We start from the raw sequence: 144,179 nt of genomic DNA on the forward strand, positions 1-144,179 counted from the left end.
ATCTATTTAAAAAAGTCTCTCTTGCCCAGCACAGAATGAGAAAATGACAGGTTGCAAATATATCATGTTACCAGCAAGCCTTCAAAACTGAAAATCAAGTATCTCTGACATCATTCGGTTTGGCTTCGTATCACCACTTGGATTGAGAAAGAGCTGAGAGAAATTGCTTTAGAAATGCAGACTAGCCTCTTGCTGAGAGTTTCTCCCGTAACGCACAGACTAGGAGGAAAGCAGTCGCCTTACATCTGTGTGGCAGAGAAAAGTGTTAGAACAACCTGAAAGTTAGATAAGCAACATGGCTCCCTCGCAAAATGTCTAGGACACACTTCTATTGGACGGAAACCCCTTGATGGCATAATTTATCTCTTCTGGGTGATCCTAAATGCTTCTTTGAGCTAGCGAACGCTGATCACGCTGTCTCATTTGGGAAATCACTCAACCTGTGAAAAACCTCAGACGTGCAATGGGAAATTCTGTAACTGGGCATCTCTTGCACGTGTGAATTTATGGAAATCCAGCTCTTTTGAGCGTAAGCGTACCCTCGCCCGCTAAATGCTGGCAGGGCGCCCAGATGCAATTCCGTAAGTGACTTACTCCAGACTCTATAAAGGTGCGCGTCCAAATTTCCAACCAGCATGCAGATTTCGGCACAAGGTATAGAATACTGGTTGTTACGCACCTAGCTTAATTGTTAAATTAGGCTCCAATTGACCATATGTTCTAATAATAGCTCTTAAGTGGAGTTAATTGGTGACAATTGGCACTAATTTGTAATTACGCTCACGATGGCTCTGAGTCGCTATTCTAGAAACTTAGTGCCTGAATGCTCTATCACACAACTACAAAGAGGGGGGCGGCCACGGACAGGTCAGGGGCGTGTCTCGCAGTTGCGCATGTAAGTTATAGAATGCTATCGCTTACGAGAACGTCTGAATGCTCTACCGCACAATGCAAAGGGGGTAAACGTCCCATATCTGAATAGGAAATATAGCCATTTTCACGTCCATCTTTTTTTTTTCAAAAATGGCCACTTGCTAGATGTTTTCGTGCTCTGTGCATTTATCTTTTTGACCCACTTTCGAAAAAAAACCCAGTCCAAGTGCAAAACGCACAAGATCAAGCCATTGGGATGTAGGAGGAGCTAGCAATCTTAGTAGACTGGACAAACAGACATCCCAGAAGAGCAATGGGGCACCCTAGGGGGCACTGCTGTGGATGTCATATAAAACTCCCAGGTATGCATCTCATTATTACCCCCTTATTTTGTCTGCTGAGCCCTCCAAAACCTACTGCCTCCAACTGTACACCACTATAGTAGCCCTTATAGGTGAAGGAGTCACCTATATGTGGGTACAGTAGGTTTTTTGTCAGTTTTGGAGGGTTCACACTTTCCACCACAAGTGTAACAGGTAGAGTGGGATATGGGCCTAGGTCCCCCTCTCTATATGCTGCTCTGATAGAACTGGCTATAACATCTGGAGCTGTCATAGAGGCTGGTAACTACTATTTTTATTCACATCTTTGGGGTGGGAGGGGGTCAGTGATCACTGGAGCAGTAAATGGATGGGGGGTCCTTGAATCCCTGGCACCTTTTGTGCCTTATTTGTTCTAAAAACAGGTCTAGACATTTTCATTTTGTTCCATTATGGCTAAAGGGTCCAAGTGGTAGGCCTGCCCTCAACCCACCCCTGAAAAGCCCCCAACACACCCCCTTGTGATTTGGACACACTGCAGATGACGGCGAAATAGGTTTCAAAAATACCAATTTGGACGTTTTGAGGAGAAATACGACCAAATGATGTTTTATGATACTTTTTGGATGTTTTCTCTTTCAAAAATGAGCCCCTTAATGTGCATAATGTCAAAAACACATCTTATAACTCTATCGTTTTGACCGCATATCATAAATATGTCATGTAGTCTTAATCAGTCAACGAAGGTCCCAACCACTTCAAAAAGGAATTAGCAGCTTCCCCAGAAAAAAAAAACGCAACAGCATCACTTATCTGTGGCTGCAATAATGAAGTTGTTGGAGATTTTAGAGCATTTTTATTCAATTTACAATGTAACCTAGGCTTACGCCGTCTTTGTTTTTACCTTACATTTTTGAAATGTGAACTGCTTAGATTATTGAATGGATAGGGGGTATATGAAATAAACCATGATTATCGCCGCCCTGGGGTAAATCTGTATAAAATATATCATGCACTAGTGTAGGCATTCCTGGGGATAGAGAATGCTCAGGTTTGGCACCTTTAGAGGGGCATAATCAAACGGGGCGCCCGAATTTTCCTGAGGACGTCCTCGCGAAGGGGCGGGGAAACCCGTATTATCGAAACAAGATGGGCGGCCATCTTTTGTTTCAATAATACGGTCAGGGACGCCCAAATCTCCACATTTAGGTCGACCTTAGAGATGGTCGTCCCTAGAGATGTTCGTCCCCAATTTTCGGAAATAATGGAAACCGAGGACGCCCATCACAGAAATGACCAAATCCAAGCCATTTGGTTGTGGGAGGAGCCAGCATTCGTAGTGCACTGGTCCCCCTCATATGCCAGGACACCAACCGGGTACCCTAGGGGGCACGGCAGTGGACTTCACAAATTGCTCCCAGGTGCATAGCTCCCTTACCTTCGGTGCTTAGCCCCCCCAACCCCCCCCAAACCCACTCCCCATAACTGTACACCACTACCATAGCCCTAAGGGGTGAAAGGGGGCACCTACATGTGGGTACAGTGGGTTTCTGGTGGGTATTGAAGGGCTCACATTTACCACCACAAGTGTAACAGGTAGGGGGGGAATGGGCCTGGGTCTGCCTGCCTGAACTACACTGTACCCACTAAAACTGCCCCAGGGACCTGCATACTGCTGTCATGGAGCTGGTTATGACATTTGAGGCTGGCATAGAGGCTGGAAAAATATTTTAACATTTTTTTAGGGTGGGAGGGGGTTAGTGACCACTGGGGAGTAGGGGGAGGTGATCCCCAATTCCCTCCAGTGGTCATCTGGTCATTTAGGCACATTTTTGTGGCTTGGTCGTAAAAAAAAAAAGAACCAAGAACCAAGTAAAGTCGGCCAAGTGCTCGTCAGGGACACCCTTCTTTTTTCCATTATCGGCCGAGGACACTCATGTGTTAAGCACGTCCCAGTCCCACCTTCGCTATGCTTCCGACACGCCCCCCAGGAACTTTGGTCATCCCCGCAACGGAAAGCAGTTGAGGGCGCCCAAAATCGGCTTTCGATTATACCGATTTGGGCGACCCTGAGAGAAGGACGCCCATCTCCCGATTTGTGTCAGAAGATGGGCGTCCTTCTCTCAGGGTCGCCCAAATCGGTATAATCGAAAGCCGATTTTGGGCGCCCTTCTCTTTCGAAAATAAGCCTGTTAGCGTCTATTTATTTGATACATTTCTTTCAGTGCTGCTGCTACTATCTAAATAACAACCGCATAGCCTCCAGGTGGCAGTATAAGAGAGATGTACAGACTGTTAGAAGTAATTAGTGATGCAGTTCACATGAGGTTTTTATGTTTGTGCAGCGCTGCGTATGCCTTGTAGCGCTATAGAAATGCTAAATAGTAGTAGTAGTAGTAGCAGGTTTTCTCGTGTGTTAATTTTAGGATGTTTCAATTCCTATTCTGAGCCAGGACTTTATGTCCTCTGTCATCAGTAAATTCAAGACCACACCCATGACTCCGGCCATATTCTTTCAATGAATATTAATTTATTAGATTTATTAACTGTCTTTATAAAGAGATTCATCCCAGGTAATGAATATGATGCTTAAGGATAGTAATAATTCTATCCCATGGGCAGAGTGTCATTTGAGTGTCATTGGGGTGGAGGAGTGGTCCAAATCCCACTGCCACTTCTTGTGGTCTTTGGCAAGTCATTTAACCCTCCCATTGGCTTAGGTACACAGATTGTAAGACCTAGACAGTGGTGTGCTGGTAAATGTTTAACAACAGGCTCTCTCCCCGGTCCACCTCTGCGCCCCCTCCAATTGCAGAGCTGGCTATAGCCGGGGAGAGAGTCTGGGGGGGGGGGGGGCAATGCATTACTCCAGGAAAAAAAATTAAATGATCCCTGGTTCCAATCTAATTCATGTTTAAAGTGGGATAAAATGCCATAAATAAGTAAATAAATATAAACTTTTAATGTTGAGCACCTGATTCTCAAAGAGGACATATTCCAAACACTATAATGAAAATAAAATTATTTTTTCTACCTTTGTTGTCTGGTGACTGTTTTTCTGATCATGCTGGCTCAGTATCCGATTCTGCTGCTATCTGTCCTCTTAACTCCGTTTCCAGGGCTTCCTTTCCATTTATTTCTTTACTTTCCGCCTTTCTTCTTCATTTCTTGCCCTACATCCGTAAGTAAAAGCTGGGTCCTCTGCAGACTTGACTGACCAGTGGATCCAGCTTCTGCCTATTTTCTTCATCCATGTGCAGTTTTTCTCCTCTCTTCCTTTTCCCTCATCTCATCTCCTTCCTCACTCTTCCGTCCCCTCCATCCATGTTCAGCATTTCTTCTCTCTCCCTTCCCTCTCCTCCATCCATGTCCAGCAACCCTCCTCTCCTATGCCCTCCCCTCCATCCACCCATGTCCAGCAACCCTCCTCTCTCCCCTGCCCTCCCCTCCATCCACCCATGTCCAGCAACCCTCCTCTCCCCCTGCCCTCCCCTCCATCCACCCATGTCCAGCAACTCTCCTCTCCCCTCCCCTCCCTTCCATCCACCCATGTCCAGCAACCCTCCTCTCCCCCTGCCCTCCCCTCTATCCACCCATGTCCAGCAACCTTCCTCTCCCCCTGCCCTCCCCTCCATCCACCCTTGTCCAGCAGCCCTCCTCTCCCCCATGCCCTCCCCTCCATCCACCCACGTCCAGCAACTCTCCTCTCCCCTGCCCTCCCTCCAGCCATCCATACCCAGCAATTCTCTTCTCTCCCCTGTCCCCCCTCCAGCCATCCATACCCAGCAATTCTCTTCTCTCCCCTGCCCCCTCCATCCACCCATGTCCAGCAACCCTCCTCTCCCCCCTGCCCTCCTCTCCATCCACCCATGTCCAGCAACTCTCCTCTCCCTTGCCCCCCTCCAGCCATCCATACCCAGCAATTCTCTTCTCTCCCCTGCCCCCCTCCAGCCACCCATACCCAGCGATTCTCCTCGCTCCCCTGATTACCTCCATCGAAGCGGCTGCATTATTGAAAGCCCTGCCCATCTCTAGCCTTCCCTTCGAGTTTGTTTCCTCAGTCCCGCCCTCGCAGAAAGAGGAAATGATGTCAGAAGATGGGACTGAGGGAACGAACTCACAAAGGGAAGGCTAGAGACAGGCAGGGCTTTCAATGACGTGGCCGGACGGAGGTAAGATTTAACCCCCCACCCAGGGCGGCGCAGGCAAATGAGGGCAGTGGTGAGAGGTGAGGTAAATGGGGTAAGCATGGCTTGTGGTGCCCTCCTGCCATGCTTACCTTGTTTACCGGAGCCGGCTCGCCCTGCAGAACAACCGGCTCACAAGATGTTAAAAAATTTAACAACCGGCTCTTGCAAGCCGGTGTGAGCCGGCTCCAGCACACCACTGCATTTAACAATCCTGTTGGCTTAGGTACACAATTAGATTGTAAGCCCTAGGGGGACAGGAAAATATCTAGTGTACCTGAAGGTAACTTCACCTTGAGCTCCTAATCGGCTTGGTGTATCCTAAAGCAGGATCTTCCCCCACGCTAAGCCCAATTCTAGTGAGGCCATAAATTCAAACTTTTTCAATTATTTCCTTTTCTGGTCACGCACCAATGTTAACATTAGCAGGTGGCCATTGAAAAAAAAGTAACACGGGAGGTCTGGCACTAATGGCTACCATGATAAGTCAGCATTATTCAGTTAGCACATGCTAATGTCAGTGTGTCACAACTGTGGTTGTGATCCCTCTCTGACTCACCTTATGTCCTGATGGTCATCTGCTGTGCTGGCTACTGTCTGTAGGGTTTCTTTCCTGTGTGTTTCAAGCCTCACTCTGGGTTCTGTGTATTTCCTGCTTCTGTCCTGTTTATAAGGAAGTGGTACACTTTCATTCAGTGCCTTTGCAATGCCAAAGGTCTCCAGGTTAGTCCATGTGCAGTGAAGCACTTCTGCCTTGTTCATAGCCTGTGTGCCCGTGGGCACTTCTGTCTTGATTCCTTGTTTAGGGTGCCTGTGTGCACTTCTGCTTCTGTTTTTCTTGGTCTGTTTGTGTGCTAGGTTCAGCCATAGTTCTGTTGTTTGTCTGTGTGGGTCAGCTTTGTGTCCTGCCTAGTCTGCCTTGCTTGTTCTAGTCCCCTCTACCTTAGCTTCAGCCTTAGTTCTGTTGTTTGTCTGTGTGGGTCAGCTTTGTATCCTGCTTGTGTCTGTCCTGTTTGTCTTCAGCTCTAGTCCCCTTCCTGCTTGTCTCTGCCCTGTTTGCTTTCAGCTTCTGTTCCTGCCAAGCTCATTTGAGTATCCTGAATCCTGTTCCTGCCAAGCTTGTTTGAAAATCCTGAATCCTGATTGAGTATCCTGAAACCTGTTCCTGCCAAGCTTGTTTGAGCATCCTGAATCCTGCTTGAGTAGCCTGAATCCTGTTCCTGCCAAACTTGTTCCAGTATCTTGAATCCTGTTCCAGTCAAGCCAAGTCCGTCCCAGCATCCAGTTCCAGCCAAGCCAACCTTGTTAGTCCAGTCCTGCTTGGGGGGTTTTGCCTCCTGCTGCTGCTCATCGACAGTAGGCCAAGGGCTCACGTTGTTCCAGAGTTTGTGACTGTTGTTTAAAGCCTGGGACCGTGACACAGTGTACTAGTTGAATAACACTTCCATGACTGTTATCTGCTGCTGATATGCCCCCTCCTCGAGAAAATAAATATTGCACAGTTAGCTCACACAAATGGCAAAACTAATGCAAAACACTTTCAAAATGCCCCACATTAGGCCACTTCTCTGTGTTAAGCGCATATTAGTGCTTAATGTTGTTTAGTCAAAGGGTCTCGAAGTGAAGACTTATAGGCGTAGAGAGTGAAAAGACATGACAAAACTGGTAGTGTAAATTCCAGCTTTGGAAGAACGAGTGAATTCTCACACCACAGTTGGTTAAGTGATGGCTGAAACTTTGGAATAGGTGGCCCCGTTAAAACTAGGAGTTATATCATTACCATCAATTGTGACTGAGGGTTCAAAAGTTCCCAGCTGCGTTCTAATTATACATTTTCATGGAAAACTAAAAAACAAACAAACAAACCTTCCAAAAAACTGAAAACCTTCTAAAAAAATGTTAAAATCTCCCAAATAAAAAAACAACTCCACAAAAATCAACAACAACAAAAGAAGCAAAAAGCAAACAAAAGTTCAAAGGCAAAACTTTTGGTCTAAAGTCAAGAATCCAGAGTAGCTGGAGATGAATCTGGGTATATACTGTTGTTATGTCTTTACATTGTCTCATGGGTGACTAGCTGCCAATGTTCATTCCAATTTCGAAGCAAAAAAACAGAAAAACACCTCTACGGAGATCCAAAAAACAACATCAAAAGGGCAGAGAGGTCAACGAGAGTGACCGCTGTCTGGGAGTCTATGAAAGGAGATCCCACACAGGTGATTATCCAGAAAAAAACACCTTTATTGGCACCAGTATGGACCCGACACGGGACTGTGTTTCGGCGAGACCAGCCCGCCTGCCTCAGGGGCCGTAGAAACACTTTTAAATGTTGGATAATCCTGGAGCAAATAGCATATGTAAACATCAATGAACGCAGCTCGCAGACGGGTGCAGGAATAGCAAAACTGAAGAAAGCTGCAGTAACATAGTAACGTGAGTCAGTGGCGTTCCTACAGGGGCTGACACCCGGGGCAGATCGCCGATGCGCCCTGCCCCCCGGGTGCAGCGCCCCCCCCCCCCCAGAACAACGTGACGCCCCCCTAGTGAAAAAAACCCCGATCCCCCGGCGACCCCCCCCCGGGTGCACGCCGCGGGGGGGGGGGGGTGCCGCGCGCCTGCCGGCTCTTCGTTTTCATGCTCCCTCTGCCCCGGAACAGGAAGTAACCTGTTCCGGGGCAAAGGGAGCATGAAAACGAAGAGCCGACAGGCACGCGGCACCCCCCAGCGGCGTGCACCCGGGGCAGACCGCCCCTACCGCCCCCCCTTGGTACGCCACTGACGTGAGTAACATAGTAAATGACGGCAGATAAAGACCTGTACAGTCCATCCAGTCTGCCCAACAAGATAAACTAATTTTACATGGTATGCGATACTTTATATGTACACCTGAGTTTGATTTGCCCTTGCCATTCTTAGGGCACAGACCGTAGAAGTATCCCCAGCACTGTTCTTGTACTAAGTTCTGAAGCTAACGTCGAAGCCCCTTAAAATTTACACTCCAACCCATCCCTATCTATTCAGTCACAATCATGGTGCAGACCATAGAAGTCCACCTAGCATTGGTTTTACTCTTTAATTACCAGCATCGCCACCCAATCTCCGCTAAGATTCCGTAGATCCATTCCTTCTAAACAGGATTGCAACGGAGTCACAGCAGGACACCACAATTGTAAATTAGAAACTTCTCTGGGTGGAGCAGAGACTAATCCTGTTTGATTAACACCTAGGCTAAAATGTACAGGTTTAACTGGAATCACCTGATATGGCTCCAACTTGGGATTAGTATCTCCACCATCAACATCAACACCACCTACTCGAATGTGAACTTTTGAATTTTGTAAGATTACTGATGAACAAGTCATTTAATGTACACCTTATTGAATTAATAAAACAAACAAAATCAGTTGGGAAGGGACCAATAAAGCAGACCTCAACTGTTAGGCAAGAAGATTAGTCATTCTTGGCAAACCTTCAGCCTTGTGCCCACTTCAATTAAATTTCTATCCTTTAGCCCCGTTTCCCCTTCCCCATGAATTTGATCATTAAGCTCAACAATCATGACCATCCACAACAATTTTAGAAAAACACATAACTGGACATCACAGTTTTATTCAACTTTGCTGCCTTGCCCCCACGAAGCTGCTGCCCAGGTGACAGCCTAGTCTTTCTTAACAGTTAAGTTGACCATGAATGAAGGGGGGCATGCAAGCAATATTGAAAGCCTCAATCAGGGGGTCTTTTACTAAGGTGCACTAGGGTTTTTAGCGCGTGCTAAAAATTAGTGTGCTTTAAAGGCCAGATTCTACATATAACGCTTGAAAACATCCACGTGGAAAACATTTCCGCCTAAGTGTATCCTATAAGTAAAACCTAGATTTAGGTGCGATATATAGAATACGCTCAGTTGATATCCTAGTGCATAAAACTAGGATTTAGGCATAGGCGTAGACTGGGGGGGGCGAGGGGGGGGCAATGCCCCCCCAAACGACGATGAGGCGCCGCCGCGCCATTAGTTTAAAAAAAAAAAAAACACATGCACGCACGCGCTCCTCTCCATCCGCTTGGCTTCCCTGCTCTCTCTGTCTGCGTCCCGCCTTCCTCTGACGTCAGAGGAAGGCGGGACGCAGACAGAGAGGGCAGGGAAGCCAAGCGGAGTAGCGGACGGAGAGGAGCGTGTCCGTCTACCCCTCTCTCTTCCTCCCTCCCTCCCTCCGCCGCAGGCAGCAGTCTTTTCCAGCGTTCCTGGCAGCGGTAGCGTTGTACACGCTGCCTTCGGTCTGCCCTGAAGCCTTCTCTTCAAGTTCCTGTTCCCGCATAGGTGGGAACAGGAACTTGAAGAGAAGACTTCCGGGGCAGACCGAAGGCAGCGTGTACATCGCTACCGCTGCCAGGAACGCTGAAAAAGCTGAAGACTGTTGCCTGCACTGGAGGGAGGGAGGGAGGGAGGAAGAGAGGGGGTAAACGGAGTCACCATCTTGGACCTCGCGGGGGGGGGGAGCAGAGGGAAGATGGATGGGACTGGGAGGGGTGGGGAGCAGAGGGAAGGAGCAACAGATGGATGGGACTGGGAGGGGTGGGAAGCAGAGGGAAGGAGCAGGAGATGAATGGGACTGGGAGGGGTGGGAAGCAGAGGGAAGGAGCAGGAGATGAATGGGACTGGGAGGGATGGGACTGGGAGGGTGGGAAGCAGAGGGAAGGAGCAGGAGATGAATGGGACTGGGAGGGGTGGGAAGCAGAGGGAAGGAGCAACAGATGGATGGGACTGGGAGGGGTGGGAAGCAGAGGGAAGGAGCAGGAGATGAATGGGACTGGGAGGGGTGGGAAGCAGAGGGAAGGAGCAGGAGATGAATGGGACTGGGAGGGGTGGGAAGCAGAGGGAAGGAGCAACAGATGGATGGGACTGGGAGGGGTGGGGAGCAGAGGGAAGGAGCAACAGATGGATGGGACTGGGAGGGATGGGACTGGGAGGGGGGGGGAGCAGAGGGAAGGAGCAACAGATGGATGGGACTGGGAGGGGTGGGAAGCAGAGGGAAGGAGCAGGAGATGAATGGGACTAGGAGGGATGGGACTGGGAGGGGTGGGAAGCAGAGGGAAGGAGCAGGAGATGAATGGGACTGGGAGGGGTGGGAAGCAGAGGGAAGGAGCAACAGATGGATGGGACTGGGAGGGATGGGACTGGGAGGGGTGGGAAGCAGAGGGAAGGAGCAACAGATGGATGGGACTGGGAGGGGTGGGAAGCAGAGGGAAGGAGCAGGAGATGAATGGGACTGGGAGGGGTGGGAAGCAGAGGGAAGGAGCAGGAGATGAATGGGACTGGGAGGGGTGGGAAGCAGAGGGAAGGAGCAACAGATGGATGGGACTGGGAGGGATGGGACTGGGAGGGGTGGGAAGCAGAGGGAAGGAGCAGGAGATGAATGTGACTGGGAGGGGTGGGAAGCAGAGGGAAGGAGCAACAGATGGATGGGACTGGGAGGGGTGGGAAGCAGAGGGAAGGAGCAGGAGATGAATGGGACTGGGAGGGGTGGGAAGCAGAGGGAAGGAGCAGGAGATGAATGGGACTGGGAGGGGTGGGAAGCAGAGGGAAGGAGCAACAGATGGATGGGACTGGGAGGGGTGGGAAGCAGAGGGAAGGAGCAGGAGATGAATGGGACTGGGAGGGGTGGGAAGCAGAGGGAAGGAGCAAGAGATGGATGGGACTGGGAGGGGTGGGAAGCAGAGGGAAGGAGCAGGAGATGGATGGGACTGGGAGGGGTGGGAAGCAGAGGGAAGGAGCAAGAGATGGATGGGACTGGGAGGGGTGGGAAGCAGAGGGAAGGAGCAGGAGATGAATGGGACTGGGAGGGGTGGGAAGCAGAGGGAAGGAGCAACAGATGGATGGGACTGGGAGGGGTGGGAAGCAGAGGGAAGGAGCAGGAGATGGATGGGACTGGGAGGGGTGGGAAGCAGAGGGAAGGAGCAAGAGATGGATGGGACTGCGAGGGGTGGGGAGCAGAAGGAAGGAGCAAGAGATGGATGGGACTGCGAGGGGTGGGGAGCAGAGGGAAGCCTACTGGAAAGAAGACACTGAATAAAACAGAAGACACTGGGACCAAAGCGAATAGAAAAACTAAATGATCAGACAACAAAGGTAGATAAAAGTATTTTATTCATAATTTATTAATTGAAATGTGTCAGCTTTTTGAAATGTGCATCTGTGATATTTTGCCTGTAAATTCAATTCCTTCCTCCACATTAGCATATTCATTTGCATATGTATATATGCAAATGATATGCTAATATGCTCCGCCCATTCTTTGCCCCCCCAAATGAAACAGTCAAACTACGCCTATGGATTTAGGTACAGAACGCAATAACTCCTTCAAAATGTCCATCTCCTCACCCATAATCACGCACAGTGTGTTACAGAATATGCTTAGAGAGTTGTGCGTGCAAATTCTAATTACTGCCAATTAGTGCTCATTATTGCTTGTTAAATGCTGTTAACAACGCTGATCTTGTTAAGCCAATTAAGTTACGCATGTTGTTACAGACTATGCTTGGATTTCAGCGCGGAACGCTAGACGCGATATATAGAATCTGGGGGTAACGTAAGTGCCCACGCACGCCCAATGCACGCCAGTTCTGAGTTACCACCCAGCTACCTTGTGGCCCGGGTGGTAATTTCATTTTTGATGCACGTCCCCAGCGCTACTGGGGCGGTAAAAGGCATTGGATGCACCCGGTTAAAGCATGAGACCTTACCGCTAAGTCATTGGCTCAGACCCCAAAATGGACGAGCATCAATTTTCATTGTGCAGCACATCCATTTTCTGTTGAAATTTTTGAAAAACATGTTTTTGCAGGTGTGCTGAAAATGGATCTGCACGCCTCCGAAACCCGCGCCTCCGCTACCGCAGGCCATTTTTCAGCGCACCTTATTAAAAGGACCCCCCCCCCCCCCCCGAGACACCCCATAGGTATCGAGTGAAGGATGTGCCCTCTGTAGAATAAAATGTCATCCGGATGTTTGAGGATTGGCTGTATTTCTGGCCCCAACAGAACCCATTTTGTAATCCGTGAAAGTTTCTGCTCGGTGCGTGCAGAGTGATGAAATGATATATCAGTTCTTATGCACATTATACTGCTGGGGTTGTGCACATCTTATCTTTTCGTGCCTTTATCTCTCCATGTTGGATTTTATGATTTTATGTACCTGTACCTAAACAGGATTGTACCTGTATATAATATGTAAGCCGCATTGAGCCTGCCATGAGTGGGAAAGCGCGGGGTACAAATGTAATAAAAATAAAAAATAAATAGTACCTGCCAGATTGGGAAGAGAATAAATCAATAAATGAATCTACAGCTAAACCATAAACCCTGAGATTGTCCTTAATCTTTTTCTAATTATTAGTTCTTAGAACTTTCTGATTCCCATGCAACAGACCAGAGGCGGCTTGACCATTGGGACAATAGGGAAGTGCCCAGAGGGTCCACACCAGTAGGGGGCTCACTGTCCCCTTGTCTCTATCTAGTTTAATCACTTTCGATAGGTTGTTAAAGGCTCATACCCCAAGAGTCCACCCTTCCAACACTCACACAATTGTTCGTTAGCGTTGACTGCAATGTCTTGGACGAAGTAGCAGCCCTTAGTAGGGAGAAGTCGTTTGGGTGGGCAGAAGGGATCCACTGAAGATCAATACCTCACCCTACTTACCTCGATTCCCTCTTGCCCTTTCTGTGGCTTGGGGAGTGGCTCTGGGGTACGCCCTTCCAGAGACAGACGTGGTTGTAGGAGAGAAGGCAGAGAGGGTTGGGTGGTGGATGGGGGAGAGAGAGAGACAGCTACTTTTGAGAAAGAGAGAGGGAAAGGGAAGAGGGAAAGTGACAGGAATAGACTTTTGGAAGGAGGGAAACTGAGAAGGCGAATATAAGGGGGGGGGGGGGGTTTGTGAGACAGACACTGGGGAAGTAAGTGAGAGGGTGGGACCTGGGGGAAGGGAAAGCCAGAGACGGGCCATGGTGGGAGGGACAGTTACAGACACTTTGTAAGAAGGGGAGAAGAGGATTGGCCGAGTACAGGACCAACACACTTTCTCCTATCACACTGCAATACTGTTCGTGTTAGTCCGCTTTAAGGGTAACAAAATAGAAATAAAAGAAAAGGAAGATACAGTGATGCCTTTTTTATTGGACTGACTTTAAAACATTTTTCGATAGGGTTTCGAAGGCAGAACAATTGTCTCCAGGTCTCAGATATGATAAAAAGATGACTATATCTATATATGTGAGTCATGAAAAGTGTTCCCACATCAGTCGTTAGGGAGAGATGGGTGGGTGACCAGAAGGTGAGAGAACAGTATAATTTTATTCTTTTAAAGTTAATGAGGATCTGGGTTTCCCATTTTATTACAAACTATAAAATTATACTGCCTTGGCACTATCTGATCACCCTTCCGCCTCTTCCTGTAACTCCCTCCCTTCTCCCAACCCTCTTCCTTACAGTAACAAGTAAATGTCGGCAGATAACACCTGCACGGTCCATCCAGTCTACCCAACGAGGGGGCCAGAGTTGAATCGGACACTTCTTCATGATTGAACGCTGGTATAAAAAGGTCAGCATGTACATTCTTGAATCTTTTTTTTTACATTTGTACCCATGCTTTCCCACTCATGGCAGGCTCAATGCTGCAGGCAACGGATGATTAAGTGACTTGCCCAGAGTCACAAGGAGCTGCCTGTGGTGGGAATCAAACTCAGTTCCTCAGGACCAAAGTCCACCACCCTAACCACTAGGCCACTCCTCCACTTCATTACCCCCAGTTATAAAGGACTTAAATATAAATCAACTTATGCATCTAGCTTCTCCTACATAAGCGTGAAATTATGGAACACACTACCAAATGTCATAAAAACAATGCATGTCCTAACAATCTTCCGAAAATCACTGAAAACCAACCTGTTCAAAAAGGCATACCACAAAGATCCATCCTAAGCACTACCACTTATGAACTCTTACGCCGGAATGAATGAACTTTCTATATCTAAATGTCTAACCTACTCTATAATTTACTCTATCATTTATGAATGCTAATGTAATACCACTCTGTAACCTAATTTATTATTTATGAACCTTAATGCACTACTACTTTGTATTTCTCAATCTGGAAAATAATGTAAGCCACATTGAGCCTGCAAATAGGTGGGAAAATGTGGGATGCAAATGCAACAAATAAATAAATAAATAAACATACTTAATCTCCATCTCCCCCTGCCTATTTTCGGGCATGGACGGTAGAAGTCCTGCCCGGCACCCGTCCCACTTCCCAAACGACTGGACTTTGCCATTGAAGCTTGTTCCAGCCTTGATCCTGAGCTGATTTTGCCATTTGTGGGACTCGGACCAGCATTGGTCTTACTTTCCAACCTCTGAAGTTGCTGTGAAGCTCCAGTTATGAGATCATTTAAGTTAGGCTTTAATTGGATTCCATCCTTTTTCTATATAATGATCCTCTGTGTTTATCCCACGCATTGTTGAATTCTGTCAGTTTTTATTTTTTCACAGCCTGCAACCTCAACTCATCACCCTAGCTTCCCCATCTGTGAAAAAGATTAATTTGCATGTTAATACCTTTTAAATATTTAAGCATCTGTATCATATCACCTCTCTCCCACTATGGTATACATACTGAGGTCTATTCTCATACATCTTTAGGCATGAACCCTTTTTCATTTTTGTTATTTTCTTCTGAACTGCCTCAAGTCTTTTGATGTCCTTAGTGAGATACAGCTTCCAGATATTTTTTTTTATTTCTTTATTTAGATTTTGCTCACACATTTTTCAGTAGTAGCTCAAGGTGAGTTACATTCAGGTACTCTGGATATTTCTCTGCCCCAGGAGGGCTCACAATCTAAGTTTGTAGCTGCAATGGAGGATTAAGTGACTTACCTAAGATCACAAGGAGCAGCAGTGGGATTTGAACCAGCCACCTCTGGATTGCAAGACTGGTGCTATAACCACTAGGCCACTCCTCTCCGCTATTTGAAATTCTGTTGCTACTATTTGAGATTCTACATGGAATGTTTGTTTATTTATTTATTTAGATTTTGCTCACACCTTTTTCAGTAGTAGCTCAAGGTGAGTTACATTCAGTTACACTGGATATTTCTCTGTCCCAGGAGGGCTCACAATCTAAGTTTGTACCTGAGGCAATGGAGGGTTAAGTGACTTCCCCAAGATCACAAGGAGCAGCAGTGGGATTTGAACCTGCCACCTCTGAAGGGGCTGACCCAGGAATAATATCAGGAAGCACTTTTTCAAGGAGAGGGTGGTAGATACCTGGAATGCCATCCTACGGCAGTTGGTGGAGATGAAAACGGTAACAAAATTCAAAAATGTGTGAGATAAATGTGGAAACTTAAACAACTGAATCCATTCTTCTCGAGGGCAACATTCTGCAACCTAGTACAATCAATGGTTCTAAGCCATGCCGACTACTGCAACGGAATTTATGCGGGATGCAAAGAAAATCTTATAAAGAAGCTTCAGACCACTCAAAACACAGCAGCCAGGCTTATATTTGGAAAATCGCGATTCGAAAGCGCCAAACCCCTTCGGGAAAAGTTACACTGGCTCCCAATCAAAGAACGTATTACTTTTAAAATTTGCACCCTGGTCCACAAAATCATCTATGGTGATGCCCCTGGATATATGTTTGACCTCATAGACCTACCATCCAGAAATTCAACCAGATCTTCACGAACATACTTATATCTCTGCCACCTTAGTTGCAAAGGACTCAAGTACAAATCAATTTATGGATCCAGCTTCTCCTATATAAGCACCCAACTCTGGAATGCACTTCCAAAAGCCGTAAAAACTACGTACGACCACCTCAACTTCCGGAAATCACTAAAGACCTACCTGTTCGAAAAGGCATACCCCACTGACCTAACTTAAGTACCTGAACCCAGCAACATAAAGATACCTAAACTTGTGTTGAACATTATGAACACTATATGACTTCCCTCTTTACGATTCCCTAATGTGTCTGTACTTATTTATCTCATTGACAGTATCATTACTCTGTATTTGTTTTCCACCGGAGGTGGCTATCATCTCACAGTACTATCCACCTTATAATTGAAAGAGAAAAACGCCTAGATTTCGACCCAAATCGGGAGATAGACGTTTATCTCACAAAAACGAATAAATCGGTATAATGGAAAGCCGATTTTGGACGTTTTCAACTGCACTCCATTGCGGAAGCGTACAAAGTTGATGGGGGCGTGTCGGAGGCGTGGTGAAGGTGGAACTGGGGCGTGGTTATCGGCCGAGGAGAGATGGGCGCCTTTCGCCGATAATGGAAAAAAAGTATGCATTTGTAGCTAGAATTTAGGGCACTTTTCCTGGACCCTGTTTTTTCACGAATAAGGCCCCAAAAAGTGCCCTAAATGACCAGATTACCACCGGAGGGAATCGGGGATGACCACAAAAAATGTTGTTTCACAACTTTTTATTTTCACCCTCAAATGTCATACCCACCTCCCTGGCAGCAGTATGCAGGTCCCTGGAGCAGTTGTTAGGGGGTGCAGTGGACTTCAGGCAGGTGGACCCAGGCCCATCCCCCCCCTACCTGTTACAATTGTGCTGCTTAATGCTTAGTCGTCCAACCCCCCCAAACCCACTGTACCCACATGTAGGTGCCCCCCTTCATCCCTTAGGGCTTTAGTAATGGTGTAGACTTGTGGGCAGTGGGTTTTGAGGGGGATTTGGGGGGGGCTCAACACACAAGGGAAGGGTGCTATGCACCTGGGAGCTCTTTTACCTTTTTTTTGTTTTTGTAAAAGTGCCCCCTAGGGTGCCCGGTTGGTGTCCTGGCATGTGAGGGGGACCAGTGCACTACGATTCCTGGCCCCTCCCACGAACAAATGCCTTGGATTTATTCGTTTTTGAGCTGGGCGCTTTCATTTTCCATTATCACTGAAAAACAAAAATGCCCAGCTCACAAATTGTTGAATAAAACATGGACGTCTATTTTTTTCGAAAATACGGTTCGGTCCGCCCCTTCACGGACCCGTTCTCGGAGATAAACGCCCATGGAGATAGATGTTTTCGTTCAATTATGCCCCTCCACGTAAGCCACATTGAGCCTGCAAATAGGTAGGAAAATGTGGGGTACAAATGTAACAAATAAATAAAATAAACACAAAGGAATCCTAACAAGCTTCGAAGTGATTAGATGGCAACACCAGTAACTTCTATGGTCTGTGCCCTGATCGTGGCTTGACAGATTTGAATGGGCTGGAGTGGGGCTTCCATGAAAACTTCAGTGCCGGGCAGACTTCTATGGCCCTGTGCCCTAAAAATGGCCAGGACAAACCAAGATCAAGTATACGTATGTAGTATCACATCATACTTTATGCTATGAGTTTATCATGTTGGGCAGACTTGATGAACCGTACAGGTTTTTATCTGCCATCATCTACTGTGTTACCTCTTTGCTGAGAAGGAGCACTGTCCTAAAAGTGGTCATGCACTATATAGCTGGCAGCTGGGGCTTAACTTCAGCAGTGTGGACGGGAAAGAGTGGATGAGTTGGTTGGGTTTTATCTGCCGTTATCTGCCATGTGTTAGCAAGGAAAAGCGCACAAGACCCTCATAATCCATCTCTGGCTCCTCCTCACCAGCATCATGAAGGGATCCTGTGCATTCTGTCCCAAACTCTCTCAAATTCTATTACCACCTTTTTTTTTCAGACTCAGGACATCATCCGTGATACAATTTATACATGTTTTGTCAGAGTAATACAAAAAGACGTAAATTTAATATAGGCCGCTAAAAGTTTGGCGCCGAAAAACTGGGCGCTAAGTTAGTATTCTATAATGGCAGAGCTGTACACCATGTCTGTTATAGAATACGAAGTCCGCTGTTATGCGCCAAACTTTAGGCGTAACTACTTACAGCATGTCTATGGCTAGCATTAATGGTGGCACCTAAATGTGGAAGTTGGGCTCTTAAGAACACAAGAATAGCTATACTGGGTCAGACCAATGGCCAGTATCCTGTTTCCAACAGTGGCCAATCCAGGTCACAAGAACCTGACAGAATCCCAAAGAGTAGCAAGATTCTAGAATCCCAAATAGTAGCAACATTCCACACTACCAATCCCAAAGAGTAGCAAAATTCTGGCATCCCAAAGAGTAGCAACATTCCATGCTGCCAATCCAAAAGAGTAGCAAGATTCCGGAATCCCAAAGAGTAGCAACATTTCGGAATCCCAAAGAATAGCAACATTCCATGCTACCAATCCAAAAGAGTAGCAAGATTCCGGAATCCCAAAGAGTAGCAACATTTTGGAATCCCAAAGAATAGCAGCATTCCACGCTACCAATCCAAAAGAGTAGCAAGATTCCGGAATCCCAAAGAATAGCAACATTCCATGCTGCCAATCCCAGGGACAAGCAGTTGCTTCACCACATCTGTCTCAACAGCAGACTATGGACTTTTCCTCCAGGAACTTGTCCAAACCTTTCTTTAAACCCTGACACACTAACCTTCTGTTACCACATCCTCTGGCAACGAGTTCCAGATGTTAACTATTCAATGAGTGAAAAAATATTTCCTCCTATTTGTTTTAAAAGTACTTCCATGTAACTTCATTGAGTTCCCCTAGTCTTTGTACTTTTTGAAAGCGTGAAAAATCGATTCACTTTTACCCGTTCTACTCCACTCAGGATTTTATGGACCTCAATCATATCCCCCCTCAGCCATCTTTTATCCAAGCTGAAGAGTCTCAACCTCTTTAGCCTTTTCTCTTACGAGAGGAGTTTCATCCCCTTTATCATTTTGGTTGCTCTTCTTTGAACTTTTTCTATTTCCTCTATAAATGCTACAATTCTATAAAGTGTACGCAAGAATAGTTGGATCGCTTCCGGCACGCCCATCCCCCTCCCATGTTAACACCCCCTTTGCATTTGTGTGTGTGAGAAGTCAGGCTCTCTGTTTACAGAACAGGGGCATGCCTGTTACGCACAGAAATGAAAATTAGAGCCAGTAAGTCCTTGTTAATTCCAGCTATTGGTATTTATCACCAATTTAGTGCCAACTGGTTTGTTTGTTACATTTGTATCCCACATTTTCCCACCTATTTTAATTACGTTATGCACATAACTGGCGCTGTTCTATAGCTGCATGTCCAGTAGGCAGCGTTTATAGAATTTTTGGGAAGTGCTTTAACAAAAAAATGGAAATATAAAAACAATAATGATTTTCTTTATTTATTTATTTGTTACATTTGCATCCCACATTTTCCCACCTATTTGTAGGCTCAATGTGGCTTACATAGTACTGGAGAGGCGTTTGCAGGCTCCGGTGTGAACAAATACAGGGTGATGTTGTGGTAAGATCAAGTTCATGTGGCACAGCCACATTAGGGAATCGGAGAACGGAAGAGTTGTGTTATGTCCATTATGTGCTTTAGTTTGGTTATGTTGCAGAGATTAGGCATTTAAGTTGGATCGGTAGGGTATGCCTTTTTAAACAGGTTGGTTTTTAGTGATTTCCGGAAGTTTAGGTGGTTGTGCGTCGTTTTCAAGGCTTTTGGTAATGCGTTCCACAGTTGTGTGCTTATGTAGGAAAAACTAGATGCGTAAGTTGTTTTGTATTTAAGTCCTTTGCAGCTTGGGTAGTGCAGATTTAGATATGATCGTGCTGATTCTGATGTATTTCTAATTGGTAAATCAGTCAAGTCTGTCATGTAACTCGGGGCTTCTCCGTAGATGAATTTGTGAACCAGGGTCCAGATTTTGAAGGCAATGCGTTCTTTGATTGGGAGCCAGTGCAGTTTTTCGCGGAGGGGTTTTGCGCTTTCAAATAGTGTTTTACCAAATATAAGCCTAGCTGCCGTGTTTTGAGCGGTCTGAAGTTTCTTTAAGGTTTTTTTTTTTTTTTTTAGGTTTGTTCTTTACATCCTGCATAAATTCCATTGCAGAAATCTAAGTGGCTTAGTACCATTGGTTGTATCAGGTTGCGAAATGTTTCCCTCTGGAAGAATTGCTTCACGCGTTTGAGTTTCCACATTGAGTGGAACATTTTCTTTGTTGTGGATGTCACTTGGCTCTCTAGTGTTAAGTTACAGGTCTATTGTAACTCCAAGGATTTTCAAGCTGTCTGAGATAGGAAGGGTGTGATCTGGGGTGTTGATACTTGTGGGGATGTCCGTGCTGTGTTGGGATGAGAGGATGAGACAATGAGTTCTTTCTTTATTTTTATGATAATTTACGCAGAAAAAAAGGAGAATCATTTCTGGCTTTGGTCAGGATAATCTCTGGTAATATACATAACATGGGCAGACTGCACTCGCTCTCGCCCCCTCACCCTCATCCTATCACATCGTTCACACAGACGAAGCATGAGACAGGATTTTTCTTTGGAAATAAATGGCCACAGCTTTATTGCAAAAACATCAATATACATTAACAATCCCTAGGTAGCACCCGAGCCCTGGACCTGAAGTTGCTGAGTTCCGGCTCTCCGCCATGCCTTCCAGCTAGAGAGCCTGCTTCTCAATCCGGCGCTGCGGCCAGCCATGCTCCGCCGCCCCTAGCGTGGCCGCGCGTCTATCGGATTCGGAACTGCACTCTCATACTAGTGCTCTACCTGCCATGCGAACCAGCGAGGTGTTTAGTCTGCTCGCGACGAGCGCCCCAGTTCCTTGGCAGAAGTTCCGATCTGCCTTCTGCCTGTCGCTCTGGCACACCCAGGTTCTCAGGCTCGGGTGCCTCCGCAGCTGTGACAGCATCGAAGAATTGATGAGAACAGTCCTATGTGAGACAAACAGTAATACCCCATGTCCCCCTGGTGAACCCCTCACAATCTCGCAATTCTACAGTCATTTTATTGAGCATAAAAGTATCTAACAAACGTAGCTATGGGTACATAGGATTTAACATGATCAAGTCCACTAACAATCCGTACACTAACGATATTACAAAACAGTTACCTCGTAGAGCTTTATCCAAGTATTAAGGAAGGAGAGGCTAATCATCCTAACACTGGATCCCTAACTTAACATGGTCAGGGTCACTCACTTCTCCTATCCTGGTGATTTGGCATAACACAATAACATTTCGATTCCGTCACGATTATCTGAACAGAACAACCAGGGTATTCCATCGGCCCTCTGTCCACTTCAAGAATGTTATAGGGAAGGGTGGGAGGGAAAACCGGTGGACTGCCTGCACGCCTCTGAGAGACTCTCTCCGTCTCGTCGGCAGGCATTTAAGCAGTGCACCGAGCCCGCTCGCTGAAATCCCTCCAACTTCCGGTCTCCCCTCCAATGACGCGGCGGGTCTCCCTACGTCACCTGGGAGAGCGGGGAAGCCGGAAGTGGGGGCGATTCGGGCAGGGAGCCGACACGAGGCAGCCGCCATGTTAGTTGCGGCTGCTCCGTAATTTTGTCGCTGGCCTACTTTAACATGGGCAGACTGCACTCGCTCTCGCCCCCTCACCCTCATCCTATCACATCGTTCACACAGACGAAGCATGAGACAGGATTTTTCTTTGGAAATAAATGGCCACAGCTTTATTGCAAAAACATCAATATACATTAACAATCCCTAGGAAGCACCCGAGCCCTGGACCTGAAGTTGCTGAGTTCCGGCTCTCCGCCATGCCTTCCAGCTAGAGAGCCTGCTTCTCAATCCGGTGCTGCAGCCAGCCATGCTCCGCCGCCCCTAGCGTGGCCGCGCGTCTATCGGATTCGGAACTGCACTCTCATACCAGTGCTCCACCTGCCATGCGAACCAGCGAGGTGTTTAGTCTGCTCGCGACGAGCGCCCCAGTTCCTTGGCAGAAGTTCCGATCTGCCTTCTGCCTGTCGCTCTGGCACATCCCAGGTTCTCAGGCTCGGGTGCCTCCGCCACAACCTGGTGGGCGACATGCCCCCCAGGTCCCCCCCTGTTTCTCCCCTTACTTCTTTAGCAGTGCCTCTCCAGCGCCTCCTGGAAGTCATTAATGAGGAAGTAATCGGCAACTTCCGAGAGGTGTATGGCGTCCGGGAGGAAGTATCCAGAGCTAAGAGGTGACGCCCAATGGTGCCAGATCTTAGCACCACCTAGCTGCTCCACCCACTTGCCCACTTGTCGATTGACTTTGATTACGCCTCTGGACCATAACTTGGAAGAAACTCCGCACCATCGCGGAATGATATCCGACCAAATAATTGTGGTTCCAGACATCGTGGTGGAGAGTTCACGAAGATCTCGCTTGATTGCGGCGATCAGGCAGCGGCATGGGGTGTGCCCAATGTCGTTGCCTCCCAGGTGAATGAGCAAGACATCCGGTGGAGGGGCATCCTGCAGCAAGCCGCGGACAGAGGGGAGAAGCTGGCACCATCGCATACCGGGAATTCCCATCCATGCCAGCGTAACCCCTCTTCCATCCAGCCCCAAGTGTCGACCCGGCCTCCTGTCCATCAGGCGCCTGGATGCATTGACGATATAGGAGTGACCGATGATCCACACCCGTTTGGGTGACTGAAGACCTGCGGGAGGAAGGAGAATGGTTAAGTGGATTGCGCGTTGTTGGGGGAAGGAGGAGGCGGTCTGATATAGGTTCGGAATGCCTCTGACTTCCAGCGGCCCAGTTGTTTGATTGCCCTAGAGGAGAGGCCATACCGAAAGGCAGTAGTTGCCGCCCCTATCCTGAATGAATGTGTCCCGTAATTGTCTGGGTCCTGCCCTGATTCTAGGAGAGCTTGTCGGAAGACAGCCGTGAACTGGAATCGAGTCAGCGGGCTGGCATCCTGGTGTACAAGAAGGGGTGTGCCAGTCGGTGGTCTAGATGCCAAGTAAAGGTTGGCTAGTGGGCAGGTTGGGAGATCCAGCACGCCCTGGAGTGTGATGGTGTGTCCCCTACCCGCCTGATCTGTTTTGGACCTGGTGACTCTAAGGGAGACCAATCCGTGTGTAATGGAAACATCGGCCATCCGCAGTCCTCCAGTTGGTGTCGTCCTGGATTGTACTGTCAACTCGCTTATGCGCAACGCCGCAAAGAAAGCCAGGGAGAACGCTGTCTCGTATCTGTTCATGCACACTCGTTCGAGCACTACCCACAAATGATGGAGCAGGTCGTGTGTGACAGGACGCCTAGTATCTGGACGCATAGGAGCAAACCGTGTCCATCCTTTCAGGAGCGTCCGGATCAGGAAGCTGGCGCGCAGATTGCCCCAACCATGCAGCTTGGCGAAAAAGGAGAAGCCGGTGATGCGCAAAGCGGTCGCCATCCTGGAGGCGCCCGCCTCGAAGGAGTCCGTGATGTACCGGGCCATGAATTGATCCGGGACTGGTCCGCCTGTCCAACCTTGCCCTTGCAGGTGTTCACATACTTGATGAAAAGCATGCCGGTACTTGTGCATAGTAGAACTGGCTAACGAGCTGGTGACGAGTAGATGCATGGTGTCGTCACTAGATGCCATAGGTGCTCGGGGATTGGAGTCGACTCTTTGCTTGCCGAGGGGGCCAGCCGCTGAAAGAGAGAAAAGTGAAAACGAGAAAGAGCATCAGCTATGCAGTTATCAACCCCCGGTACATGCTTTGCTCGCGCCGTCAGGTTAAGCTGCAAGCAGCGCAGCACGAAGTGGCGCAGGAGTGCTGCGGTATGTGGACAACGTGACGTTTGTTTGTTTATAATTTCTACTACTGCTGCGTTATCCGACCACAGGGTTACACTTCTGTTAGCCAAGGCTGAACCCCAGACGTTGACCGCTGCGACAATAGGGAACAGTTCAAGGAAAGTGATGTTCTTGGTGAGGCCATTATCTACCCAATGCGACGGCCATGGGGCCGCAAACCAGTCTCCGTTGTAGTAAGCTCCGCACCCCAAGGCTCCGGCAGCGTCTGTATATAGGTTCAGGTCTACGCTGGAGATTGGGGGCGATTGAATGAGAGCTCTCCCATTAAAATTTTCTAGGAAGCGCAGCCATATGATCAGATCCTGCTTCATGGGGAGGGTTATGCGCAAGTGATGGTGCTTGCATGAGATGCCAGCGGTAGCTGCGGCAAGCCTGCGGACAAACGCTCTACCCATTGGAAGAACTCTGCATGCGAAGTTTAGGGAGCCAATTAGGGACTGCATCTGGTACAGGGGGATCTTGGGTGAATGTATGGCAGTGAGGATTTTTTGCGCTAACCCCTGCAGCTTGTCCTCGGGAAGTTTGGTGGTCCGCGCCACCGAATCAATCTCTATTCCCAAGAAGGTAATGGTCGTACAGGGCCCTGTGGTTTTGCTACATGCGACGGGTACCCCGAACTCACATGCTATTTGTGAAAGTCCTCCATGAGGTCTCTGCAGGTGTTGGATTCGCGGGGACCGACGAAGAAAAAGTCATCCAAGTAATGAACGATGGTGTTCGCTATCGACCTTTGCGCCACCACCCAGTGCAAGAAGGTGCTGAAAACCTCAAAGAGATTACAGGAAACTGCGCATCCCATGGGCATGCATCTGTCGAAGTAGAACTGATTCTCGTGCAAAAACCCTAAAAGAGGGAAACAGACTGGGTGAACCGGGAGGAGGCGGAAAGCCGATTCAATATCCACTTTGGCCATGAGTGCCTCCGGACCCGCTTCACAGACCAGATCCAGCGCCGCATCAAAAGACATGTACTGGACAGACGTCAAACTCTCAGGTATGTAGTCATTCACTGATTGCCCGGGGGGGGGGGGGGGGGGGTGACAGGTTGTGTTTAAGGCGATACTTGCCCTGTTCTTTTTTGGGAACGACAGCGAGAAGGGAGATAAACATTCTCGGGAAAGGGGGATGACGAAACGGGCCCACCACACGGCCAGCTGCCAATTCACCTGTTAGTTTGTCAGAGATGATGTGGGCAAGGCATGACCTGGAACGCGACGAAAGCGCCGCAGGGCAGAATGGTATGGTGCCCCGAAATGGTATCAGAAACCCATCGCGGAAGCCGCACAAGAGCAAGATCGCAGCCTGCCGCTTGGGGTATCTCTCCAGCCAAGGCATCATGGCATTCAATATGATGGGAGTGGGGGCCCTGGAGGAAAGCTCAAGGTTTCTGCAGCCCACCCTGTCTCTGCGCTGGTTTTTTAGGACAAACGGCAAGGGGGTGGGGGGCACTGCAGGAGGCGCACAGGTGCTTGAATTTGCAGTCGTGAATGTTGCAGGTGCCTTTGTTGTACTTCCAGCAGACATCTCAGGAGAGCGTGGTAGGCCTCCCGTACTTGTTCCCCGACGGGGGTGCTCTATGCCGGTAGGAGCACTTAGTTATATTGTTGGTTCTGGTGAGCATGTTTCGCAACCACAGCCCACCGTCATCCGTATCCCATGACATCTTAGGGTTTGCTTCCATTTTGTCCCTAAAATGCTCGTCATAAGCTAGCCAGGCGTATCCGTCGTGCTCACGGTAGATGGTCAGGACTGTTTCCAGGTAACAGAGCATAGGGTCAATTTGTTCTGGCTGCCTCCTGCCTACGATACTCATCATGCACGCATAGGATATTACCCAGCACGCAAGGTTGCGCGGAAGCTCCCTGTTGTGATCTGGTAACAGGTCTCGTCGGCAGGCATTTAAGCAGTGCACCGAGCCCGCTCGCTGAAGTCCCTCCCACTTCCGGTCTCCCCTCCAATGACGCGGCGGGTCTCCCTACGTCACCTGGGATAGCGGGGAAGCCGGAAGTGGGGGCGATTTGGGCAGGGAGCCGACACGAGGCAGCCGCCATGTTAGTTGCGGCTGCTCCGTAATTTCGTCGCTGGCCTACTTTTCTTCTGGTTTGGTCATAGGAGACAATACATATTGCTTATCTTGCTCCTCATTTTCCTGTTTCCACCAGGAATAGATATTTTTCTGCTCATTTTGCTGAACCTTCTCTCTTTGAGAGATTTCAGATTCTATGTCTTTCGATGTTGCACAGTGAGGAAACGCATGTGTTCCTGTTTCTCTTTCTCTGTGTTACATTACACGCAGGATCAAGCTTCCTGCGATTTCCAGTTCAGTTTTTGTATTCTTCTATTTGTGGTTCCTTATTCAGTATTGGGAGGGTCTGGCTGTGTGTTGCATGTGTGTCTGCAGAGAAAATTCTGATAGTTCTGTAGATTTCTGGTTAGGAGATCTGTTGCAGCCTGGAGCGTCTCAAAATCTGCATTTCCCAATAGCTTCCTTCCACTATTTTTCCCTCTGGGGCCTCACCAAGGATTTGTACAGAAGAATTAACATCTCCTTTCTTCTACGGGATATGCGTCTCTCTACGTAGCCTACCATCCTTCTGCCTACAGCCACCACCTTGTCGCATTCTTTTGCTGTCTTAAGATCCTCTGATACTACCACCCCAAGTTCACTCTCCTTGCCTGTGCTTCTCAGCTTCTCATCCCCTAGAAAATACAATTTGTTTTTTGGGGGGGGGAGGTTCTAGACCCCTTGTGCATCTCTCTACACTTCTTTCATTACATTTTAACTGCCAAACATTAGACCATTCTAATATTGTTAGGTCACTTCTCGTATTGTCCACTCCTTCAGGGGTGTCCACTATGTTGCAAATTTCCTGTCCACAAAAATGCAAACTTTCCCTTCTAACCCTTCGGGTGGTAGCAGACAAAGCCTACCTAGAGAAGGCGATGAGTTATTTCCATAGTAAGTATCAGGACCCCGTCTTTGTGGTGACCAGTAATGGAATAGAGTGGTCTAAGGAGAATCCTGATGCTTCTAGAGGAGACGTCTACTTCTCTGGGAATGAGGTGGGACTTTGCCCTTCTTGGCTATGGTAACCACACCATCATGACCTTTGGCACCATTGGCTATTGTGCAGGCTACCAGGCAAGGGAGGCCATTTACTTCACCAACGTCAATCTAGCAGACTCTCAGTTCTTGAATGTCTTTGGTTACATTGCTACTTACCTTCCAAAGTGAATGGGGATCCCCGCTGACCTTTCACCTGTTCTTCCCATTGCTGAAGGTCTCTGTAAAAGAGACACTGAATAGTTCCTTTGATCTACGAGAGGACTGGCTATAGGGTCACTAGCATAGAAGAACAACTGGGCATGATGGCAGTACTGATTGCCTTGAGAAGGAGCATTAAAGATCTTGCTTCGGCCTCAGTGGCATCTGACCTCAATTTGGCAAATGACTCCCAAGTGAAGGGAAGGTCTCAGGTCAAGAAAGACATGATTTGCTTCGTCCTCCTAGGCCTCCATCCTGCCTTGCCAACCCTCACCTTCTTTCTCCTCAGAGGCAGCTGCCTCTAAAGATCTCCCAAGAATTTTGTCTCCAGTGGAGGGACCCATATAAAGATGGTCCTATGGTCTTCTCCCTGAAGAAAGGACTGCAGAAAACCTTTTCCTGGAGGCAAATCAATAGAACAGCAGTCTTAGTTTGATCGTGGTTCTGTTCACCAACAGCGTTCAACCTGAGGTCCTTTCGACCACTAGAGAGTCGATAGCTGGTCATGACAAATGACTAGAGCATACCTGAAGTAGATGCAAGGCTGAGCCTCCTCCTATTGCTCAGAGTTCAATTAGCTGCCTTCCCAGAACCAGTGGGACCTACATTCACTGGGGTCAGAACCGGGGCCATACCGTCACTGGAGGCAGCTCAACCTGACTAATATGACATAGAGCTGTATGACCCTCCCTATTTCACACTGCAAATATAGGATGGGTGGGAAAACAGATCCTGCTCTGAAATGGGTGAGCGAGTTCACCAGTGCTAAGGTCCAGAGAAATTATTCCTGGGCCCGAGGGCACGGGAAGAAAGATTCCGTGGGTGGAGAGGGGTTGAGCAACTCAGGTCAAATAAATTCTAGGCTGTTTTGATTCCTGACAGTGGAAAGGGGTGGTGAAAGTGGGAATGGGGTAATGAAATAACCATTTTGTAGCTCATAAAATGTATGTAAGTTTAAAAGCAAAATAAATTCATTTAAATTTTTTCTAAGCCATTCTGGTCTTTTAGTGCTGTTTCTGTGTTGATGGATTCAAGAGCGCTGATTCTCTTTTTACTATCTCATTTAAAAAAAAAATCCTTTTCTCACTTTCTTCCTTCTTGCTTTCATCTCCCAGTGAAGTGTCTCAATACCAGAGAACTCCCCATACTGAGTCCCCAAAACATCTTCCCTTCAATTCACTTTATATTGATTAATTGAAAGCATGAATACAGCACGGACAGCTGAACAGCAGATCTTCAGCCAAGCTCCTTGCAGACATCACACTGATACACACAGAGCATGAATACAGCACAGATCTTCATCAGGTATCACAGCAGTATTCATAAACCACAATCAATAAAGCATGAACACAGCACGGACAGCTCAAGGCAGGACTTGGGTGAGGGTATATAAAGATGGAGAGAGGTTTAGCCCTACACATTAGGAGCAGATGATTCATTAGGCTTTGGGGGAGGCTATGTTCTGTGTTTAAATCCCTGGGACCCCTTTAAGTGTATTAGAGGTCTGTAGAGGGTTTCTTCCCCACCTCACAACTGCAGTGAGTTTCATAGAAAGCAAATGGTGAATCATCGTTTCATCAGGTTTGCTCTGGTCTTAGTGGTGACATATTTCAGCTTTCCAGACCACTCCTAGACTGGGTTTGCCAAATGCCCCAGGATGGAAGGTGTAACAGTGACTGGTATCTCCTGCATTCATAAATTATTCTGTGGAGTGCTTAACAATTTGAATAATTCTTAGGTATTCATTGTTACTTACTGGGGACTGACTGGGGGTTGGGAGCAATGCCATAAGAGGCACCAAACCAGAGCCAACAGAGACATAACTTGCTCATGGCCTTTGGGGGTCCCCTTCCAAGCCTCTGTCCTGGTTCCCAGCATGTCTAACTCCAATCCTCAGGATGCTGCACTTTAGAAAGGAGAATTGGGAATGGTATTTGTACAATTCTTGGTGGGATTTTTTTCCTCTTCCCCAGGCTGGTGGGTGATCAGCTCACAAGTCTAAATGAGCACTCTTTCAAAAGCATGCAGGCAAGATCCTGGACTCTACTGCGTGGAGACTCTAGCAAAATGCAGAGAGCACAGGGGTTGAAAATACCAAAGGAGATTCCAGTAAAATGCAAAGAGTGCAGAGGGATAAAAATACCAGAGTAGATTCCAGTAAAATGCAGAGAGCGCAGAAGGATGAAAATACCAGAAGAGACTCCAGTAAAATGCAGAGAGCACAGGGGTTGAAAATACCAAAGGAGATGCCAGGAAAATTCAGAGAGCGCAGAAGCTGAAAATACCAGAGGAGACTCCAGCAAAATGCAGAGAGTGCCGGGGCTGAAAATACCAGAGGAGATTCCAGTAAAATGCAGAGAGTACAGGGGTTGAAAATACCAAAGGAGATGCCAGGAAAATTCAGAGAGCGCAGAAGCTAAAAATACCAGAGGAGACTCCAGCAAAATGCAGAGAGTGCCAGGCTGAAAATACCAGAAGAGACTCCAGCAAAATGCAGAGAGCACAGGGGTTGAGAATACCAAAGGAGACTCCAGTAAAATGCAGAGAGTGCAGGGGCTGAAAATACCAGAGGAGATTCCAGTAAAATACAGAGAGTACAGGGGTTGAAAATACTAAAGGAGATGCCAGGAAAATTCAGAGAGCGCAGAAGCTGAAAATACCAGAGGAGACTCCAGCAAAATGCAGAGAGTGCAGGGGCTGAAAATACCAGAGGAGACTCCAGTAAAATGCAGAGAGTGCAGGGGCTGAAAATACCACAGGAGATTCCAGCAAAATGCAGAGAGTGCAGGGCTGAAAATACCAGAGGCGACTCCAGCAAAATGCAGAGAGCACAGGGGTTGAGAATACCAAAGGAGATGCCAGTAAAATGCAGAGTACAGGAGCTGAAAATACCAGAGGAGATTCCAGTAAAATGCAGAGAGTACAGGGGTTGAAAATACCAAAGGAGATGCCAGGAAAATTCCGAGAGCGCAGAAGCTGAAAATACCACAGGAGACTCCAGCAAAATGCAGACAGTGCAGGGGCTGAGCATACCAGAGGAGATTCCAGTAAAATGCAGAGAGCACAGGGGTTGAAAATACCAAAGGAGATGCCAGTAAAATGCAGAGTGCAGGGGCTGAAAATACCAGAGTAGATTCCAGTAAAATGCAGAGAGCGCAAAAGCTGAAAATACCAGAGGAGACTCCAGTAAAATGCAGAGAGTGCAGGGGCTGAAAATACCAGAGGAGATTCCAGGAAAATGCAGAGAGCACAGGGGTTGAAAATACCAAAGGAGATTCCAGGAAAATGTACAGAGTGCAGGAGATAAAAATACCAGAGTAGATTCCAGTAAAATGCAGAGAGCGCAGAAGCTGTAAATACCAGAGGAGACTCCAGTAAAATGCAGAGAGTGCAGGGGCTGAAAATACCAGAGGAGATTCCAGCAAAATGCAGAGAGTGCAGGGCTGAAAATACCAGAGGAGATTCCAGTAAAATGCAGAGAGTACAGGGGTTGAAAATACCAAAGGAGATGCCAGGAAAATTCAGAGAGCGCAGAAGCTGAAAATACCAGAGGAGACTCCAGCAAAATGCAGAGTGCCAGGCTGAAAATAGCAGAAGAGACTCCAGCAAAATGCAGAGAGCACAGGGGTTGAGAATACCAAAGGAGACTCCAGTAAAATGCAGAGTGCAGGGGCTGAAAATACCAGAGGAGATTCCAGTAAAATGCAGAGAGTACAGGGGTTGAAAACACCAAAGGAGATGCCAGGAAAATTCAGAGAGCGCAGAAGCTGAAAATACCAGAGGAGACTCCAGCAAAATGCAGAGAGTGCAGGGGCTGAAAATACCAGAGGAGATTCCAGTAAAATGCAGAGAGCACAGGGGTTGAAAATACCAAAGGAGACTCCAGTAAAATGCAGAGAGTGCAGGGGCTGAAAATACCAGAGGAGATTCCAGCAAAATGCAGAGAGTGCAGGGCTGAAAATACCAGAGGAGATTCCAGTAAAATGCAGAGAGTACAGGGGTTGAAAACACCAAAGGAGACTCCAGTAAAATGCAGAGTGCAGGGGCTGAAAATACCAGAGGAGATTCCAGTAAAATGCAGAGAGTACAGGGGTTGAAAACACCAAAGGAGATGCCAGGAAAATTCAGAGAGCGCAGAAGCTGAAAATACCAGAGGAGACTCCAGCAAAATGCAGAGAGTGCAGGGGCTGAAAATACCAGAGGAGATTCCAGTAAAATGCAGAGAGTACAGGGGTTGAAAATACCAAAGGAGATGCCAGGAAAATTCAGAGAGTGCAGAAGCTGAAAATACCAGAGGAGACTCCAGCAAAATGCAGAGAGTGCCGGGGCTGAAAATACCAGAGGAGATTCCAGTAAAATGCAGAGAGTACAGGGGTTGAAAATACCAAAGCAGATGCCAGGAAAATTCAGAGAGCGCAGAAGCTGAAAATACCAGAGGAGACTCTAGCAAAATGCAGAGAGTGCAGGGGCTGAAAATACCAGAGGAGATTCCAGTAAAATGCAGAGAGCACAGGGGTTGAAAATACCAAAGGAGATTCCAGGAAAATGTAGAGAGTGCAGGGGATAAAAATACCAGAGTAGATTCCAGTAAAATGCAGAGAGTGCAGAAGCTGAAAATACCAGAGGAGACTCCAGTAAAATGCAGAGAGTGCAGGGCTGAAAATACCAGAAGAGACTCCAGCAAAATGCAAAGAGCACAGGGGTTGAGAATACCAAAGGAGATGCCTGGAAAATTCAGAGAGTGCAGAAGCTGAAAATACCAGAGGAGACTCCAGCAAAATGCAGAGAGTGCAGGGGCTGAAAATACCAGAGGAGATTCCAGTAAAATGCAGAGAGCACAGGGGTTGAAAATACCAGAGGAGATTCCAGTAAAATGCAGAGAGTGCAGGGCTGAAAATACCAGAAGAGACTCCAGCAAAATGCAAAGAGCACAGGGGTTGAGAATACCAAAGGAGATGCCTGGAAAATTCAGAGAGTGCAGAAGCTGAAAATACCAGAGGAGACTCTAGTAAAATGCAGAAAGGGCAGAGGGATGAAAATAACTCAGATGACCTCCTTCAGGTGGAGGCATCTTGCAAGGTATTAGGAATCAGTCTTGATTCGGGTTTATTCTTGGAGCCACAGATATTATTATTATTATTATTATTATTTATTGCATTTGTATCCCACATTATCCCACCTATTTGCAGGCTCAATGTGGCTTATGTAGTTTGTTAACACATGTAATCTTGGATGTCAGGTACATTTATTATTGAGCGGAGATTAGTTAATGGAAGTAGGTAAAGAGATAAATAGAACAGCCTGATTCACGTAGGTCATTTTTTTTCAAGATCATTTTAGACTATTGTGCCCAAGCATTGATTTTATCACAATTTAATTATTGTAATTCACGGCATGTAGGCATTACAGCTGACGTATTTTCCAAACTGCGGTTACTGCAAAATACCACTTTCCAAATATATCTTTGTGTGCAGTAAATTTGACTGGGCTGCACCTTGCCCTGGATTAACCATTAATCAAAATAAGCAGGTGTATATGGCATGAAGGAAAGGAACACCATACAGTTTTTTTCCTTTAGCTATCATGCCCTTAACTCTTTCAGTGCCGTCAGCCACACCCATTATCCAACATGAATTTCAGTGTTTTTCTAATCATTATAAATACATATGATGGTGATATGTCTATTGATAAGTTTCCATTGAGTCCATATTCAAGCCCATACAGAGTTTAAAATTCACCATAGTCCCTAAGAGATCGAATAGTCAGACCTTTGTCCTGTTTTCCAGCTACTCTGTTGCTAAGCTTTCCCTCTGCTAAGTCAGTTCATTACAAGATAATTTTAAATAGTTCATTGATATGCTAGGGATCTGAATCCTGTCATCTTACATTGTGTTCAGAAAGCCTTTGAGAATTTATCTTTTCTACAAGCATTTGAATGTATAACTGTACAGATTTCCTTTTCTGTTTTTAACCTTGTATTTCTTGTTCACCCCTTCATATAAGCCACCTTGAATCCAACGTTGGATTAAGCAGGTTCAAAATGACAGAATAGAATAACAGAGGAGATTCCAACAAAATACAGAGAGTGCAAGGACTGAAAATACCAGAAGAGACTCCTGCGAAATTCAGAAAGCAAATGGTGAATCATCTTTTCATCAGGCTTGATCTGGTCTCTTAGTGGTGACATATTTCAGCTTTCCAGTCCACTCCTAGACTGGGTTTGTCAAATGCCCCAGGATGGAAGGTGTAACAGTGGCTGGCATAGCCTGTTTTCATAAAATATTCTGTGAAATGCTTAACAATTTGAAAGTGTTACTTCTCCTGTGCCAGGGAGGGACTGCTGCACCAGAGTCTCCAAAATGAATGTGCGAGGACTTCTCCCTTGTATATAGTTTGAGGCTCAAAATACCAGAGGAGTCTCCAGCAAAATGCAAAGAGTACAAGGGCTGAAAGTCCATGTTCTGAAAAAGTAAATTGACTGAAATTAATGTAACAGTTAGTTCATATTTTAGACCACTAATTCCATAGCAGATTGCAAACTAAGATACTAGATCAAAATAAATCTAGGATGTAATAAAATTAATCTAAAGTTGCCATAAATGTTAATTCACAATCAATAATCATTACACGAAACTACAGTATATTATTTATTTATCACATATTTATAGAATAATGATGCCCTTTGCTTAGTTATATCTTTAAGAAGAGAATAACTACCTTAGGTGAAATGGAAGATAGTTCCATAAAGAAACTGCCTGACATGCAAATAAACACGTGAACGTTTCTTTGAAGTAATCCCCCGTGGATTGGGGAAAGAAAAGCAGAAAGAATTTCGAATATTATAATGTCCTCTTTTCTAGTAACAGACAAAAGAAATCATATATTGAGGAATCAATCTTAAACATCCTAACTTGACCCCCCCTCCCCCCGAGGAGCCATTGCAGCTTAATAAAATGTGGAGTAATTCTATCAGATCTTGTAATAGGGAAAATCAGGCATATGGCCACATTTTGGACAGTTTGAAGTTTTCTCAATAAACAATTAGATAAACCCAAACATATAACGTTACAGTAATCTAATTCGATGATTGTACCAGAAGTTTAAACAAATCATTTGGCAAATATTTCTGAACACTTCTTAACTTTCTCATGACACATGAGTTTACCACATTCTCTGGCAACGAATTCCAGGTTAAGGCGGTTAGCTTAGCAGAGTTTTAAAAAGGTTTGGATGGCTTCCTAAAGGAAAAGTCCATAGACCATTATTAAACGGACTTGGGGAAAATCCACTATTTCTGGGATAAGCAGTATAAAATGTTTTGTACTTTTTGGGGATCTTGCCAGGTATTTGTGACCTGGATTGGCCACTGTTGGAAACAGGATACTGGGCTTGATGGACCTTTGGTCTTTCCCAGTATGGCAATACTTATGTACTTATGCCCCATGGATAATTTATCATCCAGCACAACACCCAAGATTTTAATCGAACGATCTAACGACTATGTTTCTCCATCCATAGTGATATTTCGACCCATCGTTTGAATCTGCCTAGGGCCATGACCACAAACATTTTATTTTTTTCTAACTTAAGATTATGAGAGGTCATTCAATCTGCAATCATTAAAAAACAACGGGAAATAGTATTATGCATATCTTTTAAATCAGTAATGACAGGGAAAATTATGGTAGCCCGTCATCCGCGTACATGTAGATAGAATAACCTTCCCCTTCCAAAAGTCTACCCAGAGAGGACATAAGTACGTTAAACAATACCGGTGACATGGGAGATCCCCGAGGGCAAAGACCAACATTCCGATAACAATCCCTGCATCTTAACACAATAAGATCTAAGACACAGAAATCCTCGAAAAAATTCACTCAAAATGATCCAAATAGGCTACCTTCCAATTGCTTTGTTACTAAGGCCTCCTTTATCGTTACAAAATAGGGAATTGAAAGGGTGGTGTCTTATGAAATATACCAGGAAGAACGATGGTTTAACATACAAGGACTCTATTAAAAGAAAAAATAAAAGCCATGGAACTGAAATTGGGATGGGAAATGGCCCAAGCCCAGAGGCAGGGGAAGAGCAGGTAAATGATTGCATTGTTCAGATATCTCACACCAGGTTTCTGGTGGTTTTCTAGAGGAAATTCCCTTTCTTGAAACAGCAATGCAGAATTATTTGTATCTCGCTCCTCTCTGGTCCCCTCAAGACTGTTCCCTCTTGATTTCTTTTGGTTCATCATGGTCTCTTTCCAGCTGGAGATTTGCATCGTTCCCCGAACCTTTCTCCCTGTGCTTCTGTTCCACGTGGACATGGAGATGGCCGAGTTGTCTCGGCTCATAATTAGAGACTGGGTTCAAAGCCTGGCTTGGGATTTTCAAGATCTCACACTGGCTTTGCCATGATGGGTGTCCCGGAAGGCTTTGAACTTCTCCACCATTCCAGGGTTCAGTGCATTTCCTCAGATTTTATTGGGAGATTGTACAGAAGCCAACAAGTGGACCCCTAGTGCTACACCTTATTATAGGCAGCGTTATACAGAAGGACAAAACTTGGTACCTGCTCCATAAAACTTACATTCCAGCGAGAGGCTTCAGAAAACATATTTACTACATTGCAGACAGATAAGGTTGACAAGGTTGTGATAAAGTTTTGTACTTTTTTGGGATCTTGCCAGGTGTTTGTGACCTGGATTGGCCACTGTTGGAAACAGGATGCTGGGCTTGATGGACCTTCGGTCTGTCCCAGTATGGCAATACTTATGTACTATGTAAGGTTTAAGACATACTTAAAGCTCAGGAAAGGCTTATATTTGGTGCGAACACCCCTCTGAGGAGTCAGAGTGACTATTTTAGGCCGATGGCGCAGTTGTGATGTGGTACTTGAAGGAAATGACAGTTGCATTTTACCTCATGAGCAAAGCTTGGGAGAAGGAGAGCATGGATGGGGGTGTCTAAGAGAGAAGAGGCGACGAGACCCTGCGGAGTAATGGTGCTTATGGAAGGGGACAGAAAGCTCATGCAGACACTTGCAAAGAACTGACCACATAAGTACATAAGTATTGCCATACTGGGACAGATCAAAGGTCCATCAAGATCCCAAAAAAGGTACAAAACATTTTATACTGCTTATCCCAGAAATAAGCAGTGGATTTTCCCCAAATCCAATTTAATAATGGTCCATGGACTTTTCCTTTAGGAAGCCGCCCAAATCTTTTTTAAACCCCACTAAGCTAACTGCCTTTACCACATTCTCTGGCAACGAATTCCAGAGTTTAATTACACGTTGAGTGAAGAAACATTTTCTCTGATTTGTTTTAAATTTACTACACTGTAGCTTCATCGCATGCCCCCTAGTCCTAGTATTTTTGGAAAGCGTAAACAGATGCTTCATGTCTACCCGTTTCACTCCACTCATCATTTTATAGACCTCTATCATAGCTCCCCTCAGCCGCCTTTTCTCCAAGCTTCAGCCTTTCCTCATAGGGTAGTCGTCCCATCCCTTTTATCATTTTTGTCGCCCTTCTCTGCACCTTTTCTAATTCCAGTATATCTTTTTTGAGACTTCCACTATATCAGAAACGCCATCAAGGGTCACATTGAGGGCTTGAACAAAGAGAGGATTGGTAAAGATGTGATTATGTTTGGCAATGTGCCAGCACTCAATACAGAAGCCGAATCGCCATTTCCCTCCTCTTTAGGGATGTGTAAAGAGCAAAAAGGTTTGGTTCATTGTTTGAAATGTTCCCCCTATTGTGAGGGGTATTGCTTTCATTTTGTTTCACAAGTTTTGATGTAACAGATAAAATGCTAAATGCACATTCGAACCTGTCAATGAGCACATATCGATTCTACACACGTGAATTCATGAAATGCACATTATACTGATTTTGCGGGTGAGGAATTTTGTAAGGCATCCTAATGAAACGACGGCAGGCTGAGGAGCATCGTAAGAGCCAGCTCTGTGGGTCCTGCGGGTGCTTCAGCCCCCCCCCCTCCAATATTGAACAACTTCTTTGACTACTACTAATCATTTCTATAGCGCTACTAGATGTACGCAGCGCTGTACACATTATATGCAGGTACTTTCTCTGTCCCTTGAGGGCTCACATATCCAGGGAGAAGTAACCCCCCAATAATTTTGAGAAGTGAACTTCTGGGGATATTTATATTATTGTCCCAGTAGTATCAAAATATAAATAACCCAACATGATGATTATGAGTGGGTTATTATGGTTTCTTCAAACTTGCTATAACAGTTTCAATAAATATGAAACAAAATAGGTAGGACAATAGAAAATCTGTATAACAGAAATGTGAAACAGCGTCAGCACAATGAAACATCTCAATAGTCAGCATAGTACAACATTCATATAATTCAACGTGGGTGGGCTATGCTGACACAGGGCCGCCGAGAGGGGGGCAGGGGGGGACAAAATTCCCCAGGCCTGCGCCTCCAAGGGGGGCCCGGCGCTCCCAGGCCACCAGCACTGCAGTCCCCGGTCTCCACCTGCTTGCCTTCGGCTCCGTCGGCGGCCCCCTTCTGTCTGACACCAGGCCCCCTGCATTTGGAAAAGGGAAAGTTGCCTTGCATCTGTTTGAGAGCGGCGGATCGCCTCGGGCCTTCCCTCACTGTGTCCCGCCCTTGTCTGATGTAACTTCCTGTTTCTGGGAGGGTGGGGCACGGTGAGGGAGGGCCCGAAGGGAGGCGATCTGCCGCTTTCACACGGAGATTTTTTTTTAATGCAGGGGGCCCGGTGGTGGATGGAGGGGGGCTGTCGAGGGGGCTGCGGGTGGGCAGGTGGAGACTGGGGGCTGCGGTGCCGACGGCCTGGGAGCAGGAGAGGGAGGTGATAGTGGTAGCGATTGGGGGGGGCGGCAGGGGCCCGGCTCAGTCTCTCGGTGGCCCTGTGTCGGCATTGCTCCCCGGTGGCTGCTGGCACTGCTTAGTAGACAGGGGGGTATGTTATTTGAATGTTCTAATGCGTACTTATTAGATGTTTCATTAGTATTATGCTGACATCGTTTTATATCTCTGTTATTTGAATTCCAGTGCTGTTAAATGTGTATATTTTTGATGCTATGTCATGGTAGTTCTATTATTACATAAGGTCATCAATAGAAATAAAACAAAATAAAACATGGAAAAGAAAATAAGATGATACCTTTTTTATTGGACATAACTTAATACATTTCTTGATTAGCTTTCGAAGGTTGCCCTTCTTCATCAGATCAGAAATAAGCAAATGTTGGTAGATGACAGTATATATAAGTGAAACATCAAAGCATTCCAGTGACAGTCTAACAGGATGGGGGGTGTTGACAGGAAGAGTCGGGTGGATGAGGGACAGGGAGATATGCATGGAGACAGTAGGGTGACAAAGCTTTGATGTTTCACTTATATATACTGTCGTCTACCAACATTTGCTTATTTCCGATCTGAGGAAGAAGGGCAACCTTCGAAAGCTAATCAAGACATAGTAACATAGTAGATGACGGCAGAAAAAGACCTGCACAGTCCATCCAGTCTGCCCAAGATAAACTCATGTGTATACCTTACCTTGATTTGTACCTGTCTTTCTCAGGGCACAGACCGTATAAGTCTGCCCAGCAGTTTTTCCTGCCTCCCAACCACCTGTCCCGCCTTCCATCACCGGCTCTGGCACAGACCGTATAAAAGTCTGCCCTCCCCTATCCTCGCCTCCCAACCACCAACCCCTCTTCCCCCCACCTGCTCTGAAAAACGGTATCATCTTATTTTCTTTTCCATGTTTTATTTTGTTTTATTTCTATTGATTACCTGTAAAAGTGGACTAACACGGCTACCACACCTCTCTATTATTACATAGAAACATAGAAACATGACAGCAGATAAAGGCCATATGACCCATCCAGTATGTCCATCCTCTGTAACCCCTAATTCTTTAGGTTTCAATTTGCTGTTTTCAAGTTTACCTCATTTATTGTATTCATGTGTATATCTGGCAATTTTTACTATTGTTATGCTGTTAACAAAATCATAAGCTCTGCTTTTGGTGTTATTAATCACTCCCTTCTACCATCCTTGCTTCACGACAAAGGAAATGCCCTGAAGTGATTCTGATCCTGTCTTTCTTGCCTGCTTTGAAAGTTTCCTACAATGAGTCTTTATCTAACCTCTTTCCTTCCTCCTGGCAGCTCTGTCTTGGTGCCAACCCTGTTCAATGTGTTCATTGCTTCATCAGCTGCTCTTAATTCTTGGGGCGTCTCTTTCTAGGCTCGTTTGTCCTCCAATTTGGACAAGATAGTAATTTTCTGGCCGTTTTGTCATTTCGTCAGTTTCTGATAAGTGTGTACACCATCTCGAAAGAGGGCGACCCTTCTGGAGACCGGGCACACTCTTTTCCTGAGTTTCCTTATGCGCACAAGTCGGAACATGCAGAACGATTCCGCTATCCAGAAAGAGTGCTCGCTCTTTCCACAAAGTGCAGACTATGAACCTCTTTTACAAAGCCGCGCTGCCGATTCCCACACGGCAAATGAGAGGAAGCCAATAGGAATTGAACGGGTTTCCTCTCATTTGCCACACCGAGAAGTGGTACATAAGTATTGCCATACTGGGACAGGCCAAAGGTCCATCAAGTCCAGCATCCTGTTTCCAACAGTGGCCAATCCAGGTCACAAATACCTGGCAAGATCCCAAAAAAGTACAAAACATTTTATGCTGCTTATCCCAGAAATAGTGGATTTTCACGAAGTCCAATTTAATAATGATCTATGGACTTTTCCTTTAGGAAGCTGTCCAAACCTTTTTATTTATTTATTTATTTGTTGCATTTGTATCCCACATTTTCCCACCTATTTGCAGGCTCAATGTGGCTTACATTATGCCATTGTGGCGATCGCCATTATCGGAATGAGAAATACAGAGTGGTATTGCATTAAAGTTCATAAGTGACAGAGTAGTTTAAGCAGTCAGGTATAGAGAGTTCATTTCCGGAATGAGAAATAAAGTGGTATTGCGTTAAAGTTCAATGGTGACAGAGTAAATTAAGCAATCAGGTATCGAGGGTTCAGTTTTGTCCAGTTCTGGTATAAGTTTCGTTATCTGGAATTTAGGATAGATCATTGAACAGGTTGATTTTTAGTGATCAGACTGTTAGGACTGTTGGAAGGGGTTGGGGGAATGGGCAGGGGATAGGGAAGCCTTTCGGGCCCTTATCTAGGTATGGGCAGCTCCTTGAAGTCAACTAGGTGCACCAAAATTCAGTGGCAGTATCCAAATAACTAAGCAGACATAGTTAAAACTACATTTTATGTGGTCCTTCTTGCCCAGCTAATTATCTGGGTACCAGCATTAAAAATTGGCAGTACCCAGATATTTCCGGGTCCACCCTGACTCTGCCCCTGGACTGTAAGTGCCGCTAATATCCAGATCTGGCCCAGTAAGTAACTTAACTTGATAAGACCCTTTTCTATTCAGATATGTCCTGCTAAATATCGGATCCAAATATTTTCGGAACAAGCCCATTTAGACAGAAGCAGAGATGGCCAAGGGTGAACCATACTTAAGGCCTAAAGCATTAGATTTTTCCACAGTGTGTCTAGGACATACGTCTAGAAAGACTCAAGTGGAGGAGTAGCCAAGTGGTTAGAGCTCCAGGCTTGACACCCAGGGGTGCCTGCTCCTTCTGATCTTAAGCCACTTAACCCTCCATCGCTTCAAGTACAGATTGTGAGCCCTCCAAGGAGAGGGATATACTTTCTATACCCAAATGTAAATCAGCTTGAGCTAGTACTGAAAACTCTGTCACGCTAACCGCCTTTACCACATTCTCCGGCAATGAATTCCAGAGTTTAATTACACGTTGAGTGAAGAAAAACTTTCTCCGATTCGTTTTAAATTTACTACTTTGTAGCTTCATCGCATGCCCCCTAGTCCTAGTATTTTTGGAAAGCATAAAAAGATGCTTCACGTCTACCCGTTCAACTTCACTCATTATTTTATAGACCGCGGCATTGTACGAGAGTCCCTATTATTGGCGAACGTCAAGACACACATGGTAATGATATGCAATAAGAAGGATGCGGCGTTGACAATAACACCCCCATCTCTATGATCAATCAGATTCCTGTATCAGTTAAGGAATCGATTCAGTCCCTAGGTAATATGCTCCCCACAGACCTATTTCTGCCCTCCAGAAAATCAGATAGCTGAAACTCTATCTGGACACCAGAGTATTAAAAACCTTGGTTCAGTCATTAGTATTAAATTGGCTTGATTACTGTAATTTGCTTCTTGTCTTCTATTTTATCAGTTACATTGGTTACAGCGCGTTCAAAATACTGCAGAAAAGTCTGGTAGAAAGTGTTTGATCATGTTACCCCTCTGTTATTTGAACACTGGCTTCCCCTTTTGATTCTTTTGACTAGGGACGGGCTGTTGTTGTCGATGATATCGGAAATTTTGACAACATATCCTATGTTGGTTGCATGTCATTAATAAACAAAAATGAGCAGAAGAAAAACAAACAAATTTTGGATAATAATGTTCACTCTTTCAAAAGAGTGTCCCCTCTTAATGATATTGCTCCCAAACACGAAGACCGACCAAAACCAACCAAAATCGAACAATGCTGCCAACAGCACGGGAAATGAAACAAAATGAAAATTTGGGGGCTGTCCATATGGTTCTCCTTGCTGAACGGGTTTTTATATTTTGGTATTCCAGTCTCTCTGCCTGATTCCTTATCAGCCCAGATGCTCACTTAGGTTTTCCAGTTCCAATCTACTGCTCATTCCTTTTGCTTCCAGCCTTCGATGGGACTCTTCTAGGAGGACACTTCTCTGTAGAATTCGTCACCCACCGATCTCTGATTGGAAAACCTCTATTCCTAAATTCAGAGTGTTTTTTAAGACCTGGTTTTCCAGCAGCCTTCCCCTCGGACTCTGATAACTAGTTGATCTTTTCCTCTGGTTGGCATTCCTTTCTCCGATACTCATGTGTTTTCTTTGCAAACATCATTGTGTTGGTATTGGAAAATATCGCTGTGCTACTTGCTTTCTTCACTCTTTTGTCTCTTTCAGTCTTTGTTGTCTCGTTTTTGTCTTTGAAGTGTCTGTGTATCTTTTTTCTTTGTAAATCACCACAAGGTCTTTTGAGGTTTGACAGTATAACAAATGCCCAAATAAATATATAAACGAGTTGAAAGTAGATATGCTTTACTCTCTGGATTGCCAACTTCTTAACAGAGAAAAACCCAACACCTGCTCCTTTCTCACCACCTAACCACACCTTCACCACTTGCCCTGTCCCTCCCCTACAACCACTAACCCATCCCCAGTCACATCATCCATCCTTCAGAGAATTGCTCAATGTGGGTCAGCAGCCAACAAAACCCCCAAAACAAACAAGTCACTTAACCCTCCATTGCCCCATGTAAGCCGCATTGAGCCTGCCATGAATGGGAAAGCGCGGGGTACAAATGTAAAAAAAAAAAAAAAAGAATGCCAGGAATTATTAGGAAAAGGGTGGAAAATAAGACCAATAATATTATAAAGCCTCTGTGTTGCTCCATGGTGCGACCTCACTTTGAGTATTGCATTTAATTCTGGTCGCCGTATCCCAAAAAAGATATAGTGGAATTAGAAAAGGTTCATTGAAGAGCGACCATAATGAAGAGGTTAGGGTGCTTCAGCTTAGAAAAGAGACAGCTGAGGGAGGATAAGATTGACGTCTACAAAATCCTGAGTGGTGTAGAACGGGTAAAAGTGGATCAATTTTTACTCTTTCAAAAAGTACAAAGACCAGGAAATACTCAATGAAATTACAAGGAAATACTTTTAAAACAAATAGGAGAAATATTTTTTCACTCAAAGAATAGCTAAGCTCTGGAACTTGTTGCTGGAGGATGTGGTAACAGCAGTTAGCGTACCTGGGTTTTAAAAAGCTTTGGATAAGTTCCTGGAGGAAAAGCCATAGTCTGCTATTGAGATGGACATGGGGGAAGCTTCCATTGCTTCATCGGTAGGGTGGAATCTTGCTACTCTTTGGAATTCCAGAACCTTTACTTCTTTTTGGAATTCCGGAATCTTTGCTACTATTTGGGATTCTGCCAGGTACTTATGGCCTGGATTGGCCACTGCTACAAGCAGGGAGCCTTTCCATTCACATCCCTTCTGCCGTCTCAAAGCCCCCAACCACACACATTGATCAGAACCAGATGCCCCGGCCATACAATTGAAACCCCCCTCTCACATGACACTCACAATACCCTGCATTTAATGCTTAAAAAAAACAAAAACAAAACGTAGGGTTGTGCATTTGGGCTAGAAAAACCTGAAGGAGCATTACAGTTTAGTGGATGAAGAACCTTTGTGGATGAAAAAGAAGCGAGACTTGGGTGTGATGAGCTTAAGGTGGCCAAACGGTAGAAAAAGTGATGGTGAAAGCTAGAAGGATGCTTGGGTGCATAGGAAGAGGAATGTCCAGCAGGAAAAAGGAGGTGATGCTGCCCCTGTATAAGACTCTGGTGAGACCTCATTTACAATATTGTGCACAATTCTGGAGACCGAACCTTCAAAAAGATATAAACAGGATGGAGTCGGTCCAGAAGGCAGCTACTAAAATGGTCAGTGGTCTTCGCCATAAAACGTCTGGGGACAGACTTAATAATCTCAGTATGTATACTTTGGAAGAAAGGCAGGAGAGGGGAGATACGAATACGATGGGGGCGTTTAAATACTTATGCGGCATAAATGCACAGGAGTCGAGTCTCTTTCAACTGAAAGGAAGGTCTGGAAAGAGAGGGCATAGGATGAAGGTGATAAGTAACCTGAGGAAATACTTCTTCAAGGAAAGGGTGGTGGAAGTGGTGGAGACGAAAACAGTATCTGAATTCAAGAGAGCTTGGAACAAGTGCGTAGGATCTTTAAGGGAGTGATAGGGAGAGTAGATGGCATGGACGGGCAGACTGGATAGGCCAGATGGCAGTGGTTCCCAAACCTGATCCTGGAGACACCCCAGCCAGTCAGGTTTTCAGGATATCCACAATGAACATTCATGAGATAGATTTACATGCAATGGAGGCAGTGCATGCAAATCTCTCTCATGAATATTCATTGTGGATATCCTGAAAACCTGACTGGCTGGGGTGTCTCCAGGACCAGGTTTGGGAACCACTGGCAAATGGTCTTTTTCTGCCTTCTTCTCTTTTTCTAGGTTGCTAGTGGTAGAAACCTCAGCTCATTCCGCTAGCATGCCAGCCTCCCTCTCTTTCCTTGTGCTGCTACCATTACTGGCAATCCTAAGGATGTTTCAGGCCTAGATCTGGTAATGCTCTAATCTTTACAATGACCGCTAAATGAAATTGGGAACCAGCGAAGAAATGCCAGGGCCGGACACCTTTGCAAATCCCGAGCCTAAGGAGACAAGAAACAATCTGGAATCGGTTGTAATCCGTTCCGTTGCTTTTCTGATATACAACAAATAGATTAAAGCACTCTACATGCTAAATCTCAGCATGTCGCTGGATGGCAAAGATTGAGAATGCCAGCAAGAAAAGAGGAACTGAATTTAAATATATTTGCATAGTCAAATATTAGCATATTTATTTATTTATTTATTACATTTGTACCCCGCGCTTTCCCACACAAAGCAGGTTCAATGCGGCTTACATAGTAACTAGAATTACAGAGTCTTGTAAGGACAAATATTACAAGCTGAATAAACATAATAATAGAGAGGTTTTAGAATAAATGAATTGGATATGGGAAGGTAAACAAGGATAGGATAGGCAAAAGGAATAGGGATTGGGAGGGATATGGTATAGGAGAGAAGGAGAAGAGAAGACTGGGGATGAGTATAAGGAGATAGGGATACAGGGTCTAAGGTATAATCTGTGTCAAAGTCAGTATCAGTGTCAGAGCAAAGTTATATGGGTGGGCTGATAAGCTTAAGTTGGGTCATTATAGTAAGCTTGCTTGAAGAGATGTGTCTTCAATATTTTCCTGAAGGGTAAATAGTCGTTGATTGTTCGGATATATCATGGCAGAGCATTCCAAAGTTGGCTGCCCAGAAAGGAGAAACTCTGCAATTGGGAAGGTGTAAGTTGAGGTAAGTACGTGAGGACATTGATCTGTTTCTGATTGGGAGGTCGACCAGGTCATTCATGTAGCCAGGGGATTCTCCATATATGATCTTATGAATCATTGTACAGACCTTGAAATTAATTCTTTCTTTGATGGGGAGCCAATGGAGCTTCTCTCAAAGAGGTGATGCGCTTTCAAATCTTGACTTGCCAAAGACAAGTCTGGCTGCCGTGTTCTGGGCAGTCTGAAGTCTCTTCAAGACTTGGGTCTTACATCCTAAAAAAACACTGTTGCAATAGTCTACATGGGTAATAACTGTGGATTGTACCAGGTTCCGGAAGGTGTCTAAGGGAAGACATGATTTCACTCGTTTCAATATCCACATCATATTGAACATTTGTTTCGTGGTGGACTTAGCATGTTTATCGAGAGATAAATGACTGTCTATCGTTACTCCAAGGATCTTTAGGCTGTCGGATATGGAGAGTTTAACATCAGGGGTGCTGAGTAGTCGGGAGGAGTGGGGAGTATTGAGATGAAATAACCAGGCACTGTGTTTTTTCTTTATTTAATTTCATTTTGAAAGCATTAGCCCAGGAGGTTAGGGTGGTCATACCAGTAGTAATTTTATTGGAAATTTCTGATAAATTGGATTTAAAGGGGATAAATATGGTGCATTGAGTGCCTTCCTCATCTTACCTGTCCCTATTTGAAGAAAAGCCATCTTGGGAAGAATTATGAGTCACTGGACTCATGCAAACCCGAGGACTTCGCCAAGATGGCCAGTGCCAAGTGCATAAACCCCAACTGGGCCTTTGGCTGGACGCCTTCATTTGCAAATATTCACGCAGATGAAGGCGTGGGGCTAGAGGCATTCTGAAACTTCAGTGGTCACCGGTGTTTATGTTTACTAAAACATTTGATATACCGCAGTTTCCAATAACAGGATCAGAGCGGTTTTTAGAATAATAAAGTAACAATCAACAGTCTTGAAGGAACGTCATTGTAAGGACAGGAAAGCACGCACTAAAGAGGGATTGGAAAGAAAAATAAAGAGGAAAAAAAGAGAAAGTGACAAAGCCATGACTCCGTGGTCTGGATGGGATTAGAACTCCGAAGGTCCCAGTGAAACCCCCTTACCCACCCTCAGAAAAAGTGCACAGGTGTGTAAGAAATTTTCATGAGCCGGTTAGCAGCGAGGAGATACCTGGGCAGCTGGCATTGTTTGCCCTGTGATAGAGGAGACCAGGAAAAGATCTGATCCCCTCCCATGGATATCTCAGTGTCAATATGTGGCAAGACAGTGTGTTTGCACTACATAATTTATAACAGACAACAGGAAGCAACAGAGAAGGAAATGTGAAACCTGAGTACAAGGAAGACACGATTGATTGGGGAGGGGGGTGGGAGGTACCTCCTGGCTGAGCTGGTGAAGGATTAACTACCAACTCTGAGCTAGTTTCAGGAGGGCACAGATGTGATGGTAGCAGGGTATCAGCTGGGGTGGAGACACCCATAAAACGGCTGGACTAGCAGCTGCCCCCCCCCAAAAAATAAACCTTACAAATACAGAATAGGTACATAAGTGCATAAGTATTGCCATACTGGGACAGACCAAAGGTCCATCAAGCCCAGTATCCTGTTTCCAACAGTGGCCAATCCAGGTCACAATATACCTGGCAAGCTCCCAAAAAAGTACAAAACATTTTATGCTGCTTATCCCAGAAATAGTGGATTTCCCCCAAGTTCAATTTAATAATGGTCTATGGACTTTTCCTTTAGGAAGCCGTCCAAACCTTTTTAAAACTTTGCTAACCTAAATGCCTTCACCACATTCTAATTTACCACTAACTAATTATTGAATCAGTCCCATCTCACATTCCTAATGACAGGGCCGCCAAGAGGGGGGGACAGGGGGGACAAAATTCCCGGGGCCCGGGCCTCCAAGGGGGGCCCGGCGCCGCAGTCCCACCCGCCACCGCCACTGGGCCCCTTCCACCCGAACTCCTGCCAGCAGAAGTGCTGTCTTCTGACTCCGGCATGCGCGGCCCACACAGACGCGCTCCTCTCAGCTGATCTTTGCTGTACTCTGCAGGGTTTCTGTGCGTCTGACGTCCTGCACGTGCAGGACGTCAGACGCACAGAAGCCCTGCAGAGTACAGCGAAGATCTGCTGAGAGGAGCGCGTCTGTGTGGGCCGCACACGCCGGAGTCAGAAGACAGCACTTCTGCTGGCGGGGGTTCGGGTGGAAGGGGCCCGGCCCAGTGGCGGAGGCGGGTGGGACTGTGGCGCCGGGCTCCCCTCAGGGGGGGTGGCGACAACCTGGGGGGTGGCAGTGGGGGCGGCCTTGTCCCAGGCCCGGCCCAGTCTCTCGGCGGCCCTGCCTAATGATAGGTGGGTCTTTGCACAAAGTGTGGAGGGAGACAGGATGAGATTTCTAAACTCCTCCACTTACTGTGTATAACCATGGGGTGGGGGGGAGCATGGGGTCATGCTGTCCCCCTGTGCCTCAGCTCTGTCACTGATTCTCTGAGTGTGTCCCTGGGGTGCGTCACTTTATCTCCCTGTGTCTCAGCTCTAATCCCCAACTCTGTCACCGACTTTGAGTGTGTCCCCAGGCTGAGTCATTTTATCCCCCTGTTCCTCAGCTCTAATCCCCCGGCTCTGTCACCGACTTTGAGTAAGTGTGTCCCCGGGGTGAGTCATTTTATCCCCCTGTTCCTCAGCTCTAATCCCCGGCTCTGTCACCGACTTTGAGTGTCCCTAGGGTGAGTCACTTTATCTATCTCCCTGTGTCTCAGTTTTAATCCCAGGCTCTGTCACTGACTCTGTTTGTGTACCCAGGGTGAATTCCTGTATCTGTGTCTCAGCTCTAGGCCCCAGCTCTGTCATTCATCCTCTGTGTGTAATCCCAGGGTGGGTCACTTTACCTTCCTGTGTCTTGGTTCTAATCCCCTTCATCCCAGCACAGTTTGCCTGGTATCAGAATCTTCCAGGCTTGTAGAAGTGATCCATGGTGTGGCACTAGTCTGTCACAAAAGCTGAGCATAATTTTTATCTTGCTGCAAATAAGAGCTTTTATGGCTCTCCTTCTTTAATCCAAAGTTCATAACACACAGAGGCACTAACCATTTGACCAAAACAGGGTACAGATGACCCTGCACTCACTGGACAATTGATGAAGCAGCTCCCTCTGGGCACTTTGAAATTCAGGGGTGGCCCTGGTCACTGAGTCCACAGCTGTATCAGGCTCCAGTGAGACCACAGCTGGAGTCTGGAGACACAGCTGTATCGGGTTCCAATGAGACCACAGCTGGAGTCTGGGGGCACAGCTGTACCAGGTTCCAATGAGACCACAGCTGGAGTCTGGGGGCACAGATGTATCAGGTTCCAATGAGACCACAGCTGGAGTCTGGGGGCACAGCTGTACCGAGTTCCAATGAGACCACAGCTGGAGTCTGGGGGCACAGCTGTATCAGATTCCAATGAGACCACAGCTGGAGTCTGGAGACACAGCTGTACCGGGTTCCAATGAGACCACAGCTGGAGTCTGGAGACACAGCTGTACCAGGTTCCAATGAGACCACAGCTGGAGTCTGGGGGCACAGCTGTATCAGGTTCCAATGAGACCACAGCTGGAGTCTGGAGACACAGCTGTATCGGGTTCCAATGAGACCACAGATGGAGTCTGGGGGCACAGCTGTACCAGGTTCCAATGAGACCACAGCTGGAGTCTGGGGGCACAGATGTATCAGGTTCCAATGAGACCACAGCTGGAGTCTGGGGGCACAGCTGTACTGGGTTCCAATGAGACCACAGCTGGAGTCTGGAGACACAGCTGTACCGGGTTCCAATGAGACCACAGCTGGAGTCCGGGGGCACAGCTGTATCGGGTTCCAATGAGACCACAGCTGGAGTCTGGGGGCACAGCTGTATTGGGTTCCATTGAGACCACAGCTGGAGTCTGGAGACACAGCTGTACCGGGTTCCAATGAGACCACAGCTGGAGTCCGGAGACACAGCTGTACAGGGTTCCAATGAGACCACAGCTGGAGTCTGGGGGCACAGCTGTACCAGGTTCCAATGAGACCACAGCTGGAGTCTGGGGGCACAGCTGAACCCGGTTCCAATGAGACCACAGCTGGAGTCTGGGGCAAAGCTGTACCAGGTTCCAATGAGACCACAGCTGGAGTCTGGGGGCACAGCTGTATCAGATTCCAATGAGACCACAGCTGGAGTCTGGGGCACAGCTGTACCAGGTACCAATGAGACCACAGCTGGAGTCTGGGGGCACAGCTGTATCAGATTCCAATGAGACCACAGCTGGAGTCTGGAGACACAGCTGTACCGGGTTCCAATGCGACCACAGTTGGGATAGACCCTCAACTGACAAGGATCAAGCTCTCAAATTCCAAGAAAGCCAGAATCTAGGCAAGAAAGAGTCTCAGTGTGAAGCCGAAGTTCAGCAGCTCCTGCAGTATGCAGTTGACCCTTCTTTTCAGCTAGTAGATTCTTTGGTTCGGGTCAAGCGCAACTTCAATGGCTCCGCTGGATCTCTTTCTGCTCTCCACTGTCTAGGCTCCGTCTGATCCGTGCTGGGCTCAGTCTGGTCAGCAGACTTAATTTGAGACCAATGGACCCATGGAGTAATCCCTGCGACCTTCACAGCTGCAGGGGTAGAAAGCAAAACAGTAAAAGGTCCTTTCCATCGGGGCCCCAAAGGCTGGAGCCTCCAGTCTTTCACCCAAACTCTATCCCCTGGCAGGAAGGAATGTACCTGAGCCTGGAAGGGGACAGGGTTTATTTCTCTCACATAAGACTGAAGCTCAGAAATTATCCTGCCCAAGAGGGCTACCTGCTCCTGCACCTGGGCAGACCCTAAAGTCCCTATATCTCCCTTAATTCCCTGCAAAATGGCTGGGGGCTTCCCATACACAATTTCAAAGGGAGAGAGGGCTGTTCCTTTAGTTGGGGTGCATCGGAGGCGGAAGAGGGCTAGTGGCAGTGCCTGTGGCCATTTCAGTTGGGTTTCCTGACAAATCTTTGCTAGGCTATTTTTCAAGGTTCTGTTTGCCCGCTCAACCTGCCCTGAACTCTGGGGACGATAGGCACAATGCAATTTCCAGGTAATGCGCAATGCGCGGGACAGGGCCTGAAGTGTAGCTTCAACAAAGGCGGGCCCATTATCTGAACCTATGGCAAGGGGCAGTCCATACCTGGGGATGACATCCCTAAGGAGGGCTCGAGCTACTTCTGTGGCTTTCTCAGTGACTGTAGGATATGCTTCCACCCACCCAGAAAAGGTACAGACCATGACCAAGAGGTATCGGAGCCTACCGCTCCTGGGCATTTCTGTGAAGTCTATAACTAAAGACTCAAAGGGTGTTAGTCCTCTAGACTGAACTCCTGGTGGAATACGGGGTCCCTGACGAGCATTATTCTGGGCACAGAGAGTACATCGGGCAGAGGCAGTGGCAACCAGACTATCCAATCCTTCCAGCACCACTACTCGACTGAGTAGGCGGGCTAGTGCTGTTTTCCCTAAGTGTGATAGGTCATGAGCTTGAGACACTACAGGCCAAGCTAGGTGGCGTGGCACCAGAACTCTGGTATCAGGGAGATGTAACCAGCCATCAGGTCTCCTTACCGCACCTTCCTCTTGAGCCCATTTCTCTTCCATTTGGGTGTACATAGGCGTCCATTCTTGCAATCGAATCTGGAACAGGGGAGTCACAGTACTTGCTGGGGGTCCTCGAGCAGCTTCCTTGGCCACCCGATCAGCATGGCGGTTCCCTCGGGCCACTGGAGTATCTATCCTTTGGTGTCCCCTGCAATGAATGACAGCTACCTTCTTAGGGGCCCAAACAGCCTCTAGCAGCTGAAGTATTTCGGGTCCATACTTAACAGGTTGGCCTGCAGCATTTATGAGTCCCTTTTCCTTATACAAAGCTCCATGAGCGTGTAAAGTTGTGAAGGCATACTTGGAATCAGTATAAATGTTGGTTACCAGTCCTGCTGCTAGCTCCAGAGCTCGTATGAGGGCCACAAGTTCTGCTTTCTGGGCTGAAGTTCCTTGGGGCAGGGCTCTTGCTTCTATCACCTTGTCTTCTGTCACCACAGCATAGCCTGCCAATCGCTTGGAGTTCTCCACATAACTGCTTCCATCTGTGAAATAAATTACATCTGGGTCCCTCCACGGAACATCTTTAAGATCTGGTCGACTGGAATACACTTCATCCATGGTTTGGATACAGTCATGATCCGGTGGTCCCTCAGATGCTGGCAAAAGAGTGGCGGGATTGAATGTAGCCACTGTTTCCAGGTGTATCCGTGGATTCTCACACAAGCTGGCTTGGTACTTAACCATACGGTTATTTGTAAACCAGTGGTTGCCCTTATATTCCATGAGGGTGAGAACTGCATGGGGGACTTTAACAACCAGTTCTTGCCCCAAGGTCAGCTTATCAGCTTCCTGGACCAGTAAGGCTGTTGCTGCAATGGCCCTCATGCAGGCTGGCCATCCTTTAGCCACTCCATCCAGCTGTTTAGACAGGTATGCAACAGGCCTCTGCCAGGATCCCATCATCTGGGTCAGCACACCCAGAGCAACCCCCTGTCGCTCATGGACATACAATGAGAAAGGTTTCTCCACATCAGGAAGGCCTAACGCAGGGGCTTGAAGTAGGGCTTTCTTTATGGCAATGAAGGATTGTTGAGCAGTAGGTCCCCATTCAAATGGTTCCTTTTCACCCCCCTTTGTGGCCTGGTAAAGGGGTTTCGCCATCAATGCAAAATTTGGAATCCAAATTCTGCAGAATCCGGCTGCTCCCAGAAATTCCCTAACTTCCCTTCTGGACTTGGGTTGGGGAATTGCAGCAACTGCTTGCTTCCTACTGACATCCAGTCTCCGACTTCCCTGGGAAATACAAAAACCCAGATACTTCACTTCTGACTGACAAAGTTGGGCCTTTGAGCGTGAGACCTTATAGCCTGCATCCAAGAGTAGCTCCAGCAATTCTCTGGTAGCCTCAAAACACTCTTCCTGAGTCACTGCTGCAATCAGGAGGTCATCTACATACTGGAGTAAAACTCGCCTGGAAGGCTCAGATTTAAAAGTCTTAAGGTCTTGCCCTAGGGCTGTCCCAAAAATAGTGGGGGAATTCTTGAACCCCTGTGGCAGGCGGGTCCATGTATACTGAAGCTTCCTTCCTGTTACTGGGTTTTCCCATTGAAAGGCAAAAAGCAGTTGACTGGCGGGGGCCACCCGAATACAAAAGAAGGCATCTTTTAGATCTAGTGTCGTGAAATGGGTAGCTCCAGAAGGTATCAATCCTAACAGGACATATGGGTTAGGCACTACAGGGTGTAATGAGATAGTGGATTTGTTAACCACCCGTAAATCTTGGACTGGCCGGTAGTCCTCAGTCCCTGGCTTCTGAACTGGCAATAGTGGCGTATTCCATGGAGACTGACAAGGACGAATAATTCCATGGGATAACAAACGATTCAGGTGTGCTTGGATCCCTTCCAGAGCCTTTCTGGGAATTGGGTATTGGCGAAGATGGATTGGCCGGGCATTTGGAAGTAAGTCTACATGGACAGGAGGAATATTTCGGGCCAACCCTGGGGGATTATCTTCTGCCCATACCCCACTGACCTGAAAGCTGTCCGCCAGGGGTAGGTCAACTTGGCCATGTGACTGATGCAGCCGCCATTCTTCTTCAAGGGGGCAGCAGAAACTCAATATACCCTTAGGGCTAGATGTCGGGGGCCGAAAGGAGACTGAAGTCTGGCCATCAGAGTCAAAGGAAATTTGGGCCCTAAGCTTGGACAGCAGGTCTCGACCTAACAAAGGGATTGGACAGTCTGGCATATACAGGAATTCATGAGTGACTGTGTGTGAGCCTAATTGGCATCTACGGGTCGTCAGGAAGGGCCTCCGGTTCTGCACCCCCGTGGCTCCCACCACTCGGACAGTTTTTCCAGACACAGGCGCTAATCGCTCCGTCACAACAGAATGTTCAGCTCCTGTATCAATCATGAATGGAATTGAGCGGCTCCCTATAGTTAACTTGACCATAGGTTCCTGGGAGCCCAGTTTGTAGGAACCCGGTCTGTCCTATTCGTCCCATTCTGCCATCTCGGCTATCCCGATGATGTCAGATTCAGGAGGCTCATATCTTCCCTCTCGAACTCGGCCTCGGCTTCCTCGATCTCCTGGTCCCCTTCTCAGTCCCTGGCGCCTCTGGGGGCATTCATCTTTCCAGTGCCCTCTTTCCTTACAGTAGGCACACTGATCCCTCTCCAATCTTGGTCTGGGATTCTCCCCCCTTGGCCGGGATTGATTGAAGGAATCTCGGGGCCTGGCTGGTGGTCCGGGGTCCCACTTTGGCTTCCCATTAGCTAGAGGTCGACCTCGATTAAGGGTGGAATTAGTAATGGCTGCCGCTAAAAGGTCGGCCTTCTTCTGCATCTTCCGGTCAGCCTCTCGGCGCACCTCCTGATCTCTATTAATGAAAACCTTGGTTGCGATCTCAATTAGCTGAGTGGTATTCATCCCTGCGAATCCCTCCTGACGCTGCAACTTCTTCCGGATATCTGGCATACTCTGGGCCACCAATGCACTATTCACCATTCTCTGGTTTTCTAGTGCTTCAGGATCAAATGGGGTGTATGTTCTGTAGGCTTCAATTAGTCGCTCTAAAAAGGCCCCAGGGGATTCAGTTGCCCCTTGGAGAATTTCAGAGACCTTTGCCAGATTAATGGGCCTCTTTATGCCTTTCCTCATACCTTCCAGCAAGTCCCGGCAATAGCCAGACAACAGTTCATAGTGCTGCTCATTATTTGGATCCCAAACTGGAGCTGCGCGAGGAAACCGAGCTCTAACCCATTCCTCTAGGTTCTGTGTCCCCTCGGGGGCACGCGCTCGCGTGATGGCCTCAGCATTTTGCAAAATCTTCCGCCTCTCCTCAGTTGTGAAGAGGGTCAGGAGAAGTTGTTGACAATCAGTCCAGGTTGGGTTATGGGTGGCCATAATGCTAGCCACTAGGTCCACCACTGCCTGAGGCTTTTCAGTATAAGAGGGGTAATGCGTCTTCCAATTCAGGAGATCGGTGGTTGTGAAGGGTACATACTGATAGGCCTGTGCCTGTATAACCTGACCCTGATTATTAGGATCCGGTCGAGTGGTAGTTACCTGACGGAGCGGCAGAACTCTCGAGGAGGTGGGAATGGAATCTGAGGTAGAGCTAGGAGCTACCCTCCTATCATGCTCAAAGGTGATTGCAGCAGGTCTAACCCATTCAGGGGAGGTAGGTTGAAACCCTGAGGGATGGGGAGGGGTACTCATAGACTGAGAGGTGGTCACAGGTGAGTCAGTCCATTGAAAGGGATGCCGGGCCCCTGATGAGTGGGTAGGGGTACTAGAGGGAGAGGCTGGGCTGTCAGGAGTTGAGGAGTCAGGGGGTGCAGCCCAAAGCTGGTCTTCGGAGGTTAACAGGGAAGGATGTGGCAGAGGAGGGTAGAGACTAGCTGAAAAGTCCAACCTAGGATGTGGTGGGGTTCGCACAGTGGGGGAGGAACTATCCGGAGAAGCCTGTACTGGAGAAGCTTGGGCTGGGCGGCGTGGATCTCTAGGGGCGGCACGGAACCCCAACAATGGGCCATAAGGTGGTGGCTCAAGGTCTGAGGGGTCATCAGAGAGTATGGGTTTCTCAGACAGGGTAGGGGCGGAAGCCACCGATTGGGTGGTAGGCTTCCTGGGGCTCTTTCCCTCTTCCAATTTAGATTTTCTAATCTTTCTTTGAGCACGGCCTAACATGAATTTTACTGGGGATCCCATATAAGTTTTCAACCAAGAGGGAGGGTCAGTCACAAGGCTGTCCCAGGAATCTATATAGGGGAGTTGTTCAGAATATTCTGGTTCTCCTACAACTATGCTGTAGACCTTCCGGATTACTTCAATATCTAAGCTGCCACTAGGGGGCCACCCCACTCCCATAGATGGCCACTCAACTTCACACAAGGTTCTTAAAGTACTTGAGCTTAAAGTCTGTCCATAGTCATTAATTAAAAATCCTTTTTTAAAATTCTTAAGCATACAATCTAGGGGGGTATCAATTTGTCTAGATGATGTCCCACCCATAATGCTTACAGTTACAACACACAAAGAGGGGGGGGAATTTTTTGAAAGTGCAGTAAGGGGTCCGCACTCTCGAGACACTAGGTAGACAGACAGCAATCGCTTCCTTCCGTCGCTGGCCAATTGAACTCGCGTTAATTGGAAACGCAGCTATAAGAAGTCCGCACTCAGTTAATCATTCACGCATCACACATTCCATACAGAAAATCCCACCCAACAATTTCAAATTTCTCAGATACAGATAAGCTTAAGCGGTTTCACTTCTAATCTCCACTAGACTAGAAGGTACTAGGGCCTTCGCTGAGAGTTGATCAGGCTCTCCTTCCCCCAATTTTTGAGGGGCTGGTTTACAATTTTCTAGCTAGAATTACAATACAGAATACAGAATACATACCCGGCGAATGTTCTTCAGTCAGTTGGGTGCTGGGATTAATGCAGGATTCAGAATCCCACCGCTGCCACCAAGAATTGTTGCAGGAATGGATGCATGAATTTATGATACTTCAGGAGTCAGACAGCACACCAGAATGAGAGAGAAATCTTCTTTATTTGCCAGCAAACAAAGTAGAACATCAGCATTAAGTCTCTTCTTCTTTTTCTCAGCTCTCTGTGTCTTTGTGGCTTCTGTCTCAGCTGCTTCTCTTCTTATGCTGTCTTCTCCTTCTTCTGTCTGTTCCTTCTGTCCTTCTTTCTCTTCTGAGCTCCTTCTGACGTAAACTGCTTCTTCTCCCACTTAAATACAGTTCTATCTAGCCTAGCCTAGCCCCCTTACTCTCCAATTGGTTAAGGAATAGATTGATTACCTTGCCTCAACCAATCAGCTCCATACAAATATCAGTTACATAGGTTCCAGACATCCTAAACTGACCTTTACACCAGACATTTGGGCTCCAGTCTCTTACATGTTATTATGATTGATTTCTCATATTCCTAGTACTAACTGCTAACTAAACTCTGGCATTCATTAAAGGGGTCAAGGGCCAATCTTACTTAATGGCATACATATCGGGTTATTACTTTCAAGACCATTTCTACATTTTACCTATAATTAATCAAGGAGAAGAGAGCTGACTAGTCCTGACCTCTTTCACCTATCAGCTTATACATTGAACCAGCCAGAACTGCAGATAAGTCAAAACACATGTTTGACCTCTTCACTGCAGTCCTTGCTTGACCTCTCAAACAGCAGACAAAGAGTAATACAGAATTTAACAGACATTCTACACAGAATTATTAATTTACACAGAATACAGCATATTCTAAAGTAAGCATCCTTATAAGACATATTCTACATACTTATAATGGTCTATATATCTAAGCTATCTCCTTATAACAAAATCTACATATCAAGAACTTCTGAAATTATTTCAGCTTTAAACTACAGTATGCCTAACAGTATACAGATGTTGAGCTAGCATTCATTATTCACAAGGGTGAAAGAAATTCCTGTCTCTGACCTTTTTAACCTTTTGCTCGGCAAGCTAGACATTGAGTAATTAACCTGAACCATCTGGCATTCCTTCACTTTAGTTGCAAGGTAAAAAAATTGAACTTTTTAAACACCAGACCTTTTAATATCATTTCTTTGTCCACTGCCTCACAATGAGACCACAGCTGAAGTCTGGGGGCACAGCTGTACCAGGTTCCAATGAGACCACAGCTGGAGTCTGGGGGCACAGCTGTATCAGGATGCATTGCAATAATGTGGAAGATGGCAAGAAGGAGTTAGGTAAATGTGATAGGGGATGAGAGGTCATGAGGGGGTGAAAGAGGAAAGAGAAAAGTAATGGATGAGAGAAGTGACAGGGATGGTTGGACAGGGAGGATCACCCTGGGGACAGTTTGCTGATGGTGGCAGTGGAGGTGTTTAGAGAGGCAGAAGAAATGCAGCTGTTTGAAGGAAGGACAAGTATGGAGACAGGTAAGGCCACCAACCCAATGAGGAGAAGGTGGAGGCCTGAGAGCAAGCGAAAGAGGAGAGAATTGGGGACGTGAAGAGACGCAGCAGGGAGAACTGGAGGGTGAGGGGCATTGAGAAGGAGCAATGAAACCCAGCTATGAGTGGATCAAGAGACAGAGAAAGGGAGCTGAACTTGCTTGTTCCTGCTATGCTATTAGCGACCCTGGCTTTGAAAAATAAACATGGCATTATATTCTATCTGAATTCAAACACTGTGATATTCCCTTGTTGAATTGCACAGTGAGCTTGATGCAACCCAGAAACTCTGAAAAGAAGGAAATAATTTCTATTGCCGTGACTAGCAGAGCTTCAGTTGGGTGCCCTGTTTTCCTTTAAATATCCAAACAAAAAACAGCACCACGGGCCTTTAAAAATGGAACACAGTTCTTTAATGAATGAGCCTTGACAAAAAGACCCGACATGGGCCGTGTTTCGGTGACTAGCACCTGCGTCAGGGGTCACAGTGATGACGTGGAAAACTTGGGGAATAACTCGAATATATTCCTCTACAATATATTATTCCTTACCCCACGTCTCATATAGTAAAAGCTACAAAGCAACAAGGCACTTTCACTTTCTGTATCCAAAGTTATCAATAGAAATCAAACAAAATAAAACATGGAAAAGAAAATAAGATGATACCTTTTTTATTGGACATAACTTAATACATTTCTTGATTAGCTTTCGAAGGTTGCCCTTCTTCATCAGATTGGAAATAAGCAAATGTTGGTAGATGACAGTATATATAAGTGAAACATCAAAGTATTTCAGTGACTGTCTAACAGGATGGGGGTGGATAGGTGAGAAACAGGGAGACATGCATGGAGACAAGAGGGTGTCAAAGCAATACAATTTTATGGTTTATAATGGGCTAGAAAAGCACTTTACAAAACCCGAACACTGTACCAGTGATTTCATGGTAAGAATCCTAAAAGGGAACTTTAAAACAATACAGGCACGTAAGACCTTTGAAGTCAGAATGATTAAATATTTTGACACCCACCAGACAGGACTTAACAAAGATCTGGGTTTTCTAGCCCATTAAAAACCATAAAATTGTACTGCTTTGTCCCCCTCCTGTCTCCATGCATATCTCCCTGTCTCTCACCTACCCACCGCCATATCCTGTTAGACTGTCACTGAAATGCTTTGATGTTTCACTTATATATACTGTCATCTACCAACATTTGCTTATTTCCAATCTGATGAAGAAGGGCAACCTTCGAAAGCTAATCGAGAAATGTATTAAGTTATGTCCAATAAAAAAGGTATCATCTTATTTTCTTTTCCATGTTTTATTTTGTTTTATTTCTATTGATTACCTTTAAAAGTGGACTAACACGGCTACCACACCTCTCTTTTCTCAAGCCTAAAACATGGGGCTCTTCACATGTGAAGCCATTGCAGTGCATCCTTTGTCAACCCTTCGAAGAGGGATGGGATTCACTGGTTAACTGTATTGATTAACCTTTCACAGGACCACCGAGGGGGGGGGGGGGCAGGGGGGACAAAATTCTCTGGGTCCGGGCCTCCAAGGCCCGTGGTGCTGTTTTTTTGTTTGGACTTTAGTTTGTACTTCGTTCCCTCTCTTTTGTTATATTCCTTTAAATATCCACCATGCAAATGTAAAGCCAAATATTGTTCAATCATTGGCCTTTAAGAATAGCAAAGAGGACTCTGGACTGACCTAAGATCTCGTATAGCCATTGTTTTTCAAACCAAACTTCCTCATGCCCCTGTTGATAACGCTCTGGATCTTGTCTATCCTTTGCAATCTTGTCCTATCCCTTCAGCCTTTTCTTCTTTTCCTCTTCCCTGGATGGATCATTTTCTTCAGTCGTTTAAAGCATTTTTGAAAAAGTTTTTCTTCTCCTCCGCCTTTCCTTCTGCTTAAATTGTCTCAGGTATCTTCTGTACTTCTTTAATTTTTTGTTTCTCTGACCCTACCTTGCTATCAACTTTCCTTCCTCCTTTTGCCTCCACCTACTGCTCAGAATGAAAAGAATTTTATTGTTGTCAATGGCTTTGTTGCCTGTACAGGCTCAGTTTGTGTCTGCACATATCTATTTCTGATTTCTGCTCCCTTATTCTGAGGGTCTGTCCGTGCTGTGTGTGTGTAACAGGGGTGAGGGGTTTTGTGTAGGGATCTGTCACAGTCTGGCAAGTTCTGTTTACCCCATAGGAGGTCTATTGGGCTTCCATTGGCCCAGTGTGATATTTGCAGTGCTGCCCTTTCTTGGGTAGGGTTGTTTGCTGTGGATCCCAGTGGTTAGTAGTGTCGTGGTGTGGCAGATTTGCTCTATGGGTCCTGAGTGTGTTTTCAACAGGGTTTTGTATTATGTCACAGAGTGCCAGGAAGTGAAGGAGTTTGTGTTGCTGTTACTGAAGGGACACCTGAATTATTATTGCTATGTGATTCCTAGGGCAAGTGTCCTAGTCCTGCAGATCTTCCTTGAACTGGAGGGGGTGGGGTTTGGCTCCACCCGTGGTTATGGGACAGCAAAAATCTTAAATGAAATATTGTTAGGGAGCCTTGACGATTGGATGGTCATTGCATCAGGTGAGGGAGGGGAGGGGTCTAGATAGCCGCCTATCGACTACAAAAAGCAAACACAATAATCCAATATAGAAACAGCATAAAATCATATTACTGTCACATCATCGTAAAATACAGGAACGTGAAATTAAAACCCTAAATACTGCCTGTGCAAATAACAATGCTTCGAGCTGTTTCTTAAACACATGAAATCTTTGCAGCACACGTGTTCTTACTGGTAATTCATTCCACCCACTGGGACCAGCATAAGATAACGCTGTTTTTGCTACAGTAGAAGCGCGCTGAACACCGAAGTGCTGTGTGTTTTCAGAACACAGTACTCGCGTAGGTCCATAATACTGCAACACTTCCGAAAATATTCAGCAGCTGAATCATGCAAAGTCTTAAAAACCAGTGATAGCAACTTAAAACGAATTCTATAAACAATAGCAGTGGCGTTCCTTAGTCGGCTGCCATCCGGAGCAGACCCCCCTCCCCGGGTGCAATGTTGTCCGTCCCCCCCATATGCGGCACGACACCCCCCCCCCCCCCACCAGGTGCATTGTCCCCCCTCATGAAGCATCAACATCCCCCCCCCCCAGGCGCATCACCTCCAACCCCCCCCCCCCCCCCCGGGTACATTCTTCTTATCTGCTGGGGTGCTGGGAGCAACCGCACGGGTTCCCTACTCCCTCTGCCCCGGAACAGGAAGTAACAGCAGAGGAAGCAGGGAACCAGCAGAGACAACAGCCGCAAGGCTGCTCCCAGCACCCCTCCTGCAGCATGCACCCGGGGCGGACCGCCCCCACCGCCCCACCCATGGTATGCCACTGGGCAATAGGCAACCAATGAAGAGGTTTCATCGCACACATATCCGACTCATAACAACCAAAACCAAAATTCGTACGTACTGCAGCATGCTGAACTTACTGCATCCCAGTTGCCATTCCAGAACTTTCCACCATGGACAGCACTAGCCAACTGAGAGTTGACCCTGACAGCTGGAGACACGGGGTGGGGGGGGGGCACAGCTGTTTCATGTGCTAGTGCGGAGAAAGTGATGTAATCGCCCTGTCCATTGCTGTGACCCTGGGTTGAGTCACTTTATGTCTCTATACCTGGCTGTTATCACGCTCCCCTGCCACTGACCCAAGGTGACTCTGGGAAGGGGAAGGGGGTCACTTTATCTGAGTTTCTACAGTCCATTAATGCAATATATAGGGTTAGGATAGGGAGCAGCTGGTCCAGAACAGAGCTTCTCAGACCCAAGATACCACATCGCAGAGAAGGGTGAGGGGGTGCTGAGGAACATTTTCCAGGCCATACCACAGCATCGATGACCCCCCCCCCCCCAGTCCTCATACTGGGAGGAGACTTGAAAAGCACCCGAGAACGTGAGATGTTTGAAATTCAACTGATCGAACGCTTTGAAAGAAACAGATAGGGGCTTCATGGTGCCCCCACTCATTACCAGACACTGTCCCTTGAGGCTGTAAATTCTCTAACCTTCCACTAATACATCAGCCGTCACCCTTCAGCCCCCTTTCCTTTTATTCTCCCTCTCTAAAAATAAACCCCACAATCATTACACAACCTGTGATTAATAAGTACATGCAACCTATGAGGAAAGGCTAAAGCGGCTAGGGTTCTTCAGCTTGGAGAAAAGGTGGCTGAGGGGAGATATGACAGAGGTCTATAAAATAATGAGTGGAGTTGAACAGGTAGATGTGAAGCGTCTGTTTACGCTATTGAAAAATACTAGGACTAGGGGGCATGCGATGAAGCTACAATGTAATAAATTTAAAACGAATCGGAAAAATTTTTCTTCACTCAACGTGTAACTAAACTCTGGAATTCGTTGCCAGAGAATGTGGTAAAGGTGGTTAGCTTAGCAGAGTTTTAAAAAGGTTTGGACGGCTTCTTAAAGGAAAAGTCCATAGACCATTATTAAATGGACTTGGAGAAAATCCATTATTTCTGGGGATAAGCAGTATAAAATGTTTGGTACCTTTTTTGGGATCTTGCCAGGTATTTGTGACCTGGATTGGCCACTGTTGGAAACAGGATGCTGGGCTTGATGGACCTTTGGTCTTTCCCAGTATGGCAATACTTATGTACAATCTCTTAAGACCTTTCAATGGGGTATCTTTTCCTTCTGGTTTCAGTATTTATGTTGACTACTTTGTTTAAGAAACCGTTGTACTATCTGTATGATTTCTATTTTTATTTGTTTTGATTTTTTTTTTTACTGCTGTGAATCATATATATTCTATTAAATTATCTAACTTACTATCTGTGAGTGCTCAGTAAAACCTGTTGCTGAGGCTGGACTCTTTAAACTCAACATATCATGCAAACATCATTGCACTCTCAGCCCTCCCTTCCTCCTTCAAAGCTATTGAAGCTATTGTGTTGTGATCTTTATCAAGTTCTTAACACCTGCTGCACACGCACGCACGCACGTCCCGTCCCGTCCGCAGGTGGGTTAAGCAGGGTTATCACAAGTGGTTTACCTTATCTCAATTTTAAAAAAGTTTCAGCCACAGGTCTTTTGCTGTAAAGAGGAAAAAGAGGGGCTGGTGGTGGGGGAAAAATGGCTCAAGGCTGGAAGTTTTGAGGGAGGAGGGGGCTCGCAGGCTGTATGGAAATTCAGATTGTATGATGAACAGCATAACTCATATTTCCTTAATTTTCAAACTCACGGAACTAAAAGGTGCAGACAGGTGGGCCATAGAGGTAGAAAGTTCAGCTGGAGACAGAGAGGATGGGGTAGAATATTGACCGTGATCAGGTACTGAGGTGGTGGTGGGGAAGGGGGTGAATTGCCCCTTTGGGTTCAGACTTGATTTTCTACCAGGTAGAGGTCATAAAAGTGCTGCCTCCTATTGACCCATTTTTGAGAAGTGAAGCAGGCTGCCCACCCCAAGCTCTCTGCCCTGCCTTGTTTGCCCCAGTCTCTCTCTGCCCACCCCAAATTCCCTGCCCTGCCTTGTTTGTCCCAGTTTCTCTCTGCCCATCCCCAATTCCCTGCTCTGCCCCGTTTGTCCCAGTCTCTCTCTGCCCACCCCAAATTCCCTGCCCTGCCTTGTTTGTCCCAGTTTCTCTCTGCCCACCCCAAATTCCCTGCTCTGCCCTGTTTGCCCCAGGCTCTCTCTGCCCACCCCAAATTCCCTGCCCTGCCTTGCTTGCCCCAGTTTCTCTCTGCCCACTCCAAATTCTCTGCTCTGCCCTGTTTGCCCCAATCTCTCTCTGCCCACCCCAAATTCCCTGCTCTGCCCACCCCAAATTCCCTGCCCTGCCTTGTTTGTTTCTCTCTGCCCACCCCAAATTCTCTGCCCTGTCCTGTTCACCCCAGTCTCTCTCTGCCCACCCCAAATTCCCTGCTCTGCCCTGTTTGCCCCAGGCTCTCTCTGCCCACCTCAAATTCCCTGCCATGCCTTGCTTGCCCCAGTTTCTCTCTGCCCACTCCAAATTCTCTGCTCTGCCCTGTTTGCCCCAGTCTCTCTCTGCCCACCCCAAATTCCCTGCTCTGCCCTGTTTGCCCCTGTCTCTCTCTGCCCACCCAAAATTTCCTGCCCTACCTTGTTTGCCCCAGTTTCTCTCTGCCCACCCCAAATTCCCTGCTCTGCCCTGTTTGCCCCAGTTTCTCTTGGCCCACCCTAAATTCCAAGCTCTGCCCTGTTTGCCCCAGTCTCTCTCGGTCCACCCTAAATTCCCTGCTCTGACCTGTTTGCCCCAGCCTCTCTCTGCCCACCCCAAGCTCTCTGCCCTGCCTTGTTTGTCCCAGTCTCTCTCTGTCCACCCCAAATTCCCTGCTCTGCCCTGTTTGCCCCAGTCTCTCTCAGCCCACCCCAAATTCCCTGCCCTGCCTTGTTTGTCCCTGTTTCTCTCTGCCCACCCCAAATTCCAAGCTCTGCCCTGTTTGCCCCAGTCTCTCTCAGCCCACCCTAAATTCCCTGTTCTGCCCTGTTTGCCCCAGTCTCTCTCGGCCCACCCCAAATTCCAAGCTCTGCCCTGTTTGCCCCAGTTTCTCTCTGCCCACCCCAAATTCCAAGCTCTGCACTGTTTGCCCCAATTTCTCTCAGCCCACCCTAAATTCCAAGCTCTGCCCTGTTTGCCCCAATCTCTCTCTGCCCACCCTAAGTTCCCTGCTCTGCCCTGCGGGGCTGGTGGTTGGGAGGCGGGGATAGTGCTAGGCAGACTTATATGGTCTGTGCCAGCCAGTGGTGGGAAGCGGGACTGGTGGTTGGGAGGCAGGGATAGTGCTGGGCAGACTTATACAGTCTGTGCCCTGAAGAACACAGGTACAAATCAAAGTAGGGTATACACAAAAAGTAGCACATATGAGTTATCTTGTTGGGCAGACTGGATGGACCGTGCAGGTCTTTTTCTGCCGTCATCTACTATGTTACTATGTTACTATGTTTGCCCCAGCTTCTCTCTGCCCACCCCAAGCTCTCTGCCCTGCCTTGTTTGTCCCAGTCTCTCTCTGCCCACCCCAAATTCCCTGCTCTGCCCTGTTTGCCCCAGTCTCTCTCTGCCCACCCCAAATTCCCTGCTCTGCCTTGTTTGCCCAAGTTTCTCTCTGCCCACCCCAAATTCCCTGCTCTGACCTGTTTGCCCCAATTTCTCTCTGCCCACCCCAAATTCCAAGCTCTGCCCTGTTTGCCCCAGTTTATTTTGGCCCACCCTAAATTCCAAGCTCTGCCCTGTTTGCCCCAGTCTCTCTCGGTCCACCCTAAATTCCCTGCTCTGCCCTGTTTGCCCCAGCCTCTCTCTGCCCACCCCAAGGTCTCTGCCCTGCCTTGTTTGTCCCAGTCTCTCTCTGCCCACCCCAAATTCCCTGCTCTGCCTTGTTTGCCCAAGTTTCTCTCTGCCCACCCCAAATTCCCTGCTCTGACCTGTTTGCCCCAGTTTCTCTCTGCCCACCCCAAATTCCAAGCTCTGCCCTGTTTGCCCCAGTTTCTCTCAGCCCACCCTAAATTTCAAGCTCTGCCCTGTTTGCCCCAATCTCTCTCTGCCCACCCTAAGTTCCCTGCTCTGCCCTGCGGGGCTGGTGGTTGGGAGGCGGGGATAGTGCTAGGCAGACTTATATGGTCTGTGCCAGCCAGTGGTGGGAAGCGGGACTGGTGGTTGGGAGGCGGGGATAGTGCTGGGCAGACTTATACAGTCTGTGCCCTGAAGAACACAGGTACAAATCAAAGTAGGGTATACACAAAAAGTAGCACATATGAGTTATCTTGTTGGGCAGACTGGATGGACCGTGCAGGTCTTTTTCTGCCGTCATCTACTATGTTACTATGTTTGCCCCAGCTTCTCTCTGCCCACCCCAAGCTCTCTGCCCTGCCTTGTTTGTCCCAGTCTCTCTCTGCCCACCCCAAATTCCCTGCTCTGCCTTGTTTGCTCAAGTCTCTCTCTGCCCACCCCAAATTCCCTGCTCTGCCTTGTTTGCCCAAGTTTCTCTCTGCCCACCCCAAATTCCCTGCTCTGACCTGTTTGCCCCAATTTCTCTCTGCCCACCCCAAATTCCAAGCTCTGCCCTGCTTGCCCCAGTTTATCTTGGCCCACCCTAAATTCCAAGCTCTGCCCTGTTTGCCCCAGTCTCTCTCGGTCCACCCTAAATTCCCTGCTCTGCCCTGTTTGCCCCAGCCTCTCTCTGCCCACCCCAAGGTCTCTGCCCTGCCTTGTTTGTCCCAGTCTCTCTCTGCCCACCCCAAATTCCCTGCCCTGCCTTGTTTGTCCCAGTTTCTCTCTGCCCACCCCAAATTCCCTGCTCTGCCCTGTTTGCCCCAGGCTCTCTCTGCCCACCCCAAATTCCCTGCCCTGCCTTGCTTGCCCCAGTTTCTCTCTGCCCACTCCAAATTCTCTGCTCTGCCCTGTTTGCCCCAATCTCTCTCTGCCCACCCCAAATTCCCTGCTCTGCCCACCCCAAATTCCCTGCCCTGCCTTGTTTGTCACAGTTTCTCTCTGCCCACCCCAAATTCTCTGCCCTGTCCTGTTCGCCCCAGTCTCTCTCTGCCCACCCCAAATTCCCTGCTCTGCCCTGTTTGCCCCAGGCTCTCTCTGCCCACCTCAAATTCCCTGCCATGCCTTGCTTGCCCCAGTTTCTCTCTGCCCACTCCAAATTCTCTGCTCTGCCCTGTTTGCCCCAGTCTCTCTCTGCCCACCCCAAATTCCCTGCTCTGCCCTGTTTGCCCCTGTCTCTCTCTGCCCACCCAAAATTTCCTGCCCTACCTTGTTTGCCCCAGTTTCTCTCTGCCCACCCCAAATTCCCTGCTCTGCCCTGTTTGCCCCAGTTTCTCTTGGCCCACCCTAAATTCCAAGCTCTGCCCTGTTTGCCCCAGTCTCTCTCGGTCCACCCTAAATTCTCTGCTCTGACCTGTTTGCCCCAGCCTCTCTCTGCCCACCCCAAGCTCTCTGCCCTGCCTTGTTTGTCCCAGTCTCTCTCTGTCCACCCCAAATTCCCTGCTCTGCCCTGTTTGCCCCAGTCTCTCTCAGCCCACCCCAAATTCCCTGCCCTGCCTTGTTTGTCCCTGTTTCTCTCTGCCCACCCCAAATTCCAAGCTCTGCCCTGTTTGCCCCAGTCTCTCTCAGCCCACCCTAAATTCCCTGTTCTGCCCTGTTTGCCCCAGTCTCTCTCGGCCCACCCCAAATTCCAAGCTCTGCCCTGTTTGCCCCAGTTTCTCTCTGCCCACCCCAAATTCCAAGCTCTGCACTGTTTGCCCCAATTTCTCTCAGCCCACCCTAAATTCCAAGCTCTGCCCTGTTTGCCCCAATCTCTCTCTGCCCACCCTAAGTTCCCTGCTCTGCCCTGCGGGGCTGGTGGTTGGGAGGCGGGGATAGTGCTAGGCAGACTTATATGGTCTGTGCCAGCCAGTGGTGGGAAGCGGGACTGGTGGTTGGGAGGCAGGGATAGTGCTGGGCAGACTTATACAGTCTGTGTCCTGAAGAACACAGGTACAAATCAAAGTAGGGTATACACAAAAAGTAGCACATATGAGTTATCTTGTTGGGCAGACTGGATGGACCGTGCAGGTCTTTTTCTGCCGTCATCTACTATGTTACTATGTTACTATGTTTGCCCCAGCTTCTCTCTGCCCACCCCAAGCTCTCTGCCCTGCCTTGTTTGTCCCAGTCTCTCTCTGCCCACCCCAAATTCCCTGCTCTGCCCTGTTTGCCCCAGTCTCTCTCTGCCCACCCCAAATTCCCTGCTCTGCCTTGTTTGCCCAAGTTTCTCTCTGCCCACAACCAAATTCCCTGCTCTGACCTGTTTGCCCCAATTTCTCTCTGCCCACCCCAAATTCCAAGCTCTGCCCTGTTTGCCCCAGTTTATCTTGGCCCACCCTAAATTCCAAGCTCTGCCCTGTTTGCCCCAGTCTCTCTCGGTCCACCCTAAATTCCCTGCTCTGCCCTGTTTGCCCCAGCCTCTCTCTGCCCACCCCAAGGTCTCTGCCCTGCCTTGTTTGTCCCAGTCTCTCTCTGCCCACCCCAAATTCCCTGCTCTGCCTTGTTTGCCCAAGTTTCTCTCTGCCCACCCCAAATTCCAAGCTCTGCCCTGTTTGCCCCAGTTTCTCTCAGCCCACCCTAAATTTCAAGCTCTGCCCTGTTTGCCCCAATCTCTCTCTGCCCACCCTAAGTTCCCTGCTCTGCCCTGCGGGGCTGGTGGTTGGGAGGCGGGGATAGTGCTAGGCAGACTTATATGGTCTGTGCCAGCCAGTGGTGGGAAGCGGGACTGGTGGTTGGGAGGCGGGGATAGTGCTGGGCAGACTTATACAGTCTGTGCCCTGAAGAACACAGGTACAAATCAAAGTAGGGTATACACAAAAAGTAGCACATATGAGTTATCTTGTTGGGCAGACTGGATGGACCGTGCAGGTCTTTTTCTGCCGTCATCTACTATGTTACTATGTTACTATGTTTGCCCCAGCTTCTCTCTGCCCACCCCAAGCTCTCTGCCCTGCCTTGTTTGTCCCAGTCTCTCTCTGCCCACCCCAAATTCCCTGCTCTGCCTTGTTTGCTCAAGTTTCTCTCTGCCCACCCCAAATTCCCTGCTGTGACCTGTTTGCCCCAATTTCTCTCTGCCCACCCCAAATTCCAAGCTCTGCCCTGTTTGCCCCAGTTTATCTTGGCCCACCCTAAATTCCAAGCTCTGCCCTGTTTGCCCCAGTCTCTCTCGGTCCACCCTAAATTCCCTGCTCTGCCCTGTTTGCCCCAGCCTCTCTCTGCCCACCCCAAGGTCTCTGCCCTGCCTTGTTTGCCCAAGTTTCTCTCTGCCCACCCCAAATTCCCTGCTCTGACCTGTTTGCCCCAATTTCTCTCTGACCACCCCAAATTCCAAGCTCTGCCCTGTTTGCCCCAGTTTCTCTTGGCCCACCCTAAATTCCAAGCTCTGCCCTGTTTGCCCCAGTCTCTCTCGGTCCACCCTAAATTCCCTGCTCTGCCCTGTTTGCCCCAGCCTCTCTCTGCCCACCCCAAGGTCTCTGCCCTGCCTTGTTTGCCCAAGTTTCTCTCTGCCCACCCCAAATTCCCTGCTCTGACCTGTTTGCCCCAATTTCTCTCTGACCACCCCAAATTCCAAGCTCTGCCCTGTTTGCCCCAGTTTCTCTTGGCCCACCCTAAATTCCAAGCTCTGCCCTGTTTGCCCCAGTCTCTCTCTGCCCACCCCAAATTCCCTGCCCTGCCTTGTTTGCCCCAGTATCTCTCTGCCCACCCCAAATTCCCTGCTCTGCCCTGTTTGCCCCAGTCTCTCTCTGCCCACCCCAAATTCCCTGCTCTGCCCTGTTTGCCCCAGTTTCTCTTGGCCCACCCTAAATTCCAAGCTCTGCCCTGTTTGCCCCAGTCTCTCTCTGCCCACCCCAAATTCCCTGCCCTGCCTTGTTTGCCCCAGTATCTCTCTGCCCACCCTAAATTCCCTGCTCTGCCCTGTTTGCCCCAGCCTCTCTCTGCCCACCCCAAGGTCTCTGCCCTGCCTTGTTTGCCCAAGTTTCTCTCTGCCCACCCCAAATTCCCTGCTCTGACCTGTTTGCCCCAATTTCTCTCTGACCACCCCAAATTCCAAGCTCTGCCCTGTTTGCCCCAGTTTCTCTTGGCCCACCCTAAATTCCAAGCTCTGCCCTGTTTGCCCCAGTCTCTCTCTGCCCACCCCAAATTCCCTGCCCTGCCTTGTTTGCCCCAGTCTCTCTCTGCCCACCCCAAATTCCCTGCTCTGCCCTGTTTGCCCCAGTCTCTCTCTGCCCACCCCAAATTCCCTGCTCTGCCCTGTTTGCCCCAGTTTCTCTTGGCCCACCCTAAATTCCAAGCTCTGCCCTGTTTGCCCCAGTCTCTCTCTGCCCACCCCAAATTCCCTGCCCTGCCTTGTTTGCCCCAGTATCTCTCTGCCCACCCCAAATTCCCTGCTCTGCCCTGTTTGCCCCAGTCTCTCTCTGCCCACCCCAAATTCCCTGCTCTGCCCTGTTTGCCCCAGCCTCTCTCTGCCCACCCCAAGGTCTCTGCCCTGTCTTGTTTGTCCCAGTCTCTCTCTGCCCACCCCAAATTCCCTGCTCTGCCTTGTTTGCCCAAGTTTCTCTCTGCCCACCCCAAATTCCCTGCTCTGACCTGTTTGCCCCAATTTCTCTCTGACCACCCCAAATTCCAAGCTCTGCCCTGTTTGCCCCAGTTTCTCTTGGCCCACCCTAAATTCCAAGCTCTGCCCTGTTTGCCCCAGTCTCTCTCTGCCCACCCCAAATTCCCTGCCCTGCCTTGTTTGCCCCAGTATCTCTCTGCCCACCCCAAATTCCCTGCTCTGCCCTGTTTGCCCCAGTCTCTCTCTGCCCACCCCAAATTCCCTGCCCTGCCTTGTTTGCCCCAGTATCTCTCTGCCCACCCCAAATTCCCTGCTCTGCCCTGTTTGCCCGTCTCTCTCTGCCCACCCCAAATTCCCTGCCCTGCCTTGTTTGCCGCAGTTTCTCTCTGCCCACCCCAAATTCCCTGCTATGCCCTGTTTGTCCTAGTCTCTCTCTGCTCTTTCCTGGGCATTTTGAATCTCTTTTCCAGATGTGGGGTGCTGCTGCAGGGTACAGATTCCAGGTGTGCTATAACATGTCCAGGGTGACCTCCCCCCACCCCTTACTGCAGTTGGCTGCATCTCAAACCTGTGTTAGATTACTTAAACTCTTCCACTGCTCCCCGCCCTCCACAGCCCTGCACCCACCTTATCTTCCACATTTTATCTGAGCGGAACACGAATCCAGTATATTCTGTCGGGTCCAGTGCCTTCAGGATCTTATCAGAGACCCAGAGGCTGATCTGACGTGTCGGAATGAGAACATCGGTTGACTCCCTAAATCTTTAATCCAGCCAGATAACTCTGGCTTCCCTCCGTATGCCCTCAAACGGTCCCTCGGCTGCCCAGAGAGTGACTGGCAAGCCTGCCAAGTCTGTGACCACCAGCTAGCTGCTCCAGGCTTGGACATTATCTGGATCTTTAATTATATGTGCTTGATGGGGGAGGTTTGCGCTGCCATCCTTAGCCAACAGGAAAACTCAGCCGTACTGGCCGTTCCGGGCACAGTACAAGTGCGTCAGTAAACTTCTTGCTATTTCACATCTATTTCTTGAGTAGAGAGGTGTGGTAGCCGTGTTAGTCCACTTTTAAAGGTAATCAATAGAAATAAAACAAAATAAAACATGGAAAAGAAAATAAGATGATATCGTTTTTATTGGACATAATACATTTCTTGATTAGCTTTCGAAGGTTGCCCTTCTTCGTCAGATCGGAAATAAGCAAATGTTGGTAGATGACAGTATATATAAGTGAAACATAAAAGCATTTCAGTGACAGTCTAACAGGATGAGGGTGGGTTAGGTGAGAGACAGGGAGAGTTGGGTGGACGAGGGACAGGGAGATAAGCATGGAGATAGGTGGGTGACAAAGCAGTACAATATTATGATTTATAAATGGGCTAGAAAACCTAGATCTTTGTTAAGTCCTGTCTGGTGGGTGTCAAAATATTTAATCATTCTGACTTTAAAGGTCTTGAGTTCCTGTATTGTTTTAAAGTTCCCTTTCAGGATTCTTACCATGAAATCACTGGTACAGTGTTCTGGTTTTGTAAAGTGCTGCCCCATGTTTTCCATGTTTTATTTTGTTTTATTTCTATTGACATCCATTTCTTCAAACGTAATTTTCCGTGCAATCTTTGTACACCGAGAGACGCCTCCTCTCACCTGCAGGTCAACTTCATGAGCTACCCAGAAAGGATCAGGTGTAACAACTTCCTTCTCTCTACAGGTACAGTGCCAATCTACTGTGACACAGGGCAGTCCTCTAGGAGGGAGCCTCCTGCAGGGCTGCTCTCAGGAGAGAGGCCTCCACAGAGGGCAAAACCACTCCTGAGACCCAAGAAAGGCAGGCAGGTAAGCAAGGGAGCATTAGGGTAACCAGCAGCTATCCTTCTATTCTAGGATGAACGTCACTATTTAAAGTGCAGCAGGATGAACTGACGTCAACCCCAGGAGAATGAGAGGGAGAGAGAAGGAGAGACAGAGTGGCAGAAAGACACTATAGAGGGGAATATACATATAGGAGGAATTACTGCAAATAATGTGCAAAGATCTTATAGAGGAGATTACTGCTGGGACTGTGCAAAGATCTTATAGATTAAGTGTTTCTATAGGGGTTTTACTGCTGGGACTGTACAAAGATCTTATAGAGGGGAGTTTTTCTATAGGGATATTTCTGCTGTGTCTGTGTAAAGATCTTATAGATTAAATATTTCTATAGGGGTTTTACTGCTGGGACTGTACAAAGATCTTATAGAGGGGAGTTTTCTATAGGGAGATTACTGCTGTGTCTGTGTAAAGATCTTATAGATTAAGTGTTTCTATAGGGGTTTTACTGCTGGGACTCTACAAAGATCTTACACATTAAATGTTTCTATAGGGTTTTACTGCTAGGGCTGAGTAAAGATGTTATACATTAAGTGTTTCTATAAGGGGATTACTGCTGGGACTGTGTAAAGATCTTATAGATTGTGTTTCTATAGGTGTTTTACTGCTGAGACTGTACAAAGATCTTATAGAGGGGAGTTTTCTATAGGGAGATTACTGCTGTGTCTGTGTAAAGATCTTATAGATGAAATGTTTCTCTCGGGGTTTTACTGCTGGGACTCTACAAAGATCTTACACATTAAATGTTTCTATAGGGTTTTACTGCTAGGGCTGAGTAAAGATGTTATACATTAAGTGTTTCTATAAGGGGATTACTGCTGGGACTGTGTAAAGATCTTATAGATTGTGTTTCTATAGGTGTTTTACTGCTGGGACTGTACAAAGATCTTATAGAGGGGAGTTTTTCTATAGGGAGATTACTGCTGTGTCTGTGTAAAGATCTTATAGATGAAATGTTTCTCTCAGGGTTTTACTGCTGGGACTGTACAAAGATCTTATAGATTGTGTTTCTATAGGGGTTTTACTGCTGGGACTGTGCTAAAATCTCCTATAGCAGGGATTCCACGTAGAAAAGTTGTTATAAGCAAATTGTTGTTAAAACTGGTTCTGCAGCCATTTGAAAAGCTGAATCTCTTGAATGGTTTTAGTATGTTCTCTGGGTAGAATTTTCTCCAGACTTGAAAACAAGATCACTTAAAATTTATCCGTAAATAGAAAACATTTGCCGCTTGACTTGTCTTCCTACCTATCACATGTCAGGGTGTTCAGGGCAATTTTTGTGTATAGATTTACTACCAGATTCCATGTCATAAGGAACAAAGTACTTCGGTCCTGGATTTACCCCAGTGCATCCTGGGATGGGACTTGTGAGTTTCCTTCAAAAATGAAAACCACTAATCCCAGCATTCATTGGTGTAAAAGGAGGACTCAGGAAATGGAGTCAGGTGTTAAACTTATAAGAGTTTGACCTGGCTAAGGACCTGATTTTAAGATTTAAAAGCTCATTAAAATTGTCCTGGTGAAGGAAAGTCGTAGCCTAGACGTGTGTGTGTGTGGTGGTGGTGGGAGGGGGGGGGGGATTTACTTTCCTCGGTTCTTGGGATGTTCTTTTCAAAGGATAAGTTTTGTGGCTACTTTCCTAGATCTTTATTCTGAGTGTGCAGCAAATCCTTTTAAAATTTGTCTTCCTCCGGGAAGCAGGAGGAGGGGGTCCAAAGTCCTGGAAAACGTTTCCAAAAATTCAGCTTTGAAGAGGGTGAACTGAGCTGGAAGGATAAAGCAATGGGAAGAGCTTGGCAGCATTGGGACTGGAAGTTAAATCGTGAGCCGGGCCCGCTGGGGGAAGATCTGTTTCTGGCCGTGGACCCGGACATTTTCTTTCACTGATTTCCGCTGCTTTTTGTTTCCTGTCTCAGAGTTTGATCTCGCACCCCTTTGGAAAAGGTTTCTCTCATCTACCTGTTCCCCTGAGCTCCAGGAAGGGGATCCTGCATCTCACGCTCGGACACTGAATCCTGTCCTGTCTCATTCTAATGGAATCAAATACTAATTGTATGATTTGTTAACATTTTTTAATTTCATGTCTCTCTTCCGGCAGGTGCCCAGCCAGTGGAGTTTGCTGGCTTTGAATAATGAATATGCATGAGGTAGATTTGCATACAATGGGAGACCCCTGGGTGACACGTGGCTTGGTCTCGGTGTCGTAAAGATTTCCATCAGAACGTTAGAAGTGTCCGGCTGAGTCAGAGCAATGATCCATGATCTCCAACAGCTCTTTTTCGTCACTGGTGAGTCTGGGGCTCCTTAAATCATTTGGTAAATTCTAATGCCAGTTACCCATTCCCCGAGTCCACCTGGCTAATAACTTTTAATGAACCTGTCTTGAAGAAATTTCTCTCAACCTTTAACCTTTCACCACATCCTCTGATGACAAATTCCAAAAACAGTCACTGAAATGTGGCTAAAAAAAACGGGGGGGGGGGGGGGGGGGGGGGGGGGGGGGGGAATCATTTGTCCATGACTGGAAGGAACAGGGAGCATTGAGGCATAGGTGGTTAAGGAATAGCAGCTTCCACTACCTTTCTTAAAAATGAACTAGCTAACACGGACAACAGTTAACCCGTAAGTGTGGTAGAAACAGTTCTTTCAGAAAGGACTGCAAAAAATAAACTAGCTGCTGTTTTTTGGGAGCCCCACATGCAGATGTGGACATTCAGGGCCAGAGCAAGGGTTTGCAATGGCCTCGGAAAACCTTCAGCTAAGCACAACCCCCTCCCCTTTCCTCCCTACCACAGAGGCAGCTCAAGGCCTTAGATCACAAATCCCCAGCATCTCTCCTTCCCTACCTCCACAGTCCAGCATCTCCCCTCTCCACTTTTCTACCCTCCAAAATAATCCAGCATCTCCTTTCTCCCCCCACAGTTCAGCATATCCCCTTCCTTACCCCTCATAATCCAGCATCTCCCTTCCCTTATTCCCTACCCCTCTCAGTCCAACATCCCCTCTCCCCTTCCTTACCCCATACAGTTCAGCATCTCACCTCCTGTCTCCTACCCCCCACCATTCAAAATCTCTCCTCTCCCCCTCCCTGCCCCCCACACAGTCCAGCATCTCCGCCTTTCCTCATTCCTACCCTCCAAACATAATCCAGAATTTCCCCTCTCTTTCCCTACCCATCCACAGTTCAGCATTTCCCCTCTCCCCTTCCCTAATGCCCACAGTCCAACATCTCTACCTTTTCCCCTTTCCTATCCTCCCCCCCCCCCCACCCCACAATCCAGCATTTCCCTTCTATTTCCCCAGGTACAACTTATTTTCACACAATCAAAGTTAAACAATCATTTTTAAACAGAATTACTTCTAATCAACAATACAGACCCCAAGTGCGCTTGTTAGTCAAGGCAGATAGAGTTGAAAAGCAATCTCTAAAATCCTTTTTATTACAAGCGGATAACACAAGAATTAGCTATTACACAATAATAAAAAGAAATAGATACCAAAAAAAGATTGTTATCATTGAAGCAGAAATTTTCTACTAACCTATAAATGTACTCACTCTGCTGCTCCCCAGTATCTCTCCACACTTGTCCTTCCCTACACCCCTTCCCGTGCACTCCGCTCCATGGATAAATCCTTCTTATCTGTTCCCTTCTCCACTACTGCCAACTCCAGACTTCACGCTTTCTGTCTCGCTGCACCCTACGCCTGGAATAAACTTCCTGAGCCCCTACGTCTTGCCCCATCCTTGGCCACCTTTAAATCTAGACTGAAAGCCCACCTCTTTAACATTGCTTTTGACTCGTAACCACTTGTAACCACTCGCCTCCACCTACCCTCCTCTCCTCCTTCCTGTACACATTAATTGATTTGATTACTTTATTTTTTGTCTATTAGATTGTAAGCTCTTTGAGCAGGGACTGTCTTTCTTCTATGTTTGTGCAGCGCTGCGTACGCCTTGTAGCGCTATAGAAATGCTAAATAGTAGTAGTAGTAGTAGTTAAACAAATAAACTTTAATTGTCTTCGAAACAGTAGGAAAGAATTATTCTTTCTAATATCAACTGGGAACGAGCTCCATGTTGAAACTGCCTGATACAGAAATGAGATTTCTTAAACCTTACTTTCACAAATGATGGCCTGAATCTAGAGCATGTGATGAAATAGGGATAACAGATATGAAAATGAAGAAAATAAGTATTCTGGACATATCCCATAGAACATCTTATATACTCAACATGCAAACTTAACAATAATTCAATATTGGCAGTCTAGCAGTCAAGTTGGCTGAAAAAAAGACAATATAGGACATTAGAATAATCTAATTTCAGAAAAATGGACCGTGGTAGCGTAGCTGCGTGTTTTGGGTGCACTGCAGAATCATTTTTCAGCACGCCTGTAAAAAATGCCTTTTTAAAATTTTTGCTGAAAATTGACATGTGGCAAAATGAAAATTCCCATGCGTCTACTTTGGGTCTAAGACCTTACCGCCTGCCATTGACCTAGCGGTAAGTTCTCATGCGGTAACCTGGTGGTAGTGGTCTAAATGCGTAAAATGCCGATTACCGCTCGTGTGCCAGAAAATTTAAAAATATTTTCCGGTGCGCATAGCAGACGTGCTTCAAAAATAAAATTACCACAAGGCACGGGCGTAGCTATGGGTGGGCCTGGGTGGGCCCTGGCCCACCCAATCTCTGTTCAGGCCCACCCAGTCTTTTGTAACCCTCCAATTGCAGCTGCACGGCCTTTCATTCGCAGCCGTGCCTCTAGTCCAGCAACAGCTTTACATCAAACAACAATCGCCATGCAGAACAATCCCTGCAGTTGCACCTCGCCGTGTCGGCGCTAATAAACAACCAAGGCAGAGGTGTGGGAACATGGCTCTCTGCCTGCTGCTACTGCTTCCTGTGCCGGCCCGGAAGTTTACCTCAGAAGAGGCAGGACCGGTACAGGAAACAGTAGCGGCAGGCAGAGAGCCGCAGTCCCGCGCCTCTGCCTTGATTGTTTATTAGCGCGGACCCTGCGAGCAGGGCCGCTGAGAGGGGCAAGATTCCCCGGGTCTGGCCTACAAGAGGGGCCCGGTGGTGGCACTGCAGTGCTGTGCTGCTGCATCACATCGGTCAGTCGGCCATGCCGGCAGTGGTGTTGTTCAGCAAGGCTTCAATCGAGTTCCCGGCCTAAAGTCACACACGCGGATTTGCTAGCAAAGGGTGAGCCTTGTACTTATAATCAAGTCTTCTGACTTATGATCTTTTATTGTAATATCTCTTCCTTCTAGCGTCTATGGGTGACAGATGGTTGGTCAATTCATCCTGGTCAGCGTATGGTTTCTATATGTGAAGCATAGGAAAGCAAGACGTGGGGCGGGAAGGGTTTCTTTCATTCCAGTGTAGGGTTAACATAGGAGTGCTGACAGGACACTTATGTACTTTTGTAGAACTTCAATGTACAGTGGATCGGATTGCATGGAGGACTTCACGCACTTGACCAGGCAATATCTCCTTCTGTCTCCATCTATCAATACCTGGTGATGTCTGAGAATCACCATTAATTGACATCCTTGCCTTTTCTTCCCCTAGCTTCTTTGCAGGCTTTAGTGTTACTTCACAAAGTACCTGGCAGTGAAGGGATTTTGTATTGATATTATTGAGGTGCTACCAGAATTTGAATACATTTTTCCTATGTAATTATATTGCAGGATCCTGCCATGTGTGTTGAGAGGTTTGCCATTGTAGTAGACTTATGTCTGGTCAATTTTAAGATATGGAATAATGTAATTATATTTAAAAATATCAATTTTTCCATTAAGTATGTATGTGGTTGTGTTGATGCAGGGCAGCTGTTGGGCAGACTGCTTAGAAATCCAACTTCAAGTGGAGAAGGACCGCGATGGACTGCAAAAAGTACAAATGAGATTGAAGTGGATAGAGCACCGTTCACGGAAGAGAATGTGTATGAACAGCTTGAAAAGCTAAAGGTGGATAAAGCCATGGGACCGGATGGGATCCACCCCAGGATATTGAGGGAGCTCAGAGAGGTTCTGGCGGGTCCTCTTAAAGATTTGTTTAACATATCCTTGCAGACGGGAGAGGTTCCGAAGGATTGGAGAACGGCGGAGGTGGTCCCTCTTCACAAGAGTGGTGATAGGGAAGAAGCTGGAAACTACAGGCCGGTAAGCCTCACTTCGATTATTGGAAAAGTAATGGAAGCGATGCTGAAGGAAAGGATAGTGAATTTCCTGGAAGCCAATAAGTTGCAAGATCCGAGACAACATGGTTTTACCAAAGGGAAATTGTGCCAAACGAATCTCATTGAGTTCTTTGATTGGGTGACAGGAGAATTGAATCAGGGACGAGCTATGGACATAATCTACTTAGATTTCAGCAAAGCTTTTGACACGATTCCCCACAGGAGGCTCTTAAATAAACTGGATGGGCTGAAGATAGGACCCGAAATGGTGAACTGGATTAGGAACTGGTTGACGGACAGAAGCCAGAGGGTGGTGGTGAATGGAATTCGCTCGGAGGAGGGAAAGGTGAGTAGTGGTGTGCCTCAGGGATTGGTGCTGGGACCGATTCTGTTCAATATATTTGTGAGTGACATTGCCGAAGGGTTAGAAGGTAAAGTTTGCCTATTTGCGGATGATACTAAGATCTGCAACAGAGTGGACACCACGGAGGGAGTGGAAAACATGAAAAAGGATCTGAGGAAGCTAGAAGAATGGTCTAACGTTTGGCAATTAAAATTCAATGCGAAGAAATGCAAAGTGATGCACTTAGGGAATAGAAACCCTCGGGAGATGTATGTGTTAGGCGGGGAGAATCTGATAGGTACGGACGGGGAGAGGGATCTTGGGGTGACAGTATCTGAGGATCTGAAGGCGACGAAACAGTGTGACAAGGCGGTGGCCGTAGCTAGAAGGTTGTTAGGCTGTATAGAGAGAGGTGTGACCAGCAGAAGAAAGGAGGTGTTGATGCCCCTGTATAAGTCGTTGGTGAGGCCCCACCTAGAGTATTGTGTTCAGTTTTGGAGGCCGTACCTTGCGAAGGATGTAAAAAGAATTGAAGCGGTGCAAAGAAAAGCTATGAGAATGGTAAGGGATTTGCGTTACAAGATGTATGAGGAGAGACTTGATGACCTGAACATGTATACTCTGGAAGAAAGGAGAAACAGGGGTGATATGATACAGACGTTCAAATATTTGAAAAGTATTAATCCGCAAACGAACCTTTTCCGGAGGTGCGAAGGCGGTAGAACGAGAGGACATGAAATGAGATTGAAGGGAGGCAGACTCAAGAAAAATGTCAGGAAGTATTTTTTCACTGAGAGAGTAGTGGATGCTTGGAATGCCATCCCGCAGGAGGTGGTGGAAATGAAAACGGTAACAGAATTCAAACACGCGTGGGATAAACATAAAGGAATCCTGTTCAGAAGGAATGGATCCTAAGGAGCTTAGCCGAGATTGGGTGGCAGAGCCGGTGGCGGGAGGCGGGGCTGGTGGTTGGGAGGCGGGGATAGTGCTGGGCAGACTTATACGGTCTGTGCCCTGAAGAGGACAGGTACAAATCAAAGTAGGGTATACACAAAAAGTAGCACATATGAGTTTGTCTTGTTGGGCAGACTGGATGGACCATGCATGTCTTTTTCTGCCATCATGGTCCATCCAGTCTGCCCATGGTTTTAAACTTAATAAGGATAAAACCAAGTTGCCCTGGTTAGATCGAGTGGGCAAGAAAATACCTTCAGATTTAACACTCCCCGATGGCTCCAGACTAAAGGTTGATAGAGCGTCAAAGATATTAGCTTTACATGTAGATACTTCATTATCATTAAAGCCTCATGCTGATGCAGTTTTAAAATCTACTTTTTATAAGTTGTATGGTTTAACAAGAATTTGTCCTTGCTTTGAGATGAAACGTTTTTCGATTCTGGTTCAAGCAGTGATCCTCTCTAAGGGGCCCTTTTTGTTCACCCAATGCTTGTCAGTTTTCAGTTACCGCCCAGCTACCGCGTGGCCCTTGCGGCAGTGGCATAGCCAGACCTGAGATTTTGGGTGGGTCCAAAGCTAATAAGGGTGGGCATTGTGTATATAGATATGAGTAGTGTGATACTACAAAATAATGCCTTAGAATGCACTTAAAGTTGGATTTCTAAGCAGTCTGCCAAACAGCTGCCCTGCATCAACACAACCACATACATACTTAATGGAAAAATTGATATTTTTAAATATAATTACATTATCCCATATCTTAAAATTGACCAGACATTACCAGAGATTCCCAATGAACTCAATTTATACAACAAGATGTCATAATTGAGTGTATCATGCAGCAGTCAAGTTAAATGTTTTTCCAGCAATAGTGAGAGGAGTTCGTACACGCTACTCTGTTAGCTACAAGGAGCTCAAATCTGCCATAACATCTGTGCTGGTTTTTTTCAACGTGGACACTATCAACAGTTGGCTGACGTTCTACATACCTGTTTGCCAGTTAAATCCACAGGATAGCCCCTGAGGCAGCCCTTTTTAGGCAAAACATGGCCAGTGTCGGGCGATATGAGGAGATTGCTATTTGCATGAATAAAAGTTCATGTATACTTTACTGATCTGCTTTTATCTCTTCGATCCCTGGGGTACTCCACAAGGTGGAAATGGGATCAGCCATTTTAACTCGATAATATCAACATAAAAGAAGTTCTCCAATCCAAGATGACACTTTACCAGAGATTCCCAATGAACTCAATTTATACAACAAGATGTCATAATCGAGTGTATCAAAGGCAGCAGTCAAGTTAAATTGTAACAAAATAGCTGATTTACCATTATATCTCAAACACAATAGCCAATAGGACGGATTCTGTTGAGTGGAAAGGTCTAAAACCAAACTGCAACGTATGTAGACAATCAGTGGCCTTCTTTATAACAGGAGTGAAACGAATACCACCCATAGGAGATGGAAAGGGGCCTTCATTGACAAAATAATTCTGAATTTCTGCAAGCCGTTCAACTATTTGAGAAGGTGGATCTGTCATTATGCCGGACAACTATCCAAAATACAAGACAACGTCCACAATCTTTTCAGTAAGATTTTAATCTTACTAACGGTGAAAAGTGGGAATAAGGCCCGAGGTGGTTAGCTTAGCGAGGTTTAAAAAGGGTCTGGACGGCTTCCTAAAGGAAAAGTCTGTAGATCATTATTAAATTGACTTGGGGGAAATCCACTATTTCTGGGATAAGTAGCATAAAATGTATTGAGCTTTTTTGGGATCTTGCCAGGTATTTGGAAACAGGATGCTGGGCTTGATGGACCTTTGGTCTGTCCCAGAGTGGCAATACTTATGTACTTATGTCCATCCACTGAGCAAGTCTCAGCAATGCATCCTACAGAAAAGCAGGTCGAACTGCCATCGTCATTAGCGTCCAGCGGTCGCTAGCACAGCTTAGTAAACAGGGAGGCTAATTTGGGAGGAATAGCTGAACTAATTGAAAAATACTGAGCTGGTGCCATATTTCTTTAAAGGTTCAATTGTCTATGAAGAAAAAAGGCTGAACAATTTCTTTTCATCTAGACGGTTAGCCTCGATTTGTAAAGAATAAAATCATATAACCTCTTGAATGGCTATTTTATACTATTTGAAAGCCACTCTCCTTTACGACTCGTGAAACCAGCGGCTCTGCGTTCCAAAAGCAACTCAGAGTCTTCCTCTTGTTTAAGGTTTTCTTCTGTTTTGATGGACTATTGTAATGGGTTTGATTTTTCTGTTTTTCTTGTAGATTTTTTTAAATGGCTGTTTTATTCTAATCTGCTCCGGATAAGGGCAGACTAGAAGGAAATAATAAATCTAATCTAATCTAATCTAAATTAATTGCTGTTTCTGGGCTTGGCAAACGGAGCCAGGCATAAGTTGTTTTTGGAAGGGCAAAAGAAACTTGTTATGTAAGAAAATGGGCTGTAAATGTTTTTGTGTAAGCAATTAATTAAGAATGGCATCACCAGCAGAGCTGAAGCAGGGAGAGCTGAATTCGAATCAAGACACCTAGTATGTGGCATGAAGGGACTGAGTTTAGTGAATCAGATTCCAACTTCGACCGATGTTAAAGTCTCGCCAACAGATAACTAACTCTTCAGCCTGTATTTCTGCAAATCCTTTGCCTGGCTTTGTTCTAAGAAAAACAGAAATTAGAGAGAGTTAAACCAAGCCATGGCACAGTCTGTTCTGGTAACCAAAAGCCTCAGATTAGGAAATGCATAATGATGATAATATTATATCAGGAGATGAAGGGACAGCGTCTGCCTCAGAAACACTTAATCAAAGGTGAAATCTGTAATGCTAATAACTTCCTAGGCATGTTTGCTGCCTAGATTTGAGGTTGGTTCAAATTAATCCTTTCCAAACAAAGAACAGACTGCGGTAACTTTTTTTTTTTTTACTATAAGGTACACACTGTTATTATTTCAAGCCCTTTTGCTGTTGATTCAAAGGGAATAAGATCAGAGAAGGCAGTCGGAGGAAAGGATGCGAATGGGAGCGAATTTTGGTTTTTCAGGAACAAAGTGGCAGGAGCACAAAAACAACAACACAATAGGGCAGACAATTTGCAAGATCTAATGTGGTAAAAGGAAAGAAAGGGATCTGAAGAAAATCTTATATTTAAAAGGATTTTATTAATTACAATAGATTTTTAAAGAACAGATCCCCTACACAGGTTGTGGTTTGCCCTTTGCAGGGCTGTGTCAGGGGCAAAAAGACTGCTAATACACATCAAATCATAAAAAAACAAGTACAATAAGAGTAAATAAATACATAAAACCACAAACATATAATAAAACCATACAATTAAAGGAACAGCAATACTAAATGTAAAACCAACAATAAAGAACATAAATACTGCATTAATTACGGGCAGTAGAATAGATAAATAAAGGGCCATCAAGTTCAGCATCCTGTTTCCAACAGTGGCCAATCCAGGTCACAAATACCTGGGAAGATCCCAAAAAAGTACAAAACATTTTATACTGCCTATCCCAGAAATAGTGGATTTGCTCCAAGTCCAATTTAATAATGGTCTGTGGATTTTTCCTTTAGGAAGCCATCCAAACCTTTTTTAAACTCCGCTAAGCTAACCGCCTTTACCACATTCTCTGGTAACGAATTCCAGAGTTTAATTACACGTTGCTAAAATTAGTGAGCACTAGATTCGCTCATATGTTCTATGGGCGACTTTAGTATTTAGCGCGTGCTAAAAATGCTAGCACGTACTGAAAACGCTAGCGTGCCCTTAGCACTGCTTAGTAAACAGGGCCCAAAGTGATTCCATCATGTCACAGATGTATCATATGATGTAGCTAAGCCAGCATAAAAGTTCAACTTAACCCTGGTCTTATTTGGTCATTAGGAGCAGGGTCAGTTCTTCACATTGTAGGGTTTTTAATCCTGTGGCAGCTCGATGGATTCGCAGGTTTTCTCTCAGCCCAGAACAGTCCATGAACGGGGCTCAGAGAGACCGCTCTGAAGGGGAGAATCCACTTTTTTCTCCTTATGCATTTCCATGAAGAATGGATTAGGCTGGAAAAACAACTTGTAAAAAAGCCGAAGATTCAAAGACAGATAACATAAGAATATATAAGAACATAAGTATTGCCATACTGGACAGATCAAAGGTCCATCAAGCCCAGCATCCTGTTTCCAACAGTGGCCAATCCAGGTTCCAATTACCTGGCAAGATCCCGAAAAAATTCAATATATTTTATGCTGCTTTCCCAGAAATAAGCAGTGGATTTTCCCCAAGTCAATTTAATAATGGTTTATGGGCTTTTTCCTTTAGGAAGCCGTCCAGACCTTTTTAAAACTCCGCTAAGCTAACCACATAACAGGACATACTGTATAAAATTAGCAAATCAGAAGTCGTCAGGCTCCCAGCAGAGGCAAAACGATGCCAGATGGATGCTGGCAAAAGATATATTGACGAGCTTGGGACCCTTATGCGGGTTTTTCCCGTGTGCTAAGGCCATTTTTATTGCAGCAGCAAAATGACCGATTTCCTATTTTTTAAAATTAATGACTATGTACTAATGGCAATGTTAGAATATTGCTGTTAAAAAGAATTACTGCGATAGTACTTAACGACACCTATTCTGTCAGCGGTATGAGGTCAGGCAGTAATCCTATGATAACCAATAGCGCATGGTAATGTGGATACGCTAAGGGCATCTTTTCCTAAGGTGCAGTCACGTTTTTAGCATGTGCTGAAATTGTGGACAGGCTAAATGTTAGAGACACCCATAGGACTGCATTGGTGTCTCTAACATTTAGCATGCCCAGAATTTTAGCGTGTGCCAGAAGAGTGAGTGTGCATTAGTAAAAGACCCTCTATGTGATTAGCTGTAACCCCGCAACTGAGATGAACAACATTACATGCGCTGTCGTAAACTATTTAAAGCCTGGGTTTTTAGAAACTATGTGTCAAGAGTTTATATTTCAGTACTGGGTTATACGGTCATCATATTGTTTTGGTTTTTGAATATGAATGCTTTTGGTATATAGCAGTAGAAAAAAGTGATGTATTCCTGTTACTATTAAATTCTTTGGTCTTGGTGCTGGCTCTCATCGCTTCCATTTTTCTTTCCTAGGCCGTCCACAGATCTCAGTGACGAGGAAAGAGGCGGCTTTCAGGATGTCCTGGAAGGCTTACATCGTTGGGTTCTTCCTGCTGGGTATTTTCTCTCTGTCTGTAATCTTTCAATTTAGTAGTAAGTGGATCGGCGTAGGAAGAAAAGAGCTCCTGGATGCCTCTGTCATGCCAAGCAAGGGCCTCAAACGTGAAGCCACAGAGACATGCAAGACCAAGAAGAAGGGGAAGGGCATCTGGACGGTGAACAGCAGTGGTCGCTTGGGCAACCAAATGGGACAATTCGCTACTCTGTATGCCTTGGCAAAACTCAATGGTTATGAGGCCTACTTACAACAGGAAACCTTTAACTGGTTGGCCCCAATCTTCAAAATCAGCCTACCGGTAATACACAAAGATGTGGTTGGTAAAATACCCTGGAAATACCATTGGGTCCATGACTGGATGTCGAAGGACTATGAGCAAATTGAAGGGAAACACGTGATGATCACAGGCTACCCCTGTTCATGGACCTTCTACCATCACATCCGGGAGGAGATTCTCCAGGAATTTACCTTCCATGACTTCATCAAGGATGAGGTCAATAAGTATTTAGGGCAGGTGAGAGGGACAAGGAAGAATGCCACTTTTGTTGGGGTTCACGTGCGAAGGGGGGACTATGTCCATGTAATGCCCAACACATGGAAAGGGGTTGTGGCAGACAAGGCCTACCTGGAGAAGGCAATGGACTATTTCCGTAATAAGTATCAGGAACCTATCTTTGTAGTGACCAGTAATGGAATACAGTGGTGCAAGGAAAACATTGATGCATCTAGAGGAGACGTCTACTTCTCAGGGGATGGGGTGGAGTCTTCACCCGGGAAGGATTTTGCTCTCCTTGCCCACTGTAACCACATCATCATGACCGTTGGGACCTTTGGCTACTGGGCAGGCTACCTGGCAGGAGGGGAGACCATTTACCTCACCAACTTCACTCTACCGGAGTCTGAATTCTTGAAACTTTTCCATTACGACGCTGCCTTCTTGCCAGAGTGGAAGGGGATCCCTGCTGACCTTTCACCTCTTCTTCAACAGCCCAAGCCACAGAGTTAGCCCACTCTTCTCCTCTCACTAGCCAAATATCTGAACAAATCAGGGATCTTTCTAGGACATATTTGGTAAGTTCCTGGAAGCAAAGCTTGAAAAATTACAATTATGCATGTTTTAGAGTAAATGTTGGGTCCTTCCAGTCTGAGGACCTTTGAAGTATGAGCAGAAAGAATACGAACAGTTGAAGAAATACCCATTGGAGAAAGACAGCAGCAATCTGAGAAGAAAGTGTGGTGAATTAGTTTAAGTAACAGACCGGGAGCTGTATTCGAATGCTACATCTCCCAACACATCTTGCCTTAAATGCTCACTAAGCTTTTATAGGTAGAGACTTAATGTACTGAATATTTATTTACCATTGTTCAGCACTATGTATGTGCAGGAGGGAACTATAAAAATGATGTGTAAAAATAAATTATTATTATTTAAGCACTTAGCACAAACCTTTTTTCTAAGGTAAGCTACATTCAGGCACAGAAAGTATTCACTGCCCAAAATCTGTCATGTTTACAAGAGAAAACAGTTTCAGCTATGTGATAAGTCTCAGGATACACAGAGCAGGTAACTCAGGTGATAAACTGAAGTAAAAGAACAAGAAAAATGGACTAACGCTCTACCCCTACTTAGCTGTTAATTCACAGTGATCCAACTTGTATTCTGAAGAATGACCACCTGGGTGTCGGCACTGAGCACAATTGGTATTTATATCAGTGATTCCAAATATAATGGCGCCCTCGTGTGGCCAGGTTCTAGAATAGCACCACCAAGAGATATTTGTTCTGCAGGAATGAGCCAAAAACAAACAAAAGGTGATACATTTTTACTGGATTAACTCCTGGAGCTGAGATTTATTTTAATCTTTCAGCATTTTCCTATAGCTGCAGCCTCAGCAGGGCAGCAAGGAGAAGGGAAGCAAAGATGAGATGACAGGTTCAGAGCTGTCAAGTTACCCATTCCAGGAGGGAGACGTTTTGGCTAGTCCTTCATTTCTGCCAACCTCATCCTGGTGCATTATGGGACCTACAGCACTGATTTCAATGGATGGAATCATGGACTACAAGTTCCACACTGCTTTGGGATATAAGTTTAAAACCAGGACTGGACAAAAAGTCTCCCTCCTGGAATGGGTAACTTGGCAGTTCTGCAGGTTCCACTGCTGAGTAACCCAGTGCCAGGAGGGAGGTTAGGATTTAGGGGGGGGGGGGGGGCGCTACAAGGACCCAAATGCTTGGGATAGGAGTTCAAACCAGGACTAACCCTAAAGTCTTCCTTCTGGATCTAGGGAACTTGTCAACTCTGCTTTAATTGCTTTATTGATTCTTGGGTTTCCAACTGGATCCAGACTCCAGTCCTGAGTTTACCCAATTGGATGCCATGACTTGCTTTTCTTAGGGAGTCAGTGGAGAAATCAGGACTACAAGTCCCTGCATGCAATGGGGTAAAACCCAGGCCTGGATTAACCCTATCAGGCAAATTTGGATCCAATTGTCAACCTTAAATGTTTCTCTGTAACTAACTAAATTAGCAAGAAAGGCAGGGAATGGTGACTGTGCTTATACTGTTTTCTGTCCTGATATAATCCATTTCCTGCACCTTGCTAGCACCTGAAGTTCAGTCCTGTTTTTGAATTGACATCCCCAAGCAGTGTGGGATTTGTAGTCCATTGAGATCAGTGCTGCAGGTCCCATAATGCATCAGGATGGAGGGGTCAGAAATCCAAGACTGCCTAGTTCCAGGAGAAAGATTTTAGGCCAATTTGGCAGCTCTAGAAGTCTCTCATGTGTCCAGTGCCTGGACCTCTAGAAAAGGCGTCTGGGTCTCCAGCATAGCTCTATAAAAAATCAATAAAAATTTATTGCAACAACATTTTCAGTGTAGTATAACAAAACATTCTTTAAATCAGAACTTCCGGTTACATATAATTAGAGGCACAAACATACAATCATGCATATACATTTTGATTTAAGAACGCATACAACAAAAATCTACCTTAAATGAGAGGTTCATGGGTTCATTCTGTTTCAAATAATGCCAAGATTTTTCCATAGTAAAAGTTCATCAAAGAAAAAAAAATCTATTGCTGTTATGTAACCTTTTGAGAATGACCAAATTACTATATTACAATTGAAAGATAGTTTAATATTTAGAAATTGAAGATTTGACCTCCTCAATGAGGCACTGCATCCATTCTTTCCTCAGTCAGACTAGCAGTCACTTAGTACAGTGGGAACTTTTAAAATGATCTTTCCCTTAAACTCCACCTCTACCAGGAGAGATGGTGGATTAATTGGAGGCTCAATGAAATATATTATGAACAGGGAAGTTTGGGATACATCTCTACCTCACCTTCACTCATTCAGTTCTCCAGTTATAATGTAGCAGTGGATTTGGATTAATCATTTTCAAACACACACTAATCCTTTCAGTGAACAGATGTCTTTATTTATTTGGAAAATCAAAATAAATGACAGGTATAAGAAAATCAAATCAGGGAAGGAAAGGTATAACTACTACTACTATTTAGCATTTCTATAGCGCTACAAGGCATATGCAGCGCTGCACAAACATAGTATAAGGTATAGAAAATTCAAGTAAGACTCTTACGTTAGTGATGGAGTAGTGGGAAGCTTAGGCGTTTTTGCAACAAAGGGTTCTGAGTTCAAATTCTTTCAGTAAATAAATGTATTTATTTGGAAAAAAATCACAATAAGTGAGAGGTATAAGGTGTTGGAAATTCAACAATCTAGTATGAAGTTATTGGTGGTCAAGTGAGACATACACCTGATTTTGAAACAAAGGGTTGTGAGTTCAAATCCCTTTAGTGAATAAATGTTTTTATCTATATATTTGGAAAGTCAACAGAAATGAGAGGTATAAGGTGTTGGAAATTCAACCAACCCACTGTCAAGTTAGTGGGACATAAACTTGCTTTTAGAGCAAAGGGTTGTGAGTTCAAATCCTTTCAGTAAATAAATATCTTTATTTATTGGGAAAAAATCAAAATAAATGAGAGGTATAAGGTGTTGGAAACTCAAACTGTCAAGTTAATGGTGGTCTAGTGGGACAAGTGAGAGGTATAAGGTGTTGGAAATTTAACCAACCATTTATGAAGTTATTGGTGGTCAAGTGAGACATACATTTGCTTTTGGAACAAAGGGTTGTGAGTTCAAAGCCTTTCAGTGAATAAACCTCTTTATCTGTAAAATCAAATCAGGGAAAGCAAGGCATAAGGTGATCCAATAGTAGAGGTCACTGTTCAAATCCCCTGCCTAACTAGATATTTGAATTTTAAAGCCAAATCAAGGAATGAAAGGGATATGGGGAAGAAACTGAAAACATTGAGCAGTTGATTGAGTAGCTCAGTAGCTAAAGGGCTGTGATCTAATAGAGAAAGCCAAGGGCTCTAACATACCTAAGCCAGAGCTAGGTGGAACCAGAGCAGAGTAAGGCCTAGCTCAACCAGAACTAGGTGGGACTATTGCAGAGAAATGGCTCCAAAGGGTGGTGATCAGGTTCCAGCCTAGCTAGAGCAGTTAAGGAGCTATGGGCCAATATGGAAGGTCACAGGTTCTAACCTAGTTTGAGGAGGAGGAGGAGGTTTTACTACTTGGTACCCAACAACACACTCTTTCAAAATGTTCAAATACCAGGGGACTGCTCAAGGAAGTTTACATGGAAACACCTTTAAAACAAACAAGAGGAAATACTTGTTCAATCAACCAATAGAGCTCTGGAACTGTTTACCGGAGGATGTAGTAACAGGGATTAGCATATCTGGGTTTAAAAAAAAGGTTTGGACAAGTTTCTTGAGGAAAAGTCCATAGTCTGCTGTGGAGACAGACATGGGGAAGCCACTGCTTTCCCTGGGATTTGTAGCATGAAACGTTGGCACAGTTTGGTTTTCTGCCAGGTACTTGTCACCTGAATTGGTTACTGTTGGAAACAAGATACTGGACTAGATGGATTGCTGGGTGTACCCCAAGGACTGAGTTGAAACCTCTGCAATATTTTATTTATTTATTTATTTATTTATTTATTTATTTAAAATATTTATAGCCCGCTTTGGCAGGTTACAAGACAATAAACAGAATAATATGACAAGAATCATATACAAAACCCATAATCAACATATAAATCCTTCATTTATCACACTGTCCCATCTATCTCATTCATATCCACCGTGGAGATCTTTAATTTTATATACATATATATACAGTGCAATCCACTTAAGTGCAAGGGTCTTGGACCAAAGAAATACATGCAGTTAACTGGAGCGTGCACTTAACCATTGTGACACAAAGAAGCTTGACATCTGATAAACATGTACAGTACTGTTTATTATACATACAGTATACAGTCTCCGTTAACTGACGTTATACAGTCTCCATTAACTGATGTTAGGCTTACTTGAAGTAATCAGTCATAGTCCTCTGTACACTATTGTGTCTGTGAGTTCCCATAGACGAGGTCCCCTGACCCTGCATGTTTTGAAATGGCCACAAGGTGCCGCCACTGTTCTCCACAACTCATTTATGATCGATCTGTACTGCCATCTGGTGGTATGCTCTAGTTATTACATGTGCAAATGTTTGCTCGGCTCAATCAAGCTCACGCTTTCATAGCTACCAGTGGCGTACCAAGGGGGGGGGTGGTGGGGGCAGTCCGCCCCGGGTGTCAGTGGGTGGGGGGGTGATCCGCTTCGCTCCCGCTGCTCCCACCCTACCTTTAAAAAAAATTATTTTGAAGTGTGGTTGCAGGCAGCGCCTCGCGTCTGCCCTGCAGAAGTAAATCTCTTTGCTTCGAAGTTCGTCGTCATCGGGCCTCACTATGTCCCGCCCTCCTCTGAGGAAACTTCCTATTTCTGCGAGGGCGGGACATAGTGAGGCCCGACGACGACGAACTTCGAAGCGAAGAGATTTACTTCTGCAGGGCAGACGCGAGGCGCTGCCTGCAACCACGCTTCAAAATAATTTTTTTTAAAGGTAGGGTGGGAGCAGGAGAGTCGGGTTGGGGTCCTCAGATGGGAGAGGGATATTGTGGGGGTTCTCACATGGGGAGGGGGTTTTCATATGGGAGAAGGGGACTGAGTGGGGAGGGGAGTCTCAGATGGGAGAGAGGTGTTGTAGGGCTTCTCACATGGGGAGGGGAGGGGGTTTCCAGATGGGAGAAGGGGACTGGGGTGGGGAGGGGGTTCTCAGATGGGAGAGGGGTGTTCTGGGGGTTCTTAGATGGGGAGGAGGTTCTCAAATGGGAGAGGAGAGGGGTGTTCTGGGGGTTCTCAGATGGGAGAAGGTGTGGGAAGGGGTGGGGAGGGGTTCTCAGATGGGAGGAGGGGGCTCTCAAATGGGAGAAGGGGGCTGGAACTGGGGTCTGAGAAGGGGTCATGATGGAAAATGGGGCATGCCTGGGTCAGGTGGGAGAATGGGTCGGGCTGAAAATGGGGGCAAGGCATCTGGATGAAGGTGGCTGAAACTGGGGGCTGAAGGAGGGTAGGTGGGATAAGGGGGCTAGTACTGGGACTGGGGGCTGAAAGGCAGCAGGGGCTGAAATTGTGGGGACTGGGGGCTGAAAAGGAGACAGGGAGAAGTGGCTGGGGCTGAAGCTCAGGACTGGTGACAGAAAAGGGCTGGGGTTGAAACTGGGGGCTAAAAAGGGGACAGGGAGAAGTGGCTGGGGGCTAAAGCTCGGGACTGGTGGGAGACAAGGACTGGAGCTGAAACTGGGGACTGGTGGGATAGTGGGGCTGGAACTAGGGGCTGGAAAAAAGGGGCAGAGAGGGGACAGATCCTGGATGGAAGGGGGAGTGGGAGGGAGGGCAGACCCTAGATGGATGGGAGAGGGAGGGCAAATGGTGGATTGAGCGGACAGAGAGAAAGGGCAGACAGTGGATGGAAGCGATAGAAAGGGCAGAGAGTGAATGGAAGGGGGAGAGAGAGAGGGCAGACAGGGGCAGATGGTGGATGGAAGGGGCAGAGATAGAGGGCAGATGTAGATGGGAGAGAGGGCGGACATTGGATGGAGGGGACAGCAGAGAGGGCAGACACTGGATGGCAGAGAGAGAAGAAAGACAGATGCTGGATGGAAGGAAGACAGTGAAAAGAAGATGAGGAAAGCAGAAACCAGAGACAACAAACTGTAAATAAAATATATATTTTTATTTTTTTTGCTTTAGGATAAAGTAGTATTGTAGCTGTGTTAATGTTTATAATAGAACATGTAAACAAGGTAATCTTTTTATTGGACTAATTTTAATACATTTTGGCTAACTTTCGGAGAACAAAACCCCCTTCCTCAGGTCCGGATAGGATATTGTAACAACACTATACTGTATTGACCTGAGGAAGGATGTTTTGGCCTCTGAAAGCTAAATGTATTAGTCCAATAAAATGGTATTATTTTATTTTCTAGATTTGTTTTATTTCTATTTGTTAATTTGTAAAGTGGTGATTGGTACTTGTTAGTTTTTTCAAATTTACATCTGCTGTCTTTATGTTTTGCACAGTACTAGGGGACATTTTCTGTTTCTGTGGTGTTGCATTGTATGCAGAGTCTGGCATCTTGGGGGTTCAGTTTAATTTTTGTCTAAATAGAAAGTTTATTATTGCTTATTCTATAGTGGATTAGGGTGTATCTGTGTTTGTGAAAAAGACATGGCTTTCAGTTGGCATTGACTGTGCAAGATGGACGATCTGTGTTATTCTGCCTGGTTTTGTTTTACAGTAGGTGAATTGATTTTCTAGTGCTCACTGTAGTGTTTAAGATGCTTTCCTTTTCCTTGTGTGACTTGTAGAAATTATTGCTTATGGTATGCTAGAATTGCTCTATAGGTCCTGAGTGTTTTGTATTCTCGGCATGCCTAGTACTAGATTTTGGAGAGGGGGGGGGGGTGTTAAAAAATGACCGGCCCCGGGTGTCAACTACCCTAGGTATGCCACTGATAGCTACCACTTCTGCTCCTCTTGTACCAGAGAATCGGTCCATTAATCCAACCTAATCTCTTACCTTTGCTTCCCCTGCAGAAGCTGCGGCTGTAATTCATGCTAGGTCACCAGCTTTTCAAAATAATTGAGGGTGATAAACAGCCGGCACAGAATCCCCCTCCCTGGTCACAGTAAAGGAGCTTGCTCAATTTCGGAGATGCCCAGCACCAAGGCCCCACACTGTGCCTTCACTCTGTGGCTCCTCTTCCAGGAGTGTCAGCAGAGAGCCCAGGTTGAAATCCATTCTGTTTAAAAAAAACATTATTCCCCCCGTCTGCCTCCTTCCACTAAGGATTTACAGCCCTTCCAACAACTTCTCACTTCAGCTGAAACTAAATGCACTGCAAGCGCTATTCCAGACATTGACCACAGGATGGTGCAATTTCTAGAGAAACAGCTGTACTTTTTAATAACAGAGGCGCTTCTTGCTGCCCTCTTGTGGTTCCTCTCCAGAATATAGGTTCATCACATAACCCTTTCTGTGCGAAATTCCAGCCTTGTTCCCGCTTTCCTAAGGCAACTTCCCTGTCTATCTGTCCTGTCACTCTTGTCTATGGTCCTGTAGCTGGAAGATCAATTAAAAAAAAATAAAAATAAATCATAGAACATTTTTTTATCTTTATTTCTGAATTTTTGCAAGGTACAACATTTTAATTTTTTACATTGTACATGCTTTTTGAGGAAAGTGGCAGAGTACTAGAGGGGAGGGGATAATCCCCACCCTCTAAACTTGAGCCCAGAAAGAACTAACCCTCAGGCGGCTATTGGGGCAACGTGGGTATATGTATATATAGACCCTGTTTACCTATCATGTTTGATAAATATTTGCTCTAGTTTGTTGATATTGAACGGTATAGTTATTTCCAATAAATATACATCAGTCAGTTACATTTTTTGGGTAAAGGGAGGATGGGAAGGGTGTGTCAGCCCAGTGTAGATGAGGAAGTTTTTCCTGGAGGTGCCTCTTTGTTTGCTAGTTCATATTGAAGAGGTGAAAGGTCTGCAGGGATTCCAATCCACTCTGGTAGGAAGGTAGTATCATAATGCAAGATTTTCAAGAACTTAGAGTCTGGTAGAGTGAAGTTGGCAAGGTAAATGGTCTCCCCTCCTGCCAGATAACTCGCCCAGAAACCAAAGGTGCCAATGGTCATGATAGTATGGTTACAGTGGACAAGGAGGGCAAAGTCCTTCCCGGGCGAGGATTCCACCCCATCCCCAGAGAAGTAGACATCTCCTTTGGAGATATTAATGTTCTCTTTACACCATGCCATCCCATTGCTGGTCACCACAAAGACGGGTTCCTGGTACTTAGTACGGAAATAGTCCATCGCCTTCTCCAGGTAGGTCTTGTCCCCCAGCACACCTTTCCAAGCTTTGGGCATGATTTGGACGTAGTCTCCCCTACGCACATGGACACCAATGAAAGTAGCATTCTTTCTAGTCCCTTTTATCTGTTCTAAATGCTTGTTGGTCTCAGCCTTGATGAAGTCATGGAACGTGAACTCCTGGGCGATTTCCTCTCGGATGTGGTGGTAGAAGGTCCATGAACAGGGGTAGCCAGTTAATCTCAAATATTTATCTTCAATGTCATAATACTCCTCTGACATCCAGTCATGGAGCCAGAGATTCCTCCAGGGAATCTTACCAGCTGTATCTCGATGTAGCACTGGTAGGCTGATCTTGAAGATTGGAGCCAGCCAGTTGTGAGTGTCCTGCTGTATGTAGGCCTCATGGTCATTCAGCTTAGCCAAGGCATACAAAGCAGCATACTGTCCAAGTTGATTGCCCAGGCGACCGCGGGACCAAACCGTCCAAATGCCATCTCTTTTCTTTTTAGTCTCACAAATCATATTGCGAGCCTTTGAAGCCTCAGGCTCGAGGCCATTACTTAGCATGGAAGAGGCATCCAGGAGCTCTTCCCATTGTATGCCAATCTGCTTCTTACTGAATTTAAAGATTACAGACAGGGAGAAGAGGCCCAGAAGGAAGACCCCAAGGATATAACCCTTCTGGGACATCTAGAAAGCTGCCTCTGTCCTCTTTACTAAGATCGGTGGCAGACCTAGAAAAGAAAAATGTAAGAGGTAAGAGCCAGCCCAAGACCGAAGATTTACAACCAAAGTTTCAAGGAGAATGTGGGGAAGGTTCAACAAGTTACCTAAGGCTGTATCTTTCAAGGCTGAATATTGCCTGATCTACTAAAACCTTCCAACATGCACCCATTCTGTTCTGAATAGTTTGTTGATCTGACTGAAAAACAAGGTATGTGTTTCATCTGCTCACAGAGAAAAAAACCCCAAAATCATATTCATTCACCCCCCCCCCCCCCCCCCCCCCCCCCGTTACTCTACTGCTTGACCAACGTGTTATATGCTGGTACTCTAGTCATTTAAATATGTCCCTAGAATCTAAATCTTGTCGTCCTCTTTATACTACTACTACTTATCATTTCTATAGCGCTACTAGACGTACGCAGCGCTGTACACTTGAACATGAAGAGACAGTCCCTGCTCGACAGAGCTTACAATCTAATTAGGACAGACAAACAGGACAAACAAGAGATAAGGGAATATTAAAGTGAGGATGATAAAATAAGGGTTCTGAACAAGTGAATAAGGGTTAGGAGTTAAAAGCAGCATCAAAAGGATGGGCTTTTAGCTTAGATTTGAAGACGGCCAGAGATGGAGCTTGACGTATCGGCTCAGGAAGTCTATTACAGGCATAAGGTGCAGCAAGATAAAAGGAACGGAGTCTGGAGTTAGCGGTGGAGGAGAAGGGTGCAGATAAGAAAGATTTACCCAGTGAACTGAGTTCCCGGGGAGGAGTGTAGGGAGAGATGAGAGTGGAGAGGTATTGAGGAACTGCAGAATTATCCCTTTTGTGTATGTGACAAAAAAGATTAAAAGGTGTCTTAACCTGACTAATCTCAATAGTTTATATCCTAAGAGAAAGGGATTAGCAAGCAGAAAACTTTCGGGATCTTTTGTTCAGTCACTCTGAAAACAAAAGTGGTGGAACTCAGGCAGAACATATATTATCCTTCCCCACCTCAAGTGACTGCCTATATAGGAATGTACCAGACATGGACCTGATGATGTTACTGCTGAGAATAGCCTGGGTATGAGAGTAAGTGAACAGCTTTCTGGGTAGAACTGATGGACCTCTTTGGTCTAGAACACCTGTAAACCTGAGCAAATACATTAAGAGTCAGCATAGCAAAATGGGACGGTTGTAACACAGGGGTCCACAAATCTTTCAAAGGAAAGGACACACAGAATATTAAAAAAAAAATTGATCCTCCTTCTCACAGTCAGAGTTGGGGGGGGGGGGGTACACAGATGCTTCTGCTAAGAGCCATCAACTAACTGTCCCCCACCTCTCTCTCTGCAGCTGGAGAGAAGAGCTCCATCAACCCTCCCTCCTCCCTCTGCCGATCCCTACACTCTCCAGGACAGCAAGCATTTTTCAGCTCTCAGGCTGCGCAAGTATAAAAAGGTTCTAGGTCAAGGGGCTGGTTTGGTTTTGCAGGCAGTGTCTAGAAATACTTGGAATGGAGAGAGGTAGGAGGCAGAGTTCCCTAGGTGTGGCAGCAAAAGTGTCATTAGCCCCATGTTTTCCCCTTCACCTGCAATCTGCCCCCTGAGGAAAAGGGTGCATGTGAATGTGCACAATGCACTCCCCAATCCCCCTCACGTCTCCTCCCCCTTCTCATTCATTCCCCTACTTTGTCTTCTAATCTCATTTACCTTTACTCCCTTCCCTTTCCTCTTCTTCCCTCCCTCTCCTTTTCTCCTTTCTAATCACTCTCACCATCTCCTCTTTTCCCTCAGCCCCTCTCATTCCTTCCCGTCCCTTCTTTCACCCCATCTGCACCTTCCTTCTTACTCCCTCTTTCCCTCCCCTCTGTACCTTCCCATCACTCGTACTCATCCTCAGCTCCATTTCTCTTCTCAAGCCTTCCACTCTTTCACCCTTTCCTCCCTTCTATTTCATGCTTTCACACTCTCTCTCCTCCCTCCCTCCACTCTCACTTTTTGCCCCCTATTACTTCCCTTCCCTCCCTCCCAACCACCCACTCACATGCCTTTCTGATCTTCTGCCAGCAGGACTCTTCAACTGCTTGAGTCTAGCAGGTGTCTCTTTCATTAGTGGATCCTGTAATTTCAGCAGTGCTGGGTTTAGCCTTAAACAATACAGGTATGTGGCTAGGATTCCTCATTCTGAAGGTGCCCAAAAACTGGGGCTTAGGACCCCCTCTCTTCATTCCCTGAGGGACTCCTCTCTCCACAAATCCTCTATCAAAGGGTTCAGATGTGTTCAACTACCAAAACCAGGGCAAATTATTCCCTGTAAAATATATGAAGTGAGACAAGGAGATAAAAATCTGTATACCCAAGAGAAGAAAGAGGGGCAATAAGAATGTTAGGTATTATTTATTTATTTTGTAACATTTGTATCCCACATTTTCCCACCTATTTGCAGGCTCAATGTGACTTTCATAGATCCGTAAATGGTGAATACCAGTTCCGGAAAAGAGAAATACATAGTTAAGGTAGTGGATACAGAGTGAATTTGGTTACAGGAAGGAAAGTTTGTCTTATAATAAGAACTGAAAGGTATTAGGTTAACTTCATTCATGAAAGATTAACTTGAACAATTAGGAATATTAAAACTACAAATCAAGATACTTATGCAAATGTATTCATCAAGCCTTAATTGCTTTTTGCTAAAGTACAATTGTTAATTGGCATTTAGGATGAATTATTATTGTATGCTTTCTTAAATAAATAGGTTTTCAATAATTTACGGAAATTCACTAAGTTGTGGGTTATTTTTATGGATTTTGGTAATTCATTCCACATTTGCGTGCATATATATTTATTTATTTATTGCATTTGTATCCCACATTTTCCCACCTCTTTGCGGGCTCAGTGTGGCTTACAATAAGATATGAATAATGGAAATACATTTGTTACAACTTGGTTATGGGTTACATTGTACAAGTTATGTGAAACCATCGAAGTATCATTAAGAATATAACAATGGCACATCAACATTGAAACGTTGGAAAGAGACAATGGGAAGCTTAAAGGGCAGTATTAAGACACAGAGACATATGGTGTACATATTCCTGTGAGTAAATGTATGAGTGATGTGGAATTACGGGGGATGAGGGTTAGAAGTGGATGTATGATGCATTGATGATCAGTGAGTGTGGACTCTATGTGTTTTGCCTCTTGCCATAAATTGTTTCAAACAGATGGGTCTTCAGTAATTTGCGGAAGGAGGCTTGTTCGTAAATCGTTCTTAAGTTGCGCGGCAGTGTATTCCAAAGCTGCGTGCTCGTGTGAGAAAAGGTTGACGCGTGTAGCTTCTTGTATTTCACGCCCTTGCAATTAGGGAAGTGGAGGTTGAGGTATGTTCTGGATGATCTTTTAGCATTTCTGGTTGGTAGGTCTATCAACTCGGACATATAGGCAGGGGCTTCACCATGAATGATCTTATGGACTAGTGTGCAAACTTTAAAAGTAACGCGTTCCTTAAGTGGAAGCCAATGTAATTTCTCTCGTAGTGGTGTTGCCCTTTCATATCTTGGTTTTCCGAAGATGAGTCTGGCTGCTGTATTCTGGGCTGTTTGAAGTTTCCTCAGTATTTGCTCTTTGCAGCCTGCGTATAGTGAGTTGCAGTAATCCAGATGGCTGAGGACGAGGGATTGCACTAGGCTGCGGAAGACGAATCTTGGGAAGAATGGTTTTATCCTTTTCAATTTCCACATGCAGTGGAACATCTTCTTGGTTGTATTGTTTGCGTGGGTTTTGAGTGTTAGGTGGCGGTCGATAGTGACTCCAAGGATTTTTAGCGTTTCTGAGACTGGGAGGTTTAGGTTTGGTGTGTTTATCGCGTTGAATTCATTTGTGTTGTATTGGGAGGTGAGTATCAGGCATTGGGTTTTTTCTGCGTTTAATTTCAGGCGGAATGCATCTGCCCATGTGTTCATGATGTGTAGACTTTGATTGATTTCGTTGGAGATTTCTTTGGTGTCTTGTTTGAATGGGATGTATATTGTCACATCATCGGCGTATATATATGGGTTGAGGTTATGGTTTGATAGGAGTTTTGCTAAAGGGATCATCATTAGGTTGAATATAGTTGGTGAGAAAGGTGATCCTTGTGGGACTCCACATTCAGGTGTCCATGCCTTGGACGTGGTTGAATTTGATGTGACTTGATACGAACGCAGGGTTAGGAATCCCTTGAACCAGTTCAGGACATTTCCTCCTATGCCAAAGTATTCCAGTATGTGTAGTAGGATTCCGTGGTCGACCATGTCAAATGCGCTTGACATGTCAAATTGTAGGAGGAGTATATTGTTGCCAGTTGCTATTATTTGTTTGAATTTGGTCATAAGGGTGACTAATACTGTTTCTGTGCTATGATTCGAACAGAATCCTGATTGGGCATCGTGCAGTATTGAATGTTTGTTTAGATAGTTTGTGAGTTGTTTGGTTACCATTCCTTCGGTTATCTTGGTTATTAGTGGTATGGATGCTACTGGCCTCTAGTTGGTTATTTCGCTTGTGTTTTTCTTTGTATCTTTAGGAATTGGGGTGAGTAAGATTTTTCCTTTTTCTTTTGAGAAGAGTCCATTTTGTAGCATGTAGTTTATATGGTTTGTTAGGTCTATTATGAATTGTTGAGGAGCAGATTTCGTGAGGCTATTTGGACATATGTCTAGTTTGCAGTTGGATTTGGCATATCTTTTGAGAGTTTTAGAGATGAGGTCTTCTGACAGTAGTTCAAATTCGGTCCAGGTTCTGTCTGCTGGGTGTGTTCCTTCTTCTGAATCTAGACAGTCTAGAAGAGTGGTGTATTCTGTAGGGTTAGCGGGTATTTTGTGTCGTAATAGTATAATTTTCTCCTTGAAGTATGTCGCAAGGTTGTCGACACTTGGTATATCTTTGCCGTTGGTTGTAACTGGTGTGGTGTCTAACAGTTTGTTCACGAGGTTGAAGAGTTTATGTGTGTCTTTGTAGTTTGGTCCTATTAATGTTTTGTAGTGTAGTCTTCTTGTCTGTTTTATGGTATATTTGTATTTTCTCCGAAGTAGTTTCCAGTCGTTTAGTGTTTGTTCATCTCTCTTTTTGTTCCAAGCTCGTTCTAGTCTCCTGACTTGTGTTTTCAGTTTTTTCAGCTCTTCGGTGAACCATGGATTTGCATTTTTCCTGTGTGATGTTCTGGTTTGGAGTGGGGCGATTTTGTCTAATGTTGTTGTGCTTATATCGTCCCATTCTTGGAGGAATTGGATGGTGTCAGCGTTTGTAGTCCATTCGTTCTGGTAGATCTGTTGCCAGAATGTTGTGGGGTCTATTTTTCCTCTCATTGTGTAGGTTGTTCGCTCATGTTTATTGATCGTGTTTAGTTGTGTTTTTCGCCAGCAAAGAGTGACATTTGCTTTATGGTGGTCTGACCATAATGTAGGTGTCCATCTTGTGTTAGTGAGTATGATAGTTGAGTCCGGTTCGAATCTATTCGTTATGATATCTAGTGTGTGTCCTTTTTCGTGAGTTGGTTGCATGTTAGGTGTTTGCAGATCCCAGAGTTTTAGGAATTCTTTGAATTCTCGTGTACTTGGTAAGGTGTCATCTTCTAGGTGTAGGTTGATGTCGCCTAGTATGAGGATGTTTGAGGCTGATACACAGGTATTCGAGATGAAATCCATGAGTTGTGTTTGGGTGTCTTGCCATTTTCCTGGTGGCCTGTAGAATAGGATTGTGTTAAGGTGTCCTATTAGGCTTGGATGGTTGATTCTAGTCGATGCAATTTCAAGTTGTGGTGAGGTGGATTCGCTCGTGATTGTGATGGTGAATTCAGGTTTGTATATTATAGCTATTCCGCCTCCTCTTTTTTTTCCATTTCTTGTCCAGTGCGTGATTTTGTATTCTGGTGGGCACGTTTGTAAGATGGCGGGGTCTGTGGGACTATGGAACCAGGTTTCTGTGATAAATAGGAGGTCTAATTTGTCTGTGATGATCCAATCTAGTATGTCTACTGAGTTGCTTACTGCTGATCTTGCATTGATGTATCCTAGTTGGATTGAGTGATATGGTTCCAAGGTTGGGTGTGACGTGTTTATTTTTATTAGTTGTCTGTTTCTTCGGTAGTTGAATTTGTTATTGTCATTGTTTTCCTAGCTGAAATCCTAGCTGAAATTCAAGCTGAAAGCAGTGCATGCATGCAATTAAGGTGCTTTCTAGGAGAAGTTAGATGCGTATGTTAATTTGTATTTCAATCCCTTACAGTTGGGATAGTGGAGAAACAGGAACGTACGAGATGAGCTGTTAGAGTTGGTAGGTCAATAAGGCAGTGGCGTAGCCAAGGGTGGGCCTGGATGGGCTCAGGCCCACCCACTAGCAGCACACCTATAATGTGGCTGGCAGGGATCCCCAAGCCCCACCAGCTGAAAACTCCCAACAACTGCCCCTCCTGCCTACCAGCCTTCCTTCTGATGTATTCCCGCCTATGTGGAAACAGGAAGTTGCATCAGAGGGAAGACTGTGGGGCCAACATGAGCAGTGTGTATTAGTTGCTGCTCGCTGCCAGTGAAAATCTGATATTTAAAAGGTGTGCAGGGTAGGGGGGATGTTTGAGAGACTATATGGCATGCAGGCAAGAGAGTGAGAGACCAAATCACTTGTGGGACAGGGCGGAGTTCTGCCCACCCATTTTGGGCCCAGGCCCACCCAAATGTGGGTGTCTGGCTACGCCCCTGCAATAAGGTCTGACATATACCCCAGAGCTTATTAGGAAAGGAATAGAAAACAAAAATCAGGAGCTTATAATGCCTTTGTATTGCTCCATGGTGCGACCGCACCTCGAATATTGTGTTGAATTCTGGTCGACGCATCTCAAAAAAGTTATAGTGGAATTATAAAAGGTACAGGGAAGGGCAACAAAGATGATAAAGGGGATAGGATGACTTCCCCTATTGTTACGATCTCAGGTTCAAGACAAACAGTCACTAGAGCATGAGCCCTTGGACCACCGCCGAAGAGCAGCAGCGGCAAGCAAGACCCCCAGCTGGGACTGGGCAAACAAGCGAGGCTGGAGCTGGAATCTGGAATGGACTTGGCCAGAATGACAGGACTGGAACTGCGTCTGTAGGCAGACAAATGCTGGAACCACAGGACTGGGATAACAGGAGGCAAACAGGACTGGAGCAGCTCCAGGTTTCACCTGCGCTGACCGCCATTCCCCAGAGGTTGAGCCCCTGGGTGTGGGCGGCCTGCAGGACTTACAGGATGGAGCTGGACTGGATCAGGATTCACAGACAGACTAGGCAGACAGGGCGTACATACAAGCTTCCCAAAAAACAACAAGGCAAGCGATCTGCAAAATCCAATATGGAAAAAGAAGCCAGCAGATCAATATAACATCAGAAAGATTTTATTGAAGATACCACATGTAAACAAATTGCCCGACACAGGCCGTGTTTTGCCCACCAAGGGCTGCGTCAGGGGCTACAATAACCAAACAGATTGAATTATAATAAATAAAACATCAAATTTAAAATATAAAAACAACATACTTAAGATATAAAAACAACATACCACCATAGTTTCTCATATATTCATGAGCAAATAGATAATGTATAAGCTATAAAATGATAATAAAATGTTATACATACATGTATATAAAATCTAAACATGAATAAATAAGTATGTGGTATGCATAGAAAGGACCACTTAATACAAATAAATAAATAAATCATCCCATCACAAAAAACGCATTATATGTATTTAAAAATTCTATATATATATACAAGTATGTATACGATTCCCAACATATATATAATAAATAATAAATATCTATATAAGAACATATACATAAAAACAGCAAAGCAAGGGCACTGATATACAGCATTAGACCTTGAACATATATAAATGTGTGAAAATATTGTAATAAAAATGGAGTGGTGGACACATACCTAATTTGAAACCTTCTGAAAGGAGCAACTCTAAAAACAGAAAACCTAAAAATATGAATGTAATCAAACAAAAAAAAGAAAAATGAATTAAATAGCCAAACGGCTGTATGCTATTGGCAAAGAATGACCACAAATATCAAAAAATATTCATATGTAACAAAAAACATATCTTAAAAACGCCAATGCTGAATTAGAAAAAAAAATATGTAAATGAGGATATTGAATGATACTATGTAGTATTGACATTGGAAGTGTATATATATGTATTAGGATAATTAAAAAGCACTAGACTTGCAAAAAAAAAAAAAAAAGAAAAGTAATGATTGTTAATGAAATGCAAATGACCAAAAACAAAGAAATAAAATGCAATAATAGTCATCCTAAGTGAAAAAGTGCTCATAGTTAGGGCAATATATAGAATGCATGAACAACGTTAAAAACATAAAAAGCATATATATATATATACCCATGATTGATAAAAATAGAAAATAATGGGATGACAAAATAAAAAATGAATATAAATAAAAAGAATAATTTATTCAAAGAAAGACTGATAGATCTGTCTCCATGTTCAGACCTTTAGGATGTAGTGTTTGTAACTCAAAAATAAATTGTTGCTCCTTTCTTAGGAGGAAAGTGTCAACTGGTCCACCTCTCCAATTCTTCTTGTAAACAAATACAACGCAAAACCGTAAATCTTCAAAACAATGTCCTAAAGTCTTTGAGTGTTCCACCAGTGGTTTCTCGAGTGCATTCCTTTTTATGGCACTTTTATGCTCAATTATTCTGGTATTGAATTGTCTCTTAGTTTTGCCTATATAGGCTAAACCACAAGGGCAAATTACCGCATAGATAACATTTCTAGTTTTACAATTAGAGAATTCTTTAAGATGAATCTTTTTATTCGATGATGGAATATGAAGAACAGTAGTTTTAATATTAACATTGCAGACAGAGCAGGAACCACACGGATAGTGTCCTGCTGGTAATTTCCTTAGTGTTGTTGATTCAATATGTAATGCTGATGGAACTAATAAATCCTTTAAATTCTTTTCACGTTTATACGCTACTAATAACTGTTTATTATCAAAGCTAGAAATGCCCTGTATTAAATGCCAATGTTTTCTGATAATCTTGACAATGGGATTAGACATATGATTAAATGGAAGTGTGCATACGATTCTGTCATTCTTTTTCTTCTTGACTGGTTTTAAAAGCTCAGACCTAGACAACCCAGAGGCTCTCTCAAATCCCTTATTTATATTTTTGAGTGGGTAGCCTCTCTCGTAAAAACGTCTCGTCATATCTTGTGATCTATAATGATATGTACGAGGATCAGAACATAATCTCCGTAGCCTTAAAAACTGGCTATATGGTAGATTTTTCTTCAGGGATGAGCTGTGACAACTGTTGTATTTTAGAAATTTGTTGACATCTGTAGGTTTGCGGTAGATGTCTGTTATGAATTTGTTACCTTTGACGCAGATCTTAATATCCAAAAAAGGAATACTTTTATCATTATAATTCATTTGAAATTTCAAATTTGAGTCCAAGGAATTTAACCAAATATAAAAATCTTGCAAATCGCTGGTTGTCCCATTCCAAATCAAGAAAACATCGTCTATGTAACGCTTCCATAAAAAAATATTTGTTATAAACCTATTTTCAGTCAAGAACTTTTCTTCAAAATTTCCAACATATAAATTTGCAATAGATGGAGCGAATGTCGCACCCATTGCAGTGCCCTTGATTTGCTGATAAAATTTACCATTAAAGGCAAAGTAATTTCTAGTCAATGCAATAACTGCTAGTTCAACAATAAAATCAGTAGGTAAACAACGGTAAAAATCTCTCTTGGAAATGATATTCCTAATAATCTCAATAGACTCTGATTGGGGTATGTTGGTGTAAAGACTCTCTATGTCTAGTGTGACCAAAATCATATCTTTATTCGGTGTTATATTACTCAATATGTTAATCATGTCCGCTGAATCGCGTACATATGATGGTATCCGGCTGACAAAGGGTCGTAAGAACTTATCTACGAATACAGATAATGGTTCTAAAACCGAACCACATGCAGAGACAATAGGTCTGCCAGGAGGAGAGGTAAGACATTTGTGTATTTTTGGGAGGATGTATAGTGTGGGAATAACTGGTTCTTCTACAACTAAAAAATCTGCTTCTTTGGATGTGATATATTGCGCTTCCTTACCTAGTTCAACTAATGAGTTAATATCTTTCTGAATACTACGTGTAGGATCATTCTTAAGCTCCTTGTAAAAAGTATGGTCATCTAACTGTCTGTTGATCTCTTTGATATAATCCTCTCTATTCATCACAACAACTGCTCCCCCTTTATCCGCGGGCTTAATGACAATACTATGATCATTCCGTAGAGACTTAATAGCACGTTTTTCATCTTTAGTCATATTGTAATAAATTCTTCTGTTGTCTTGTTTTTCTAATAAAGTAATATCATTGAGGACAACACTCTCAAATGCTTTAATTAAAAAGTGTGGATTACCTGGTGGGTGCCATTTACTATCCTTCCGTACTATTGATATATCCATTGTATTGTCATTTTTGCCTTCAAAAAAATCTATTATTTTTAATTTTCTAATAAACTTATAGAATTCTATTCTGGTTCTAAATGAATCATACCAGGGGGTAGGTATAAAAGAGAGACCTTTACTTAGAACTTGGCTTTCTACATCAGTTAAAGGTCTATTGGAAATGTTAAAGACTGTACTTAATACCTGTTTCTGTTTTCCTGTCCTTGTCTATAAAGGTTAGAACTCCCTCTATAAGGGTTGGAACTCCCTCTACCTCTACCCCGTCCTCTGCCTCTACCCCTGTAGGGTACATAATTCCTCTGATATTCTGATATAGAGTTATCTGTTACTGATCTCTTTTTCCACAGTTGGCCAATTTGTATGGCCTGTTTGTTAACATTAATACGTGGAAATCAAGGATAAAAAACATCACATGACACTCCTCAAAGTTTTTCCAGGTTTGACAGCAGTGCATCTGCTTGCGTTGTGTTAAGAATCACAGTGAGTATAGCCTCTGTTTCAAGGTACTTTATAAGATATTTATATTTATAAGGTCCTTCGGATAGTGTCTCCGTTATACTAGTGCTATTTCCCTCTCTGACAACAATTGCACGCAGCATTTAGTGGTGGTTTTTTTCTCCCCTCCCCCTTCACCTTTGACTTGGATTTTCAGGCACTGCTCATCTCGGTTTCATTTTATTGCGCTCTATGTTTGTTTGTTTGTTTTTTTAAATTCCCCTTCCTGCACATATATTCTCTTACTGTGAACGAGTAACAGTAATACTTTAGAGCTTTATGGTGTTTTTTTAATGATTTTAAACAGATATCACCAAGTATAACCCTTTATTGTTAGACACCTTTGGCACATAGTTTTAGAGGTTTTTTTCTGACGATACGCAGCGAGCATACACACACCATAGCACTATTTTTTCTGACCCAGCAATATATAGTATAACCATGACTTCATTCCATTAGATGTTTCTCACATACATTCAGTATATTGTGCATCTCCACATCCTGTTAGTCTGGACAGTAGTGATTTTATATACATTATTCATTTTCATTTTTAATTTTCATTCCTTATTTTTTGGACAGTCATTTTAGGCATCTGCTGTATGCGCTGGTTTTTTCCAATCTATTATACACCACAAGTGAGTAACCTTTTATTGCATAATCTTATTCATATTGTCATTTTTGTTTTTATCTCTTATTTTTTAATGTTTCATTATTATGATTTTTATCATTGCTGGTTTGATATATTTATATTTAGTGTTTGATTACATTCATATTTTTAGGTTTTCTGTTTTTAGAGTTGCTCCTTTCAGAAGGTTTCAAATTAGGTATGTGTCCACCACTCCATTTTTATTATTTAATATGTTACACAATATTTTCACATATTTATATATGTTCAAGGTCTAATGCTGTATATTAGTGCCCTTGCTTTGCTGTTTTTATGTATATGTTCTTATATAGATATTTATTATTTATTATATATATGTTGGGAATCGTATACATACTTGTATATATATATAGAATTTTTAAATACATATAATGCGTTTTTTGTGATGGGATGATTTATTTATTTATTTATTTGTATTAAGTGGTCCTTTCTATGTATACCACATATTTATTCATGTTTAGATTTTATATACATGTATGTATAACATTTTATTATCATTTTATAGCTTATACATTATCTATTTGCTCATGAATATATGAGAAACTATGGTGGTATGTTGTTTTTATATGTTAAATATGTTGTTTTTATATTTTAAATTTGATGTTTTATTTATTATAATTCAATCTGTTTGTTTATTGTAGCCCCTGACGCAGCCCTTGGTGGGCGAAACACGGCCTGTGTCGGGCAATTTGTTTACATGCGGTATCTTCAATAAAATCTTTCTGATGTTATATTGATCTGCTGGCTTCTTTTTCCGTACATACAAGCTTGGCAGAAGCAGGGTTCAAGATATACACACAAGCTGAGCAGAAGAAGGGTTCAGGATATACACACAAGCTAGGCAGAAGCTGGGTTCAGGAAATACATACAAGCTTAGCAGAAGCAGGGGTATGGGGGATACATACAAGCTTGGCAGATGCAGGGATTTAGGATATACATATAAGCTTGGCAGAAGCAGGGGTTCAAGATATACATACAAGCTTGGCAGAAGCAGGGGTCCCAAACAGAGGGAAGAAAGCTGAAAGCAGACAGGGTATAACAGGAGCAGACCACCTGCACAGCAGAGAGCTAATTAGGGACAATGCTGGCTACTGCAGACACTCAGAATGACAGACCAGAGCTCCACACACAGGCAACAGAACAGAACCAAGACTGAAGGCTGACAAGCCGCTACAAACAGGGACCACAGACAGTGAGCAAGGCAAACAGAATGACTGGAAGCCCACAGACAAGAGCAAGACAAAGCAGAAGGGCAAGAGCCCACAGAACAAAGCTAGGTAAACCGTGCAACAGCACACCAACTAACCTGACTACCCTTGGCAATGCAAAGGCAAACACAGAAGTCTCCAGGTGGTTAATAAAGCCCATCAGCAGCTGAAGTTCACTGCAGGAATCACAAGGCACCTACAGGTGCTGTTCAGGCACAAACAAGAAAAGCAAGTCTGGCAGCCCGGAAGATCCGGACTGGGCTGAAGTCTGGAACGTGTGACAGTCCATAGCAGCTACCGGTACTGGCCACCAGAGGGCGAGGTGAGCACAGACAAGGAAACAGTCACCATCGTGACAGTACCTCCCCCTCAAGGCCCCCCCCCCCAACCTCCATGGGGAATTCAGGTCTCCATGGGTAACAATGGTGAAACCTACGGAGGAGCTTCAAAACATGACCAGGGGTAGCTGGGCTGGAGCTTGAACAGGAGTCAAGACTGGAACCCGGACTGGCATCTGGACTGGCCCTCGGACTGGCATCAGGACTGGAACTCGCCTCTTGGCTGGAGCTGGAACTCAAATTGGGTTCAACATGTTGGCTGGAACAGGAACTTGGTTCAGCATCTTAGCTGAAATGGGAACTCGGAGTAGACTCAGCAGCTTGGCTGGAACTGGAACTCGATGTAGGCTCAGCATCTAGGCTGGAACTGGGACTCGGTCTGGACTAAGCCTCTTGACTGGATCTGGAACTTGGAGTGAACTCAGCTTCTGGGCTGGAACTGGAACTTGGCATGAACTCAGCATCTTGGCTGGAACTGGAACTCGGAGTGGACTCAGCATCTTGGCTTGAACTGGAACTCGGAGTAGACTCAGCATCTGGGCTGGAACTGGAACTCGGCTTAGCCGCAGCATCTTGGCTGGAACTGGAACTCGGCTTAGACTCAACATCTTGGCTGGAACTGGAACTCGGAGTGGAGTCAGCATCTTGGCTTGAACTGGAACTCGGAGTAGACTCAGCATCTTGGCTGGAGCTGGAACTCAGCGTGAACTCAGCTTCTGGGCTGGAGCTGGAACTCAGGCTAGACTCAGCATCTGGGCTGGAACTGGAACTCGGCTTGAACTCAGCATCTTGGCTGGAACTGGAGCTTGGCTTAGACTTAGCCTCATGGCTGGAACTGGAACTCGGAGTGGCCTCAGCATGAAGTGCCACTCGGACAGGAATCCGAGGCTTGACTGGAAGCGCCACTCGGACTGGAATCGGAGGCTCGGTTAGAAGCGCCGCTCGGACAGGAATCCGAGGCTTGACTGGAAGCGTCACTCAGACTGGACTCGGAGCATGGCTGGAACTGGACCTCTGAATGGACTCCGGAGCAACTTGGCTGGAAGCGCCCCTCAGGTTGGACTCCAGGTAAGCCTGGAGTTTGGGACTCTCAAGACGCTTTCTTTCAGCGGCAGCTTCCGGGGTATTCCGCAGGGCTGGACAGGAGACCAGTAGGCGGCGGTATTCGCAGAGCGGGGTAGAAGGGTCAATAGCAGAAACTGGGTTTACAATGAGCCCAAGCTGCCGGATACACTTTCTCTCTGCTGAAGCTTCAGGACGCTTCTTCAAGGCTGGATCAGACAAAAGCTTCCCACGATATTCATCGTGTCATGAATGGATCAAGAACAATAATGAAACTGGAACCGATCTTCACACGGGAAACAGGAGCCAAACCCGGGTGGTGGCCCGGATTCCCAACAGGGGCAACAGTTCTAGGCTGGAAGCCCAGCGGGTAGGGTGATCTTGCCGAGCTCATGGCCTTTGCATTCTGTTACGATCTCAGGTTCAAAACAAACAGTCACTAGAACATGAGCCCTTGGACCACTGCCGAGGAGGGTGCGGGCGGCCTGTAGGACTTACAGGATGGAGCTGGACTAGATCAGGATTCACAGACAGACTAGGCAGACAGGGCGTACATACAAGCTTGGCAGAACCAGGGGTTCAAGATATACATACAAGCTTGGCAGAAGCAAGGGTCCCAAACCGAGGGAAGAAAGCTGAAAGCAGACAGGGTATAACAGGAGCAGACCACCTGCACAGCAGAGAGCTAATTAGGGACAATGCTGGCTACTGCAGACACTCAGAATGACAGACCAGAGCTCCACACACAGGCAACAGAACAGAACCAAGACTGAAGGCTGACAAGCCGCTACAAACAGGGACCACAGACAGTGAGCAAGGCAAACAGAATGACTGGAAGCCCACAGACAAGAGCAAGACAAAGCAGAAGGGCAAGAGCCCACAGAACAAGGCTAGGTAAACCATACAACAGCACACCGACTAACCTGACTACCCTTGGCAATGCAAAGGCAAACACAGAAGTCCCCAGGTGGTTAATAAAGCCCATCAGCAGTTGAAGTTCACTGCAGGAATCACAAGGCACCTACGGGTGCTGTTCAGGCACAAACAAGAAAAGCAAGTCTGGCAGCCCTGAAGATCCGGACCAGACTGAGCTGAAGTCTGGACCGTGTGACAGTCCGTAGCAGCCACCGGTACTGGCCACCAGAGGGCGAGGTGAGCACAGACAAGGAAACAGTCACCATCGTGACACCTATGAGGAAAGGCTAAAGTGGCTAGGGCTCTTCAGCTTGGAGAAAAGATGGCTGAGGGGAGATATGATACAGGTCTATAAAATAATGAGTGAAGTGAAACGGGTAGATATGAATCGCTTGTTTACTCTTTCCAAAAATACTAGGACTAGGGGGCATGCAATGAAGCTACAAAGTAGTAAATTTAATACAAATCAGAGAAATTTTGTCTTCACTCAACCTGTAATTCAACTATGAAATTCATTGCCAGAGAATGTGGTAATGACAGTTAGCTTAGCAGGGTTTAAAAAAAAGGTTTGGACAGTTTCCTAAATGAAAAGTCCATAGACCATTATTAAAATGACCTGGGGCAAATCCACTGCTTATTTCTGGGATATGCAGCATAAAATATATTGACCTTTTCTGGGGTCTTGCCAGGTATTTGTGACCTGGATTGGTCACTGTTCGAAACAGGATGCTGGGCTTGATGGACCTTTGGTCTGTCCCAGTATGGAAATACTTATGTACTCTGCCTATGGAGGTTTAGCCCTGAGGTCGGGGGACTCTTGTCCTAGCAGACCTGAGACCTGGGATTGTGGTGAGAGGCCCCACTGTACTTTCTTCATCGCTTGAACACAATCTCTGCAAAGTGCAGGATCTGAATAAGGAACAGTGAAATGCCCCCCCCCCCCTCCCCACAAGGAAATCTAACTTTGGTAGACAGTCACAAGAAGATGAGAAGAACCCCTCCTTCTTCTCCTCAATTTCCTCTTTTTGTATCTTTGAATGTTTTCACTGACCGGACGGAAATCATGCGACAATAACACAGTAAAACCCCAAAGGTTACAAGGACCTATCTTATGTTTGGATAGGATTACTGTGAACCAACCTCAAATCTAATCGTCAAACATATCGGGACAGCTTTCCTCTGCTGTCCGGCTTCTTCCTTTCAACACCTCCTAAAATGTTATCATTATTCCTTCCCTAAATTCACACTTCGATCACTCAGAGCCAGGTTCAGGTTTTACTGACCTCATTATGACTCCTTTTTGTATGCTTATTCGAATTGATCTTTTGTAGTTTATGATTATTGTATCGTAAATTGCTTTGATCTTTTAATATGTTTAGCATATGGTTTCTGCTTTTCTTAGAGTTCCTAGGCATGACCATATATCTCCTTTGCAAGAATAATTTTTAAAATGTTGCTTTGTTTTTAAGATTTTAGAGGGCTTCTGCCCATCCAAATTAACTTCATTACTCACACTAGTGAATGCTGGAAGGGCACAACATATTTGTAACTATCTTATGCTGACAGCATGTGGGAAAGAAGAATCCGAACTATAGTTTTGTGATGCAAGGTTCCACGTTAGGAGCAATGGTGTTCCTATGGTGGCTGACACCCGGGGTGGATCACCGATGCGCCCCTCCCCCCCCTGTGCAGCGCGCCCCCCACCTCCGGCGTAAGGCCACCTCCCCCCCTGCAAAAGGACACACCTCCCCCCGGCGAAAGGACCCCCCGGGGGCATTTTTACCTGCTGGGGGGGGGGGGGGTGCCGCGGGCCTGTCTGCTTCGCTCATTCCATGCTCCCTCTGCCCTGGAACAGGAAGTAACCGCACCCACCGCCCACCCTAGGAACGCCACTGGTTAGGAGTCACCACCTAGGAAAAGGATTTAGGTGTCATTGTTGATGATACGTTGAAACCCTCTGCTCAGTGTGCGGCGGCGGTGGCGGCTAAGAAAGCAAATTGAATGTTTGGTATTATTAGGAAAGGAATGGAAAACAAAAATGAGGATGTTATAACACACCTCGAATATTGTGTTCAATTGTGGTCACCGCATCTCAAAAAAAAGATATAGTGGAGTTAGAAAAGGTGCAGAGAAGGGTGACGAAAATGATAGAGGATGGGACGACTTCCCTAGGAGGAAAGGCTAAAGTGGCTAGGGCTCTTCAGCTTGGAGAAAAGGCGGCTGAGGGGAGATATGATAGAGGTCTATAAAATAATGAGCGGAGTGGAACGGGTAGATATGAATTACTTGCTTACTCTTTCCTTCCTGTCACCGGTGCAGATTTTTAATACAAGCTTTTCTTTCCCCAGTTCAGTGGCTGTTTTGGCTTAAGCATCAAATCTAAGCAGGAGACAGAACTCACTGTTTCCAATGTGTTTGGCAATATTTGCAAATCTATCTTATGCATACTCATTGTAGCAGGAGAGGTGCACCATGCAGAGGGCATAGACAGACCTGAATGAGACAGGACAGAAATTCAGTGTCCAAGCGCGAGATGTGGGGCCCCCTTGCTGGAGCTCAGGGGCTGTGCAGGTCAGGTAGATCTGAAAAATCTTCTCCTGAAGAGAGACAGCAAACCCTGAGGCAGCAAACAAAAAGCAGTGAGAATCAGTGAAAGGAAATGTCCGGACCCACGTCCAGGACCGGATCTTTGGATTAATTCTCCACCAGCAAGCCTGGCTCACAATTTAACTTCCAGTCTTAATCCTGCTTGCTCTGGCATTTGTAGTATGAAATGTTGCTTCTAATTGGGTTTCTGCCAGGTACTTGTGACCTGGCTTGGCTATTGTTTGGAAAAACAGGATACTGGACTAGATGGACCATTGGTCTGACCCAGTATGGCTACTCTCATGTACTCTCCTTCCAGCTCAATTTAGACATGTATGAAATTAATCCACCCCCCACCCCAAGCCCTCATCCTCACTGGGGATTTAGTTCAGAGCTGAATTTTTGGAAAAGGTTTCCAGAAATTTAGGCTCCCTCCTGCTTCCCTGAGGAAGACAAATTTTAAAAGGATTTGCACACTCAGGATAAAGATCTTTAGGGGAAGAATTAGGAAAGTATCTATAAAACGTATCCTCTGAAAACAAGATCCCAAGAACCTAGGAAAATACCCCCATACCCACCACCCCCCTCTAGGCTGCGACAATTTTAGAGAGCTTTTAAATCTTACAGTTAGGTCCTCAGCCAGGTCAATGCTTTCAGCTTCTTTCTCTCTTAACCACCTGACTCTTAAGACTTGAAGAAGAGACTTATCAAGTCCTGGTTTTACCAAAATGCATGCTGGGATTTGTAGTTTTGTTATTCTGCGAAACCTCAAGGGTGCAATCAGAACTATAAGTGCCAGCAGATAATGGGGGGTAAAACCAGAACTGGAATCATTTGTTCCTTATGACCTGGAGTTAGCTGGCAAATCTACATACAAAAATCACCAGCAACACGCTGACAGGTGATGGGTAGGAAGACACATCGAGCAGCCAATGTTTATTCCTAACAGATCAATTTGAACATTGGAGAAAATTCTACCCAGAGAAAATCCTAAACCCAATCAAGAGATTTGGGGTTTCAAATGGCTCCAGTACCAGTTATAACAACAATTTCCTTATAACAGCTTCTATTTATAGTCTCAACTTGGAAACCATGCTATAGGACTACTGTAAGATCCTTGCACAGTCCCAGCTGCAATTCCCCTATAGGAATACTCCCCTCTATAAGATCTTTATCCCTCCTATAGGACAGTCCCCTCTATAAGATATTTGCACAGTCCCAGAAGTACTGTAATTCCTCCTATAAGAACACTCCATCTATATCTTTATTCTTCCTATAGGACTAGGGTTACCATATGGCTCCAGAAAAAGGAGGACGGATTGAGCCAGCTGGGTTTTACAGTATCCCAATATCCTGTTTCCAACAGTGGCCAAGCCAGGTCACAAGTACCTGGCAGAAACCCAAATCGTGGCAACATTCCATGTAGAACCCCAAAGAACGGCAAGATTCTGGAATCCTAAAGAGTGACAAGATTCCAGGCAGAATCTCAAAGAGTAGCAACATTCCATGTAGAACCCCAAAGAACAGCAAGATTCTGGAATCCTAAAGAGTGTCAAGATTCCATATAGAATCTCAAACAGTAGCAACATTCCATGTTGAACCCCAAAGAATACCAAGATTCTGGAATCCTAAAGAGTGACAAGATTCCATGCAGAATGTCAGAATAGCAACATTCCATACTACAAATCCCAGGGCAAGCATTTGCTTCCCATGTCTGACTCAATAGGAGACTATGGAGTTTTCCTCCAGGAATTTGTTCAAACATTTTTTAAACCCAGTTACACTAACCACTATTACCACATCCTCTGGCAAAGAGTTCCAGAGCTAAACTATTCATTGAGTGAAGAAATATTTTCTCCAATTTGTTTTAAGAGTATTTCCATGTAACTTCCTCGAGTGCCCCCTAGTCTTTGTACTTTTGGAATGAGTAAAAAATCAATTCACTTCTGCTCGTTCTGCACCACTCAGGATTTTGTACACCTCAATCATAACCCCCCTCATCTGACTCTTTTCCAAGCTGAAGAGCCCTAACCTCTTTAGCCTTTCCTCATTCGGGAGGAATTCCACCCCCTTTATCTTGTTAGTCTCACTCACACACACAAGGAGTGAGATGGGCTGCATATACTGTAGCAGGACATGTTTATCCACTCCTACCCTAGCTCAGATAACATTTAACCATCTCTCTGACCTCATGTGCAACTTTCCTTAAATTAGTCCCCTTATTTTCTAACTCCTCTTAGTCTCTTACCTATCTGTATGTTCCATCTTTCCTTTACCCTTCACTGTCAATTAAAATGTTCTATTATGTATTGTGTTGAGTGAATTCCTTCAAAAAGGCAGTAAATCAATCCTATTAATAATAAATAATAATCATTTTGGTCACTCTTTTTTTAACCCTTTCTAATTCTGCTATATCTTTTTAGAGATACGGTGACCAGAACTGAACTGAGGTTGCACCATGGAGTGATACAGAGGCATTATAACATTCTTGGTCGTATTTACCATCCCTTTCCTTATAATTCCTAGCATCCTGTTTGCTTTTTTGGCCCCCGTCCCTGCACATTGAGCAGAAACTTTCAGCGTATTATCTACAATGACACCCAGATCTATTTCTTGAGTGCTGATCCCAAAGGTGGACCCTACCATCAGGTAACTATGATTTGAGTTATTCTTTCCAATGTGCATCACTCTGCATTTGTCCACATTAAATTTCATCTGCCATTTGGATGCCCAGTCTTCCAATTTCCTAAGGTCTTCCTCCAATATTTCACAGTCTGCACGTGTTTTAACAACCTTGAATAGTTTTGTATCATCTGCAAATTTAATCACCTCATTCATCGTTCCGATTTTAATATCATTTATAAATATGTTAAATAGCGCTGGTCCCAATACAGATCTGAAGCACTCCACTGTTCACCCTCCTCCTTTGAGAGAAATGACCATTTAACCCTATCCTCTGTTTTCTGTCCAATAGCAAATTCCTGATCCTCAACGGAACGCTGCCTCCTATCCCATGACTCTTTAAGTTTCTCAGGAATCTCTCATGAGGAATTTTATCAAAAGCTTTCTGAAAAACTATATCAACTGGCTCACCTTTATCCATATGTTTATTCACACCTTCAAAGAAATGAAGCAAATTGGTGAGGTAAGACTTCCCTCGGCTGAACCCATGCTGACTCTGTCCCATTAAACCATGTTTGTCTATGTGTCTCGTAATTTTATTCTTTATAAATAGGAACACTCCCCTTTATAAGACTTTTATACTGTCCCAGCAGTAATTCCCCCTATAGGAACCCTCCCCTCCATAAGATCTTTTCACAGTCCCAGCAGTACATAAGTGTTGCCATACTGGGAAAGATCGAAGGTCCATCAAGCCCAGCATCCTGTTTCCAACAGTGGCCAATCCATGGCACAAATACCTGGCAAGATCCCAAAACAGTATAATGCATTTTATTTTGCTTATCCCAGAAATAAGCAGTGGATTTTGCCCGTCTATTTTTATAATGGCTTATGGACTATTCTTTTAGGAAGCTATCCAAACCTTTTTTAAACCCCGCTAAGTTAAATGCTTTCACCACATTCCCCCCTATAGGAACACTCCATGCTATAAGTTCTTCACATGCCCCCCTTGCTCTCTCTTTCGCCTTTTCTCTTTCACACTCTAATATTTGCAGGGTTGATGTCACTTAATCCTGCCTCAGTTAATTTTGGAAGAAAGCTTAGCTCCTGTTACTCTCTGCCTACTCTCCTTGCTTACCTGTAAATTTTTCTTGCTTTTGCGGGAGGGTTTTCTGTTCCCTTTACACACGGTCTCTCTCCTGGAAGGAAAGCTAGAGTGAGGTGCTGGCTAGAGGACTCTGCTGTTCTACAACATTTTGAAGCCCTGCCTAAGGGCAGAAGGAAGAAACAGCAGCTGCACCTGCTCAGCTCTAGGAAAGGAGTTCAAGAGGGGAGGAGCAGTATCAGTTTAAGTTTATTGAAAAATCTACAGGTCTTTACCATCAGCCACTAGCTGTGCAGAAACAACTAATTCTGGAAAAAGAGATGGAGCTTTACAAGGAAGTTTACAAAAGCACTGTGCGACCTGTCTTGTGCCCGACCCTGGCAATCTGGCTGAGTTTTCCTGTTGGCTTAGGGTGGCACTGCTTTTAGCAGGGCACAGACTTATTCCACCAGACAAAAAATTGCTTACTAGTCCAAACTGTCTGAGGACCCTGCAGTTTCACTCTGCCTTCCCCTTCCTTTGCTCTGATGGATGGAAATTTAGAAGACAGCTGATGGCAAGCCTGGGCTTCCTTGGGTTGGAGCAGGTGCACTGGCTCATGGAACAATGGTTTTACCAGATTTTTACAGGCAATCTACCTTTGTTCCAGCTCTCATCCTAACGTCAAAGTTTTCAAAAATGCAAAAAATAAATTATGAGCAAATAGCTCCACTCTACATCCTATCTCAGCTATGTTCTCACTGGAGCCCCTATAGATCTTCCAAGCATCCCACATTGAGCTGCAAACCCCCGCCTTGAAGGACAATCTCCTGCAGAACAAAGGAGGCTCGGAACTGGTCGCTTACTTTTTGTAACTTCAATTCTCACTGCCCACTGCAAGATTAGCAGGGCGTGAAGTGTCTGTGGAGCACATTTGGGGCTTCTCGGGTCAGTGCTGTGCACTCAGACTCTAGCTGAGACCTGATACAGCTGTGCTCCCAGAGTCCAGCTGTGGTCACACCAGAGCCTGATACAGACTCAGTGACCAGAGTCACCCCTGAACTTGGACCACCGTGGCGGTGTCCGGAAGAGCTGCTTTGTCCAGTGTCCATTGAGTGCAGATTCCTCTGTAACTTATCCTCATGGTCAGTTCTCCTGCCTCTGTGTCCTCTCCACCTTGGATAAAAGAGAAGGGTGAGCCATAAAATCTCTTATCTGAAGTAAGATGGCAGGGTGGAATCAGTTGGAGAAGGACATAGATAAGAGAAATGTGGAAGATGAAAAAGAAGAGTGCATGAGAAGATAAATGGAGAAGTGACCCACTGGTAGAACCTGACCCCCTCATATTGTGGCTCCGGACGTCTACTGCTCATTCCCAAGCCCAAGTCCTATGGGCTGCTAGGGTAGCTGCTGCTGCTGCCTCCACCCCCAGTGCATGCTCATGTTTTGCAAAACTGAATGCCAAGAATGGTCTCTTCAGTGTCATAAGTGTTTGTTTCTGAGAATCAAATGTTCAGAACATAGGGAGGAGCTTGTTTATCCTCAAGGATAATGCCTCCACCAGAATGGTATAAAGAAGAGCTGGAAACCAAGGAGCTGGCTGTTTTTTTCCCATTCAACCTGAATTACCACCATTTTAGGTTTCTACCAGCCGTCCTATTACTCTACTGGGATCTGTTGGGGTTCTCCTGCATTCAGCTGTTCGTCTGGTATCCTATACTGCCATCACCTGATACCCTTATCGACATCCAGGTTGTATGCCAGCTCTGTTATTGCTAAAAGGATAGGAGGCCTGTTTTTAGGGGCGATCAGGGAAGACAAAGCCGGGGCGGAGAGATTAATTGAGTTCATTCTTTGCTTTAGTCTTTACCGAGGAAGATTTGGGAGTGATACCGGTGCCAGAAATGGTATTTGAAGCTGACGAGTCAGAGAAACTGAATGAAATCTCTATAAACCTAGAGGTTGTAATGGGGTAATTTGACAAATTGAAGAGTAGTGAATCTCCTGGACCGGATGGTATTCATCCCAGAGTACTGATAGAATTGAAAAATGAACTGGCTGAACTATTGTTAGTAATATGTAAATTATCTTTAAAATCGAGCTTGGTACAGGAAGATTGGAGGGTAGCCCATGTAACAGCCAATATTTTTCCAGAGGGGATCTGGGAAATTATAGACTGGTGAGCCTGACGTCGGTGCCAGGCAAAATGGTAGAAACTATTCTAAAGAACAAAATTACAGAGCATATTCAAAAGCATGGATTAATGAGACAAAATCAACATGGATTTAGTTAAGGGAAATCTTGCCTCCAGTGGCATTCCTAGGGGGGGGGGCGGTGGGTGCGGTCCGCCCCGGGTGCACCCCGCTGGGGGGGTGCCGCGCGCGCCTGTCCTTCGTTCGTTCCATGCTCCCTCTGCCCCAGAAAAAGGTCCTGTTTTACTACTACTACTTAACATTTCTAGAGCGCTACTAGGGTTACGCAGCGCTGTACAGATTAACATAAATTGACAAAAATGACAGTCCCTGCTCCAAGGAGCTTACAATCTAAAGGGCGAAATGTCAAGTAGGGGCAGTCCAGGTTTCCTGAATAGAGGTATGATGGTTAGGTGCCGAAGGCGACATTGAAGAGGTGGGTTTTGAGCAAGGCTTTGAAGATGGGCAGGGAGGGGGCCTGGCGTATGGGCTCAGGGAGATTATTCCAGGCATGAGGTGAGGCGAGGCAGAAAGGGCAGAGCCTGGAGTTGGCGGTGGTGGAGAAGGGTACTGACAGGAGGGATTTGTCTTGAGAACGGAGGTTACGGGTAGGAATGTAAGGGGAGATGAGAGTAGAGAGGTAGGGAGGGGCTGTAGATTGAGTGCATTTGTAGGTTAAAAGGAGAAGCTTAAACTGTATGCGGTACCTGATCAGAAGCCAGTGAAGTGACTTGAGGAGAGGGGTGATATGAGTGTACCAGTTCAGGCGGAAGATAAGACGTGCAGCAGAGTTTTGAATGGACTGAAGGGGGGATAGATGGCTAAGTGGGAGGCCAGTGAGGAGTAGGTTGCAGTAGTCAAGGCGAGAGGTAATGAGAGACTGGATGAGAGTTTGGGTGGTGTGCTCAGACAGGAAGGGGCGAATTTTGCTGATGTTATAGAGGAAGAAGCGACAGGTCTTGGCTATCTGTTGGATATGCGTACAGAAGGAGAGGGAGGAGTCAAAGATGACCCCGAGGTTGCGGGCAGATGAGACGGGGACGATGAGGGTGTTATCAACAGAGATAGAGAGTGGAGGGAGAGGAGAAGTGGGTTTGGGAGGGAAGACAATAAGCTCGGTCTTGGCCATGTTCAGTTTCAAGTGGCGGTTGGACATCCAGGTCGCAATGTCGGCTAAGCAGGCCGATACTTTAGCCTGGGTTTCTGCAGTGATGTCTGGTGTGGAGAGATAAAGCTGGGTGTCATCGGCATAAAGATGATATTGGAACCCATGGGAGGAGATGAGGGAACCAGGGAGGAGGTGTAGATTGAGAAAAGAAGGGGTCCAAGGACAGATCCCTGAGGAACTCCAACAGACAGCGGGATAGGGGTGGAGGAAGAACCCTGAGAATGAACTCTGAAGGTACGGTGGGAGAGATAAGAGGAGAACCAGGAGAGGACAGAGCCCTGGAATCCAAGTGAGGACAGTGTGGCGAGAAGTAAGTTATGATTGACAGTGTCAAAAGCGGCGGATAGGTCGAGGAGGATAAGGATGGAGTAGTGACCTTTGGATTTGGCAAGGAACAGGTCATTGCAGACTTTAGATAGTGCCGTTTCCGTCAAGTGTAGGGGGTAAAAGCCGGATTGAAGTGGATCGAGGATGGCGTGAGAGGATAGAAAATCGAGGCAGCGGCTGTGAACGGCGCGTTCAAGTATCTTGGAGAAGAAGGGCAGGAGGGAAATGGGGCGGTAGTTGGAGGGACAGGTAGGGTCAAGTGATGGTTTTTTGAGGAGTGGTGTGACTACAGCATGCTTGAAGGTGTCAGGGACAGTTGCAGTGGAGAGAGAGAGGTTGAGGATATGACAGATGGGGGGGGGGGGTGAGTAGGAGTGATGGTGTTAAGTAAGTTGGTGGGGATGGGGTCTGAGGAACAGGTGGTGCATTTCGAAGAGGAGAGAAGATAGGTGGTTTCCTCTTTGGTGATATCGGGAAAAGAGGAGAAGGAAGCCTGGGTTGGTTGGTTGAGGGAGTGTGTTATAGGGTGAGGAGGAGGAGAAGATGGTTTGGAGGTGAATTCGAGGTTGATTTTCTGCACCTTGTCGCGAAAGTAGTCCACCAGTGCTTGAGGAGAGAGTGAGGGGGGGGGGGGGTGGGAGCAGAGGGCACTTTGAGGAGGGAGTTAGAACTGAGGGAGTTGGTCAATTGGGTGTAATAGTCCTGTTTGGCGAGGAATAGGGAGGACTGGAAGGAAGATAACATGAATTTATAATGAATGAAATCGGTGTGGGTGCGAGATTTCCTCCAGAGGCGTTCAGCCGATCGGGCGCAGGAGCGAAGGTATTGGGTGCAAGGGGTCAGCCAGGGCTGGGGATTAGTACGCCTCATGGGACGGGAGATGGACGGTGCAAGGGCATCGAGAGCAGAGGAGAGGGTGGCATTGTACGTAGTGGAGGAGTGGCCTAGTGGTTAGGGTGGTGGACTTTGGTCCTGGGGAACTGAGGAACTGAGTTCGATTCCCGGCACAGGCAGCTCCTTGTGACTCTGGGCAAGTCACTTAACCCTCCATTGCCTACCGCATTGAGCCTGCCATGAGTGGGAAAGCGCGGGGTACAAATGTAACTAAAAAAAAAAAATGTGGACACAGCCTTGTCGACAGTCTCGGAGGACATGATAGAAGGGAGGAGATCAGAGATAGTAGAGGATAAGGTGGGAGGGTCGATCGCCTGGAGATTCCTAGAAGTAGTGGTTAGTATTGGGCGGGACTGAGGGGGAGGGTGATGAAGTGTGAAGGTGATCAGGTGATGGTCAGAGAGAGGAAGAGCTGAGGCGCAGAAATTGGAGGGTGAGCAGGTAGAAGAGAGGACGAGGTCAAGACAGTGGCCAGATCGGTGAGTGGGGGTGGTGGAGCTCAGTAGGAGGTTGAAGGAGGAGGTTAGAGTGAGGAATTGAGAAGCGTACGAGTCGGAAGGGTTATCAGTGTGTATGTTAAAATCACCAAGAATGAGGGATGGGGATGAGGGCTCAAGAAAAACGGAGAGCCAGGCATCGAAGTCGGTAAGGAAGGAAGGGAGGGACTTATTAGGGGGGCGGTAAATGACTGCAACTCTGAGTGGCAGCGGGTAGAATAGACAGATGGAGTGGACTTCAAAGGATGAGAAGCAGTGAGACTGTGGTAGAAGGAGAGGTTGAAAACTGCAGGAGGGCGAAAGTAGTAGCCCGACACCGCCACCACGGCCGGCTGGGTGGGGAGAATGGGAGAAAAGATAACCATCGTGGCATAGGGCCGCGACTGAGGCAGAGTCGTCAAGGGTGAGCCAGGTTTCAGTTAGGGCGAGCAGGTGGAGGGAATGGGAGATGAAGAGATCATGGGTGAAGGAAAGTTTGTTGCAGACCGAGCATGCATTCCATAGGGCACACGAGAAGGGGAGGGAGGAGGGGAATAGAGATGAGATTGGAGATATCGCGGAAACGTTTGCATGGATGAAGCGAGGATGAGGACAGGTGTGGGGGACCTAGGTTGGGATTGATATCTCCCGCGGATAGCAGAAGAAGGAGCAAGAGAATGCGGAGGAGGGTGGGAGAGGTAGGGCGACGAAGGCGGCGGAGACGGGGTGCGCTTAGGAGGAATGGGGAGGGGTTCATGGCAGGAATGAGGTGTTGAAGGTTGAGAGCTAGGAAGGAGGAGGAGGACAGTAGGGATGGTGAGGTGAGGGACGGGGGTGGGTAGGGTATTGGCGTAGTGAGCAGGACGGGAGAGGACATGGATGGGCAGTAGGTTTGTGTGGTATGCGGCGGTGGGAGGGGGAAAAGGTTGGGGAGGGATAGTGCAAGGAAGAAAATGTGTATGGGGGCCATAAGTAGTGACTGGGTGTTTACGAGTGCAAATGTAATGACAGAGGTAGGTAGTTCAGCAGGCTGGGAGGCAGGCTGTAGTTGATGGGCCGACGAGCGGTTGAGAGGCAGACAAGCAGGCAGTTTGGTTGATTGGTTAGCAGGCAGACATGAGGAGGTGATAGGCCAGCAGGCAGGCAGGAGCAGGTGACTGGCTAGCATGCAGGTTGATTGGCAAGCAGGTAGGCAGGTGGGAGCAGGTGAGTGCGGTGGAGAGTACATCGGCAGGACTGGAACAAGCTGGAATGGTTTGGAGCAGAATAGCGCAGAGCAGCAAGATTGGAGCAGGCTGGAACAAGCAGGATCGGGCGGACTGGAACAAGCAGGCTGGAGCAGATGGACTGGAACAAGCAGGGAGAAGCTGGATCAGGCGGACTGGAACACTGGAGCAGATGGACTGGAACAAGCAGGGGGGAAGCTGGATTGGCGGACTGGAACAAGCTGGGATCAGGCGGACTGGAATGAACTGGGATCAGGCAGACTGGAACGAGCTCGGATCAGGTGGATTGGAGTACGCTGGAGCAGTAGGACTGGAGCAGGCTGGAGCAGATGGACTGGAACAAGCAGGGGGGAGCTGGATCGGCGGACTGGAGCAAGCTGGGATCAGGCGGACTGGAACACGCTGGAGTAATTGGACTGGAACAAGCGGGGGGAAGCTGGATTTGCGGACTGGAACACGCTGGGATCAGGCAGACTGGAACACGCTGGGATCGGGCGGACTGGAACACGCTGAGGCAGATGGACTGGAACAAGCAGGGGGGAAGCTGAATCTGCAGACTGGAACAAGCTGGGATCCGGTGGACTGGAACACGCTGAGGCAGATGGACTGGAACACGCTAAGGCAGATGGACTGGAACAAGCAGGGGGGGAGGCTGGATCGGCGGACTGGAACAAGCTGGGATCAGGCAGACAGGAACAAGCTGGGATCGGGCAGACTGGAACAAGCTCGGATCAGGCGGACTGGAGCAGATGGACCGGAACAAGCAGGGTGGAAGCTGGATCGGCGGACTGGAACAAGCTGGAGCCGTTGGACTGGAGCAAGCAAGCAGGGAGAGGCTGGATCGGGTGGACTGGGGCAAGTTGGAGCAGCTGGGCTGCCCCCAGAGCAACAGAGCAGCCAAGGCGTTTGAAGGAGTCTGTCCCGCTACAGATCCGCTGTGCCCACATTGATTGCCCTAGTCCCGAGGACTCGGTCACTGCAAGGCCACGCCACGCGGCAGGATGGGCAGCGTGGGTGTCGGGCTGCCGGGCTTGGGAGTGTCATGGTGGTGAGGTGGGTCTCCCGGACCGCTGGGCCGGGTCCGCGCAGGTCTACGCTCACCTATCCATGAAGTCGGGCTCGCGCCACAGGCTGCGGGTGAGCTCCCTCCCACACCACCTGGGTCACCCGGAGCTTCCACCCGACTTGGTCCCGGGCAGTTCCTGCCGGGGAGCGCGACGGCTACGGGCGAGCTCTCGGACTCTGCAGACTCGGCGCCTGGGCGGCTGACCGCACGAGACCGTCCCGCAGCCTGGGCCCTCGCACCGCACTGGGAGCGATGGAGTCGACTCCCAGACCCGTCCACAACGTAGCTCAACGTGGCTCACGACCCCAGTCTCTGGCTCTCCTGGGGGGAATCGCACCGCAGCGGGAGTGCTGGGGAACCGATCCTCGGATCGGTCCACAGCGGAGCTCCTTACAGTGCGTCCTCCTAGTCAGCCATCTTGCACTTGTTTTGGGGCAGAGGGAGCATGGAACGAACGAAGGACAAGCATGCGCGGCACCCCCCCCAGCGGGGTGCACCCAGGGGGGGTTCTTTCGCAGGGGGGGTGTCCCTTTGCCGGGGGGCTCGCGCTGCATCTGGGGGGGGGCGCGGCACCCGGGGGGCGGGACGCATCTGCGATCCGCCCCGGGTGTCAGACCCCCTAGGAATGCCACTGCTTGCCTCACCAATCTATTACATTTCTTTGAAGGGGTGAACAAACATGTGGATAAAGATGAGCCGGTCGATATTGTGTATCTGGATTTTCAAAAGGCGTTTGACAAAGGACCTCATGAAAGACTCCAGAGGAAATTGGAAAGTTATGGGATAGGAGGTAGTGTCCTATTGTGGATTAAAAACTGGTTAAAGGATATAAAACAGAGAGTAGGGTTAAATGGTCAGTATTCTCAAGGGAGAAGGGTAGATAGTGGGGTTCCCCAGGGGTCTGTTCTGGGTCAGTTGCTTTTTAACATATTTATAAATGATCTAGAGATGGGAGTAACTAGTGAGGTAATTAAATCTGCTGATGACACAAAGTTATTCAAAGCTGTTAAAATGCGAGAGGATTGTGAAAAATTATAAGAGGACCCTACGAGATTGGGAGACTGGGCACCTAAATGGCAGATGGCATTTAATGTGAGCAAGTGCAAAGTGATGCACGTGGGAAAGAGGAACCCGAACTATAGCTACATCATGCAAGGTTCCACTTTAGGAGTCACCGACCAAGAGAGGGATCTCGGTGTCGTTGTTGATGATACGTTGAAATCTTCTGCTCAGTGCGGCTAAGAAGGCAAATAGAATGTTAGGTATTATTAGGAAAGGAATGGAAAACAAAAGTGAGGATGTTATAATGCCTTTGTATAGAATACGCATAGTCTCTTGGAACGTTGGTGGCATCACCTCCCCCATCAAACGAGCAAAAATCTTGGTGGCACTAAAGAGGCATGGGGCGGGAGTTGCATGCCTCCAGGAGACTAGGCTTTCTCAAGATGAACACGAGAAGTTGCGGCGCCATTGGGTAGGAGAGGTGTTCTGTTCTCTAGCAACAAATAGAAGAGGGGGGTTGCCATCTTAATTCATAAATCACTAATGTGCCAGGCGCAAATGACGGTTAAGGACGGAGAGGGGAGACTAGTGGGGATTAAGCTTAACCTTCAAGGGACGGAACTGCACCTGGCTTCTGTATATGGCCCTAATACCCCAGCACATTCCTTCTATGCTCAACTTTTAGCAAAATACAAGAGCTTACCAACACTCCCGCTGATAATGGCGGGTGACCTAAATCAAACTATGGACATAGAGCTGGATAGATCTAGACAGCAACAACAGAAACAGAATCCCACCACCTCATTGTTGCAGGTCTTCTGTAGGGAAATGGGTTTACTAGACCCTTGGTGGATTTTACACGGGGAAGAGAGGGATTACACACACACCTCCAGGGCGCATCACACGCAGTCCAGAATTGATTACATTCTCACAACGCAGGACCTCTTTACCAGGGTCGGGGACGCCCAAATTGGTCCGGAAGAGATTTCGGACCATGCGCTGGTCTGGCTGGATGTAGAGCACCCGCCATACTTTAGGCAATCACCAGGGTGGCGGTTTCCAGCTTATTTGTACGGCTCTAAGGAATTTGAGGGTTTCCTTCAGAAAAAATGGGAGGAGTATTCGACCCATAATCAGGCCCACAGAGAAGACCCAACTCTGTTCTGGTCAGCAGCTAAAGCTGTCCTAAGGGGTGATATAATCGCCTATGTTAGCACCCGTGTTTGTGCTTTTTGTGCCCCGCCTCCAGAGTCTAATCACGACTGGGCACTACTCACACAAATACAATCCCCTCGACCACGGCACCTTAAAAGAACCAGACAACTGGTAGCACTATTTAGACTGCAACAAAGACAAAAAGAGACCAAGGAAGCACTTCCTGGGGTTAACACAGGTTTATTTAATTATCCAGAGATTAGGATAAAAAAACAAGAAAATATTCAAGTATAGTCTAGTATAGAAAAGAGGAGAAAAAACATGAAAGGACAATGGAAATGATCAGGTCCGGCTCTCCATCCCCTGGCATGGGGCAGAGTGCACTAGACACTGACCAACTTCTTATCTGGCAAAGACATAATATATAGAACTTTCTTTCCCTTACAAGACAAAAAGGGAGCACAAGGGGGAGGGGTTGTCACACCCCCTTAGTTAGCACCTTACAGTCAGTCAGGATCTCTAGTATCAATAAAATACACAGCATCTGTTTATATTTCCTTTTGAAGATGCATTTGGTCTGTTGTCCAAATGTTTTGGACATACATTTCTCAAACCTTTAATTTAATATCTCCCCTATTCTAAAAGAGGAGACAAAAGTTTACTGCTTCCAGTTGCTATAGAGGTGTTAGGTTTCTCTTGTCAATTTATGTCATGTTGCTCCCTGTCATAAAACCACTACCACTTGGTTCCACATTGTTTGTTTCTCAGAGAGAGACACAGTGTTTGATCTCTTCTGCAAGGTGTTTACCTGCTATGTCTCCACATAGTTGAAAAGAAGGTAATTCTCTCCTGGATTGAAGAAGCCTTACTTCCAAGGGGCATGGGAAAAGAATTCTGTCACCTGAATTTCCCTGAGACCAGTCACACTTAATGGGTGAGATTGGGGGCAATTCAGCTTTACAATTCACCTGGCTTGGCAAGAGGGGGGAGGTAAAGTGTAATTGCTATTCCAGCAAGCTCTGTTTCTCATGATTTGGAAGGAGAGAAGCCTTCATTCCTCTCTGTCCAATATGAGAAAATTAATTCTGTATATTAAATATTTGGAGGCCTTCCACCTCCTACAACACCCGCAATAAACGTCTATCACAAGGGATAGTAGATTTAGAAAAGAAGCTCAGGACAGTTAAGAAGAAGTACGCCAGAGCTCCAACTCAGGCGACGTATGAGCTTCTGATATCTACTCGGGCAACTTTAAACAGCTTATTGCATGAGAGAATCACAAGATCCCTTCTATACAGAAAACATAAACTATACAAATTTGGAGATAAGGTGGGCGGGATGCTGGCCAGGATAGTGAAAGGCTCCCGGAAATCCCATTTTGTCCCCTCTATAAGGAAGCCAGCAGGAGAAATATCAACTAATATGGTAGAGATAGCACAGACCTTTCGGGACCACTTTGCCACTTTATATGGGGGGGGGGGGGGGGGCGGAGAGACGGGGCGGTCCAGAGGAGACATACGGCAATACTTACAGGCACAGGGGATGGGGAACATCCCGGCAGACCATATGGAGATGCTTGATAGTCCAGTGACGGCTAAAGAACTGCAAAAAGCCATAAGTGCATTGAAGTTGCACTCGGCGCCTGGGCCTGATGGTCTGTCAGGAGAGTTTTACAAATTACTGAAATTGCAGGTAGTAGGTCCTCTAACTGAATATCTAAATACTGTGGTGGAGGTTGGTCACTTCCCGCAGCATGTTAATTTGGCCACAATCAGTTTGATACCTAAACAGGGTAGAGACCCATTACAGCCCAGTTCCTACAGACCTATTTCCCTCATTAACGTAGAAGTCAAATTACTGTCTCGTGTACTGGCAGATAGACTGGCGCCCTTGATGCCAAACCTTATTAAAGAAGATCAGGTGGGATTTGTGCGGGGACGCCAGTCGGCACTGAATGTTCGGAAACTTATCATGGCCATGCTTTCTGGGGAAGAAACTGGCGCTGGCAGGATGATTGTGAGCTTGGATACGGAACGCGCTTTTGATCAGGTGGACTGGACATTTATGCATGAAATGCTGGGGCAGGTGGACCTGAGGGGGTGGACTTTACAGGCCATAGAGGCGTTATACTTTCGGCCACGGGCCATGGTCCGAGTGAATGGGGTCCTAACGGAAGCCTTTGAGATAAGTAAAGGCACGCGGCAGGGGTGCCCCCTCTCCCCACTGCTCTTTTTGCTAACCCTAGAGCCCTTGTTAGCTGCGATAGGAGCATGTAGAGATATTAGGGGCATTCAGGTACATAGGACAGAACTTAAAGTTCTTGCATATGCGGATGACGTCCTGCTGTTGCTGAACGACCCTCAGGCCTCCCTAGAGAATCTTTTACACGTCATTGACGTTTATGGCAAATTATCAGGATACACATTGAATCAGGCAAAATCACTAGCCCTGCCATTGGACAAGGTGGTTAAAAGCTCCTGGAGGGGACAACCCCCGATTCCATGGGCGAGCCAACATTTTTGCTATCTAGGAGTCACTATCCCAACAGAAATGGAGACTTTATATAATAGAAATGTGCGACCCTTATTAAACACCACGAAGAGATTGTTGCAGCTCTGGGGTTCCTGCCCACTCTCGCTAATGGGTAGAGTGGAGTTGGTAAATATGATAATAATCCCCCCCCCCCCCCCAAGTGGTTATATAAGTTCCAAGTGTTGCCAATCTACCTGAGGAGGGAGGAGCAAGAGTTACACAGACTAATATAAAAATTCCTATAGTATCAGAGAAGGCCTAGGCTCCCATTACATATAATTCAGAAACTGAAGCCGCAGGGGGGGGGATGGGGTTGTTAGATATACGCTACCTAGCAACCGCCTGTTCCATGAGACATATTAGAGACTGGCTGACAGGCAGCCATCACTTTTCAGCTACCCGATTGGAGATGGGGATGTCCCCAGCTGCACACCTGGGATGGGTATTGCATGCACCTAGTAGGGCACTTTCTGGGGGGCTGGGGAAGAATCCCTTAGTGGCTTCTGCGAGGGCAGCATGGAAATGGCTTTGTAAAAGATATCGCTTTGTTTGGATGGTGACACCCTTCCTGCCTTTCTTTCATAACCCTGACTTTCCAGAAGGTACCTCCTCAAAGACCTTTGGTCACTGGAGAAAGCTTGGGATTCAATATGTTTATCAGTTGGTCTCTGAGGAGGGTGAAACGAAGCCATTCTTGAACCTACAAAAGGAGTTTAAGCTTAAAGAGTCGGACCGCTTTGCCTATCTTCAGGTTCGTCACTACATTAGATCTCTAGGCTGGTCGAATTTAAGTGAAGATGTTCAGGACACGTTGAGCTCTGATCTGACTTTAGGGGCACAATCAGTGGTGCCTTTAAAATACCATCACAGGGCTTTACAAGATTCGACTGAGAACATAGACTTTCGAACCAGTGCCCAGCACTGGGCCAGAGACCTGTTAGCAGAAGTTACAGAAGAGACTTTGAGTAATTTTATTACCTCCATTCACAAGGCTTCCATTTTTACCCGACATTGGGAAATGCAATATAAATTTGCTCTAAGACTATACATCTCCCCAGATAGAGTGAGGAGAGCAGGCTTTGGTGGATATGGTACCTGCCCATGGTGTGAGCAGCCTCTGGCTAAACTCGCCCACATGTTTTGGTACTGCTCACACATTCTGCAGCTGTGGACACAAATCTTGAGAGAGATTAAGATATACTGGGGACGTACAATACAGAGACACCCTCTGATGCTTTTTGGAGAATACAAATATGTCAAGCTGGCTCCTTCGGGCTTCCTATCTTTCCTACAGAGAGCGACTCTGATGGGAAAGAGAGTCATTTTACAACATTGGCGAAATACCAGAGCTCCCACAGTTGGTTCCTGGAGAATACAAATGATTGAACTCTTGAAACTAGAGAGATGTGGCCAACTGGACTTATCCTCTGAGGAGGGCAAGCGGTTTCAGAGAACGTGGGAGAACTTTTGGGACACGTTGCAGCCCCTGGCAAGAAGCAAGATTCTAAATTAGAGGTGCCTAGACGAGAGTTACCACCTGGATCAAATGATAGGACAGCTTGTGTTTGGGGAAGGGGGGGGGGGAATACTGATGGGAGGCTGAGACTTCAGGGGGAGCGGGGAGAGAGTGGGTAGGACTCCCCCGGGTTCTCCTGGGAACAGTTAATGACTGTCATTTAGCAGGGGGCAGGTTTGGGATGATTTGGTGGGGGGGAGAAAATGGAAATTACTTGATGTTGACAGAGTTACTGCTAGCTGCTTGTTGTATTAGTGTTATAGTTGGTTGCAATTCCTGACTGTATTATATCAAGCATCATATGTCAATAAAAAAGATTTAACCATAATGCCTTTGTATTGCTCCATGGTGAGACCGCACCTCAAATATTGTGTTCAATTCTGGTCGCCGCATCTCAAAAAAGATATAGTGGAATTAGAAAAGGTGCAGAGAAGGGCGACAAAAATGATAAAGGGGATGGGACGACTTCCCTATGAGGAGAGGCTAAAGCGGCTAGGGCTCTTCAGCTTGGAGAAAAGACAGCTGAGAGGAAATATGATAGAGGTCTATAAAATAATGAGTGGAGTTGAATGGGTAGACGTGAAGCGTCTGTTTACTCTTTCCAAAAATACTAGGACTAGGGGGCATGCTATGAAGCTACAAAGTAGTAAATTTAAAATGAATCAGAGAAAATATTTCTTCACTCAATGTGTAATTAAACCCTGGAATTCATTGCCAGAGAATGTGGTAAAGGCAGTTAGCTTAGCGGAGTTTTAAAAAAGGTTGGACGGCTTCCTAAAGGAAAAGTCCATAGACCATTATTAAATGGACTTGGGGAAAATCCACTATTTCTGGGATAAGCAGAATAAAATGTTTTGTACTTTTTTGGGATCTTGCCAGGTATTTTTGACCTGGATTGGCCACTGTTGGAAACAGGATACTGGGCTTGATGGACCTTTGGTCTGTCCCAGTGTGGCAATTCTTATGTTCTTATGACTCAGGGTTTAATGTGCGTTCATTCTAATTCTCTGATGAGAACCTTTGTCTTTTATTTCTCTGAGTTACCTCACATTTATACATAATTCTTAGTAATTCGTTGTTTCACTTGCTTGTAAATAAATAGCCTTTATTTTTACAATGATTGGACTGTTTCCTTGTTTGTCAGTTCTCGGAGCAACAGAACTTGAATTTGTATAATTTGTGGGATGGGATTTTAGAAAACAGCTACCATTACACAAATTTATCCTTCCCACTGTTTTAGTGCATACTAACTAGCTCAACCTGCAGGTGCTGGAGGACTATCCACCATATTATATATGTATATATTAATCTTCAAGGACCGAACAATTCTCAAGAATCACCCCAGCTTCCTCCCTAAGTTGGTCTCCCCATTCCATATTAAGCAATCCATCGTGCTGACCACCTTTTTTCTGGAGTGCACATCACACCATCTACACATGCTGGACTAAACACAGACACTCCACTCCTACAACGACGCTGTGAACGCACATTGATATGTCTCCTAGCTTTTCGTATCCTATGACCCCCAACAGGCTTGAGGCCCTGGTCACAAAGCATATCCTATCTTTCTATACAACCCAATGCATTGCTCCCTCCTAATGATAGGCTGGCTTGGAGCTACTGCATAAAACCCACAACCACCAACCTTGCCTCAGCTACACTTTACAACCTTGGAGGACATATGGAATGATGCCCCTGCTCCTCCATCCACACATTCGCTACACGCTTCTCCTCTGACCACACATTCCAGACCTGGGACTTACGCAGTCACACAGTCCTCAAGATGGGGTTTTCTATGGGCAAGTGCCTTCAATACTGGAGGTCCCTAGATATCTGGGACTATCTCTTGTATCTCTAGCTTCTCAGGATGTTCAGTTGCATGCCAACCAAGGCATGTTAACTGCTAAGAACATTCCATTTGCAGGTTAAGTATCTTCTGTCAAAAGTTTGGGTTCACCTCATTCCTTTTATGTTGGCTATTGTGACCTATAGCCGACCCTATCTCTCTCGATACATGTTCTCAATGCAGCCCAATCGTGTTGCAATCTGACAGAAGCTCCATACCAGAAGAGTTTGACAAGGCATCTCTGATCCGTTTGTGTTCAACGTGAAATCAAGTTCAGATTTATACCTGCTTCAGCCTATGGCTATTTCCTCTCTCTTACAATTTGTGGGCTTGGTTCTGTTGGATTATTTGTAGTAAATAATTAGCAGATTTTAGTACACACAGCTTCAGCTTTAGAAATGTTAATTTCTTTCTTCATCTCTCTCTCATTCACCCCTGAATAATTCACTGCTGAGTCACTTAAAGTTGAAGTAACAAAACATCTGTTTACTCACAGTTTGTAGTTAGATTATAATCAGACAGGCTTATATATACATATTACTATACATTTGTATTATCAGCTCCTTCCATGTGCTTAGATGGTAATGGATGCTCACACCACCATAGATCCTCTCAGGTTAGGAGAGATCATGAGCTCCATGTGCTCCATGTGCTGCATCTGCTGCATCTAACCCCCAACAGGAAGTTGCATAGCTATGTGACCTCTCTAAGTAATTCACATCAGAGGTCACAGAGTAATCACAGAGAAATAATAGGTGACAGGCAATGCATGTAAAATACAATAAATTCCAACAAACCCCTTCTCATGCATAACTGTCATGCAATTATTTATTCATACAAAGTCCAAGCTTTATACGCAGATTCACAAAATGTTCTCTGGGTAACGGTTTGGTCATGATGTCAGCTGTCATATCACTGGTGTGACAATAGTGTAGACTGATGACCCCTTCTTTCGCCAACTCTCGCACGTTGTGGTATTTCGTTGCGATGTGCTTGGTGCGTGACTGAACCTTGTCATTCTGTGACAGTCTGATGCAGCTCTGATTATCTTCCATTATCTGGATTGGTCTCTGTTCAGCTATTCCAAAATCCAGCAAAAGTTTTTCAATCCACATCAGTTCTCTGCACGCTTCCGATACGGCCACGTATTCAGCTTCTGTAGAAGACAAACTCACAATACTTTGTTTATGACTGGCCCATGAAATTTGTACATTTCCATACATAAACACATATCCACTTGTGGATTTATAATCAGAATGATCCCCTGCCCAATCTGAATCACAGTAACATATTAGTTTTGGATTACTATTGGCTGAAATCTTTAATTTACAATCAATGGTACCCTTTAAATACCTTACCATCCTTTTAACTGCAGTCCAATCTGATTTGGTAGGTGAGCTGACCCTTCTGCTCAAAATTCCTACTGCATTTGCTATATCAGCCCTGTATGTGGTAGTTAGATATAAAAGCTTACCTATGGCTGATCTATATTGGATGTTATCTGGTAAAGGTTCTCTTACTGTTTCATCCTTCAGAAAATCAGTGATCATGGGAGTGCTTACAACTTGGGCATCTTGCATACCTAAACTTTCAATAAGCTCATTTATTTTCTGCTTCTGGCTTAGAAGATAAGAACCATCATTTTGTTTCTCAATTTCTATACCAAGATAGTATGACACATTACCAAGTTCTTTTATCTCAACATTCTGGTTTAAACACTTTACAATGCCCTTGTACTCTTGCTCACTTTCGCTTGCAATGAGCAGATCATCAACAAAAGCTAAAATGTATGCATATTGTCCATTTGTGCACCTAGTGTACAAGCATTTATCTGCTTCACCTTGCTTAAATCCTAAATTTGTCAATATTTCATGCAATTTATCATTCCAACATTTTGCACTTTGCTTTAATCCATAAAGACCTTTGTTTAATTTACACACTAGCTGTCTTTGTTTTGTATTTATGAAACCTGTTGGTTGTTCCATGTACAAGTCTTCAGTTATTTCTCCATGAAGAAATGCTGTTTTCACATCAATGTGGTTGACTTGCATGCCTTTTGAGACTGCAATGCTCAGAAGTGTTCTGATTGTCGTGTGTTTCACTACAGGTGCAAACACTTCATCAAAATCTTCTCCATATTTTTGAAGATATCCCTTTGCCACTAATCTGGCTTTATACCTTTCCACTTTTCCTTGTGCATTCCTTTTTAACTTGAATACCCATTTGCATCCTATAGCTTTCTTGCCAGGAGGTAATTTTGTAAGAATCCAAGTATTATTTTTATCCAATGCATCAATTTCTTCTTGTGCAGCTTTATGCCATTCAGCAGCTTCTTCTGCTGACATTTTCTCAATCTCATCCCATGTTAAGGGCTCTTGAGCTTCTGCTGACTTTGTTAGGTAAGACAGTCTTAGGGGTGGAACACCTTTGTTTTCCCTGGATGAGCGTCTGACAACAGGTTGGTCCGACCTTTCTGCATCCTCTAAATCTGAGAGTTCTTCTCCAATTGATTCCCCTTCTCCAACTGTACTGTCTTCTTCAATGATCCTTTCTGTGTCTGTTTCCTCTGCCTGTTCCTCGTTAGATACAGATGAGTTGCTTTCAGACATCTGCCTTGGTATGGCATTTATATACACTGGCATGTCTATTATGGTTCTATTTTCATATTCTGGATGATAAGGCTCATCTGGGATAATCCAGCCTTTATCAACCCTTTTGTTTTCATCAAAATATGTAACATGTCTTATGCCAACAATGCCAGTTTTCAGATTCAAAATTCTATATCCTTTGTGTCCTGGAGCATAGCCAACTAAAATGCCCCTTTCTGTTGTGGAATCCAGCTTATGCCTTCTTTGCTTTGGTACATGAGCATATGCTGTACTTCCAAATGTTCTTATGTGTGACAGGTTTGGCTTCCTACCATGCCATGTCTCATGTGGTGTGCGCTCAGCGCCTTTAGTTGGCATTCTGTTTTGTAGGTACACTGCTGTGAGAATGGCTTCCCCCCATAGTCTTTTAGGGAGATTGCTATCTGACAGCATACATCTGGTCATTTCCACAAGTGACCTAAATTTTCTCTCTGCAACAGAATTTTGCTCTGGTGTATAAGCTACTGTTGTGATATGCTGAATGCCTTCTTGTTCTAGAAATGTGCGCATGCTTTGTGAAATGAACTCACCACCATTGTCGGTCTGAAGAACCTTTGGTTTCTTTCAAATTATTGCTCACCATGGTTACGTATTTCTTCAGCATGTCTGTGACTTGACTTTTTTCTTTCAGCAAATAGGCCACACAATATCTAGAGAAATCATCCAAGAATATTAGCACAAATCTGTTATTTCCCAATGATGGGATATTAAACGGTCCACATAAGTCACTGTGTATTAAGTCCAGTACTTTATTACTCCTATTCCTGTGTATGCAGGAAATGAGGGTCTCACACCTTTTTGAGTAACACAGTCTATACATTTCTCCATTTTACCAGCATTTGCACTTATCTGAATGCCGGTGGCCAGTTGCTTACTGTAAAGATCCTGGATCACCTTAGAATCACGATGTCCCAGGCGGCGATGCAAGATTTCCAGACTACATTTACCATCATTCTTCCTTACTTGCGCCATATGTGAGGCTTCACCTGAAATGTTCAGCTTATAAACATCATTATGCATAAAAGCTTCAGCATACACTTCATCATTTTTAGAGATTGTGCACTTACTGTTTTCAAAATGAATCACAAATCCCTTCTTATCTAATGTAGATACACTAAGCATATTGCAAACTGCTTGGGGAATATACAAGACATCACTTACAGGAATTTCTTTAACTTCATTAGACACTTTGCATTTTAAGAATCCAATACCTTTTGCTTGGATCTTAGCAGTCCCTGCGTTTGCAGTTTTAAGAATACCTTCTTCTGGACACATTTCCTGAAAGAAATCCTTACAATTGGTTAAATGGCATGTGCTCCCCGAATCCAAAATCCAAGTACTTTCATTTGAATTATTATTTACCATAGTCAAAGATTTTTCTGCCATTAGATAGCCCTTGTGTTTATCTTTGTCCTTCATACATTTCCTGGTTTGAAAATTCTTTAGTTCCATTGGCTTAGGTGAGCTAGAGGGAGTGTTTTGTGTTTCCTTACACCATTTAGATACATGTCCCTCCTTTCCACATGAGTAGCAAATCAGCTTGCCCTTGGGTGGAGTTTTCCCATAGCTCCGCCTTCCTCTGTTCTTTGCCAAGAAATTTGTTTCATTTCTCTCTGACTTGCTTTGAGAACACATCTCCTCAGAATCATTTATTATGCATTCCTGCCTTAGTTTTGATGTTGCCTGTTCAAAAGATTGCCCTTCAATGGCCTCATTTACAGACCTAAAAACATCAAACTTCTTTGATAGTGAGGTAAAAAGAAATGCTCTTTTCAATGCATCACACATGGGAATTCCAGAAAGTTCTAACTTTTGAAATGAAGACATAAGATGCATAATGTGATCATTACATTTACTTTTATCCCTTAATTTGGTTTCATTCAACTCTACCAACCAAATTGGTTGCTGCTTTGCATATGTAGTTGCATACATAGTTCTCAGTTTATATAAAATGTCCTTTGGTGTATCTTTTCCCTCCACTAATATGGCTTGTTTCTCTGAGAGAGCTTCCAAAAGCATGCACTTCACATAATAGTTTGCATTGTCCCATTCAGCCATATTTTCAGCTGTTCTGTCTTGGTCTAAGCATATATTTAATCTTTTTGCTCGAAGGAGACATATGAATCTTAGTTCCCACTGCTGATAATTAAACTCAGTTAATTTAGGCACCTTGAGAGAATAGAACAATGGTGAATTTCTTCCCTCAGCCATTTTCTTAGCCTTCTGTCTGCTGTGTGGGGGGAGAGAGAGACAGACTGAATCTTTCCTTTAAAACTTAAGAGAAAAATGTGGTTTTTTTTTTTTTCTGCCTGGTAATATTTCTCTTCTTTTTCAATTCCTGAGCCCTGGGCCCATAACCCTTTTGTTGGATTATTTGTAGTAAATAATTAGCAGATTTTAGTACACACAGCTTCAGCTTTAGAAATGTTAATTCTTTCTTCATCTCTCTCTCATTCACCCCTGAATAATTCACTGCTGAGTCACTTTAAAGTTGAAGTAACAAAACATCTGTTTACTCACAGTTTGTAGTTAGATTATAATCAGACAGGCTTATATATACATATTACTATACATTTGTATTATCAGCTCCTTCCATGTGCTTAGATGGTAATGGATGCTCACACCACCATAGATCCTCTCAGGTTAGGAGAGATCATGAGCTCCATGTGCTCCATGTGCTGCATCTGCTGCATCTAACCCCCAACAGGAAGTTGCATAGCTATGTGACCTCTCTAAGTAATTCACATCAGAGGTCACAGAGTAATCACAGAGAAATAATAGGTGACAGGCAATGCATGTAAAATACAATAAATTCCAACAGGTTCATCCTACCCCATCTCGGGATGGAAAACGCACCCAAGCGCCTTTGCTCAGGATCCTGCTTGTCCTAGGAGAAAGCAAAATTACGTACCTGTAATGGGAGATCTCCATGGACAACAGGATAAGTCAGCCATACAACCCCCCCACCTCTGCGTTTGGATGATCCGGGCTGAGCTTGGGACTGACTAAGGTTGGGTGTGAGTTATTAGGAGTACTCTGGTGGGGCCATTGGATTACATCACTTACACGTGTTCGACACATCCTGAAATCCATGGAGAATTCCTGATACAGGTAAATAGCTTTGCTATCTGAGGTATACCTCAGCTCTAATCACCCTGTTCAGATTCTTCTTACATTTCATTTTTATGAAGTTGCTTTAAATCTTAACATACTTGGTTACCTCTGATAGCAACCTAGTCAATTTTATTGACATTCACTGTGATAAATATATGTTCTGAAAAACCCACTTTGTCTTGTGTGTAGCTGGACTGGTTGGTAAATTCCATGAAGCAGGAACTGTCTTGTGCTTTTCGCATAATTATGTGAACCTCTAGGATCAAGGGATTTTTCATAGACCATTAGCCATGATTTCGCTGGCTGTTTCGTGATGAAAACATGGCTAAACGTTTGAACCACAGTGAGGGCTCTTGAAAAAGCCTGAGCAAAACGGGTTCGTCGATTCACCAGCATTAAGAATAGCCTCTGAGCAGTTCAGACAAGTGCTTCTTTGTTTCGGTTGTTCATTAGTTTGCCCAGGAAGGGGTTTATAATTATTGAGCACTATTGGGAGGTTTGTTTGTTTTACCTATGATTACTTTTTAACTGTGAGCTCTAAGAATTTTGCAGCCAAGTAGCATTGCAGTTCAAGTAACCATGTTGAGCCCCAGTAGTACGAGGATTTTTCCTCCCATCCTTATATCTTTATTAAATCAGTGCAAACATTGTGCCCATATGAGCACAGTTGTTTTGCAGGTGTGCATATGCACAATTCACAGAGGGTTTTTCTTAAGTAATAATAGTAGCCTAGGTAAATGAGCTGTTTGAAAGCTGCTCACCCTCCCTTTGGGTTAAAGAACATACTAAGGGTTATTTGAGTTTGTGGGGCTTGTTAATAATAATGAACATGCTACAGAAATATAATGAGAAACTGTTGAGCAATGTGAAGTTCCTATGGTCAGTGGAATGCAAGCATTAAGGCAAACGAGATATGAGTCCACAGGCCTGTGAAAGCAATAAGGGAGTAATTGAGTCATAGAATTAACCTTGAGTTGAGAAGCAGCCTGGTGAAACAGAGACAGTCTGTGCTGGGGTAGAAAGAATGTTGATTGCAGCCATTTGTAGATAAGAAATGTGAGAGCAAGCTTCAAAGGGAAGGGTTGATGACGTACACATTGGGTTCAGTGTGAAAGAAAGTGAATATAAACAGAGCAGCGTATATGTGACTTAAGCAAAAAGCAGAGCTAAGCAGAGCTAACTAACTTTTGTGTATTATTGCTGATTGTGTATTGCAAATATAATAGATTTTGCTTCCAGTGTGGAGTTCCCATACTGCTTCTGTCCGACGGAGGGCAGTCGACAAAAATAAAAACTTTTTTGATTATTCTTTTTATAACAGGTGTCAGTTTCTTTGTTTACACACATATAGGGTGTAAATCAACAGGCTGTGGAGATCTATTGTTTTGCTCTAATTTCAGCTGCTCTTTGCCACTCCTCAGAAGCCTGCTGCCCTAGGCAGCCACCTGATTGTTTCTAGTAGTTAAGGCAGCCCTGGCCATATCCAAAGACAAGTCCACCAGCTCCACTCTGGCCACAGCCCCTCCAACAACAAACATTGCCTTGTCTGAATGTTTTTCATAGCCTCGCAGAAAGGTAGCATCATTCGATGTGCATGTTCCAACTATCATCCAGTGTCTTTCATCCCATTCTTGGCAACAGTTTTAGAAATGGTTGTATTACAGCAGCTTCAGGGCTATATTGAGCCTCATAATCTATTGGGTTGTCATCAATTTGGATTCAGACCGCAGCATAATACAGAAACGTATTGACATTTGATAGGATCAGAATGGGATTTGATGATGGGAAACAATACTTAAAGGTCACATTGGATGTCTCGGTGGTATTTGAGACAATTAACCATCAAGTACTGCTTCAGAATTTGGAAAACACTGGACTGGCCAAATCTGTTTTGAGTTAGCTCCAATCTTTTCTTGAGAACAGAGCTTTCCAAGTGAAGACAAATTGCGATATCTGTGCGTGGAAAGCTATTTCCTTAGGAGTCCCGCAAGGCTCGGCCTTGTCTCGTCTACGGTGTTGGATTGATATATCATGCCTATTTCTAAACTTTTGGTCTGCATTATAACCTGTGTAAAGATGATTTACAATGTTTCTTTCAGGTTGAAAATGCTATTGAATCTTCTTTTGGTCTACTTATTTTATTTATTGCATTTGTATCCCACACTATCCCACCTATTTGCAGGCTCAATGTGGCTTACATAGTTTTGTTATGACATTGTCATTCCAGAATATCAGATACAGTTAGTAGTGTGTAGGGATTAAGTAGGGAAGAAAGAGGAAGTGATTAGGCGGGTGATAGTAGAAGTAGATTTTCATAACTGGTTAGGTTGGGAAAGTGAATTAGTGAAGCTGTTGGTTCTCGTTGTAGGCCTTGTTGAAGAAGTATGTCTTCAGAGATTTGCGAAAGTTATTTGTTTCGAAAATTGATTTCAGGTCTGTGGGTAGAGCATTTCATATTTGCGTGCTCGTGTAGGAGAAGGTAGTGGCATGCATCAGCTTGTATTTTAGTCCTGTAATTTTAGTCTTGTAATTATCCCATGTAATTACAATGATTCAAAACTGGATGAAAGCCAATAGGCTTCAGTTAAATGTTTTTGTCAAGGAAGGGATGAACAAATTATCCTTTAAATTTTCAGGTAGATGGATATACAGTTCTGATTTTAAAAGGAATTAGGTATCTCAGGGTATGGTTAGATACCACATTGTCTCCGAAGAGTCATGTTGTATATGTAATTAGACCTTTTATTTTTTTTTAATTAAAATTACCATGTAGGTTATGGGATTTACTCTCGTTTGAGAATTTTCGGGCAATTTTGCAAGCTTTTATTTTTCCCCACTTTGATTATTGCAATATCTTAATGTTTGGGTTGTCGGGCTATATGTTACGAGCACTCCAGGTTGCCCAAAATTCGGTGGTAGAACTGTTGACAGGAAAATCGAGTATGGCAAATATTATACCTACATTAGCACCATTGCACTGGCTGCCAATTGTCTTATAGAATTGAATTTAATGTTCTTACATTGATTGTTAATGCATTGAATAATGCAGGTCCATCTCTGCTTGCTTCTGCTCTTAAAATTTATAAAGCTATATGTTCTCTCAGGTCCGAGAACAAGTACTCATTGGATGTTCCAAGTTTTCGACAAGCAGTAAGGAGCAGCTGTATTGAAAGCAAGACAAACTCTAAGAATCATCAGTATAAACTTTTTCCTCCAGGAGGAATGGGCCATCTTCAAATATAGGCCATTTACCCCTGCGAGTGGTTTGTAAGTTTAATATTTAAAAGTATGATGCCCAAATATTCTTCTTGGAGAGACAGTGTTGAGATGATAAATGATTTTTAAGTTTAATTTTCAAAATATTGGGGGGGGGGGGGGGGGGTCATGGATGATCAAGGAAGGACTCTGGAGTCTAGAGCATGACCCCCTCACTAACCCTGCCATGCTTGGATTTTTTTTGGGGGGGGAGTGGGGTGATTTAGATACAGGGAAGTGCCCAGATCAAAGAGATGCTTTCTCTTACTTGGCTTAGTAATATGTTTAATTACAAATAATTTCAACACTGCATTATGAGTTGAAACTCTACAATTATTTACTTAGAAAGCTGGCCAGCCAGCAAAAGCCAGTGAACAGTAGCACCCACATCCTGCATGGAATACCATCTTCAAATGTTACATCCGGCTGTTTGCATATTTATACAGTATGTTTTGCAAAGGAAAACCTGTGAATGTTTCAATTAAAAGTGAAAGGCTGTTTCTTGTACATTTATCATCATCGTGTATATCATTCTGTTTTCACGTGCACCCTTCTCCTCCACCGCTAACTCCAGACTCTGTTCCTTTTATCTTGCTGCAACAAATGCCTGGAATAGACTTCCTGAGCCGGTACGTCAAGCTCCATCTCTGGCCGTCTTCAAATCTAAGCTAAAAGCCCACCTTTTTGATGCTGCTTTTAACTCTAACTCTTACTTGTTCAGTACCCTTATTTATCATCCTCACCTTAGTAATTCCCTTATTGTCCTGTTTGTCTGACCTGATTAGATTGTAAGCTCTGTCGAGCAGGGACTGTCTCTTCATGTCCAGTGTACAGCATTGGTTATGTTTAGTAGCGCTATAGAAATTGTAAGTAGTAGTAAGTCTTTGGGATTCCGGAATCTTGCTACTCTTTGGGATTACACACAGAATGTTGCTGTTCTTTGAGATTTTGGAATCTTGCTACTCTTTGTCCTTTTCCCATATTTGCTACTCTTTGGCATTCCAAAATCTTGCTACTCTTTGGGATTCTGCATGGAATCTTGCTACCCTTTGTCCTTATCCCTTATTTGTCCTGTTTGTCTGTCCTAATTAGATTGTAAGCTCTGTCGAGCAGGGACTGTCTCTTCATGTCCAGCGTACAGTGCTGCGAACATCTCTAGTAGTGCTGTAGAAATGATAAGTAGTAGCAGTCTTTGGGATTCCGGAATCATGTTACTCTGGGATATTGGAATCTTGCTACTCTGGGATATCGGAATCTTACTACACTTTGGGATTCCGGAATCTTGCTATTCTTTGTCCTTTTCCCTTATTTGTCCTGTTTGTCTGTCCTAATTAGATTGTAAGCTCTTTCAAGCAGGGACTGCCTCTTCATGTCCAGTGTACAGCGCTGCATACGTCTAGTAGCGCTTTAGAAATGGTAAGTAGTAGTAAGTCTTTGGGATTCCGGAATCTTGCCGAAAAATGTAGTGACAGCAACTGGCCTTATGGAATTTAAAGGGGGTTAGGACAGATTCCTGAGGGAAATGTCCACTGAACATTATTAAAGATATTTTTTTTAATGGGTTTTGCTGGGTTCTTGAAGCCTGGATTGGCCACTGTCGGAGACAGGATGCTGGGCTTGATGGACCCTTGGTCCTTTCCCAGTATGGCGGTGCTTATGTTCTTTTCCCTTATTTGCTGCTCTTGGGGATTCTGGAATCTTTCTACTCTTTGGGATTCCAGATTCTTGCTACTCTTTGGGATTCCGGAATCTTGCTATTCTTTGTCCTTTTCCCTTATTTGTCCTGTTTGTCTGTCCTAATTAGATTGAAAGCTCTGTTGAGAAGGAACTGTCTCTTCATGTCCAGTGTACAGCGCTGCGTACATCTAGTAGTGCTAAAGAAATGATAAGTAGTAGTACACCCCCACTCCCTCCCCTCTTCTGTTCTGCACACTTTGAAAACAGTGCCAGCTTAGGCTCAGGGGATGAAAACACTGGATCAGGGACTACCCAATTATGCAAAAGCCCTCTCCCTCTTCCTGCTTTGCTCTTTCAGATGCTCCTAACCCTGATTTTTAGGTTTTCCCCGTGTTGTTTTCCACATATCTTGGTGCTTGCAGGAAAATGGGAAAAGCCAGCTGGGGAGACAGTCCATGGTGAAGTAAACTTGGGGAACCTATCCCGGCTTTATTCTCCTCTGCTAGGTGCTCTTTCCACTTTCTCACCTCTCAGAGAGGGCGCACAGGTCTGTCATCCTCTTCTGGGATGCTCACCCTTCAGACGATGGAAAGCAACAGTCGAAAAGGACAGCAACTCTGCTGAAATTTGCCATCTCAATAAAAGAGGGCAGTTTGGCCCGATCCAAGATGGCGACGGACTAGGTAGCGTCAACGGACACACCTAAGACTCGGCCCTAGCGAACAGTACTGTTAGCGCCTTACCTATCGGAAGATGGGTAAGAGACGAGGCAAGATTCGGGAGGTTCCCTCCGTCCCTAGCGGAGTACCTCAGCTACAGCAGACGATGCTGGACCGGTTCGCGGTGGTGCCTGGTCCCATGCTGATGTCTACTCCCTCTGCTGGAGCCGACACTTCGGTGCAGGACAGCAGCGTAGACGGGGCTTCCCTCAGCCCTTTCGAGCGTACAGCGCCCCCACAACCCGGAAGGGAGAACCTCCAGGCAAGCCCTGCTACCTTGGCCCATGAAGGAGATCGAGTTGAGCAGGGAGGGAGTTTGCAGGAGAGGAGAGCTGGAGCGGGAAGCTTGGGTGAACCAGAGGTGGCAGCTGCTCCTGTTGTCTCACCGAAGACAGTGAGTATCCTGGAACAAGCTTCAAAAGCCCCCCTACCGGCTTGTATTGTGGGAGAGATAGAGAAACCTGCCGTAGTGACTTTGGAGTCACTTTGGGACTTGACTTCAAAGACCCAATCTGCAGTACAAAAATTAATTCTGAGAATTATGGAGACAATAAAGGCTTTTTCAGAGACTGCGCTGATTCAGTTAAAATCTAGTGAAAGCCAAGCATCTGAAGTTAAAAGACTGTCTGAAAGAATTGAGAAAATTGAACTTGTGGATCAAGTCTTAGTAAAAGACAAGAATTTTACCCTGAGACGCTTGGAATATTTGGAGAACCAAGCTAAGAAATTGACATTGCGATTTATTAATTTTCCTAGGTCCCCACTGGTTCCTCCAACGCAAATGGTTAAAAAATATCTGTCGGAAGTTCTAGGCATGCCTGAGAATTCATTGCCCCCCTTAACTAGAGCTTATTATTTACAGACTGATGTTAGAACATCAGTGGACTTACAAGGGCAAGGTGCAATGAATCTCACCGCATTCCTAGAGTCATCTCTTGAGGTTATAACACAGAAAACTACATTGCTGGTAACCTTTGTGCTGGAAATGGACAGAGACGCTGTTCTTAGACTTCCTTTAAGACACTTGGATTCGTTATTTATGGGATCAAAAGTGAGAGTTTTCCCGGATTTGTCCAGAGAAACTCAAAAAAGACGCAAAATGTTTTTGCTCTTGCGCCCAAGAGCCCAGGCAATTGGGGCAAATTTTCCATTGAGATTTCCATGTATTTGTAGATTAATTTTGCAGTCTAAACAATATCAGTTTTTTGACCCAAAACAATTGGAAGATTTCCTTAAAAGCAGAGAAGAGGTCAATGTACAAGTCTAGTCACTTATGCAACGCTGTATAGCAGGCTTTGAGTAACTCACCTGGGAATGTAGCTACCCATTTGATTTAAACCTTGTGTAAATGTTTATTTAAGCAAAGGAATTTCTAAATCTTTCTTGGATTATTTCTGTAATTATTGTGGTCGTTAGTAAGAATATTATTCTATAATGAACAATATTTCTTTGTATTGAATGTTTTATTATTTCATTTGGTGTATTATCACTCATAAATGTTATGTTTGGTAAAAACTTAAATAAAGAGAAAAAAAAGAGCAGTTCCTAAAGCATTTTTGTATATCAAAAGTATTTGACCCATGGATTGACTGTCTCAAATTTACACCCCCCCCCCCCCTTCCCATGTGTGAGTGAAGAGTACAGCTTAGTCTCCACTTCCAGGATGCTGGGCTTGATGAACCTTC

General features: G+C 45.5%; 2 protein-coding genes across 3 annotated transcripts; one reads left to right on the forward strand and one right to left on the reverse strand.

Annotated features, from left to right (window-relative positions):
* The first annotated feature begins 13,939 nt into the window (after positions 1-13,939).
* Positions 13,940-85,569, forward strand: LOC115466542 (galactoside 2-alpha-L-fucosyltransferase 2-like). 2 transcript variants are annotated; one of them, XM_030197842.1, is made up of 4 exons: positions 70,413-70,583; positions 71,299-71,423; positions 73,555-73,744; positions 84,082-85,569. In XM_030197842.1, the coding sequence occupies exons 3-4, from the start codon at positions 73,708-73,710 to the stop codon at positions 85,170-85,172; spliced, it is 1,128 nt and encodes a 375-aa protein (XP_030053702.1). In that variant the 5' UTR covers positions 70,413-70,583; positions 71,299-71,423; positions 73,555-73,707; the 3' UTR covers positions 85,173-85,569. The 2 variants fall into 2 exon arrangements, with proteins under 2 accessions (XP_030053703.1, XP_030053702.1); XM_030197843.1 differs by lacking the exons at positions 70,413-70,583; positions 71,299-71,423 and adding an exon at positions 13,940-13,974.
* Positions 73,895-94,194, reverse strand: LOC115466543 (galactoside 2-alpha-L-fucosyltransferase 2-like). Its single transcript, XM_030197844.1, has 3 exons — positions 92,794-94,194; positions 86,683-86,685; positions 73,895-73,906 (listed from the first exon to the last, which is right to left on the reverse strand). Exon 1 carries the CDS (start codon positions 94,165-94,167, stop codon positions 93,073-93,075), a length of 1,095 nt encoding a protein of 364 aa, XP_030053704.1. The 5' UTR covers positions 94,168-94,194; the 3' UTR covers positions 73,895-73,906; positions 86,683-86,685; positions 92,794-93,072.
* Positions 94,195-144,179: the final 49,985 nt, after the last annotated feature.

The sequence above is a fragment of the Microcaecilia unicolor genome, chromosome 3 (genome assembly GCF_901765095.1).
Source record: "Microcaecilia unicolor chromosome 3, aMicUni1.1, whole genome shotgun sequence".
In the NCBI taxonomy this organism is placed as follows: Eukaryota; Metazoa; Chordata; class Amphibia; order Gymnophiona; family Siphonopidae; genus Microcaecilia; species Microcaecilia unicolor.

Excerpts from the sequence above, each read along its gene's own strand:
- LOC115466543 (XM_030197844.1), bottom strand. The coding sequence starts at position 94,167 with ATGTCCCAGAAGGGTTATATCCTTGGGGTCTTCCTTCTGGGCCTCTTC.
- LOC115466542 (XM_030197843.1), top strand. The coding sequence starts at position 73,708 with ATGATCCATGATCTCCAACAGCTCTTTTTCGTCACTG. Across the intron at positions 73,745-84,081 it reads ACAGCTCTTTTTCGTCACTG|GCCGTCCACAGATCTCAGTG; the intron begins GTGAGTCTGGGG and ends TTTCTTTCCTAG.